The following is a 144,179-nucleotide window of genomic DNA, read 5'->3' as shown; positions in this document are numbered from 1 at the left end:
AAGGCTGAAGTGGCTACATAAATGTCAGACAAAAAGACTTGAGAGCAAAGTAAATCACAAAGGAAAAAGAAGGTAATTGACTAATGATAATGATATACTGATATGTTTGATATAATTATGTTTTTTTAAGATCAATATATCAACACACTGCTAGTAAGATGGACAAAGGAAAAATGAGAGAAGACAGTAACTAGCAATATCAGGAATGAAGGAGAAAATATTGCTACCAATATTTCAGATGTTAAAACCTAACGTTAAATAAGTTTAGTAGTTTTGCTTTTTGAGGAATTTCTCTATTTCCACTAATTTAAAAAATTTCTTTGTGTAGAGGCATTCATGTTTTCATTTACTATTCTTTTTAATGTCTGAAATGTTGATAGTGATATTTTCAAATCATTACATTGTACACCTTAATTTTACACAAGGTTATAATATATCTAAAGCTGAGAAAAAAAGCAATAACTGAAAGTGTTCTATAACTTTAAAATAAATTTATTTTGTAGTTAAAAATATTTTTTCAAATATTAAGGCTACAACTCCAAAAGCACAATCCATGAAAGAAATAATGGACAGCAAGATTAAACTAAAATTAAAAACTTCTCCTCTGTGAAAGACAATATCAAGAGAATAAGAAAACCAGCCACAGGCTTAAAAAAGTATTTGCAAAAGACATGTTTGATATAGAAGTTATCTTAAATATCCAAATAAGTCTTAAAACTCAACCATAAGAAAATAAACAACTTGATTAAATAATGGGCCAAAAACCTTAATAATATCTCACCAAAGAAGATATACAGATGGCAAAAAAGCATATGTAAAGATGTTCCACATCATATGTCATTTGGGAAATGCAAATTAAAACAACAATGAGATACTACTATACACTTATTAGTATGGCCGGAATCTGGAATACTGACAACACCAAATGCTGACAAGATAGTGGACAACAGAAATTCTCATGCATTGCCAGTGGGAATGCAAAATGGTACAGCCATTTGGTAGGTTGTTTGGTAGATAGTTTGACAGTTTCCTAGAAAACAAGACATACTTTTACCACACAATCCAGCAATTGCTTTTCTTGATATTGCATTCCTTGGAGTTGAAAACTTATATTCATAAGAAAATCTGCATATGGATATTTAGAGCAGCTTTATTCAGAATTTTCAAAACTTGGAAGCAACCAAAAGGTCCTTGTAAACTGTGGTTCATCCAGACAATAGAATAATATTCAGAACTAAAGAGAAATAAGTTATCAAGCCACAAAAAGACATGGAAGAAACTTAAATACATATTACTAAGTAAAATAAACCAATCTGAAAAGGCTATACACTGTATGATTCTAATTATATGACATTCTGGAAAAGGTAAAAATATGGAGTTTGTAAAAAATCAGAGGTTGCCAGAGGTTGGGAGTAGAAGATAAGTAGACAGAGCCCAGAGGACTTTAGGTCACTGAAAACACTCTGTACGATACCATAATGATGGACATATATCATTATACATTTGTCCACTCCATAGCATACACAAAATCAAGAGCTAATCCTAACATAAACTATGGACTCTTAGTGATTATGACCTGTCAACGTAGAGTTATTAATTGTAACAAATGTAACCCTCTGGTTGGGGATGTTGATAATGGGAGAGTTGCTATGTATGTGTGGGGACAGGGGGTAAATGGGAAATCTTTGTACTTTCCCTTCAATTTGGTTGTGAACCTAAAACTTCTCTAAAAAAAAAAAAATTAATTAATAAAACAATTAAGGCCTGGAAATATTCCCTGATGAATTATATGAAATAGTTAAAGTCAACACCGATTTTACACCATTTCTTTTGGAAAACAAAAAGGAGCAAACACTTTCCAACTCACTTTCTGAAGTTGGCCTTACTCTGACATCAAAACCAGAACAAAAAAGAAAAGAAAAAGAAAACTGAAGATAAGTGTGCCTCATAAATATAGATGGAAAAACCATCAGTAAAATTCCCCCCCCACCACCCGGTACGCGGGCCTCTCACTGCTGTGGCCTCTCCCTGTGCTCCGGAAGCACAGGCTCAGCGGCCACGGCTCACGGGCCCAGCCGCTCCGCGGCATGTGGGATCCTCCCGGACTGGGGCACGAACCCACATCGGCAGGCGGACTCTCAACCACTGCGCCACTAGGGAAGCCCCCATCAGTAAAATTTTAGCAAATCAAAGGTTAAATACATCATGGCCAAGTAGGGTTTATACTGGGAATGGAAGCTTGGTTTCTTATATGAAAGTAAGTCAATACAATCCTCCACTTTTTAAAGAAGAAAGATCACAGTATCATATTAACTGATGAAGAAATTTTTAAAAATTTAGTAAAATTCACCCTACCTCAATAACAATAACTCTCTGCATACTGAAGGTAGAGGAGACATTCTCTACCTAATAAAGGATATCTACAAAACAAAGCAAAACAACAAAACAACTACAGGTAACATTATATTGAACAGTGAAAGACTGAATGCAAACACTCACCCCCAACCATTAGGAACAAAGTACATACATCTTCTCTCAACATTCTTATTCAGCATCACATTGGAAGACCTACACAGTTCAATAAGACAGAAAATCTAAAATAAAATGAAGGATAAAAACTGCCACTATTTGCATATGATATGATTGTCTACATAGAAAATCCCAAAGAACCTATAAAAACTCACTACACTAATACATGAGTTTAGAAAAGTTGTAAGATACAAGGTCAATAAAACAAACAAATCAACTATATTTCTATAAACTAGGAAGAAACAATTGAATATCAAAATTTTAAAAATTCATTTACAATAGCTCCAAAGAAATAAAGTAATTAAGTCTAACAAAATCTGTGTAAGATCTGTATGATGAAAACTACAAAATGCAGAGGTAAAAAAAGCAGTGGAGAAGATGGCAGTGTAAGAAGATACCAAACTCACCTTCTCCCATGGACACAACACAACAAATCTACCACTACATGTGGAATAATTCCCTTGGAAAGGGACCTGAAAACTGGATGAACAGAGCCTCCACCTCAAAGGGTAAAAGGACAGCATTTTGAGATAGGTAGGAGAAAAGGGATACAATCTCACCAGAAAAGAAAAAACAAAAATCAAGAAGCCCAGCAGCAGTGATCCACAATCAGGAGGGATCACAAAAAAACAAATTTTTTCCTTGGGGAGGAAGGGATTTGTGATCCACATCAGGCAGTCCAGCCCCTATTTCCTGCACAGGAGAAATGAGCTCCCATAGACCTCCCTTAGAAAACCAATGGGAAATATGTCCAGGAAAACTACAGAACTGTAGGAAGCGAAAAACCTGCTTTTGAAAGGCTCATGTACAAACTCACTGGACCTAAAAACTAGCACAAAAATGGCAGATTGAAAAGTGCCTAGACCATAGGCTAAGGGGACTCACTTACTAGTCTTGAAGCATATGCCAGAGAGGAAGAAACCAGTTAGGATGCTCCCCATCTACTGAGACACTGGTGGGAGCATTTTTGTGATGTTAAGCCACCTTATGATTGCAGGCACTTCAGGAACCATTCTGAAATTCTCCCTCTAACCTGTTAGCACTGGTGGGTACACACAGATGAGAGTCCTGCCCATCTGAGACCTCACAGACCACCAAGTGATAGCCTTGCCCACCAGCATGCACAGTAGTCAAGTGCAGGCCTCAAAGACAGGCCCGGGTCCAGCCCTGCCCACCAGCGTCTGGCAGCAGCTGTGGCTCAGCCTCACAACAAGTCCAGGGGACTGGCTGCCCACCAGCTCTGCATAGCAGCTGTGACTGGACTCCATAGCCAGTCTGCAGGCCAGCTCCACCCACCAGCACACCACAGCAGCAGCCAGAGACCCACCACAACAGAAGGGTACATGCAGCCTATGTAAGGGACACCCCTTGAATACTTGGCTCTGGTGGCCAGGCAGGATTGTGCCTCTGAGCCCCACAGCACTTCTCCTAAATAAGGCCACTCCTTCAAGACTGGGAGAGGTAGCTGATTTACCTAATACACAAAAACAAGCGTAGGGAATTAGGCAAAATGGGGAGACAGAAAAATATGTTCCAATCAAATGAACAATACAAAAACCACAGAAAAGGAAAGAAATGAAATGGAGATAAGCAATCCACCCAACAAAGAATTTAAAGTAATGGTAATAAAAATGCCGACTGTACTCAGAAGATTGGATAAACACAATGAGCACTTCAACAAAAAGACAGAAAATATTGGGAAATACCAAGCAAAGTCATAACTAAATTGAAAAAGACATCAGAGGGATTCAATAGCAGACTGGGTGAGGAAGAAGAACAAATCAGCAAGCTGGATGACAAAACAATGGAACTCACCCAGACTGACCAGGAAAATGAAAAAAGAATTTTAAAAAGTGAAAATACCTTAAGGGACTTTTGGGACAACATCAAATGGAATAACATTCACATTATATGGGTCCCAGAAAGAGAAGATAGAGTGAAAGCATCAAAAAAAAATTATTTTAGGAAACAGTGGCTGAAAGATTCCCTAATCTGGGGAAGGAAAGAGATGTCCAGGTCCAGGAAGCCCAGAAATTTCCAAATAAGAGGAATCCAAAGAGATATACATCAGCACACATTATAATTAAAATGGTAAAATTTAAGTATAAAGAGAGAATCTTAAAAGCAGCAAGAGAAAAACAACTAGTTATCTACAAGGGAAACCCCATACAGTTATCAGCAGATTTTTTCAGCAGAAACTTTACAGAGCAGAGAGTGGTATGACATATTCAAAGCACTGAAAGAAACAAACAAACAAAAAAAACATTTCAATCAAGAATTCTCTAACCAGCAAGATTATCATTCAGAATTGAAGGAGAGATCAACAGTTTCCCAGATAAGCAAAAGCTAAAAGAGTCCATTAACACTAAACAAGAAATGTTAAGGGACATCTTTAAGCTGAAAAGGAGTGTCACTAAAATTAGTAATGAAAAAATATATGAAAGTAAAAATCTCACTGGAAAAGGTCAATATACAATAAAGGTCGTGGATCAATCACTTATAAAGCAGGCACAAAGGTTAATATACAAAAGGAATAAAATTACAATAGTTAGTTAAGGGGTACATAAAATAAAACAATATAAAGTGTGTCATTAAAAGTATAAAACATGGAGGGTAAAAAGATAAAACTTTGGAATATGTTCAAATCTAAGTTGCTATCAATTAAAGCAAGCTACTATTTACATAGGATGCTATAAGTGAACCTCATGGTAACCACACAAAATCATGTGTTTTACATACACAAAAGAAAATGAGAAGTGAATCTAAACATAACTGTAAAGAAAACTATCAAAAATCATGGAAAGACAGAAAGAAGATAGGAAAAGAAAACTACAAAAACAGCCAGAAAACAATTAACGAAATAAATATTAAAATATCAATTGACAAGATTAATAGTAAAAAAAGAAAAATAATTTTGAGAATTTCTAGACTTATTTCTTCATGTGAATACAAAATCTTGAATGTCATTAAAACAAAAACTTTCCTTGCTAATTAACATTTTTCCAAGTATAATAGTGTCATTTGGTCTGTGAAAGAAAAAAGGGTTTAAAGTCTCACACTAAATAAGATGACAGTTCTAATGTTTTATGTTTTTTTCCATCTGTGTACAAACATTGGTGATCAGGGTTCTGAGTATATGCTGTGAAATAACAACTGTAAGACAAATCTAATTTTTTGTATTCCTTATATCTGATGTGTTAACTTGGATAGCAAAGAAGAGAGGAAAAAACACAGTTTGCAAATATCAACTGGATATCTTTTCCACTCATCTTTATATTTCCAGCTCTGCATTGTGGTTTAGATCAAGTTACTTAAACTTTCTGAATCTTCTGTTGAAGTGGTGATAAGCCACCCTCTGCTGAGTCATGGGAATTAAATGAGAAAACATACACAAACATACCTGCTCAAGATACAACATTTAGTGGAACCAGATACATAGAACTCAACAACAAATTGAATAAGTAAATAAATATGAAGACATGATCTAGCATAGAGACAAAATTACAAAGGATTTCAAGGAATTTCCAAGTAGGTTATTTGGTTTGAAAATGGAAAAAATAAAAGAGAATGGAATAACAGTTTCAACATAAATTTTTTAAAATGTGTTATTGTATGTTTATAAGTAATGCAAAAACTTCACAAATAGTCTCCCTGCTTCTATTCTTGCTATTCACTTCCATTTCCATATTCTCCTGCCCACCATACATTGAAGCAAACCTACAATGCAGTTTTTCACAAAGCAACCAGAGTAAACTTTTAAAAATAAAATCAGGCTTGCCCACACCCCTTCCCATATACTGTTATGGCTACCATTGTGCTCAGGGAAAAACAACAACAAATCAAAACTGTTCTTAATGGCCTATAATCATCTTGAAGATTTTACTATTTTTGTTCCTTTTCACCATTTGTGTCCTTGCTGCTTGTTTTCCAGCCACTATGTCTTCCTTCCTGTTTCCCAGACATGCCAAACCCATTCTTTCTACTGGGCCTCTGAACATGTCCATTCCAGAAAGTTCCCTCCAACGTTCTTAGTATAGCTGATCCACTATCATCTCTCAGATTTGGGTTTAGATAGTACCTTCTGAAGGGCTTTCTGACAACCCTGTTTAAACTGACTTCTAGTTACTGTGAATTCACACTTTGTATTTCATTCATATGGTTTAACACCATCTGTAATTGCCTGTGTTTATTTACATTTATGTTTACTATATGTCATCCCCATATAAGAATATAAGCTCCATGATGTCTGTCATTAATTCCAGCACTTAGAGGAATGCACATGGAAGAGAGATTTGTAGCATTAATTTTGTGTTGAATTCCATTCACCTCTAATTTTGTAGCTGGTAGCTCAGCATTGAATGACACTGTGTATACAGAAAAAAAAAAAAAAAAATCCCTATTTTTAGTAGTGTTTATAATCCAGAAAAAAAATAATTAAAATATGCTCAATCAAAAGTTGCTTTCTCTGTAAATATCAAGACTATATTTCTATCTAGTAAAATCTGATTTCACGGTGAATTTTGCCCTATTTAATATATGGTAGCTGACCTAAGGTTATTGATTTACTTTTCTTATAACCTAAATATGCCCTAAACTCTAAACTTCAGTATTCAAACACACCTATATAACATATTTTGCTTTGTTAAAGAGAGAAGAAAATTCTACAAATTGGTGACACTGAGCATCTCAGAAATATGATTTCTTTTTAAAATATTCTGCTGATTATACTACCAGTGGTTTAATCAGAAACTGATTCAGGGAATTGATTCACAGACAAAATATATCAAATTATTTGCTCAGAATTAACTACCTTTAATTTTTCTTTCTTAAGGGGTTAAAAATGTAATAAAATTTACCAAAGGGAACTAAATCTTTTGGCTTCCTGTGCTCATATTCCTTGGCATAAGTTTCCTAGAGAGACAAGGGCTTTATCCTTCCTTTATGCTCAACACCCTAGATGAATCTCGTCTGTCATCTCTTTCAATTTAAACAGGCAACATTGAGGATTCTAAACAATACCTCTGACCCTTGAGAAACAGGATATATAGCAGACCATTAATTAGTTGTTTGAAGTGAAGGGATATGGCACATGGAATACCATGCCTCTTTGCTCTATTGCACAGTATACCCACATCACGACGCCCATTTATATTTCTGACGAGTTCCAAAGAGCCAGTACCCTTGAGAAACATCATAAGTTAGCAAGTTTGATTGATGTACATTAGGCAGTCAATGACTTGTTCTATCTGGAGTATTTCCCTTTTTGCATGAAGGAAAGATGGTCAAAATATGTATCAGACCTTGAATCAAATTAAAGCCCAGAAGATTTCATTGCAATGCTGCTTTTTGTTTCATACATAAATTTACATAAAATTGAATTACTTAAGATTTCATATCTGTTTCAATTTTCTTGCATTCTAGACATTCTCAAATGAAAAACCGTTTCATAGAACACTGCATTAATTGTTTCAGGACAGTAACACAATCAACTTAAATTATTTTCTAATTTAAGTTCAGGAGAGACACTACTGTTCTTTGTGAATTTTCCCTGGTTATAAATTAATAAATTATTCATATTCATAGTCACTAAAAGAAACATGAAGAGAAATAGTATTATCAAGAAGCAGCAAAATGATGACTGGGAGGCCTGCCCTCTTCTTTAATATTTCTAGTGATTATTTGATCTTCAATGAAGGGAATTTCCCTTCCATAGAATCATTCCATAAGATTTAATAACTTACACTGAGCAACTGAAAGAGGTATTTTTTTTAACATCTTTATTGGAGTATAATTGCTTTACAATGGTGTGTTAGTTTCTGCTTTACAACAAAGTGAATCAGTTATACATATACATATGTTCCCATATCTCTTCCCTGAAAGAGGTATTAAGTCACCTTTTAGGATTGTATTTTGTTATGACACAATGAAGCATTAAGACTTCATAAGGTCATTACTTTGCTATATTAAGAAAAATTCAATTTATTAGAAATATTTAAAAGTTTGGAACTAAGTTAGTTCTCTTTTAAAATAAATTTATTTATTTATTTGTTTTTATATTTGTCTGTGTTGGGTCTTCATTGCTGTGCACGGGCTTTCTCTAGTTGTAGCAAGCAGGTGCTACTCTTTATTGTGGTGCACGGGCTTCTCATTGTCGTGGCTTCTCTTGTTGCAGAGCATGGGCTCTAGACGTGTGGGCTTCAGTAGTTGTGTCACGCAGGCTCAGTAGTTGTGGCGCCTGAGCTTTGTTGCTCTGGGGCATCTGGGATCTTCCTGGATCAGGGCTTGAACCCGTGTCCCCTGCATTGGCAGGCGGATTCCCAACCACTGTGTCACTAGGGAAGCCCTAAGTTAGTTCTTAAACACATTATAGAATGCCACATTAACCCAACTTAATGAACTACATCATGAAAGTCTAGAGATGTGACAGGTCTAGGAATTGGGTGCCACTCTTAAAGTATAATATTTTTTTACTTCCTAATTAAATAATTCTTATATAATCATAGTTTTGTCTTAAATGCTTTATGCCAATGTACTACACTAATCATGTATGGATGTAATTGAAATTTAAACATATCCCTGTTGGAGGTGTTGTATAAGAAATTCACTATTTTGTCTGTGGCCCATTTGCTGTTCTTTTCCATCTCAATACTTTGATCAACTTCTATTCAGTATTACGAATTAACTGTTAAAAGTTCTCAGATATCTCATCAATTAATTGTTGCATTTTTTACTTATGATAATCCTTAAATTCATTAATACTACTGCAGTACACAGATTTCTCATTTGTTTTGTGTTACATTCTCTCTTACAGATACATTAGCCATACTTTTTCTTTCCCCTATAATAATTATGCATTTCTGAATCTTTCATTTTGATGTTTAGAGACCTCTTAAATTCCTTTTGATGAGATGGATACATGTCTTTTCTGTTAAAACATAACCTAAGGGAGCAAATGTACTTTATTATTATTATTATTCAGAAAGGTTAGTCTTAGGTGCTGCTAGCTCATTATCTGTTTCGTTCCATTCTGTCCTTCAGTTGAACTGAATAAAAGATGTGTGGAAAGATGAATCTTAAAAAGCAGAATAAGTTATCTTTTCAAGCAAATAGAATTCAGCTCACACTTTACTACAACTCTACAAGATAGTCTAGCATCCAATTTGCTAAAAAGTATTTCTCAAATATATTAAGAGCTGAAAGCAATGTTTAAGATAATATAACTTCCTCACCAGCTATTGCTCACATGGGTAGTACAGGTATCCCAATTAATGGGGGTGAGGGAAGCAAGAATAAAACAAAACACAATAAACAAGCAAACAAACAAAAAAAGCCTAGGTAACCTGTATTTGAGGTTCACAGGGCCCAATGCTGAAAATTATAACTCTTGAACCCTCACACCTCCTTCCTCATCGACTACACACATTACCTTAAAATGATTCAATAGAGCACTAGGTGTTCAATATTCTCAAAGTGTGTCTTTATTTCCTTCAAGATTTTGATGAACTCCAAAGCAGTTTTAATGTCGCATTTATCTTTGTAGCCCAGGGTCTTAACAGAGTGCCTTGCTCTTAACATGCTAATAGAAAGAATGGAAGCTAGGAGGAAACAAGGATGCATGAAAGGAGGTGGGGAGGGAGAAAGGGCTGGAAGAAAGAGATGGACACAATGGCCTACCTAGTTCCCAAAGTGATTGTGAAGGTAAAATGATAAATTGAATGTGAAATGCCTGCAAAAAGAAAATGTTCTAGTAGAAGTCAATATTTATTAATGTTTGCTCTAAGCCAGACACTGTTTAAAATATGTATATCCTATTTAATTCTCACAATACCCTATGAAGTTGTATTATAACCTCCATTTTACAAGTGAGGAAACTGAGTCCCAGGTAGGAAAATAAACTTCCTAAGGTTACAGAGCTATGAAGTGGCAGAGCTAAGATTTTAAACCAGTCTGTTTAACAAGAGAACACATCATTTTAATAGTTCCTCTAAAAATTATGGCTGTTGTTTGATTTAGTTCTGAGAAAATTATATAGCCAAATTAGTTCAACTGAAACTAAGTCATTACAATCGGAATTCATCAAATTTATTTCTATTTTCCCTTCAAACTTTCTATGATTCAACAAGAAAGAAAAGAAGGGTGAGAAAGAGAGAGAGATCTCCTGCCTTTGGAGTCCAATTTCGTGAACTGTTTATGATTTCAGATACTTTTTTTGATCATCACAATGTACCCAATACCAAGCCAGCATCTTGAAATTAATAGCTACATCATTGTTTTCTAGAGTATTACTCAAATTAATTCATTTGGTAGTGGGTAGTTTCCTGGAAGAGATCATTTTCAATGAACAAAAGAATGGTTTCAGCATACCCTAAAGAAACTGGAAATACATCACCAACACTAGATAGTTCTGTTCTCTTATTTAGCTATTTTAGGTCATATTATTAAACATGATTGTGTAGACTTGTTAAGGTATAAGATGGAAATCTGTACTTAGGTCTCTAGTTCCCTCCTTCCCCCTGTGGATGAGTATGAATGTGCTCTCTATAGAGGATAGAGAAAAAAGCTATAGCTAGATTTTCTCCATCACATTTTAATTCACGACTCAAAAATCTCACTTTATGGATTGTCTACTTCTTATTTTACATGCAAACATTTGCTCTTTCGTGGATCATTACCAGTTCAATCAAAGTATGAATAAGAGCATTTACTGTACAGACTCTGTACAGACATGAAGTTTAAGAAAACAAGTGATTCCAAATAGAATTAAAGCCATTTTTGTGTCCCTGCCCAACCTAATTCCCTACTCTCTAACACCAAAATGGATAATTTAAGACTTACGTTTCAATTTTTAAAGATAGATTTGAATATACTCATAATATATAGGACATATTTTTGCTTTTAAAAAACATTTATATGATTTTATTGAATTAAATGTAGTCTTTTCCAATTATGTTTTTCCATTCATCATTGTGGATAAATTCCACATTTTTTAAAGTATGATCAAAATTCTCCCATTAAATAATTACTGAAATCTATAAATAAAACTTGGTCTACCATCTAAATTCAAAACTTAATAGTGTTCTCTAATGATAGGCTTTTAGGGAGATCTCTTTGAGTGGAAGACAGTTTGTATAGACTAGTATTTACTGCTGGCACCTTAAAACAAATGAAGCTCTTTGGCCTATATCTCGCATATTGGGTGAAATAAACCTGTTACCCAACCTCAAAATATTAGACCAAAAATCACTGTAAGAGTTTAGCAAAGACTACAGGGACTCAATTTGGAGGCAGTCACTCCTCTGAGATGATTTGATGAGGAATGCTAAGAGTACAAGTGTGAGGTAACTAAGTGGCTGTGATAGCCAAGTTACCAACCTAGATTCTCTGTTTTGAAAACTATAAACACTTGGTTAAAAGAGCAGTCACCAGAGCTCAGGTAAAGATATGGTTTTATTCAAAATGAGAAATAACTGTACTTTCATGAAAATGCAAAACTAGTTAGTGGTAGATTAACAACTGTGTGATTTTGGGAAAATTACACATCCTCTCAGAGCCTCAATTTCCTAACTGGTAAAATGAAAATTAGAGTAGTACTTATTTGAGATATTGAGAGGGATTATTAAATTCAAGCATGTAAATGTTTAGCTCAATGCTTAAATCATAATATACAATGAATAAATGTTCACTCTTATCAATATCTCAGTTTGGGAAGAACTGTGACCCATCTTCCCTGGGTAGAGAATTAATATATCTTGCTTTCCTACATTGTTTCTTATCCTTAAAATAATCCAAGCAAACTATGGTATAGCTATGTCTTTTCTATGCAGTCTTAAAAAAGATCTTAATAAAAGGTAAAATATTAAAAATAAACAGGATTTTCTCTTTTATGCAAATGAAAGCATGCAGATAAACACATCTTTCAAAATAAACACACACACACACACACACACACACACCTCAAAAGTGTGATCCTATTCTTCCTTATGTGGGAGATTCCTTTTACCCTTAAATTTATTTCACGAAAAAAAAAATTATGTTCTATTCCTTTTTGGTTGCTATAGCACTAAGTAAAAACAAATGAATATATAGACACCAAACACTGTAGATTCTGTAATAGCTGGGGCTCAGGTTTTCTTAAAAAACCAAACAAAATAAACAATAAAACCAATCAACCAAGCAAACATTAAAAAAAAAGAAGAATCAATTTTTAATAGAGTACAAGTACCAAAGAATTTGTTGGAAATACCACAACACTTCCCAGATTTAGTTACATATATTGATAATGGTTATCTCTGCATGTGCAATTTAGAACAAATAATATTCTAAGGAATTCAATTTGTTGCAGAAGATTACTTTCTTAGGTCTTTCACATTTTATTTATTAAATAACTCCCTATTACTAGGAACTGTCTCTAAAATATCATCCCATTGATGAGCAATATCTTTCAATGTTCAGATAGAAATTCACTGAGATCATTTTATGTCTTCAATGTCTGAGCTCAGTTGCCTTGAATAATGGACACTCATAGCAAAACAACCTGCAATTATGCCAATAAAACAAACACTTCATATAATTATATTAACAGGTATGTCTATTTTAAGAGTGGCTTTTTAAATATTCACAATTTGATAATATGTATGTGTGTGAATGTGTAAAGGTACATATATACTCCTTCTGAATAAATATTATAACTTTAGAAAACATAAAAAGAATTTTATTAAATACCTTAAAAATATGTTTCTCCTTTAAAATAAGGACCATCTCAATAAGTCCACAACTAGTTAAGCAAAGAAGTCATCTCTATTACATTTTTCACTGTATATACACTGTTATGGTAACTCTGTATTATGTGTTTTCTTTTCTACTAAACATCAGTACATTGAAGCAAGGGATTGTGTTCTATTCAATATTTGTGCCTGGTAAAGCATAGCTGACAGTCTTGTGACTAAGTTAATTTATTTTCACTTAAGTGCAATTAAAATCAATTGGGGGAGTTTAAAAGTAAAGCCATAAAAACAGATTTAGTTTAGAGGTTTTTTTCTTAGGAAAGGGGGGAAATCATACCAGAAAATATGATAAAAAGCATTCAGAACTGTGCTCCTCTAAGACAGATAATGAGTTAATGTATAGAAAAGAAATATTTTCTAGAGTTTGAAGATGCATTTGTTATGTTGATTATTCTCTAATAATTTAAGAAACATATTGGTAAATGTATTTCATGTTAACTTTTCAAAAATATCCTACTTATAGTTGCTTACAGCTGCTTATAACTTTAATAAGTTATAAAAGTAAAATATTAATAAGTTATTTCCTGACAGTAATAAAAGGGATGGTGGAAGGTGATTAGTATTCTCCAGCTTCCTGCTGAGCATATTTGATACGGAGCAAATGTTGTATAATTTTAACAAATTACTTGTTAACGTATTCTTTTATTTTTATTTTTTATTTATTTATTTATTTTTGTGACATGCGGGCCTCTCACTGTTGTGGCTTCTCCCGTTGCGAAGCACAGGCTCCAGACGCGCAGGCTCAGTGGCCATGGCTCACGGGCCCAGCCGCTCCGCGGCATGTGGGATCTTCCCGGACCAGGGCACGAACCCGTGTCCCCTGCATCGGCAGGCGGATTCTCAACCACTGAGCCACCAGGGAAGCCCTAACGTATTCTTTTAGAATTAGGCTCTTTTCAATTATCCACTTTTTCATTACGACATTATGGCATTGCTATTTTCATAGCCATGGCTATTTTCAGCATGTCAGTGATCGTTTTGAAATGAACACATAGTAAATTATATCTCTGTCTGGTAAAAAATCCTCCCACAAGTCTCCAGTTCACTCAGGGCCACTTCTGTGACCTCATGTCCTACTTCTCCTTCCATCACTTCCTGGGCCTCAATCACTGGACTCCTTTCACACCCTTGAATATGTCAATCATGCTTCCAACTCATAGCTTTTACATTATTTTTCCTGTGATTTCAATTTTTCTCCCTAATTTATTTGAATCTTTAATTACCTCATCCAGGTCTCCAAATTCTTTCTTATCTAAAATAGTACACGAGTCCACCCTCACTATTTTTCATGCCATTAAGCAGCTTTCTTCGTCTCCATAGCACTTACTGCTATTAACGTACTATACATTGACTTCTTTTATGTTCTGTTTGTACCCAGTTAAATGTCAACTCCATGAGGGCATGGATTTATTCCTCAGCTGTATTTGCAGCACCTAGGAAAGTTCCTGGCACAAAATAGGTGCAAAATAAATATTTGCTAAATGAATTGAGTGAATAAATAAATGAGAATATAGTCATTATGAACTTTCCAGAGTTAATACTTGAAAGAGAATACAAATCTCTGGATAACAGGCAGATAGAAGATGAAAATACTGATGAGTTTTACCCATTTAATATTTTAATCAAGATAGACACTAAGAAAATTGTACTGGGTAATAAATACTTCTGGGAATTTGATAATAGAGGTACAACATCTTTCACCATGAAGATGATAATTATGCATTAATTCTTTATCAGGTACTACATTAAATTATTTAAATACATTGTATAATTTCATAGTCTTGATTCATTTTGTTGCTAAATTAAAATAAACGTTTTTCTTAAGAAACTGGATTATAATTTACATTATGTGAGTATCACTCTAATATCAAATTAAACTTTTTTCCTTCCTATGTAAATGAGTCTCTTGGTATAAAAGAGGAATTTTCAAATCATCACTAAAGACTAGAGAAGTGATCCCATGCCAAATATGCCAAGGTTGGAGGAGTTTTATTAGAAAATATTTTGGTTGTAAAAACCAGAGAGACTATGCTGACCAAAAACCATAGTTCCATACTTGAAAAACAAAATGGGGAAAGGGGAAAAGTAAAGGGGACTATTTTTATAACTTTCTCCCTCTCTCTTTCTGTCTCTCTCTCTCCCAATCTTTGTCTATGTCTTTGTCTCTGTCTCTCTCTTTCATGCACACACACACACACACACACACACACACACACGCACACACGCACACACACTGACTCATCAATGTATCTTGGATTTGGGTGATGGCCCTTGAAATCAATAGATAAACTCTGTTGGAACCTGTAGAGAGCAGAAAACTGAAACACTATCTAGTGGGTAGATAGGGCTACAGGAATAAAGGATGACCTGATGAAAAGAAGCTAACAGCAGTAAGAATATTAGAACATCCCCTAAAACTGGTTTCAGAAGAGGGTCTCTGTTTACTGGATTCACCTGGTAAGGAAGCCAAAATTAGGTTAAGTAAAAATAAATAAAGTAAAATCCCATGACCCATTATCTGTTTACAACCTTATCTCTGCTCTACATAAATAACGGTGTCTCTAGGTTGCTGAAAATCACAATGAATGTAATCTCCTTCCTGTTGTTTTTTCTGTCATACTGAATAAAATGTGGAAGAATTCCACAATCATTGAAGGAGTCTTGCTTGACTTCTGTTATGGAATAAAGAGAGCCTCCTATAAGTTTTAGCACACAGAGACAATACAAATACAGACAGATGTAAAAACTCTGCAGGTTTAAATATTAGAAATAATTCATAATAATTTATTCCACAGTTAATATTGACCAGATATTGCCTTAAGCATTTTATAGTTATTGATTAATGTATTCATTTCCAAAATACAGATTCATTAAATTAATATTTTGTGTCAAAGTTAATTCAAATCTGTCTCTGTTTTTTAGCCACACACATAGATATGGACACATACAAAAAGATGTAGACAGAGTTACAAGTATATGGATAGAATTTTTTTTTTACTGGCAAGCAACAGTTAAAAAAGAAAATTATGCTAAACCTGATAAATTATGCCTAAATCATATTTAAAATGCTAATTTAAAAAGAAAAGCATAACTGTGGCAAATACAGGTAATCTTTTCCTCCAAAAATTAATCCAGGTTACAGAAAAAGACAAACAGAAAAGACTTGAGGCAGAGTTTCCACTTTACAGATAAGAAAATTAATGCAGAGGAAGTTTAATAAGTTGCCCATTGTCAAAGGGCAGAAAGAGAATTCATACTCAACCAGTTTGGCTCCACATTAAACACTCTAAATAAAAAGAAAAGAATCACAAAACTATATTCAAAACAAATACCCCCCAAGCTCTCAAAACAAAATAGTTGCTAAAGGAAACTACAAAGTGATGCAGAGTATTAAAAATCCTATTTGCATTATCAGTGAAAATTTAAAGGATATTTAATTATTGGAAAATTAGCATTCTGAACACCAGAAAGAATCCTCAGAGATTAAAACTGTAATTTTTGAAGTATACTATAACAATTGCAACAACAGCAAAACTAGTGTCAAATTCTAAAAGATGTTGAAAAAAACCTGAGAAAATATGAGAAAGTAGGAGGATAGAGGTAATATATTAAAAATGAGGAAAATAAAATGGGACCCAGAGAAGTTGAAATATTCAACTTTTCTTCAATATTTATTTTTTAATAAAAAATAAAATTCCTGTCAACTGACGAATGCTTTAATACTTCAAGATAAAAGGATTAACAGAGTCCCAATCAGCTCTAATAAAAACGAAGATCTGATTTCTATGTATAGAAAGGCTGTGATATATGAAACTACTTTGGAAGTTAAAGAAAAGTCAGACTATTCAAAAGTGTAAATCCAGATTATCGTACTTCTATCTTGTAGCATAAACTCTGAAAGAAAATAAAGTGGCATGCCCATATTTGTGAAGGAAAAGGTTGTGATGACATAATGTTATGCTTAGCCTTTTAAAGTAAAACTCTTATTTATGTTAAGCCAAAGAAAAAACATTTTCTGAATCTACATTTTGAATGTGTTGCCTTTAAAACCCTCACTAAATATACTTTATTAAAGGAAGTGCACAGGAAAACAAAGAATCAAGATATATATCTCAAGAATGGATGTAAAACATATGCAAATTTGAGACTAATAATACAACAAAAGGGTAGTGTAGAGGAAGAAGGAAATAAAGCCTAATAAGTTTCTTGCTGTACCTTGTTGGGAGATAATATGGATCTCTTCTTTCTTCTTTTATTTTTTACAGACATGCATATGGCTATATATACATATATACAGAGAGACAAATATAGGTGTATTTAGAGACATATGCACAGATATTTAGTTTATAAGTAACCAAAAATAATGTAGAAAAATGCACCTATATTCTAAATCATAGGTAAGATTTAAAACAAAGAAATATGCTAACAGTAAAGAAAAATTTATAATTGTGACAAACATGGAAAATTGCAAAAATAACATGACTTCAAGTTATAGAAAATTTTTAAAAATTCATGTTTGAGATTATTGCCTTGCTAGAAAACATCAACAATGGTATTCCAAAGAAAATTATAGACTAAATTCATTTGTAAATATAAATAGAAAATAATTATAAAAATAATTATAAATGATCCCACATTATAAAATAAAAATATATGAGTTCCAAGTAAAGTTTATTCTAAGAATATATATTATGGTGTATATTAATATGCATAATTATATGATTTACTGGAGTAATAGTTTAAGGGAAGAAAATTGATATAGATCATAACAATAGATGCTGAAACTGTATTTGATATAATCCAAAATGTGTTCCTGAGAAAAACAAAAGCGAGCTGGTGAATTAAGGGGTCTTAGAATTTACACCAAATCTATCTGAAAACAGCAGCAGAGATAAACTACTAAACCTGACTTTTCAAACTCAATTACCTACAAGTCAAGCAGAGAAATATAATATGTTAAACCAGTCATTTTACAGATAAGGTTTATAGAGAAGTAGAGCATATATTACACATAAATAACATGTATAAACTAAAGAGTGTATTATTTTTATTTTATTTCACTTCATTTAAAAATCTGGTGGCCAAAAGATGCCTGTGTAGAGGTGGGGAAGGAATTATTATGCATTTATTTCAACCATCCATTTCTCTGTTCTCTAGAATGTCTGTTTGTAGTGCTGGATTTCATGGCTGAATCTCTCATAACTTCTGATTTTTTATTTCAAAGTGTGTGTCTCCCTTTATATTTTGGGAAATTTCCTCAGTTTTGTCTTCCTATTCTTCTCTTGATTTTTTTTTTTTGTTTTTATTTCTAGCAATCAAATTTTTAATTTCTAATAACCCATTTTTACACAAAAATTTCCTTCTGTCTCTTTTTTCAATAGCATTCTGTCATTATTTAGTGTGTGCTTGACCCAAAGGTTTAAACACTCCTCTCTAAATTCAAATTCACATATGTGATAACCAAGTGAAAGCCCACAATCAAATGTAATCTAAGAGGCTTCTATCTCTTCCATCCATAAACTGCTGTTCATCCTCCTGCACTAAATCCCAGACATCATGAGAGGAACTGATTCCTCTTTATTTCTTCTTTACAGTCCAGGCCTCTCATGGAACTCATAACTCTTAAGTGATCTCTGCTTCCAACTGTATCCTATCTACTCCTCTCCATGGTCCTTCCATTCCTACCTGGGTACTCTGAACTATGGAGCCCCACTAGGCATCATCACTCTGTCATTTCATCTGTAAGATAGATAAACATTGGCATTTCTGTCCAGAGAATTTAGTTCAAGGCTAAACAGTTTGCTTCTTTTTTGAGGTGGTTGTTTTTGGTTTGGGTGGCATATTACTGAATACTCTTTTCTACCTGATTAATATAGGACTGGATTCTTGACACAAATTCCAGTGCTCTCTAAACAAGAGAAATTTCCAAATAATGGATGTCATTTACCCTTTGCAAAATAAGACCTGAAGCAAAAAAGAAAGAGGTGGGGAAAAATATCAGAAAAAGGAGGGGATTCTTGAACAATATAGAAGGGCATTTGGGAGCTTAAATGGATTTATGGCTTTGTCTAGTGGAGACCAGCACAGAGACAGGCAGCAGGCATTCAGAGCCAGAGGTGGCCAGGAGAAATATGGCACGCCCCGCCCCAGCCCCTGTCACATCAAGATTCCAGAGAGAAGAGAAGGGAAAACAGTTTTCTTACAGTATGTAAAATGGGGTTCCATCAATTTTATGTGAATCTCAACAGACAGGGTTACTCAAGATGATGACTGTGTTAATAAACATACCCTCCATTCTCTCAACACCCAAACATAATGAAAAATCTAACTTCCTTGTATCTGCAATTCTGTGCTTCTTCCCTCATAGTATATTGCAGTGTTTCTTTTGTAATGTCAAATCTCACAAACAGGCAAAAATGAAAGAAAGGAAAAGGAAAACCCTTCACTAATTTAAATGGTTGAGCTGCATAATACCTACACAGAAAAGTTATAAAACAATGGGCCAATATTGCTTTTTTCTTTACATCCTCTATTGACATTGAGCTCAAGAAAATCCCTGGAAAGATAGGTCTTAATGGCCAGCCAGATGCACCCCATCGATAATCAGAATTATATTACATCTCAATCTCTAAAATATCATTTCAGATCCAACCAGTTGAAAGGAAAGAGGAAATATCCCACTGGCAATGCCCACACACTTCAGTGGTCTCCCTCTGCACCTAGTCTCTGCACTCTTTGTCAATAACTGCACTCATGACTTTTAGCTTTTTTCCTCTGATATTGTCACTAAATTGAAGTTTTGCAGTCACAAATCCTCACGACCTGAGGACAAATTTCTTAAATACCTGGGACTCAGTTACTTACATATATGTTGTGGATTTTGTGTTACATACTCTTAGAATGTTCTTTAAAATGTAAACCCTAGTACCACCACACCAGTGATAAGGGACTACCTATGATTCTCCTCATTAATAACTAATAATAATAATATTCATTTATTAAGTTCTTGCTATATTGTTGAAATTCTCTTAAGAACTTTATATAAATTATTACATTTAACATTCTTCCTACTATGTGTGTTAGGTATCATTTTACAGATAAGAATGTAAAGTTCAGAGGGTTGAAATCATTTAAGTCTCAAGCTAATGAGTTGGAAATCCTTCCTTTAAACCTTCTTCTATTTGTCTCTAAAAAAAATGGTCATTAACCTTTAAGGAAACCTACTCACTTGTCTCTACTCAACAAGGGCATGTGCGGTGTTGTTCCCAATGGAAGGTGGAGAAGACAGTATTACGTGCTTCTTGGAGTATCCCTCTCTCTGGCACCATATAAATCTGATCATCAGTGGGCTCTAGTTAAAATATTAAATGGTTCTACGTTATCTTCAGGATAAAAAAAATGTATTTCTTAACACTGCTGTCAGGATCCAGGAAGATCTTGTGCGGGCCATTACTTTGGGTTCATCACTGCACATTCCACCATTACCCTTTACTTCTCTTTCTCTGTGGTGTGTTACTTTCATGCCCTAAACATGATTATGATGTATACCTTTACTTGAACGCTATTGCTGTATTACATCTTTTTTCCTGAAATGAGCATTGTCCTTCTGGATCCAGTGATTCTTTAGCAATTGAACCCTGTGTAACTACCACCAATAGTGCAAATGTATTAACAGTTCTCCAGCATTTATAGAAGGGAAACTGCTGCATCACAGGACATGGAATCTTTATCTCTGGTAAATATTTCTTAACTGATCTCCATTTTACTGTAACTTCCACAAGCTGTGCGTGAGAGCTCTCATTTCTCTAGATATTGTTACACATTAAAACATTTGCCAAGGTAATGGATAAAATCACACCTAATTGTTGTTTAATTTTCACTCTCTTGATTGCTACTGTGTTTGGACAATATTTCATATATTTATAGTCTATTTGTTTTTTATACTCAGACTTTGTGGAAATGTTCTTCCAAGTTTCTGCAAGTCTTACTCATTCTCATCTATCAGTTATTAGCACAAATGGCATTGCTTTAGAGAAGCCACCTCCTATATGTGACTTATTCTGGTGGTTTTCCTTCTCTTCTCCCTAAAACCAAATATAACACGGATCACAACCCAAACTGTCTTCTGTAATTGTTATTCATTTATTGACTTCTGTTTTCCAAACCTCAAATTAATGTATTCCACGTTGACCTGCATTCTCTCTTTTCATGCTGTACCCCAGTGTCAAAAAGGACTTCATACGTTACTACATGTGTTAAATGAGTACTTGTTGAATGAATGAATGAATGAATGAACCAATCACTCATAAAACAATTACATTCAATTGTAGAAAATTCCACCAGAATGTAATTTCCAAAAGGAAAGACTTTGTTCTATTCATTGCTGGCCTAAAACTGTGCCTGGAAGACAGTAGGTATTCAATACATACCTGTGGAATTGAATTGTATTTTGGTTACACAGAATTCATTTTTGGTTAGTTGCTGAGTTTTATCTATATAATATATAGTCAGAATTGCTAAAGAAAATATAAATAGAAACAGTATTACTATTTTCAAATCAAGTAAGTCAGTTATAGCACACATTTCCACACAGACAGACAAACACACATTTCATTTTAGCAAAATATAATTTGAGGGCTAATCTAAATCATGGTGAAAATTTTTATCTAAACAAGAAAAAAGTCAAAATAAATATTAATATACTAGGTCTGTTTTAGTGGATGATTGAGCATGATTATGAAGAATGTCTACAGCCTTCCTAGGCAATATAAAATAGCTCTGTAATGCTGGCAAGCACATAAAACAGTTCATTAAAGAGTTGACTCTTTGCAGGTAGCAATTATTTCCTTAGGTAGAAAGTTTAAATGTTTGCTTTCCTTTTATGCATCATGAAGGGGGAAAGGTCTTCCAGTAAGTAAAAGAGATAATGATGTTTACACAAAGATTATAAAAAGCCATATTTCTTTGAAGGAAATCCTAGCTAAAGGTCAAAACAGTCTTCTACGAAGCACATCTGAATAATGTGCAATCTGACAATTGAGTTGTACTACCAAATCTCTGCCTGTAATTTAGCTTTTCCAAATACTACTCATTCTTCTTATTTACTTTTTGAGCAGTTACTTTATAACAAAGAAAACTGATTATATCCCTTCCTTAGGCATGAAAGAGGAAGAGATCAAACTCTTTAACATTATTTGTGTATATTGGCTTGAGTATAAATACCAGTTTCTTATTGTTTGGCTAGGTCCAGATCTGTCACAGTTGTGCAATTCTGCATAAAACCAACAACTTGGCTACAGCTACCATAGGCACAAGCATTACTACAGAGGACCTTTTCAGGAATTGTAAAATAAACTTCATGGGAAAAATAAAGTTATTCTGCTTGGTTGACCTAGACTGGGAAGCTGGCTAAACCCCACTCTTCCCTATGCATCTTGCATTCTCCTCCCGGACAGCAGAATAGCCTACACATGTCCTCAAGGTGATACTAGAACACAAAATTGCAAATGCGAACCTAAACACAGAGACAAATATCCTTAGAACCTGCATTTCTGCTTCAGTCTCTCCAGCAAAGCACACATATTTCCAAACCCAAAGCCAAGAGGCAAAGAAGGCACTCTGTTTATGGAGGAAGGATACTGCCACTTACTAGTCAAAAAGTGTGGATACAGACCAAAGATGAAAGAAACTGGGCGCAACAGTGCCTTGCTTATTCCTTTCTATAACTTTCTCCAGCAATGCTATTTTATAATGTTAACATGAGAGAAAAGTTCAGAGAGTTTAGGTCTCTTAACTGTTGGATGCATGGGTCTCAATATGTACATTAGAGTTATACCTACCACTATGGTCTGAGTGTTTGGGTTTCCCCAAAATTCTTATGTTGAAATCCTAATGTTAATATCATGGCATTAGGAAGTGGGTATTGGAATTGACATGTATACACTGATGTGTAAAAAAATGATGACTAATAAGAGCCTGCAGTATAAAATAACAAACAAACAAACAAAAACAGCTAATACTAAACTTTCTTTGGGTTTTCTGTATGGAAATATGTTAATATAAATGTTTCAGACATTACATGAAATTTCTAAAAATCTTATATGTTCTGGTATAATGTTATAAGTCATAATTCTAGTTATTTCTTTAAAATGTATATCTCAGAAATAACTAAATTTTCTTGTCAATTGCATTATTAGGAACTTTCATCAAATCTTTAACCGTGGTCATTTTTAAGTCTTTTGTCATTCACAGACAGTTCTGGGTGTACTCCAATGCTTTTGCAAAAATGTTCCTATAAAAGGGTTTCACCTTCAAGGAATTCATGGAAAAGACTCTGACAAGTACAGGTTTCTGGTAACTGACTATACTGCTGAACTGAATGAATAAGCATTTTCAGAACTCTAATGGAAAACTGATGACTTCATAAAAGTGCTAACAAAAGATCAAGATAAAAAAATTAATTACATGGGACTGAGTGAACTGATGAGGATGATTATAATTTTCGTGACTTTCTGTTTGAATAAAAATAAATAAATAAATAAATAAATAATGTCATATAAATTGCTTCAGAGATACATCTAGACCAATATTTGAACACATATCTAGGTACCATGGCCTACTCAAGTTTACACATAAAGTTAAGTATCACAACACTATAAAAGTGAGGTTTTGTGAGATTTGAATTAAGTTTGCTTTCTTCGTTAGCCCTTTGACCAATTCTTTATATTCATTCAATTCAGAACACAAGCAAAAAAGAGATCTAGTTGGGAAAATGAGATGCCTAGAATGAATCTTGTTATTATTATTATTAATCTGAATAATTATTTGCTACGTTTTGTCAGTACAAGCACAGACTTTCAGGTGATATACACAATAGCTTCCTGTGTCTTAATATTCCAAATGTTTTTATCTAATAAGTACCATTAGTAAAGCAATTCTAATCAAATCTTGGTGAACTCTTATGAGCTCCAAGACAGTCTTCAAAAACTTGTGGAAAAGCAAACAAAAGTTAATCATTGTAATTATTAAAAGCTTGCTGTGAATATAAAATGAAGGGTGCTTATAAAACACTTGGACCAGTGCATGGCAGAAAATAAGCTCACAGTAAATGATACTGTAATTTTGATTACTACTTTATCTTTCTGTTTGTAGATAAGGATAAGAAACTGATCAATCTGTATAAAGCCCTCTTTTTATCCAAACCTATGCCCTTACCTATTGTTTAAAATGCCTTTATACATTTCAAGGTCTTGAATGGAGGATGCACTTAAATATATCAACAATTTCAAAATGCTAAAAACAAATGAGCAACAACATCACCAAAACAAGCTTAGTATTCCTTTTAGGGAAAGGAATTAACTTCTGAACGATGTGTACCAACTTTAATGGGTGCTTTGTAATTATATGTCTTGTCATAACAGAGACTAATTCATAATAATATAGCCACGTATAAGGATAGCTTGTCAGTGTGATATGCCATCAAAGGGGAAAAATAACTACTTAGGGAGAAGTTGGGTAAAGAGCTCTTTAGGCTGACCTTTTGCTGATAAGTTGATGATGTTCTCATTAGCAGCAACCTGCTGTTTGCCCTCAATAAAAGATAACATCCTGCTGTTAACGCAATTTCCATTTTTGTGATTTAATGACACAATTATATTAAAGATACTTTTTCAAATGGATTAGGGCTTAAGTGAAGACAAAAATGTTTTTTATAAATTTTTATTACCTTTCCCTGCAAATCGAATATTTTTCACATTGTGTGATTATATAGGATAAATATGACAAAAAAGGTTGCCTATATTCTAGTGACATTTTATAACATGTTTATTACTAAAGAGAACAATTTGTTGCTAAACTCTCTATTATATAATACACATTTTACTGTTTTTTTGTTTCAAGTAAAGCTAATGTTATTTCCCAGAGAAACACCAATTTAATTTCTTTCTACTATGAAAAATATTGCATCTCTCTTTTTTTTTTTTTTTTTTTAAACACAGGTAATTCTTTTGTGGTTAAGTTAAATTGCAGTTGTAGCAAGAGGTTGGCCATGAGATACCGTTTCTGAAGGGAAGCATCGTATCATTGTGGGAAGAGTTAAGACTTCGAAATCTAGCAGACTTATGTTTAAATTTTGGCTTCACCACTTAATAGATACGTGTGACCTTGAACAAGTTATATTCTCTCCGGGAACAGTAATAGCTGTTTCATTCAATTAAGTAGTGAATGGAAAATTATATAATAAATATAAAGCACATGGCTCATGATAACTGTTGCCAAAGCATAGACTCTTTAACTTGGGGACCTCTTTTAATGAAAGAGAACTCTAAGGAAGGAGTTTCTTTCATTCTTGGGTCTCAGACTCCCACCTGTGGAATACTTAAAGAATGTGTAAATTATGAAACATAACTTGTTTTCTGTGGCAAGCACTTGTTTATTTTTCTTAGGACTCAAATCTATGTCTATAAAATACTATCAAGATATTTCTCAATTGTATTGGTCAATTTGGTTTGTGAGAAAAAGACTTTTTAAAGAAAATGCATAAAGAAAAATATGTAAATATTGATCACGTGTAAGAGCATTGGGCCCCTTCTAAATGATTCTAAAATAAAGAGCAATCCATTATTGGCCTGCCTTCCCACCATACGCGCGCGCGCGCGCACACACACACACACACACACACACACACACAAACACACAAACTCACTTTCCCAAAGACGGGAACCTGGAGAAGTGACAGAAGTGTGCAGCTTAGTTAGGCAACTGCTGTGCTCAAAAGAAAGACAGGAATCCCCTCTATGTCAGACACTCCACACTAGGAAGTTGTGTGCTCTGCAGACAGCGGGAGTTCTGGTAGAAACAGACACTTTTATGACCCAATGTGAAAAGGTCTCAGATTTTCCCAGAAATATCGAGAGACAGATTTGCAGAGATTCAAAAGTCCTTCACAACCAATTAGAGACAAGAAAGAGGGTAAGCCTAGAAACATTTTTTTAAAGTGTGTAACTATCTAGATTAAAAGGCATATTATATAGGGGGCAATTTAATACTTTTTATAATAATATTTACGTATGTCAAAAGATAAATCAACATCCCTCAAATTATGAATAAATCTATAAAGCTATTTTTTATTGTTTTAAAGCTTTGTAATAGTACTTCACAAGAAAGTAACAACAAAAATAATTCCGTTGTATGAGAGAGTAAAACAACCGATATGTAGAAAGTCATTTATTTACTAGAGTTTCCTATCTGGTCAGAATCTTTATTATATCATCTACAATTATAAAATATTCAAATCCTGTAGGACTATAAATTATTTTTATATAATAAAATAATTTCACTATAATAATTTCACTATGAGTGAAATTCCCAGTTTTAGAGGAGAGGAGGGAAGTACCAAGACTATTACATGCACAGGTTCACCCATTTCTCCCCACTTTGTGTCTTACTTTTCTGTATTCTCTTGGAGAACGTTATGTTTGTTTTGGCTAGTCAGTTTCTAATTCATGAGCTCCATATTATCTATTTTTCAGGACCTGTCATTTGTGTGTCATGAGTTCCTTTTAACACATGAACATGGTATAATCGTAACTTCTAGAGAATTAGACTCCATATTTATGCTATAAACAAACAATTGGTTCTTATCCTACATCTTTTCAACCTTTATTAGTCTCCTATGAAATATGCACATGTGTGCATGCACACACACACACACACACACACACACACACACACACACACACTCATACCCCAATTACATTGTCCCGACTCTCTGAGTTTTACTGTGTTCTATTTTTGCTTTGAGAGAACTGACTCCAGCACACTGGTGTGGACATGAAAGTTGGAAACACCATACTGACATGTGACAGAATATATAGGAAATCTAGGCAAGAGCAGATCAGCAATAGCACCTAAGAGCCAATCTTGATATCTAGTGGAAATAAAACCTGACTGTAAACTTTCTCTTGCAAATCCAATGTAAGTAAAGATAAGAGTCTCAACATGTGGATTATAATAGTATCTAACATTTTTAATGAAAATTAAAACACTTGGAAGTATAGTCCTGTCTTAACCATAGGGAATCAAACTCATACTTCAGGCTACAGTTAGCTCTTATATTCTTTAAATGTTTTTCCAATACAATAACACCCAGCAGGGTAAAGGAAACCTATTATAATAGAAAAAGATGCACTTTGTTGAGAGATCAATAGGTAATTTTGTCCATTGACCCTTCCTCTTCTCTTTGCCCACAGGTGCATAAAGAGAAATGGTTATATGCTAAGGCAGTGGTTTCAAAATTTTATATATCATTGCAAATCCCTCAATTCAGGCCTATGTATAGGCATTTGTCATATTATAACTAATGTATCTAGATATATAATTTTCTAAATTCTCTAAGTCACAAGAAGAAAATAAAGGCATATTTAGGGCCTCTTCTACTTTGTCAATTTTGATTTAACAAAATCTCATTCTTAAGATTATGAAGACTGAGTTTATCAGCAAAGAAGGGAATACTGATATATTTTGATTTAAAAGATATTTGGAGGGCTTCCCTGGTGGCGCAGTGGTTGGGAGTCCGCCTGCCGATGCGGGGGACGCGGGTTCGTGCCCCGGTCCGGGAGGATCCCGCGTGCCGCGGAGCGGCTGGGCCCGTGAGCCATGGCCCCTGAGCCTGCGCGTCCGGAGCCTGTGCTCCGCGACGGGAGAGGCCGCGGCAGTGAGAGGCCCGCATACCACAAAAAAAAAAAAAAAAAAAAAAAAAAAAAAAGAAAAGATATTTGGAGATTCCGACAAATTTCAAATATTTAGGCCACAGGTAATTTTTATTCTTATAAGTTAGTGCACGTAGTATATAAGGTCTAAATCACCTGTATGGCATCTGCAAAAACACTTTTCTTATTAGGCACAACTTTATTTAAATATCTACTTGATACCTTGAAGACATGGTGATCCAGTCTTGGGATTAAAAACCAGAGACACATAATAGTAAGGCAACATATGATCAAGGAGAGCAGGATGGTGTTCTGAGGAAGGCACATTCCAGAACAGCGTAAGAGGAAGGGATGAACATAGCAGATAATCTGAGCTCACTTCTCAGTTTGGCTAAAGATAGACTGAGGGAGGCAGCACAAAGTTGTTTTTTGGTGGTGTTGTTTGTTCTTTAATTACTAAATGAAACATCATTGGGGGAAAACTCTTCAAGGGACTATAAAAATTAATTTAAAAATAAATAAATTTGTTGTGGGATTGTTATTTAATGCTGTTTGAGAAACTTAAATTCTACCAGGAAAAGCTGAAATTCATTCTTTTTTTTCTTTAGATTCAAAATAAATGGAAATGACATACTGGAGAAGAAACACAAAATTAATGCCTTAGAAACCTTTCTATGAACTCAGGCTACTAGAGCCATGTAATAATCTTAATGTGTGGTAAATGAATTATGTCAAAATACAGTACTTCTCAAAAGGTAGCTTTTAATTGTTGAATGCTCATTATTTCAATAGAATTGACTTGTATTTAAATGAACAGTCCTTCAAGTAATCCTCTGTTTGATTTTTTATTATTATTAATATAAAAATATCAAGAACCTGTTTTAGTATAGAAATTATAGCATGACTGGATAAATAATAGAAATGTTGGACTTTTAAATTAACATGTAATTTAGAATTATTTTCTCAATAATTTAATAAATTAAATTAATTAAATATCCTATGAAATTAGTTAAATATATTCCTCCAGGTCCTAATCTAAGGCTATTATATCTCTCCATAACGGGAAGACTGCCAACATTTCTCATCTTACCTTCATTCTTTCAGTCTCCAAATTATAGCAGCTCTACTCTAGGCGAGAGCAGCTGAGAGGTTGGGATCCCCTTCTCCAACCAGCACCTAGTCATAGGGTGGAATATCTATCCCAGCAAGACAAGAACCCTGGAATCCAATCACCCCTGCCGTAGCTTGCTCATAAGGCATGAGCTGCATGACAGAAAGTGGAGAAGACCAGGGACTACTGCCCCCACCCAGTGACCCATGCATAAAAAAGGGCTGCCACTCTGAGAGAAGTGGGTTACTGTCTCTGCTCTCAACTTCAGAGTAGGAGGACAAAAGATTATCCCAGGAAGAAAGGCAAACTCATTGTTTTCTATAAAGGGAGTGACTTTATGTATAAGAAACCATTAGAAAACTGAGCTTTAAGGTGAAGTTGAAAATAATGGAGATTTTTGTGGTAAGTGATTTTTTAAGAGTTGGTAGCTCCATAATAGCAACAAGCTAAATCATTCACCAGTTAGAAGATAAAAGAGAGAACTAGGGAAAGAAATGACTAAGAAGAGCCCTGATTGGGTGAAAATAAGCCTTTAGACTGGACTCAAAGACAACTCCACAAGGGACCTGAATTCAACTGGACCAGACTGTGGAACTATTTATGCCCAGGGAGTTGACAAAAACACTAAAGTCTTCAATGGGCAAATAGTGGAGGCTAACAGCTGGGTATGGTATCAACAGAGGTAGAGGAGTTAGAATGTAACAGAAAGATCAGGGAAAGAGGCAGTCAAAGAGAGTCCTGCTAAACCACTTTTATCCCAGGATGACTGTGTGTCTGCCCATGTCTGCACTCTCTATGGAAAGACATCAGAGGCCGTACATTGTGGGGAAAATAAATTTCACTTAAATAGTTCAGCCACATCACTATAAAAATCCATAAGACAACAACAAGCCCCAGATATAGGTTTAGAATCTAAAGTTGCTAAATTATCTATCATGTGTACTTTTCAACAACATATTACGAGACATGCAAAGAAACAGAAAAGAGTACCCCACACACAGGAAACAAGCAGGTAACAGAAACTTCCTTTGAGAAGGGTGAAGTGTCAACTCAGCAAAGACTTAAAAGAGCTATTGTAAATATGTTCAAAGAACCACAGAAACCATGTTTAAAGAAGTAAAGAAAGATATGATGACAATGTTTCCTCAAATCAAGAACATCAATAGATTAAAATTGTAACAAAAACACATGGAAATTCTTGAACTTAAGAGTACAATAATTGAAAAGAAAAAAATCACTACAGCAGCTCAACAATAGTTATGAGCTGGCAGAAGGAAGAATCAGCAAACTCGAAGACAGACTGATAGAGATTATACAATCTGAAGAACAACGAGAACAAAGAGAATGAAGAAAAATTAGCAAACCTCAGAGAAATGTAAGACAGCATTAAGTACATCAACACACCCATAAGGAGAGTAACAGAGAAGAGGAAAGAAAGAAAAGGATAGAAAGAAGTATGTGAATATATGATGGCTGAAACTTCACAAATGTGATTAAAAACATTGCTATATACAAACAAGAAGTTCAACAAACTCCAAGTAGCACAAGTGCAAATGGATCTGTTATAGGATAGATAAAATATTGAAAGACAAGAAGTCTTGAAAGTAGGAAGAGAAAAGCAATTTGTCATACAATGGGACCAAAATAAGATTAAAAACTGGCTTCTCATCAGAAACACTGGAAGTCAAAAGGCAGTGAGATGACATTTCAAAGTGCTGATAGGAAAAAAACAAAACTGTTGCTAGAAGAGCTTACAAGAAATACTTATAAGAAATACTAAAGACAGTTTTCCAGACTGAAAGCACATAATACCAGACAGTAATTCAAATCCACATAATAATCCACAAAAATAATGAATACCAGTAAAGGTAATTATTTAGATAATTATAAAGGACATTGCAATTGCATATTTCTTCTCATTTCTCCTAGTAATTGATTTTAAAAGCAGTTGTATAAAACAATAGGTGTATAATTGTATTGCTGGGCCTATAATATATAGAAATGTAATATATTTGATATTAGCACAAAGGATATGGGTGGGAACAGAGCTGTTTTGGAATAAAGAAATAACACTAGAAGTTAACTTCAACCCATGGGAACAAATGAGAAACAGGAATTGTAAATAAGAAAATTTATATTAAATAAAATTATAAGTATATATTGGCTATCCCTTCTTTCAGTGTTTTTAAAAGACATAAAATTGCACAAATTATATAAATATATTATACATTATATAAATATATTATACCTACCTAATTTAACGATGTATCTTGGGGTGTTAATATATATGGGTGCAATATGTATAACAATAAGAGCACAAGAAGGGGAAGAGGAAATAGGTCTTTATAGGAGTAATATTTCTACAGCTCACTGGAATTGTTAATATAAATATAAAGTAGATTCTGATAACTAAGGTGTTCATTGTATTCTATAGAGCAACCATTAAGAAAATAAATTTTAAAAAAATTTATTATTTAAAAAAATAAAAAATTATTAAAGGGATTGAAATGTTTCAATAGATAAACAGAGGATACTCACAAAAGACTATATATTATATGAATCCATAAACATAAAATGTATAGATTAGGCAAATCTATATATAAAGAAAGTAGATTTGTGGTTGCATAGGACTTGTGGAAATGGGCTTGAAGAATATAGGACATACTCTTAAGTGGTATGAAGTTCCTTTTGGGGGTGAATCAAATGTTCAAATTGTGGTAGTTGTTGCACAACTCTGAAAATACACATAAAGCTATTGAATGATACACTTCAAATGGGTTAACTTCATGGTGTGAATTATATTTCACTAACACTATTAAAAAAGAAATACAATTAGCATTTTTGTGTTCATAAGTCTTCTGTTTTATAACTTCCTGAAGTCTTGTTAAAATTGACTTCATGAAATGCAGAAGCATAAAAAGGAAAATTTAAGCTATATTAAAGAAAAATGCACAACATAAAAACAAAATGTGACCTCCAATCACATACTAAGATATATTGGATTTCAGCACTTGTAATATTTTTTACTTTTTATAATAGTTGAGTATTAGCTTTACAAATAGTATTTCTTTATTCAAGATTAAGGAAATAAACATACATTAAATAATGGACAATACCAATCTTTGACTAAATGTAAAATTTGCTAGCAGCTGCAGGAAAATATATAAGTGCATACTTATTAAAGTTCTTCTACTGGGCCCATTTTTATTTGGGTGAAAGAATAGAAAACAAAAATCAAAATTTCTAGACACCTCTCTTAAATTATGCTGTGGTTGAAGTAATCTGGAGAAGGGGTTTACTAACTGTTAACAAATGAAGCTCTCACAATCTAGCTGCAAATCATCTATGTGTAGAGCTCTTTATGTTTCCTTTGGGGCCAACAAAGTTGAATACTATTGAGAGGTCAAGGAGAAATGAGTATTTCCAGACAAAGAGAGTTGGGAACAATGTCAAATGCTTTTGACCACAGTGTAAGAAATAAAGAAGTGAGAAGTCATTAAATGCCTGGATGTAATCCCCTCATGAGACTACTTTTCGGGAGAAAAACAAATAAATGACTTTAAGGCTATTTGTCCCAAGTTATATAAACCTCTTAAAATAATCCATCCTTCTCTATATTAACTTAAAGAGTCCATTATTCTTCACGTGGGATTTCAACAGGATTCTGTATATTCCTTTGTCACTTGTCAATATACTTAGATAGATACAAATGAATAATAACAACAGGGATTTTAATAATAATGCCAATAAATTTAATGTTATGTGCCTTTCAAAGAAGTTAATTTTCTCTAGCTAAGAATTTCATGTAGATTCTACTGAAAATGGATTAGAAATTATAATTGGCAGCCAACTGACTATTACAGTTTCTTTGTTTAAATAGTTATGTTTAGGTTAATTAATGGTATATCAAATGCATGTTTTTCTCTTTCCAAAGTTTTGCTTTTCTATTTTGATGTCTGAATCAGTATTAGTCAATTCAGTTAAAGCTATAAAATATATATTAGGAAAAATAAAAGACACATCACTTACACTTCTACAACACAGACATAGATGGAGATAACCACATGTAATATTTTGGTATTTATCCATATAGCCAGCCAGTGATTTTAACCCAGTAGGATTCGTGTAATACTTCTAACCTACAGAACTGAAGAGAATAAATTTGTGTTGCATCTAAGCCACTACATTAATGGAAATTTGTTACAACAGCAATAGAAAACTGACATGCAGGTGCAAGATTTCTTTCTTCTACTCGGTTCAAGTGTCATCTCGCAACTGATGAGCAAGCAGTTCTGGAGAGGTGATGCTCACTGTCCAATGTGCTCCCTGCTTCAGTTCCCAAGACAGAGGAGGAGTATGTTATCTGGAATGGATCTCACATGTGATCTAAAGAGTAGAGGGTGCTTGTGACGACTAAATGTGAATTTCAACTTTTAACAAATAGGCTTTACCAATTTTAGTTTTCTTAATGCCGTTTAGATTTTAAATTTGCATTTGTGTCCAATTTAGTTCACCTGTGAGGAAAGATTCAAGTGACTGCAATAAGCAAATTCCTAACATTAAAACATTTTGATAGATCTAAATGCTTGGTAAAATCTCCTCTTGAAATATATCAGAAAGGATCATGATACGTCATAGATCACTGGACCTCCAACAAGGGAGGTAAGAAATGAGAACTTCTTCAGATCTCTTCAGATTCTCTGAGTCTAGCATCTTAAACAAAGTTTTTAGGCCAGTCAAGAAAGAAAAATGTACTGGAAAGCATTTATGTTGACTGTATTGGTCCTAGTTCTCCAGAGAGAGAATCAATAGGATGAATATATATATATATATATATATATATATATATATATATATATATATATATATATATATATATATATATATATAAAGAGATGTTTTAAAGAACTGGCTCATGCAATTGTAGATTCCTGGCAAATCCAAAATTTGATGGGAGAGGCTTACAGGCTGGAAACCCAGGAGAGAGTTGTAGTTGAGTTTAAAAGCAGTCTGCTGGAGAATCCTCTCTTGATCAGGAAAGTTCAGTCTTTTGTTCTATTCAGGCCTTCAACTAATTGGATGAGGTCCATGCACGTTACAGAGGGAAATCTATATTACTCAAAGTCCAACAATTTAAATATAAATCTCGTCTTAAAACACCCTCACAGAAACACCCAGAATAATGTTGGACCAAATATCTGGGCACTGTGGCCCAGACAACTTGACACTTAAAATTAACCATCACAATGATCAAATTACTTTATTGATGGTTCAAGAACAAAGGAATTAACTGCTGTGGGTTATTAAGTAGCACTGACTGTCACCTGAGTGACAGTGCAATATTATCTATTGATTTTTATTTAATTTAGAAGTTCTCTTAGAACACACTTATTTCAGATTTTATAAAGATTTTTTAAAAAGAGGGGCTTCCCTGGTGGCGCAGTGGTTAAGAATCCGCCTGCCGATGCAGGGACACGGGTTCGTGCCCTGGTCCGGGAAGATCCCACATGCCGCGGAGCAAGTAAGCCCGTGAGCCATGGCCGCTAGGCCTGCGCGTCCGGAGCCTGTGCCCCGCAACGGGAGAGGCCACAGCAGTGAGAGGCCCGCATACAGCAAAAAAAAAAAAAAAAAAAAAAAAAAAAAAAGAAATAAAATTCTTCTATACCCAGATTTGCATAACTTGAAGATCACTGCATCGTTCCAAATCACATGATCAGAATCGTTGCTCTCAAAATTTGTACTTTTGCCCTTTGCTGTTCCGATTATTTTCCACAGTGCTAATTCTTTTTTGCAGTGCATTGTCTTTCTTAGGAGCAATTGAAAATGCAACAAATTAATTACTTTTCTTTTAATTCTAGTCCACAATGAGGTTTTTTAAAAATTTCTTTTAATAACCCCATGCTAATTTTCCACTTCAGTGAATGTAACACAAAATGAATCAATCCCTTTCAAATAGGTAAAAAGTTAACCCAATATTTCTTTTCCCATTAAAAGACAAAAACATGCTCTTAAGTATTTTAAATTCTTATATACTACAAATTTAAATTTAAATTTTAGCCAGTAACGAAGGTTAACATTCTTCTAACATTCCCATTTATTTTAGGCCATCCTCTGTCATTTTAATGATTGCATTATTTTAAATATGCCAAAGTTATTAAATGCTAAGTCACTGCAGCTTGACAATGACAAGATAAAGGTAGTGGTTTAAAAGGCCAGTTATTGCCACCAAGGGCTTAATAGAGGTCAATTTCCTGGTGTGGCCACCATGCACCAGAATATACCTCCCTCCCCCAATGACTATGCTACAGATATAAAAACTTGACATTATTCAGATCCAGAGTGTTATTTGTTCTTTCACTCATTCAAGACATCAAAAATAGTGTCAGTTTGAACATTAAAGGAAAACATATACTTTCTTAGAACCATTGCTTATGGTTTGATAAATTCTTATGTTTTTGCTTATGTTTGATAATAAATTATTCTACTTCCTGAGATCAATAGACTTTGGAGTCAGAATTTTTCTTCACAATGTTGATTTGTAAACACAGAATCAGAGCGTGCTGAAAGACATTCCATACAGTTGGTGGTTAAACATGCCAAGCTACTCACGTATTACCACAGAATGTAACTCTGTGACTGTCAGAACATGTGTCTGCCAGATTCTAAACCTTTCTTCCCTGTGTAGACTTAGATGTCAGTTCCACATTTTTGTTCTTTGTTTTTCTCTTCTTTTTTTTTTGGTCGCGGGGTGGGGAGATCCATGCTGATCATCCCTCCTCTTCTCTGAAGGTAGTCCTTCCTCAGACTAGGTTTGATACCGTTGGCTAAGTAAGGATCATGCAAAATGAATAAAGGACTAATCTATACAAGAAAATCCAAATATAATTACAATATCACATTTTTATAAAATTGAGAGTTGTAGTATTGACCAAAGACTTTATCAGCAATAAGTTTAGATGCTTTGGAGAGCAATTTAATGATATCATGATCTATCTACAAATCATAAGAATCTGATGCTTTGGTAATCATTAACAAGTATAGAAGAAAGTAATTTATACGTGAATTCTTACTTAGCAAGTGATGGTTCACTGTATTTTTCTATTTATTAATATTAATATATTGTGATTATAAAACACAGAGCCAATGAAGTGTGGAGGAGAGTTAGCAAATTGAGTAGAGTTGGGGATGTGACAGAGGGATAAGAAATAAGTGTAGTGATGATAAATCATGCAGAAAATTTGGCTTTTACTCTGTAACTGAAACCCCATGGCAGGATTTGTCCATAATAGTGACTGTAGGATACTATATGTACAAAAAAGAAAATAACAATTACAGATACTTTCAAATGCTCATTGATTTAGTATAATAAGTATTGGTAATTATGTATGTACATAAAATATATTAATACAATTATATAAATGTGTTTACAAATTATTTTCTAAAAATAATTCAAATTGTTATATAATCATAGTATTGATAAGTGTTCATATTAGGCATAGATTTGTAGATAGTATAGTCACAGAAACATCTTGGGTAATAATAGAAGATTTACATATCCAGGAGTCACAAAAAGAATTCAGTGGAGTCAGGTTAATGAGCAGGATATCAAGAACATTATCCAAAGGAGTTATTACAAACTGCAGGAGTTGTTATAGGTTAAATTGTCTCCCATCAAAAAAATTATGCTGAAGTCCTAACCCCTGGTACTTAAGAATGTGACTTTATCTAGAAATAGGGTCATTGTCAATGTAATTACCTAAGATGAGGTCATAATGTAGTAGGGTGGCCTCCTAATCCAATACAACTTGTGTCCTTATAAAAAAGATGGCCATGTGGCCACATGGAGACAGAGAAACACAGTGAGAACTCCATGTGACAACAAAAGTAGTTGCAAGTCAAGGAACAGCAATATCCTTGACTTGCAACTGTCTACCTGTAAGCATAAATCTCTGAGGCAGTTGGTGTATTGCTAAATGGCAATCTATACAAGAGGCTGTCTGTCACTGATTGTGCTTATATACTTACTTACACATTGTTAACTTCATGACCAGCCTAAATATTCTGGGGGTGTGGGCTATAATATTTCACAAATCATGATTCAGATTGTGCCATTACATGTTTCAGTGCAGCATGGTTACTAACGTTCTGTTAGACTAATATTAAAATCAGAAAACTTAAAAAAAAAAAAAAAAAAATATATATATATATATATATATATATATATATATATATATATATATATATATCGCCAGCCAACCACCAGAAGCAAGGAAGAAACAAGGAAGGATTTTCCTACAGGTGTCTGAGGGAGCATAGACTCGTGGACACTTTGATTTCAGACTTTCAGACCCTGGAACTGTGAAATAATACATTTGTGTTTTTTTAAGCCACCCAGTCTGTGGTACTTTGTTTATGGCAGGTCTAGGAAATTAATACAGAATCTAAAATGCTTTCTCCAAGGAGTGATTATTTATTCATCATAATGTCTAGGTAAGTGAAGACTACATCAACTCTTCTGAAGAAGAATTGTTTCCCCCCAGGCCCAACTTTACCTCTTGAAGGCAGAAAAGGCTAAGGAAATTCTGTAAATATCTATCTATTACATATATATATATATATATATATATATATATATATATATATATTGGGAGAGAGAGAGAGAGAGATTTAGAAATTGGTAAAAGAGGCATCTCAGTATTGTGGAAAAAAGATATATTATATAATAACTAATATTTAGACAACTGGGTAGTTATCTGGACAAATTAGATGCATATTTCATACCTTACACTAAAATAAATTCAAGCTGTATCATAAATTACAATGTTAAAAATCATATAAAACTATAATTTTTATTTAATGTTACAAAAAAACAGTCATATATGAGAGAAAATTTAAAAGCCATAAAAAAAGTATAAATCTGATGATATTGAAACAAAATCCATGGTAAACAAAGGAAACGATTAATAAAAAAGAGATAAGATAGTATGCAACTTAATTGACAAAAGTACAGAATATAATTCTCTTCTATATAAAAAGCTTCTATAAGTCCATAAGAAAAAGACCAACACATTCACATAAAAATGAGCAAAGGATCATAACAATCAAATGATGGAAAATAGGGCTTCCCTGGTGGCGCAGTGGTTGAGAGTCCGCCTGCCGATGCAGGGAATATGGGTTCATGCCCTGGTCCGGGAAGATCCCGCGTGCCGCGGAGCGGCTGGGCCCGTGAGCCATGGCCGCCGAGCCTGCACTCCGCAACGGGAGACTGAGCAAAAACACAGAACTTATCACTGTGTAATTTTGGGGGTACGTTTTGAATGTTGTAATACCGATACTATTATGTATGCTAAAATTAAAAATGTTTAAAGGAAGTGGATAATGGTATAACCTTCCCTCAACCTTTGAGGACCCAGATATTTTATGGTCCTCAAATGGTTGAGTTCTACACCCCTTTAAGTACACCTACAGGGGCTAGGAGACTTGGAACAAAAAAATAGACTGTGAGAAAGATAAAGATAAAGCATGACTGCATAGAATGGGGGTAATGTGGGGTTGGAGAAAAACATCTAAGTGGAATTGAATTATCCAATGGCTTATGAAATACATAATGGTATAAGCTTTTCTTGTAGGACTCTCATAGATTAGTGGATAAAGAGAATTCACCACTACAATGATGCCACATATGGTCTAATTTCTATTTACATTACCTATCATGGCCTGGAATAATTCACAAATGAGGTAGAGGATAAAGACATTTAAAAGCAAATGCTAATTAAAGGAGCAGAATTTAATCTTTGTCTGTCCATGAGAAATTCTTAGAAAAAAGGATGAAAATTTCATGTCTTAGATGAAAACTGGTACAAACCCTTTGCCACTATTCCCATCAAGATGTGAGGTTTATTTCCCTTTCACTTGAATGTGGACTGGCCGTGTGGTTGCTTAATCAATGGAATGTGGTAGAAGTGACACTATGCCAGTTTGTTAAGGGAACTGGAAGCCTCTGATTCCTCTGTCTTGTATACATGTCTTGGGAAATCTAGCTTTGATGTAAGACATTTGAATACCTGGAGACCAGCAAGCTGTGAGGAAACATAAGTTAGCCCCATGGAGAGACCACAGGGAGGGAAGGATGGAGGCAGACAAGGAAGGAAGGAGAGAAGGAGGGAATGGGAGTGAGAGAGAGAGAGAGAGAGAGAGAGACAGAGAGAGAGAGACAGAGAGAGAGAGACAGAGAGAGAGAGACAGAGAGAGAGAGACAGAGAGAGAGAGGTCCTTAGAACCTACATGTCCTAAGTATGCAGTCTGAGGTTCTAAGCATGTAAGTAAAGAACACATCTTGCCAATCCAGCTCTGACAATCTTACAAATGACTCCAGACACAGATGCCATCCCTCTGTAACCACATGAGAGACCAAAAGTGTGAAGCATCCAGCTGAGTGAATGAGCCATCAGAAACACGAGCGGTAATAAATTGTTGTTTTGAGCCACTAAGTTTTGGGGGTGGTTAGTTACATAGCAATACATAATCAAAGAAGAATCTGATTTGTGTAAGTAGATTGCTGCTGTAAAAAAATGTTTTTAAATGAAAACGTGTGGGATTGGCTTGGGAGCACGCAGCAGGCAGATATTAGAAGGGTCTTAGGGAAATTGTTAGTAAATACTGAAATGACAGGTGGGAATTTGCTATGAAGCTTGTTTTAAGAAAAAAAAATGTGTTTCTTAGTGACAAAACTTTATGATATTCTCATGCATGGTAATGTAGAAATGGACATATTTTTTACTGAATTTATGGATTTGGTTAATGATATTTCCTTATAATGGTCATCTAATTTGTTATTTAGCTCTATATGATAATGTACAGGTAGAGAGAAATACTAAAGAAGGAACTATTCAGTCTCAAAGTAGAATCTAGAAGAAATGTACTAAGGCAGCATTTGCTGTGTTCAAAAATAAGATATTTTCTCACCTCCATCTCTCCCAAGAAATACTCTGAAAGTAAGAAATTTCTTTAAGCACAATGAATGAATTCAGGACACTGGTCATGTTTTCAAGAGTGAGCCTCTGAGACCTCAGTTATACCCTCATAAACATGTAATGCAGTGGTTCATAAACGCTCCCAGTTAGATAATGTCCTCCAAGGCTCTGAGGTACATTGCCCTCTTGTCTTTTGACTCTCAGCCCAACGTATTGTAAGAGGTCTGTGGGGGTGACTTGTCTACTAATGTGGGTTATAAATGTAAGTCCAAAGATTTTTAAAGTAATTTTACCTACTTAGACTAAAAGGGAGAGAGAGTTCAACGTGTAAAGAGACATTCAGGTCCCCAATTTTTATGGGCAAGGAAACTACTTAGCTAAAAAGAAAGAAAGGAAGGAAGGAAGGAGGGAGGGAGGGAGGGAAAGAAAGAAAGAGAAAGAAAGAAAGAAAGAAAGAAAGAAAGAAAGAAAGAAAGAAAGAAAGAAAGAAAGAAAGAAAGAAAGAAAGAAAGAAAGAAAGAAGAAAGGGAGGAAGAAGGGAGGAAAAGAGGACCTTTTATTATGCAAAAGGAAATATGACTCAGAAAGTACAGCCAAGAGAATAGAGGGTAGAGTCAAGATCCACAAAAAAATCATTCCCACAGAGAAGGACTGGGCTCTAATCAAGGAACTGGTGACATGTGACTGATTGCATTTCAGAATTGCTCTGTACCTGTGACTGTCCATACCTCCTGAGCTCTCCTTAGTCTGGGATAGGAGTGTCAAAAGCAGTTATCCTATGACTCTCCTCTTTTTATATCAGATGTAAGGAAGACAGATGAAGTGTTTTTTTAGCTCAAAGACTTCAGATCAACAGGAATAATAATCCAGATCCAAAACCGAGTAATTGTGCCCAGAGTCTTATTTTCACCTGGAGCTGATTTAAATGACAAGATCTTGGAACTCAAAACTGAATTTGGTATCATAATGTAATGAAATTGTAGGAATTTTAGGAGGGGTGAAAGTATTTTGAATTTGTTAGAAATGGGAATAGCATATGTCCAGAGGCTGGATAAAGACAGACATTACTGGTTCCTCTCCCCACCAAGAGATGAATCTGGTCTTGACCTGTGACTACTTAACTATTAGAATGTGTCAGAGTGATTTATCAGTTGCAGTTCTAGTATTTAAAGTAAGATAAACTTGTGCATCCTGTTTTTAGAAACATGTCCTGGGGGTAGACAGCTGCCAGGTAAGAAGTCCTACTAACTCGAGAACAGTGTCCTGTGAGAGAGCCCAAGACCACTACATGGAGTGGTCTCATGGAGAAAGAGAAAGAAATCCAGCCAGACCTCAGTTATCCCACCCATCACATTGATATTAATTTCTTATCACTACTGTAACAAATTCCCACAAACTTAGTGGTTTAAAACTATGTAATGTATTATCTTACAGTTTTAGAGATCAAAAGTAAAAATTAGTAACAGCAGGCTAACGTCAAGGTGTCGGTAGGGCTGGTTCCTTCTGGAGTCTCTGAGGGGAGAATCTGTTTTCTTGACTTTAGTAGCTTCAAAAAGCCACCTGCAATACCTGGCTCCTGGCCACTTCTTCATAATGACATCACTTCAACCTTTGCTTCCTTGTCACATCTCCTTTTCTTTCTCTGACTATCTTGCCTCCCTCTTTTAAGGACCTTTATGATTATATCAAGCTCACCCAGGTAATCCAGGATATTCTCTTCCATCTCAAGATCCTTAAGTTAATCACAAGTGCAAAGCCCCTTTTTTTCACATATTCACATATTCCAGGAACAATTATAATGTAGACTTTTTTTGGTGGAGAGGAGTGCTATTCTATGTATCATACTACATGAAGGGTAAGACATGTATGTTAGTAAGCTGCCTTGTCTAGCCCACTGAAGTGAGCCTTCATATAACGTCAGCTTTAGCCACTATCTGATGGCAACAACACTACAGATCATAAGAAAGAGATGTGCTGACTCCAGTCAATCCACAGAAACATGAAAGATAATATTAAATTAAAGCTTGAGGATGTTTCCTATGTAGCAATAGACAACTGTAATTCTACATTTGAGAACAGGATTTTCCCACTAGGTATCCAGGAAGAGAAATGAGAACATATACTGGGTCCTAGATGGGTTGGTAGTGGAAAGAAATGTTCCTTGAAATTCTGTATACTGGGGCTTAATATAGTCATTCCCAGACAGTATGATAAATCTCTCATGATTATGTAAGGAAAACAGTGGATGTGGTGAAAAAGGAAGAAATCCATAAAAAAATTGATAACATATATTCTAAGGATTATTGTTGTTATCCCAATAATAAAATACTATTGATGTCAATATAATGAATGAGTATAAAGCATTGCCACTTCTACCTAAATAAATAGGTTATAGATATCTCCTTTGCCTATATTTAATTGGTCCTACTGAGTGGGAACACATCAAAGAGGCAAACTGTGGAAAATATGAAAGACTAAAGACTCCCTGGCATACTGCTAATTGTTCTTCAGTATCTGTTTTCCCACTTTTCTACAATAATATTTGAATGCTGGACATATACCTACCATGGACTACATTTTCTAGCATCTTTGATTGGGTGATAAAAGCTGAATTTGTGCATAATGCCACTTCTGAGTCTTAGCCATAACATGTGAGTGTTCTTCTTTCCTTTTGTCTTCCAATTGTAGGTGCACACAGATATGGATATGGACAACAGTGCCCACATGCTAGAAGTCTGTTGGATTATGCAATGAGAGGAACAGAGGACCCTAAAACTCTTTGCATTTGAGCTGACCTGCCAAAAAGAGGTGCTAACTTTCAAAGTACAAAGTGAGGGAAAAATTACTATCTTATTTAAAGTTACTAGATTTGGGGGAATTCCCTGGTGGTCCAATGGTTAGGACTCTGTGCTTTCACTGCCTTAGGCCTGGATTCAATCCCCGGTTGGGGAACTAAGATACAGCAAGCTGCACAGCCCAGCCAAAATAAAAATAATAATAAAATAAAATAAAATAAATTTACTAGATTTTATAATCAATACTTTTTTTTTTTAGTTTTGGTTAAAGCTAAATGGGGTAAAAGCACAGTAGTTAAGATAAAACCTAAGTTTACCCTAACTACTATAAATCTGGAAGAAGCTTCACTCTAATTATTGTGCTCCTGGAGAAAAATATATATTTAAAACTCTTATGGAAGAAATGGTGACTGCAGTATTATATCATGGCCTGGGTTAGCTAGTAACCAAGAACAATGGGAAGAAGTTACATAAAGAAAACAACAGTCATTCCTTCAGCTTTGATGACTGTGACTGTATTGGTTATTTATTGCTGAGTAAGAAAGTACCCCAGAGTTTAGCAGCTTAAAACAACAAACATTTTTTATCTCTGTTTCTGTGGTCAACAATCCAAGCACCACTTAAACTGGTGTCTCTGACTCAAGATCTCCCGTGAGACTGTAGTTTAAATGTTGACCAGGGATGCAGTTGTCTCTTTGGTGAAAAATATAAACTCATATATGCAACAGGCTGAGCAAATCTGAAGCAAAATAAACCCAGAAAAATACATACCAAGAAATATGATAATTAAACTTCTGAAAACAAAGACAGAAAGTCTTGAAAGTAGCCATAGTGAAATGACATATTACTTACAGGAGAACATCAATTCTAATGACAATAGATTTCTCACCTAAAACAAGAAGAAAGTGGAATAATATTTTCCAGACTCAACAGGTGGTAAAGCTATCCTTCAAGAATGAACAGAAATAATGACGTCCTCAGAAAGAAAAAAAAAAAAACAAACTTGAATTTGTCACTAGCTGCCCTACACTTAAAGAATGGTGAAAGTGTGTTTTCAAATCAGAAAAGAAGGAATCTTGGGACAGCAGATAATAAGAAAGTACAACTGAAAGAGCAGAACCATGAGAAAGTACAAAATAGACAATCCTCATTTAATTTTTAAATATGTGATAATTAAAACAAAAATTATAACACCATCCAATATTCAAGGTAATTGTATTTAATAGTGGGAAGGGTAAATGTACCTAAATGGAAGTAAGATTTCCACTCTCCACTTGAAATGATAAAACATTGATACTTGATGACTGATTATGACTCTTGTGTATTATAATGTAAAGAGCAACTACTAAAGAAACTATGAAACTATCAAAACAGAATTCCCCAAAATAGGCTAGTAATCTATAGGGTGGCAAAAAAAGAGACACCTTTATTTAAAATAGTCAATAACTGGAAACAAACCAGATGTCCTTCAAGTGGTGAATTATTTAAAAACAGAAGTGTGTCCATACCATTCTCAGCAATAAAAGGAACAAACTATGACACATGCAACAACTTAGATGAATCTTCAGGGAATTATCCTGAATGGAAAAAATCAATCCCGAAAGGTTACTTACTGTATGATTTCATGCATATGACATTATCAAAATGACAAAATTTTAGACATGGAGAACACACTGATGGTTGCCAAGAGTTAGAGATGAGGGCAGAGCGGTGTATATGCCTATAAAATAGCAATGGGATGGTGATTGTGGTGATGAAACTATTCTATATTTAGAATAAATCAATGTCATATTTTTTTTTGATATTGTATGATAATTTTGCAAGATGGTATCATTGGGAAAACCTAGGTAAGGATATAGGCAGTCTTTGTATTATTTCTTGCAACTGAATATTTTATGATAATTAAAGGAGTGATATATACAGTTTACCTCCACCTCCCATATTTTCATGAGTTGTTTAGTTATAGCTTTCTGCTTTTACTTTAGATCTTCAAAGTACCAACTGAACATTCCCAAACATCCTCTATGTGTGAAATAAAGATTGTTCTGGATTTGGGCATGGAACTGAAAAAGCTATTGATTTTCCACAAAGAGCTTAGAGATGATATCACAAATCCCTGTGGAAAAGATGCATGCAGGGGAGGACCTTCAAGATGGTGGAGGACGGGCTTCCCTGGTGGCGCAGTGGTTGAGAGTCTGCCTGCTGATGCAGGGGACACAGGTTCGTGCCCCAGTCCAGGAAGATCCCACATGCCATGGAGCAACTAAGCCCATGAGCCATGGCTGCTGAGCCTGCTTGTCTGGAGTCTGTGCTCCACAACGGGAGAGGTCACAACAGTGAGAGGCCCACGTACCACACACACAAAAAAAGATGGTGGAGGAGTAAGACATAGAAATCACCTTTCTTCCCACAAATATATCAAAAATACATCTACATGAGGAACAATTCCTACAGAACACCTACTGAACACTGGCAGAAGACCTCAGACTTCCCAAAAGGCAAGAAACTCCCCACATACCTGGGTAGGGCAAAAGAAGAAACAGAGACAAAAAATAGGGATGGGACCTGCACCTCTGGGAGGGAGCTGTGAAGGAGGAAAAAATTCCACACACTAGGAAACCCCTTCACTGGTGGAGACAGGAGATGGGCAGGGTGTAAGTTTCAGAGCCACAGAGGAGAGCACAGCAATAGGGGTGCAGAGGGCAAAGCAGAGAGATTCCCACACAGAGGATTGGTGCCGACCAGCATTCATGAGCCCAAGACGCTTGTCTGCTCACCCGCACAGGTGGCTGGGGGCTGGGAGCTGACGCTTGGGCTTCAGTCAGATCCCAGGGAGAAGACTGGGGTTGGCTGTGTGAACACAGCCTGAAGGGGGTTAGTGAACCACAGCTAGCCAGAAGGGAGTCAGGGAAAAACTCTGGACCTGCCTAAGAGGCAAGAGACCATTGTTTCAGGATGCGCTAGGAAAGGGGATTCAGAGCACTGCCTAAACGAGCTCCAGAGATGGGCGTGAGCCGTGGCTATCAGCATGGACAAGAGAGATGGGCAGAAAACGCTAAGACTGCTCCTGCAGCCACCAAGAAGCCTGTGTTCCAGCACAGGTTACTATTCACACCTCCCCTCCTGGGAGCCTGTGCAGCCCACCACTGCCAGGGTCCCATGATTCAGGGACAACTTCCTTGATAGAATATATAGCACCTCTCAGGCTGTTGCAACATCACATTGGCCTCTGTTGCCACAGGCTCGACCCACTTTCTGTACTCCTCTCTCTCCCTGGCCTGAGTGAGCTACAGCCCCCTAATCAGCTGTTACAGTAACCCCATCCTGTCTGAGCGATGGAGAGATGCCCTCAGGTGACCTACATGTAGAGGAAGTCCAAATCCAAAGCTGAAACCCAGGACCTGTGTGAACAAAGAAGAGAAAAGGGAAATTTCTTCCAGCAGCCTCAGGAACAGCAGATTAAATCTCCACAATCAACTTGATGTATCCTGCATCTGTGGAATACCTGAATAGACAACAAATCATGCCAAAATTGAGGCAGTGGACTTTCAGAGCAACTGTAGATTTGGGGTTTGCTTTCTGCATCTAATTTGTTGCTGGTTTTATGTTTATCTTAGATTAGTATTTAGAGCTTATTATCATCAATAGATTTCTTTATTGATTTGGTTGCTTTCTTCCTTTTATTTTAAATACATATGTATACATTTTTCCTTTTTCTCTTTTTGTGAGTGTGTATATGTATGCTTCCTTGTGTGATTTTGTCTGTATAGCTTTGCTTTTACAATTTGTCCTAAGGTTTGGGCTATTTTTATTTATTTTTGGTATAGTTCTTAGCATTTGTTATATTGGTGGATTTGTTTATTGGTTTGGTTGCTCTCTTCTTTCTTTCTTTCTTTTTTAAAATTACTTTTTCACTTTTAAGAAAACTTTTTATATTTTTATTTTAATAACTTTATTTTATTTTGCTCTTCTTTCTTTATTTATTTTTCTTCCTTTTCTTCGGAGCCATGTGGCTGACAGGGTCTTGGTGCTCCAGCTGGGTGTCAGACCTGAGCCTCTTATTTGGAAGTGCTGACTTCAGGACACTGGTCCACCAGACACCTCCTGGCCCCAAGTAATAGCAAATGGCAAAAGCTCTCCAAGAGATCTCCAACTCAATGCTGAGAACCAGCTCCACTCAACAAACAGCAAGCTACAGTGCTGGACACCCCATACCAAACAACTAGCAAGACAGGAACACAACCCCACCCATTTGCAGAGAGGCTGCCTAAAATCACACTAAGTTCACAGACACTCCAAAACAAACCACCAGACACTGTCCTGCCCACCAGAAAGACAAGATACAGCCTCATCCACCAGAACCCAGGCAGGAAGCCCAACACCAGAAAGCCTACACAACCCACTGAAACTACCTCACCCACTGGGGGCAGACAACAAAAACAAAAGGAATTATGAACCTGTAGCCTGAGAAAAGGAGACCCCAAATGCAGTAAGTTAATCAAAATGAGAAGACAGAGAAATACACAACAAATGAAGGAGCAAGGTAAAAACCCACCAGACCAAACAAATGAAGAGGAAATAGTCAGTCTACCTGAAAAAGAATTCAGAGTAATGATAGTAAAGATGATCCAAAATCTTGGTAATAGAATGGAGAAAATACAAGAAATGGTTAACAAGGACCTAGAAGAACTAAAGAGCAAACAAACAATGATGAACAACACAATAAATGAAATTAAAAATTCTCTAGAAGGATTCAATACCAGAATAACTGAGGCAGAAGAATGGATAAGTGGCCTGGAATATAAAATAGTGGAAATAATGACCACACAGCAGAATAAAGGAAAAGGATGAAAAGAATTGAGGACACTCTCAGAGAGCACTGGGACAATATTAAACACACCAGCATTTGAATTATAGGGGTCCCAGAAGAAGAAGAGAAAAAGAAAGGACCTGAGAAAATATTTGAAGAGATTATAGTTGAAAACTTCCCTAATATGGGAAAGGAAATAGTCAATCAAGACCAGGAAGCATAGACAGTCACACAGAGGATAAATCCTAGGAGAAAAAGGCCAAGACACACATTAATCAAACTATCAAAAATTAAACATAAAGAAAACATATTAAAAGCAGCAAGGGAAAAGCAACAAATAACATACAAGGGAATCACCAGAAGGTTAACAGCTGATCTTTCAGCAGGAACTCTGCAAGCCAGAAGGGACTGGCAGGACATAATTAAAGTGATGAAAGGGAAAAGCCTATAATGAAGATTACTCTACCAGCAAGGATCTCATTCAGATTCGACGGAGAAAACAAAACATTTACAAACAAGCAAAATTTAAGAAAATTCAGCACCACCAAACAAGCTTTACAACAAATGCTCAAGGAACTTCTCTAGGCAGTAAACACAAGAAAAGGAAAAGACTTACAATAGCAAAGCCAAAACAATTAAGAAAATGGTAATAGGGACATACATATCGATAATTACCTTAAATGTAAATGGACTAAAAGCTCCAACCAAAAGACATAGACTGGCTGAATGGATATAAAACAAGACCTATATATATGCTGTCTACAAGAGACCCAGTTTAGACCTAGGGACACATAAAGACTGAAAGTGAGGAGATGGAAAAAGATATTCCATGCAGATGGAAATCAAAAGAAAGCTGGAGTGGCAATTCTCGTATCAGGCACAATAGACTTTAAAATAAAAACTATTACAACAGACAGAGAAGGACACTATATAATAATCAAGGGATCAATCCTAAAAGAAAATATAACAATTGTAAATATTTATGCACCCAACATTGAGCACTGCATAACATAAGGCAAATGCTAACAGCCATAAAAGAGGAAATGGACAGTAACACAATATGACTTGAGGACTTTAACACCTCACTTTCACCAATGGACAGATCATCCAAAATGAAAATAAATAAGGAAACACAAGCTTTAAATGATACATTAAACAAGATGGAATTAACTGATATTTATAGGATATTCCATCCAAAAACCACAGAATACACTTTCTTCTCAAGTGCTCTTGGGACATTCGCCAGGATAGATCATATCTTGGGTCACGAATCAAACCTTGGTAAATTTAAGAAAATTGAAATCATATCAAGAATCTTTTCCAAACACAACGATATGAGACAAGATATCAATTACAGGAAAAAATCTGTAAAAAATACAAACACATGGAGGCTAGAAAAATACACTATTAAATGACCAAGAGGTCACTGAAGAAATCAAAGAGGAAATCAAAAAATACCGAGAAACAAATGACAATCAAATCATGATGACCCAAAACCTATCGGATGCAGCAAAAGCAGTTCTGAGAGGGAAGGTTATAGCAATAGAATACTACCTCAAGAAACAAGAAACATCTGAAATAAACAATCTAACCTTACATTTAAAGCAATTAGCAAAAGAACAAAAAACCTCCAAAGTTAGCAGAAGGAAAGAAATCATAAAGATCAGAGCTGAACAAAATGAAAAAGAAATGGAAACGATAGCAAAGATCAATAAAACAAAAAGCTGGTTTTTTGAGAAGGTAAACAATATTGATAACCCATTAGCCAGACTCATCAAGGAAAAAAGGGAGAAGACTCAAATCAACAGAATTAGAAATTAAAAAGGAGAAGTAGAAACTGACACTGTGGAAATACAAAGGATCTTGTGGAGATGACTACAAGCAACTATATGTCAATAAAATGGACAATCTAGAAAAAATGAACAATTCCTAGAAAAGCAGAACCTTCCAAGACTGAACAAGGAAGAAATAGAAAATATAAACAGACAAATCACAAGAACTGAAATTGAAACTGTGATTAGAAATCTTCCAACAAACAAAAGCCCAGGACCAGATGGACTCACAGGCGACTTCTATCAAACATTTAGAGAAGAGCCAACACCTATCCTTCTCAAACTCTTCAAAAATGTAGCAGAGGGAGGAACACTCCCAAACTCATTCTATGAGGCCACCATCACTCTGATACCAAAAACAGACAAAGAGGTCACAGAAAAAGAAAAGTACAGGCCAATATCACTGATGAACATAGATGCAAAAATCCTCAACAAAATACTAGCAAACAGAATCCAACAGCACATTAAGAGGTTCATACACCATGATCAAGTGGGGTTTATCCCAGGAATGCAAGGATTCTTCAATATATGCAAATCAAGCAATGTGATAAACCATATTAAAAAATTGAGGGAGAAAAAACATACGATCATCTCAGTAGATGCAGAAAAAGCTTTCAACAAAATTCAACACCAATTTATGATAAAAACCCTCCAGAAAGTAGGCAGAGAGAACTTACCTCAACATATTACAAACCCACAGCTAATATAGTTCTGAACAGTGAAAAATTGAAAATATTTCCACTAAGATCAGGAACAAGACAAGATTGCCCACTCTCACCACTATTATTCAACATAGTTTTGGCAGTTTTAGCCACAGCATTCAGAGAAGAAAAAGAAATAAGAGGAATCCATATCGGAAAAGAAGAAGTAAAGCTGTCACTGTCTGCATATGTCATGATACTATACACAGAGAATCCTAAAGATGCTACCAGAAAACTACTAGAGCTAATAAATGAATTTGGTAAAGTAGCAGGAAAGAAAATTAATGCACAGAAATCTCTTGCATTTCTCTACACTAATGATGAAAAATATGAAAAAGATATTAAGGAAACATTCACATTTACCATTGCAACAAAAGGAATAAAATACCTAGGAATAAACCTACCTAAGGAGTCAAAAGACCTGCATGCAGAAAACTATAAGACACTGATGAAAGAAATTAAAGATGATACAAACAAATGGAGAGATATACCATGTTCTTGGATTGGAAGAATCAACATTGTGAAAATGACTACACTATTCAAAGCAATCTACAGATTCAGTGCAATCCCTATCTAACTACTAATGGCATTTTTCACAGAACTAGAACAAAAAAATTTCACAATTTGTATGGAAACACAAAAGACCTTGAATAGCCAAAGTAATCTTGAGAATGAAAAATGGAGCTGGAGGAATCAGGCTCCCTGGATTCAGAATATACTACAAAGCTACAAGACAGTATGGTACTGGCACAAAAACAGAAATATAGATCAACAGAACAGGATAGAAAGCCCAGAGATAAACCCACGCACATATGGTCACCTTATCTTTGATAAAGGAGGCAAGGGTATACAATGGAGAAAAGACAGCCTCTTCAATAAATGGTGCTGGGAAAACTGGACAGCTACATGTAAAAGAATGAAATTAGAACACTCCCTAACACCATAAACAAAAATAAACTCAAAATGGATTAAAGACCTAAATGTAAGGCCAGACACTATCAAACTCTTAGAGAAAAACATAGGCAGAACACTCTATGACATAAATCACGGCAAGATCCTTTTTGACCCACCACCCAGAGAAATGGAAATAAAAACAAAAATAAACAAATGGGACCTAATGCAACTTAAAAGCTTTTGCACAGCAAAGGAAACCATAAACATGACGGAAAGCCATCTCTCAGAATGGGAGAAAATATTTGCAAATGAAGCAACTGACAAAGGATTGATCTCCAAAATATAGAAGCAGCTCATGCAACTCAATATGAAAAAAACAGACAACCCAATCCAAAAATGGGCAGGAGATCTAAATAGATATTTCTCCAAAGAAGATATACAGATTTCAACAAACACGTGAAAGGATGCTCAATGTCACTAATCATTAGAGAAATGCAAATCAAAACTACAATGAGGTACCACCTCACACCAGTCAGAAAGGCCATCATCACAAAATCTACAAAGAATAAATGCTGGAGAAGGTGTGGAGAAAAGGTAACCCTCTTGCCCTGTTGGTGGGAATGTAAATCGATACAGCCACTATGGAGAACAGTATGGAGGTTCCTTAAAAAACTAAAAACAGAACTACCATATGACCCAGCAATCCCACTTCTGGTAGAAACCCAAGAAAACAATAATTAAAAAATTGTCATGTACCACAATGTTCATCGCACCTCTATTTACAACATCTAGGACATGGAAGCAACCTAAGTGTCCATCAACATATGAGTGAATAAAGAAGATGTGGCACATATATACAATGGGATATTACTCAGCCATAAAAAGAAACAAAATTGAATTATTTGTAGTGAGGTGGATGGACCTAGAGTCTGTCATACAGAGTGAAGTAAGTCAGAAAGTGAAAATCAAATACTGTATGCTAACACATATATGTGGAATATTAAAAAAATAAAAATAAATAGTTCTTAAGAACCTAGAGGCAGGACAGGAATAAAGATACAGATGAAGAGAATGGACTTGAGGAAAGGGGGATGGGGAAGGGTAAGCTGTGATGAAATGAGAGAGTAGCATTGATATATATACTCTACCAAATGTAAAATAGATAGCTAGTGGGAAGCAGCTGCATAGCACAGGGAGATCAGCTCGTGCTTTGTATCCACCTAGAGGCTGGGATAGGGAGGGTGGGAGGGAGACACAAGAGGGAGGAGATATGGGGATATGCATACATATAGCTGATTCACTTTGTTATACAGCAGAAACTAACACACCATTGTAAAGCAATTATACTCCAATAAAGATGTTTAAATAAAACCAGGGAAATGATTTTTACTCTACTTAAAAAAAATTATAATGTAATATATATTATTCCAAATTGATAATTCTTCCCCCATGACTACCTACATAAATTGATTTGAAATGAATGGTAAAAGAAATGTAAAGGTCTTTTTTCAGAACCTTAGAGAGATGCAGCTCTAGCTAGAGTAAATGATTACAAATTAATAGTGTCAATCAAGGATGTGATTTCCATCTCCTGATTAAATCTATACAAAAGATCTTCAAACACACAGTTCAGCTGCCACCAAGTGACAAATCAATCAAGAAAGACAAGTGAGGGATTAGGCTGTAGGCAAAAGACAATGGTTTCTGGGTGGTATTTTCCCTCTCATTTAAAACCTTGTTGTTAATCAGAAAATGGGGGTGACAATTTATTGCATTTACTTTTCTTTAAACATTAAAAGGTTTCAATATGAGCATTCTGTACCCTACTAACTTTGAAAGAACAAAGGAAAATGCTTCAGTGGCTTTTAAATATGTTTGCTTAAGAAAAAATATATTTTAGGTTTACTGGGAAGCATTCAATAAGTGTGGGTGGGTCAAATTTGCTTTAAAGCAAAAAAACCAAAACAGAAACTACACATCACTTAATTAAATAGCAAAATGTTTTTATGTTGTCAAGTTTTTTTCACATTTTCTAGACTGATTTACAGTCTTATCAAGCTGGTTGTCATGTCCAATGGGGTTTGATTTCCATCACTAAAGTCAAAAGACTTCAGGCAGCAAGACAAATGAAATCAGAAAAATGCTAGCAGCAATGAATTCATAGCTCAAAGAGAAACTGATTTTAGGAATTAAGCATGTATTGTTTTGATTCTTAGTAATAAATATTTTTGAGAAGTCATTACCCCTCAAACATATTTAAGTTTAATAGCATTTATGCTTGAACATTTTTTGAATATGTATTATGTCAAAAATTCAACCAGTTTTAGTGTAGTGAATTTTATATCTATTACTTATACATCCATTATATAATCTCAATATTTAATAACTATTCTAAAATAGAATAAATATTTTGAAATCTCATTTTGAGAGTGACTTAAAACTGTCTTCAGCAAAAGATTGCTAATATATCAGTATGTAAAATACTTTTAAAATTATCAAACTGATAATTTCTATTCAAATTCATGACTGCAAACTAAAATTGCTTTTTAAAAAGGTAGACACTGATTTTATGCATACAGTATATTGAAGTCTTAGTCAATATTTATAAAATTACATTTTAGCAGATGTATGAAATAAAAATCTACTAAAAAAATTAATAAAATTTATCAATTGTATTAATAAAATTATTGATTTTATTGATTAATTATTTAAATCATTGATTAATTTTATTAATCTAATAAAAATCACTACTACTAGGAATAGCTAAGAATTATATTACATATTTACTTATGGTAACTCATATTAACAACACTTCAAGATAAATCATTTTTCACATTTCATATATGAGATGCCTGAGGTGCAATTATTTACATAGTCACACAGCTAATTAGTAACTAGTGATAGTTTTTCAAATTATCCATACATCTATTTTTAACCTTTAAAGAGTTCATAGTGGTTTCTCTAGAAATATGAGAAGTAAGCGATACCTGAGAATACTTGAGGAAATGTAATTGTATTTTTCCTGAGAGTTAGAAAATGACAACAGTAACCTCATACTATTTTGCAGTCTCTTCCCCACCTACATTTTTTTAATTGGTCTGATCAGAGTGAGATCAGCCAATCCATCCACCACTGACCTATATAACTATTTTCACACTCTTTCTTCCTGTTTTGTATATAATAAGGAATGCATTTTTAAAATCCCACCTATTCACCATTTTTCAGTGTCACTATTTTGATACTCTTAATTTTTTTCTCCTAGAGTAATCACTAGAAAGTAGCACTAATGTGAACTTCCAGGTTTTATACACCTAGAATACATACAAATCTTGAATACGTGTGTGTGTGTGCATGCACTTGTGTTTTTGCACATAGGTTTTGAAAAAGTGGGTGTGGATTTTCCACAGAATAACTGCCCTGCTAATCAACATTTTAATTTATTTCAATTTTATTCACATATTTTATTTAAAACTCTAAACAATTTATTATTTATTTTTATATAAAATGTCCTCACTACTAACTCTACCAGGGACTTATACTTCATGTGAAGATGGATCTTAACCTACAGATTTTGTGATTCCACCACACCCAACCTATCAGTAATGGACACAGAGCAGGGGCAGATATTAGCTTATTATTAAATTACCAATTAGCCTTTAAAAAAACCTTGTAGTCAAAATAGTTTTACCCTCTGTACCAATTCCTCTACACCAATAATTTTCCATGTCTTGAATTAAATAGCTTTGTAAATCTAATGGGCTTTTATATGCACCATATATTATACAGAAAAATATTTTCACTCAACTATTTTGTTTTAAAAAATAAGCATTAAAAGGGATCACTCAGGATCTAAATTAGGCTATTGTGGTAGGTTTTATGGTTGTGAAATATTCCCTTCCTTTTCTTTTAATTACATGCATCATCTCATTGATGTCAAACCTGGTCACAAAATGTGGTCTGTGTCCATATGCAAGTCTGAGCAGAAACTTTCAGATCTGTTGCTTAGTTCCTATAAGTTCTCTTTTCTCTGAGCTATGACACATATAATGCCTCAGACAGGGGCTATACTTTAGTTTCAGCAACCAAATGGCGAAAAGCTGTAGGAAGAGATGTTTTTGTTGGAAGCCCTAGAGGTTTTTGGTTGTTTATGACCATATGACCCTAGCATAAACTGACTGATACATTAAAAAGAGACAACATTTTATCTGAGTCCTTATTTTCCCTAGTTGCATGAATTTTACCTTGTCTTAATAAAATAGCGTTTGGTTACATTCACCATTACAACAACACATATTTGAGTGCCTACTATATAAAAACAATTGGATTAAAAATTTACGTTCAACAAAATCTATAAGCGGCTATAGCTGCATACAGGGCTTAACATTATGGTTTATGTGAGAGAGAATGAACATGAATTATAAGAAGTGTCACAAGGCAATGAATGATGCCTTGCAAACTGAGCTCAGAAAAGGGAGAGTCCTAATGGGCTGGAGAGTTGTTTAGCAAATATTCCTGAACAATGTGGAAAGTCAGCAGGACCTTAACCGATGGTAAATTTTAGATGGGAAGTGGCTAACAAAATGAAGAAAGGCACAGATATAAGAAGGAGGTATGATCAGGATTAAACTTGAGGGTTCTTTGGGACAGTAGTTGAATATAAGACTGAAAACTTCATGCTTTGGATCCTTGTTTCCTCAAATATTCTACCACAGAATACTATTTAACAGAATAAATGTACCCCATAATTTGGATTCTATGATCAAATTAGGGTGGGAAATCTTGAAATAAGGAAACAGTGAACAGTTTTATTCATGCTGAGTTTCTCAAAGAATTTAATATACTGATGCACATTGCAAATCTTCACTATGAGATAAAATTTTCAGTTTTTCCTAAAATTAAATGGCCACAAAGCAACTCTTTTATATCACATCTTTATTAATAACTGAAACTACACTATTTGAAACTCAACTTAGGAAACGAATGTAGCACAGCTGTCAATACCATACTAAGTAAGTGTAATTAAGTGCTTAATTCTCTACAGTACTGGATTCCAAACTTTTCAAGTATGAGTATTTTTTAAATAACGTTTCATGAACGCCCATAAAATAGTAACTGTACGAGGTGTGTGATTTAAAGTATTCACTGTTGAGTTGAAATTCCTGGCTTCAAATTCCAATTTACTATTTACTTACAAGACATGTGACTGTACAAATGATTTAACCTCTTTTTTTTTTTTTTTTTTTTTTTTTTTTTTTTTTTTTTTTTTTTTTTGCGGTACACGGGCCTCTCACTGTTGTGGCCTCTCCCGTTGCGGAGCACAGGCCCCGGACGCATAGGCTCAGCGGCCATGGCTCACGGGCCCAGCCGCTCCTTGGCCATGTGGGGATCTTCCCGGACTGGGGCACGAACCCGTGTCCCCTGCATCTGCAGGCGGACTCTTAACCACTGCGCCACAAGGGAAGCCCTAACCTCTCTTAATTTCACCTTCTCAGTTACAAATTGAAGATAGCAATCATATGTCTCATTCTTGTGTGTGTTTGTGTGTCAGGGAGCATGTGTTTGAGTGGGTATATGTGTGTGTGTGAGACAGGAATAAATTGGATTAATCTATGGAAAGCCGACTGGCCCAAAATATTTTGACTGGGTAAAAAAAAATTAGTGTGGGTTATTGAAAAATATGTGAAGTCTCCAACAGTTAAAAATTGAGTAGTATTTGAAATTTATATTTAATTAACAGCATCATGCACATTTGGAAAATAGTAGTACCTATTTGTGTAGATCTGTATTTAGTGTAACCCCCATACGTGGTGCCTAAATGGATTTACGATTCCTTGTAACACTCTGGAGAGTAACTGCTCCTGGCACTGCAGAATGACTGAAGGCTTTTGAAAGAGGAATGACAGAAAGAAATGTGTGTTTAAGAAGATAAATTTTGTGGAAAGAATGTAGAAAGGATCCAGGCTATGAGAGAATGGTGGCAACAAGATCAGTGAAAAGACTACACTATTCCCCAGGCGTTGTTGTGCATGTAAGCATTATTTCACTACAAAGTCAATAAATGAATTTCAGGCAAGGATTTTATCATATGCTTTAAAAATGCTCAAATGTTTTCAGCATAAATGGAATAAATCAGATTAGAGAAAGTTCTATAAAAGAACACAAATGGAGAGAGAGAAGTTATGAGGTGTATGATTCTTGACATCTGAAACTATTCTTCATTGCTACCATTGCAGTCCTGTTGTTGCTGGAGTCCTGTGGTCATGCGTGGCCCGTATCAGGCCAATGACATAAATTTTGACATGGAATGAAACACGAGGAAAGGTGTATAAGTCCCAGACTGATAAGAGCTAGCACAGTTTCCCCACTGAGCACTTGTATAAATTGCAATCCAAGTCATTGAAATCGTGTTTATATTCAAACAGCAATTGAGACACAGGGTATGTATACCATACCTGCATTTATTTAGTATTTTCTCAAAGCATCTTCTGAAGCAGATGACTTGGTGCAATACCAACTTTCATTTGGGGATAAAGAAAAGCCTATGGTTGATCTTGTATGCATTTTTGCTGAATTAAGCATTGGAATCAGAGAATACGTAGAAATTCAAGGGAATTCATAGTAAATGAGATTTAGATAAATAATGTAAAAATTGTAACAACTTCTCAGAGAAGAGGCAACATAATGGTTATTGTAGTATTGCTAAACCTCAGGTCTGTTGATTATCAGATAAAGCAATCTATTTTAATTGCATCTTATTAAGGTAATTTAAACTCCAGGGTATTCTCAGTTGTTGAAAAAGAAAGGAAAATAAGAATGAAGAATAGCATTAGGGAGGAGAGGTCTCTTTGTATTTGCAGACCCTTGTTAAACTAATAATCATAAATTTTAAATTAAAGAATTAAATTTAAATTATAAAATATTTGGAAGAATTATAATTATATCCTAAATTCTTATTCTGAAAAATAAATACATCTGCTGCCCATGTTATTTTAATGCATTAAAATTTATTTTAAAACATTTAAAATTACTTCTATTATATCAAAATAACAGTCTTTGCTAACAATGCATCACACTGAAGTAAAATATAGGATTTGTTTTAGGGACTCTTGCGTGTGTAAGCCATAAATTTTCTTGAGTCACCTCAGGTTGAAGGACTAGAACTAGGACTTATTGAAAATGAAGGTGCTCTGGAATACAATACAAAGCAAAACTAGAGGCCCATTTTCAATAGATCTCTTCACCATTCATGTACTAATGGTGTTATCTTACAAATGATTTCTCATAAATTTATTCTTCCTCATAGCCCTTTTCACATATTTGTCCACGTTATATTATCAAGTATATTTTCAAGTATTCAGACAGACACATACCTATACATACACATACATATGTGTATATATATATACATTTTGTTTAGAACTAAGTGGGTTTGTAGTATAACATGTGCACATGTAATTCTATCAGCTCAAGAGTAGTTGTGGTAGAGCAAAATTCCCTAAATGGAGTTGTAGTTATTGCATATTCCATGACTGTCTGCCATGTATATGATTTTAGCAAGGTGGTAAAAAGACTCCACTCTTGGAGGGCACACACAAAGTAGTGTGTGCATCGGGACCCAGGGGAAGGAGCAGTGACCTGATAGGAGACTGAACCAGACCTACCTGCTATGTTGGAGAGTCTCCTGAAGAGGTGGGGGGGGCAGCTGTGGCTCACCATGGGGACAAGGACAGTGGCAGCAGAAGTTCTGAGAAGCTCTCCTTGGCATGAGCCCTCCCAGAGTCCACCATTAGGGCCACCAGAGAGCCTGTAGCCTCCAGTGCTGGGTTGTCTCAGGCCAAACAACCAACAGGGAGGGAACTCAGCCCCACCCATCAGCAGATTATTAACGTTTTACTGAGCTCTGCTCACCAGAGCAACACCCAGCTCTACCCACCACCAGTCCCTCCCATCAGGGAGCTGCCTCTTAGATGGCCTCATCCACCTGACGACAGACAGCAGAAGCAAGTGGAACTACAATCCTGCAGCCTGTGGAATGAGAACCACATTCACAGAAAGACAGACAAGATGAAAAGGCAGAGGGCTAGGTACCAGATGAAGGAACAAGATAAAACCCCAGAAAAACAACTAAATGAAGTGGAGATAGGCAACCTTCCAGACAAAGAATTCAAAATAATGATAGTGAAGATGATCCAGGACCTCGGAAAAAGAATGGAGGCAGAGATCCAGAAGATGCAAGAAATGTTTAACAAAGAAAGAACAGATGTTGCTTCTTTGATTTTAGCTCTAGGAACAGGGAGAGCTCTCAGAATATCCAGTATGGTTTCTTTAATTCTGGGCATAAAGAAATAGAAAGAGTCTTGTAAGCCTTTTTCATAAGGTGCTCTAATACTTTTAAACTAGTAACAAACTGCAAATGTTAAAAAAAAAAAAAAAAAAAAAAAAAAAACTCGTTTGACTTCTTCCTAACATATTAAATTCACACACAAAAAACTAAATGACCATAATCATCAGCTAAAGAAGGGCAATGGTAGCAAGCAGCAGAGTTCATTAAATGTTATTTTGATAGATTTCTTTAATCAGCTTCATTCAAAAATAGTTATTCATCACCTATTTTGTTCCAGACACTGAGCCTAGCATTTGGTGTATGTTATCATTTTCAAGTTTCACAACAACCTTTGAGGTAGTTTTCTCATTCATAGATGAGGAAACTAAGACTCAGGTATGTCTCACTTGCCAATATCATGAACTGGTTGGTGGGTGGAGCCAAGATTCAATGTAGAGACGATTGCCAAGCTGATTAGCTCTTGCCATCATAACTTATTATTCCTAAATAAAACTCGTAGAGATAGTGAGGAATTTATAAACTTAAGGGCTTTGTCTTAATTTGTAGGCATTTACTACACACTTAAGAAGTAAGAAGAGGCGCTCAAAATAACAAACCAGTATATCTCACATGAAAAACCACAGTAGGAAATATGTGCTCTGAAACTAAAGACCAGAGATAGATGTTTAAGGTGGTTTAAGGGAAGTTTAATGAATAAAATTGTTTCTTTTTATTTTCTTTTTGCCCAAGTCTACACATCAAATAAAAATGTTCCTGGCTTTCAGGAAGTACTGTTTATAGATCTTATTGTTAAGAGTTAATTGACTTTAATCGCCTAATGAAAAGAACCAGGTAATCCTAGCAGCTGTAAGATCATTCCATGGACATTTACATTTTACTGAGAAATCTTCTCTCTGCTCCATCCTGTACTCCACACACATATGAAATATATGTTGCATAACATATATGCAACAATCCTCACAGTAGTGCAGACTCTGGGAAATTCTGAGAATTGAGGTGAGGCTGAAAGAGGAGGAAACTCCACTGTCAATCATTCTTTAAAAACAAGGAATGAGGGCTTCCCGGGTGGCGCAGTGGTTGCGAGTCTGCCTGCCGACGCGGGGGACGCGGGTTCGAGCCCCGGTCCGGGAGGATCCCGCGTGCCGCGGAGCAGCTGGGCCCGTGAGCCATGGCCGCTGAGCCTGCGCGTCCGGAGCCTGTGCTCCGCAACAGGAGAGGCCACAGCAGTGAGAAGCCCGCGTACCGCAAAAAAAAAAAAAAAAAAAAACAAGAAAAAACAGGAAATGGTAGGTCAGATAATGGTATTTAACAACTCCTGTGTCTTTCAGAGCCTTTTTAAAAATGCACAATATTTTTCCAATATCATATAAATGCTGTTCCTCATGAGGAATCAGAGAAAGATGAGCCTGTGGGCTTCAGAAAGTTTGGTAGTGAATATTAGTACACCATGTTATACTGTTATTGCACAATATTCTATGTGTGAATTGCTTGTTTTGATTTCTTTGTCTTCTGTAAATACTTGACTCAACCGAGCCCTGTGGAATTTAGATTGGTTCTTGTGGATACAGGGTCTAGAGCTTTATAGAGGAAGTAATACTCTCATCACCAGTCCCCACACAAGACAACAAGGTGTTGCAGTGGCAATTGCAAGAGGTTCCCAGGAGAGGGTGGCTTGAAATTAAAGTTAGTTTTGAAATTTCAACAACCAATTCCAATAGGGAATTCTCCTTTCACTGGCAAATTTAGGAACCCTTTTGTCAAGGAAGGTAGCAGTGTCTTTACTCTTAAAAATGACCAGTGTTTTCTGGAAGATCAGAGTTTCACAACATTAATTTTTTTGGATATGCTTTTATCAAAGTCAATTCCAAATTTTCATTAATAAAGGAGACATATTATGCAATATTTTCAGTGTTGTAGTATAATAAAAGTAAATTATTTTTTTGAGAAAAAATATTATCATTGCAGTGCTTTTTCTTTAAAAGATAATACTTTTAAAGTATTTTTTTAAAGCCTAGAGATGATAACCTTGAACACAGACCTTCTTTTTTAAATCAGATTTTAAATGGAGTTATCGAAAATGAATATGTAGCTCATTCAATGTCACTCCAGGTCGAAAAATATCAAAGAAAAGTTATTTGCTCAATAGGGGTCTCCGTAAAATTTTTGATATCAAAGTAAGATACTTAGTGAGCTCCTGGTCTATGGAATTCACTTCCAAGTTTTGTTATGCAGATTTAGATTTGCTCTGAAGCAGCAGCTGGAGGTTTTGCTTTTGCAGATAAGGAAAATAGACAGACCTGACTTTGGAAGTAGCTATTGACTTTCTGTATCCTAGGCAGTTTCATATTGATCTTGAGGCAACTCAATTACCCACACCTGGAAGAGGCAATGAATTTGAATAGTGTTCTGGCGTTTTTTATACTTCGTTTTTCCCCTTTTGTGAAGGGCAATTACTTACGTGTTGCAAAATGAATCAGCAAGGGGATACTCTTGTTCTCTTCAGAAAAGAATCTTTAAGATAAAGCATTCACTAGTCCAGTGTGGAGATTGTTTATGAATACTTATTCTATTTAACTTTCATAGCCTAGGTGATTAAAGCATTTTCATTTTTTAAAGAATTCTAGACTATTTAAATGTTAAACCTCAAATAATTGAGATGTTAAGGAGAAATCAAGGTCTCTTTTTCCAAAATTAATAAGAAAAACATTATATCCAGAGGAGAGGAGAGACATATTGCGACTCCACTAGATACTATCAATGTGATGGCTGGTAAATTACTTGACACTATGATTCAAGTAACTCTGGGGCTCCTGGAATAAATGTGGATAACTACCACAAAATCTCATAGGGGTTGTTATGAAGAGTAAATTAGATAATATATACAATTGCCTTATCCCAGTGCCTGGGATAAATTAAATGATCAAACATGTAATTTACAAGTTCAACTCCATTATTTAACAGGTAAGGTGAGGCACAGAAATGTTATATTACTTAATTAAGGTAACAAAGCTAATAAAACAGCAAAACTGGGATTAAGACTACTACTTCTAGCATTTTGAAATTTATCATTTTAAATAGAAGTATGTTTAGTTCTCATATTCATGTATCTAGATACTTTTCAAGTTAAGTGCCATGCATATTTATTGAGCCCCTTTTCTGTTCAAAACACTGACTTAAATGCTGTGGGAGATATATTCATAAATCAGTATTCTCATGGAGCTTATCACTTAATAGAAAAAAATAAAAATATAAGACGAGGATTATAAAATAGGCACAACAGGAAAGATCACTTCCAGTTAAAGGCAGTTGGAAAAGATTCCCTACATGAATTGTTATTGAGATGTATTTTAAACATGGGTTTATCATCTTCTTGACAAAAGCTTATTATAACTTATTGGGCTACTTGAACTTCCTCCTAAGAATAGTTACTCTTAAACTGCTATGCTTCCACTCATGCTATCCCTTATGTCTTTCTCTTGCTGCCATAAATATTTTATTTCATGCTGAAGATATAATCACTCAAGAGTTTCAGTGTTTAAAAGCTACAATCACACCATGCTTTAAAAACAAACTAATAATAAAATTGCATGGTTTCAGACGTTTTTCTACTCTTTTGTTTCATTATATTTATTTTTGCACCACTATCATAAAATCCATATCCTTCCCTTTATCTCTAATTATTGCTCTTTATATATGAATAACTCCATATTTCATTTAAAAATAATTTTAAAAAATAGAAGGCTTGTTATAGTGTTTGATTAACTTTTTTTAAAATATTTTTTTATTTAAGTATAGTTCATTTACAACGTGCTAGTTTCAAGTGTACAGCAAAGTGATTCAGTTACACATATGCGTATATTCTTTTTCAGATTCTTTTCCATTATAGGTTATTTCAAGATACTGAGTATAGTTTCCTGTGCTATACAGTAGGTCCTTGTTGTTTACCTATTTTATATATAGTAGTGTGTATATGTTAATCCCAAACCCCTAATTTATCTTTTTAATTGTTGTTTACATCTTAGCTCAGCTTTAACCATCTGTCCATATCACCCTACTCTTCATAGTTGGTAGGGACACATCTGAGGAGTTCTCTCAGCCCTTTGGGTCACGGTTCTTGTCACACTGAACGGCCATCATATGTATTCCCATGTTCTTTCTATGAGAAAGTGAGCTCTTGAAAGGCTGAATCTGAGTCCTTTACCTCTGACATGCAATAAATATTTTCTGAATGGATCAATCAAATGGACCTCTTTCACAAGAAGGAGAATTTACCCTCTATAGTTGGAGTCGAAATGAGATTTTTTTAAAAAAATCAGGAGTAAACAAGAAAACAATTTATATATTATTTTGAGAAAGGCCATAGAAAAATACATAGAGTAGGGATTGTCCTGAGGTAGGGGAAAAAAGAAGGCCAAAAAATATGAAGGAATTAAAGGTGCTAGTAAGAAATACATTAAAATGGCTTGCTTGTTTTAATTTTCTCATTAATCATAATATTCCTGTTTGTTCAATATACTCAGGTGAATAATATTGTTTGAACATGTTTTATAAATATTAAAGCAAAAGCTGAGTAATAATTATGAAGAGAAAAAGTTTAAAAAATAAAAAACTCACTTTAAAAGGAAATTGTTAAAGAAGCTTTGGATAAAAGCTATGACGCCCTCTGGTGTGCATACATTTTAAAGCCAGTCTAATACATAATTTTCATACATATCTTCTACGCACTAATTGCTATAAACATTCCATTAGTAAGTGCAAAAATTCACAACATATTTAATTTCAAAAAGCCTTAAAACTAACATAAAGATACTTAATGAATTTTTAAAATATAAATGCAAATCAGCCCAGTCTTTTTGTTTGCGAATGAGGGTAGAATTTTCTGACTAAGATGCGGAACCCTTAAATTCTCCATAAGCTTGTCTGCAACTCATCATAGGATTATGAATAAACATGACTGGAGAAGTATGCAGATTTCCTAATAGAAAAGTCATGAATGTTTTAACACCCAGGGGTCCAAATTATAATAAAGGGATAGCACCTGTCACTGGAGGCAAACTACAAGATCACCTTTGCAATCCCTGGAGCAATTAAATCACCAACAATTTAGCCTTTTTCTGGCAAGTAGAGTCTCCAAAGACACCCACGTACATATATATCTCAGAGGGCCACATGCAGGACAGTTGCCTTGTATTACACTTATTCACTTTTTAAGCACTATTTTCTAAATATCTTATCAAAGTTTTTTTCGAAGAAGCTTAGGGTGATTTCCTGTATTTTATTAAATTGTGAGAGGAGAGATCGCATGGTCCCTTCTAATCATTACTGTTGATCGCTAATATGGTATGACCTTTCTATTTCAATAAAATATCACTCTGTGTAGTATGTAGGCAGATGTAATTTTTGCATTACTGTCTTTATAAAAATATCTCAATTCATTTATCTAATGGTAAGCTGTAACAGGAAAAATACAGAGAAAGATTATACTGAATGCTTTAGAGGAACTATGCAGAGTGTTTACTGGTTATGTTTATGCATCTGAGAAAGTGCAAGTTCTGGTTATGCTTCCAGCCCCATTCTGAGAGGTTACTCATGCAGAGTCTCCTGTGTTTCCAACATCAATATGCCCCCCCGACTCTGACCACAACTTCTGACTCTAGGGATGCATGGTGCAGGAGGAGCTCCCTACGATGCAGGCTGGTACCCGGGTAAATAATGGAAGAAACAGAAGTTAAAGATATAAGAATCCAGAAGTCAGCAGGGACCTGAAGGAGAAAAGAGGAGATGCAGTAAGGCAAAGACACACGTAGCTTAAACATCTCAATGGTGGGCACTGTAGTAAAGAGGGAAGTCCCTTCTTCGGAGGACAATCTCTACAGTTGCAGTAGGCAGCCGAGCTTCTACTGTTCCATTCAGAGCAACTTCTACTCTCTGAGGCCTAGCTGGGTGGCAATGCAGATAGTTTTTTGTCCTTAACTGAAGTTACCTTAGCAACTATCCATTCTTTATAGCCTAAAATGTCTCATTAGACTACTTCACTGTACTCTAGTGACTTTGCTATTTGCACATCATATGTTTGGTAGTGTCATTTCCAAAGATGGTCCATTACAATGAAGGAGAAATAAAAGGAGTTAAGATATAAGGAAATTATTTCACGGAGTTTGATACTGAGAAGCTAAAATTTTAAAACCTGCGATGCTGCTAACCTTACTGAATAAATGATGGAAGTAAAGACTAGCAAAATCAGGAGTTAGTCCATATATTCCATAAAAAAAAAAACCTTTAAGCTCCTCTTATAACCAAGCTCTTTGTATTAGCTACTGGAAATTGAAACATTATATGATGATATTCTACATTAAAAAATACACATATTAGTAGAACAAGACAGAGAAGAGTATAACTGTAAAAAGTATTAGTGAATATAACAAAGGCATAACAGAAAAAGATTTTGAGGTCAAATTTGAAAAATTAAAGTTGTGGGTGAAGAAGTATAAGTATATGCCTTTCAAATAACCTGAGAAAGCAGTCTGCCAAGTTCCCATATACAAAAAGGGAAAGAAATAATTATATAATTATATATATAATACATTAATAATCATATATATCTTTAAATTTTGGCCAAATCTGTATAGGCATTTATCTTCCTAAAAATATAGACAAACAGGCACAAATTCCTCTGGCTATTGCCTTGTTAACTATTACCATACAAGATAGTTGCACTGCATTAACATGAAAGCACGCCAATCTTCAAGTAAATCAGCTAAAATGTAAAGAAAGAGATCTATTGACAAGAAAATAAAGAGTTGAGTAGTATTTTAAATTAACATTAACTCTTCTCTCATTTAATTGTAATTTGTTGTGCAAGGCACTTCATTATTGGTCAATTGCTAATGTAGTGAATGTTTTCTTATTCTGCATTTTATATAGTAATTCCCATTTAAAAAAAATGGAAGCTGGAGCTTTTTTATACTAAGTTGTGAGAGGTTAGTGATTTTAAATAATTGCTCTATTTAAAAATTATCATTTAAAAGGAGAATAAAGCCTTTATTTAGAAAAAGAAAAACATTATGCGGTATGTATGAATGTGTGTGTGTGTGTGTGTGTGTGTGTGTGTGTGTGTGTGTGTGTGTGTTTGTGTTTGTGTTTATGCAGCAATAAAAGTTTCACATTCAGTCACGGATTAATAAGAAATGAAAGATTTTGTTACCTAGAAATAGTAGTTATGTTGAAAATATTTAGCCATTATGCTTGTAAAACTTAAAGATACACCTTGTCATGTGTGTTACCAACTGTCCAGTCAGAATGAGGAGTGTAGTTATATATATCAACTATACTGTTTTTTTTTTAAAAAAAGGCTATTTAGAGTCTAATTTCCTAGGTTTCTGGGTCATTATAAATTCCTAAGATTTCTACAAAAATTTCTTATTTCTGGTCTCTACTTCGGATGTATTGAACAAAAATTTTCCAAGAAGTGATTGTGATTTTGTATTTGTAATAATTTTTCCAGGTAAGTCTTAAGCTCAGATAAATTTAGAAAACATTTTTTCTAAGGCACAGCAATACATAATGATTACTTTTATTGTTGTTTCTTTGGTTGCTAATAATTAGAAAGGTTTTGGATGAGAAGGGGAATGTGTGTTAATGCATTGCTTCTGAAATCAGCCTGCTCATCTGGTAACTTTTTAAAACACAGATTTTAGGACCTTGTTGCTGATGTATTTGCTTAAGAAACTTTAGGAATCTTCATTTTTTAAAAGCTTCCTAGATAAAAATTTTGTTAGCATTATCTGGTGACCTTCATCCACTCTGAGGTTCTTTTGGAGAGCTGAAGGGGAAAAAAAAATACTCTGGTAAACAAATAACTAAATTTGCATTGCTTAGATCCCTAAGAGTTTTTAATTTATTCTCATCTCCTTTTTTTAACTACCTGACTTATATCCTATCACTGTGCTTCTAATCTCGTTTCTACTCCATACTGCTGTCAAAATTCTCTTTGTAAAATACTAAGCACCTCAGCTCATTCCTTTCTTAATAAATTTCTAGAGATCTCAAAGGGTACACAAAGAAGCCCCAAATACCTCAGCTCTGCTCACTGATATGTTCTTTCTTTCTTTCATCAAAGACACCAAATATCTACTATGTGCCAGTCACAGTTCTGGGTGCTAAGTGCTGACTAGTAAACAAAAAGACCAAGCCTATGTTCTCATGGTGTTCTCCTTTTAGAGGCAGGAGACAGAAAATCAGATAAACAATACCAATATATATTGACAGTGAAAGAGTTTCAGCACTATTTGCATGATTCACTGGATAGCAGTAACCAACACAATTATAGGCATAACACCTGAAGTCCACTGAACTTTAGGAAGTCCTTAAATGGATAAGATTAAGGGTATGTTGACCTCTGAAACTGAATGCAAAAATGTGTGCGTATATGCATGTTCAGAATTTTTTGAGGGAATGTCCATTGTTCTTCTCAGATTGATCAGAGCGGTCAATGATTCCCCAAAGTTTAAGAATTATAGGAGATGTGACTTACAAATTCAAAATATTTCAGGTCTTAGTCAGCATTTCTATCAGTTTCCTATTGCTGCTATAACAAATTGACATAAACGGAGTGGCTTAAAACCATACAAATTTATTCTCATGGCTGTAGAGACCACACATCTGAAATCAAGGTGCCAGCTGGGCTGGTTCCTTCTCGAGTCTCCAAAGAGAATCAATTTCTTACTTTTTCTAGCTTCTAGAGACTTTCTCCATTCCTTGGCTTGTGGGTCCTTCCTCCATCTTCAAAGCACATCACTTAAGCCATTTGTTTCTGTCATCATTTCTCCTATCTAATCTTCTGCTTCTGTCTTATAAGGACCCTTGTTATGACATTAAGGACCTGCCTGAAAACTCCAGGGTCATTTTTCTTATCTCAAGATTTTTAACTTAATTATTTCTTTAGTGTCTTTTTTTTTTTTTTTTCCCTGCCATGTAAGTAACATGTTAATTCTGGGGATTAGGATGTGAACAATTGGAGGGGTGGAGAGCAATGGAAGTATTTAGGAAAGGATGTTAAGTTACTTGTAATCACTGACATCATAAATTCTAGGTGGCTATAAAGTGTAGCTATAAAGTCACCTCAGTCCCTTTGTACGCAGAAGCTTATATAACACGATATAGTTTACATCAAGGGTTGGCAAACTTTTTCTCTAAAGTAACTATTTTAGACTTTATGTTGTAACTACTCAACTCTGCCACTGTATGAGGAAAGCAGCTATAGGCACTATGTTAATAAATGGGGAGAGATGTGCTTGAATAAGACTTTATTTACAAAACCAGGCCTGGAGAGAATTTGGCCCATAGTCCAGAGTTGGTTGAGCCCTGGTTTAGGTAAGCAGAATCATATAAAGAATTTATGAAGCATCTATTTTATGTGAGGTTGTCTGGTAATAAGTTTGTAGCATATTGAACAGCTTGGTGTTTGGACACAAACAGACTTGGGTTCAAGCATCATTTCTCTCACTTATAAGCATTATAAAATTAGAAAACTTAATTAAACAACCACATATGTACAACAGACATAGTTACTTAGTTGGGTTATTTTAAAGATGTGTTATACTTGAAGCACATGGCCTTGAGCTTGGCACATATTGAGCACCCAATAAATATTACTTTATATTATGTCCATGCATAGATTCTGGGATATCAACATTATTCCACTTGACTATAAAGACATGCTTACAGACTTAATCAATAAAAAATAGAGTGAATGTATATTATTTTAATCATGGGTAGATATTTGTATTTTAAAAGTCATGGTTAATATTTAGCTGTATATCTGAGATTTTAAATGAGTTTAAAACATCATTTAATGATTATTGAAAATAAAAATTAAAACTAGACTTTTTAACTTATTCCAATTATAAAGTAAAAATAATTTGTATTTTCTGATTTAAGAGTAATTCACGTTTAAAGTGCATATTAAAAACCCCAGGGATGGGCTTCCCTGGTGGCGCAGTGGTTGAGAATCTGACTGCCAGTGCAGGGGACACGGGTTCGAGCCCTGGTCTGGGAGGATCCCATATGCCATGGAACAACTGGGCCCATGAGCCACAACTACCGAGCCTGCGCATCTGGAGCCTGTGCTCCACAACAAGAGAGGCCGCGACACTGAGAGGCCCACGCACCATGATGAAGAGTGGCCCCCGCTCGCCACAACTAGGGAAAAGCCCTCGCACAGAAACGTAGACCCAACACAGCCAAAATTAATTAAATAAATTAATTAATTAAAAAAACAAACCAACCAGATTTACAGTTGTATGATTTCACTGCTCAAAAAGTACCACTGACATTATGACATATGGACTTGGCAATCAATTAAAAGTCAAATTATCTTTCCTCTTATGATTATAAAACTTTTACAGGTACTTTTCAAGGAGGATTCTATTTGAACTTGACAGTGCTGATTGGTGATCTGGTATTTTAATATGTACTCTTTTCTAATTCAAATGTCAAATTCCATTTATTTAAATTACAGCATTATTCATGTGAAAGTCCATTTCATATAGCCCCAAATGAAGTAAAATATTGACAAAGCTCAATTATTTTTCTAAGTTTATAATATGTATAAACTTAGAAAATATTCACTTTCATAATGATAACATATGAAATTACTTTGACCAAACACTTCTTCAACATTTCCTGCAATAGAGAGATATTAAAAATGTTGTTACTATTTTGATAATTATTATGCAATAATCATAAAAGCCAAATCAAACTATTTTAAATTTATTTATAAGCATTTTTCTGAACATAAAATTTCTTACATAAAATCTGGTTTGGAATATAAATGATTTTGGAATTTTTACTTTTTACTTCAATTGCCAGATTAGAGAGCTCCTTTCTTTTCTTTCGCTTTCCAGTGTTTTACATAGTATTGATAAAGAATTCTCCATTTTAAAACAGAAAAGTATTTGCTATAACAGACTCGGTTGAGAAAAATATAAATATTTTAAACTATCTTATAAGAGAGAAAGTACTTGATTCAGATATTAATTCTGAAATATCACTGATAATATTGATATTCCAATAATGAAAAACTGATTTTTTTGGGGGGGGGTATGTGGGCCTCTCACTGTTGTGGCCTCTCCCGTTGCAGAGCACAGGCTCAGTGGCCATGGCTCACGGGCCCAGCCGCTCCGCGGCATGTGGGATCTTCCCGGACCAGGGCACGAACCTGTGTCCCCTGCATCGGCAGGTGGACTCTCAACCACTGCACTACCAGGGAAGCCCCAAACTGATATTTTTAATGAAAAGTTTTACATAATTTTGTGTTTTAATTGTTTTAATTGTATTAGCTACCATTAGTTCTAAGCATGTAAAAACTCCTCAAGTGTAAACTATTATTTTGATATTTTATTTGATGCTATGGATACCGGAGAGTTGAGTAGGCCATGGTTCTTTCCCTTAAGTCAAAAAGATTGTAACATCGTAGCAAGAAACGTTTAAATTAGGTAATATTTTTCATTGATTGTTCATTTATACTAGGTGCCAGAAATACAAAATGAGAAAACAATATCTGTCCATGGAAAAGGTAGATTCTCAGGAAGGAACAATTACTAGTACTTAGAAGGTGTAGAGTTTTATGAAGATATTTTAGAACAGTCACATAATTATTCATATATGATAAGAATATATATTTATTTTAAGTATAAGAAATATTAGAAATGATAGATATTGATATGAGTTGAAATATGGGACATATATAAAGAATATTATATATATATGAATATATACCTGGTATCTATAAACATGAAAGACAGATACTTCTGGGAGATTTTTGGCATGTTTCATGAATGAGATGGCATTTGATTTGGGACTTAGAGGACAGACAGTATTCTTATAAACCAAAGTAAAATAAAGAGATCTTCCAAAAAGAAGAAATAGATTAATCAAAGCAATGAAGATGAAGAGAAATAAATGGGTCAAACTTGGGGCAAGGTGACTGGTTCAACTTTGTTTGTGTCAAGTCTCAAGTTATATAGTATGGAGTCAGGATAGAGCTGATTAAAGGTACTCCCTGAAACAAATTTGCACTTCATTCAATATGGAATGGCAATTCTTAAAGCTTCTGGGACAGAGATATGATATAGAAACGTTATTCCAACATCATTTAGTAGGCCGGGTTACAGGCTGAGAGAAACCAGAGATAGAGAAATAATTATGAAACTAGATACACAATGGATTAAATTAGTGATGAAAAAAGAACAGAGAAGCACTGATGGATGGAAGAGAACTGTGCTGATAGAATACCCCAAGTACAGTACTGCATAATGGCCAAAATCACCTCAGAGGAAGATGGGCTGGCACTGAAGGCCTTGCTTTTCATTTATTCTCCATGTGAATGTTAAATTTCATTTTTCTCATCTGAGACCAAGAACTAGTAAAGAAACCTACCTCATAAACTTGGGAGAATGAAATGAGATGTATGAAAAGTGCCTAACACAATGTCATTTAGAGGGTGGCAGTGAAAATAGTAGTAGAGTACCTGATGCCAGATTAGTTGAATGGGACATGCAAAAGAAAGAATAAATTGACTGTGATTGAAGGTTCTATTCTGTGAATGAGCTATTAACAGAAACAGAAAAACCTGGAAGAGAAAGAGGGTGATAAAGCATAGGTTTAACCAGAGAACTAAAACTCTACACCTATTCTTCAGATATCATGCATTATTAGTTCTTACCATTTATCAACTCTCTTTATTGCACTTTGCTAATTTTTCCTAATTAACTAAGTTATTTTATTCTATGACACAGCTGTTTTTATTAAAACCTTCTGATATTTAGTCCCACTTTTGCTACCATAAAGAGCAGTTGGCTTGCTTCTGTCCCCACAGGTTTCTTTATCATTCATTGCCTTCTGCTCTATTGATTAAATGACTTTTTGTGAATTTGTATTCAATCCAACACCTCCTTTTCTAAAAGGTAAGGCCTAGACAAAAGATGCAGTTTCTGGGGCCAAATAGATTGTGGCACAGCTGACGCTTTGTTCAAAATCTATACTGATTGCAATAACTGGATCCATCATGTAGCTATCTGCATTGATTGCTAAGACTGCTGACAAGTTGAATTGACTGTCATTTTGCATTGAAGCCATTGCTAAAATCTCTATGATAAAAATGAACTTTCTTTTAAATAGAGGGCAAAAGGAAAATAAAAACAAATCAGGGAAGAAAAAGGATATAACTATGAACAAGAAAAATAATGTCACTGTTTTACCAACATTACTATGTCTACCACACACACTTTCATTTCTGAGTCTATGGCACCGTTCAAGGAACTTGAATATAATATGTTTAAAATGAGAGTTTTGAAAATATGGGGATATATAAAAACTAATAATAATGAAAGATATTTAGAAACATAGAGCTCTACAGAAAATGTAGAGTGAAATATATACAGATAAGACTTGTTAACTATGAAACCTAAAATGTTTAATAAAATTGTTGAAGAAAATATTGCAGTTGTGCTTGTGTCTGTTTTGCTTACAAATATTAAACTCATGTTCTACCTAAAAACATGTAAAAATATGTCTCAATTTTAATAACCAAAAAATAACTTTTCTCCATGATAAGACTGTGAAGTTGAAAACTAAATTTTCAGAAAACTTGGGTTCAAATTGTGCTCCCTTCTACTGTTTATTTATGAAAAATAGTAATACATTTATCAAATAATACTTTATTTCTTTAAGTTTAATAAGTAAAAAGTGTTTTGTGAGCAGTAGGACTAGAGTGATATTTTTACTCAGGATATGTTAACTTGTTTGCTATTCAGAGAATAATAGCTACTTCTGGAAGTAGCAACGTGAGCTCAAAATATCCATAGTTATGCCTTAGGTGTTGCCACCATCTTTAAAATAACTAGATATTTCAATCAACAATACAAATTATTTTCTTTGATTTTATTAACCCATCTCTATTCATTAAAGTAAATAATTAAAATACTAAATCTTTCACTTATTTACTTCTAAACAATTTTTCACTGTTTTGATTGACTTGTCAGCAACATTTTAGCAAATAGATGGAATAAATTAACTATATATCTAAATCTTCTGCATGTTTCAGATATCAGTGTCAAAAAAACTCTGTTTGAAAACTATCCAAAGTCATTTAATCATCAATATTTTAACTGAAAGGAAATGAAAACCATAAATGCTATTACTATAATCATAACTGAGAAATAGAAGACATTTTTCTTAGCTTATACATTTTATTAAATTTGAAAAATTGAAACACTCAACATACAAAAACTTAGTGGAAACGAGTAAAATAAAATGTTGGTATACAATACTAATATTTAATTATTGATTTCTATTTAAATTTGAGTATATTTTCCTTTTCTATTTTTCTTATGGAACTAGGTTTAGTGAATAAGTTAAAAATTAAATCTTAAAGAAATTTTCAATTAAAACCAATTTGGGTTGTTTTGTAGAGATCTTTGTATTCATTTAGATCTTTGTATTAATTTAATCCCTTAAATGTTAACTTTTTCTACATTAAATATATTACTTATAACATTTACTTTTAGTTAATATTTAAATCTTAAACTAAAACTGACAAAGTGAGAAGGTCCAACTTCTACATTCATTTATTGTTTCATGTGATCTGTTATGAACAAAGAACATGAAATGTTCTAATTTATATTCTTCTGATGAACATGTATTACTCTGAAGTCTAATGAATAGATAAAACATCTTTTTAAACTTAATATTTATTAAAATAATATTCTCTACACTCACTAATTAGGGCACAATTTTATCACAGAAAGAAAACAGGACAAATTTCAAAACCCTAAGAAACTGAAATAATTCACATGATATAAGCCTTATAGTTGTCAGATCAATAACATATCTTTTCTTTATCAGATAAATTTTTTAAAAAATATAACATAAACAGAAAATAATTATTTAAAGCTAAAATAAACACACAAATCTTTATCAAATTCCATGTTAAATTCAAAATTTGATTTTAGTGGTTTGATGAAAAGTCATTATTTGCATTAAAGGCTCTATTCCTTTCCCTTAAATATATTTTAAGAAAAATGTGATGATATCAAACCATCAAAAATGGTTTACATCCTCCAAATTCTTTCCCCACTCCTCTCTCTCTCTCTCTCTCTCTCTCTCTCTCTCTCTCACACACACACACACACACACACACACACACACACACACACACATATCACGCACCACACAAAAACACATACATACATACACACATACATAACTTTAGCTGGGCAAAATAGATAATTGTAATTATTAAAGTTAAAGCAAGTCATTGTCATTCAGTTATGCTATGTAATTACAAAGATTGTTATCAGTATTCATACACAGGAGATAAATATTGTGATAAATAAAAATAGCTACAGATACACAAATATACATATAGATAGATCATCATTGATAGATAAATTATTGATGATAGAAAGATGATAGCAAGATAGCTATACAGATAATAGAAAGGATTTTTACATAGATTTTTAAACTATTTGCTTGTTTTTAATTTATGAGAGTTTAATTTTCTTTAATAATTAATTCCACCTCAAATATTTCTCATTTCAGTTTCTGCTTTGGGAGAGAAAAGCACATTCTTTTTCTTTTCTAAATAAACTGACAAAGCAATGCACAATTATGGAAAAATTTACACAGGGAATTAGTTCAGGTTTTCTTCATAGCAGGAAATTGGTGCCCTCTGCTGTCTATTTGTAGATTATTTTAGACTGTATTTTCCTGCTATCTCTGAAAATATTAGAACTGTAAAATTCCAGCCTTGTATCATGGAATGGCATGATATTATATATATGATATATAAGTAGTACGTAATATTTAATTTATAGAATTGATAACTTTTTCAATAACAAGAGTTGGTACTTACAAATGTAAGAAGAACAAGCTGAGGAGTTGGATGGAGAGGATGTTAATTGTCTGTTGGTATTTACACAACAGTAAGCAAAAAAGATGCAAGCACAAAGCTTTTAAATGAATGAAAAAGCAAAAGTTGAGTTTTAAATGAGTATTAAATTAAGATTTAAAATAATTCTTAATTTTTAATCTGATCAGCACTTAGATATTACATAGCACAAAGAGTATTCTTTTTTACTGAGTAGTTTATCAAAATAAGAAAAGAAATATCAGAGCTAACGTAATTTTAAAAATATTGTTCCTGATTCTTTCCCCACCTGCATAAAAATACTTTTAATAAAGCATTGTGAATGTTATGCTATAGGTTGTAAACGTAATGAAAACATTTTTCTCATCATCTAATTTTCAGATTTTACAATTTACTCCCACGTTTTCTATTTCCTTCAAATTATATTATAAAGTAGGAAATATAATAAGTCATTATATTAAAAAAGCTTATATTTACAGAAAATTTTAGAAAATATTTGTGTACATTTAAAACAATTTACTCCTAATTATAGTTTTTTGTGTATTAATATATTCATTCAATAATTCTTTAATATCTATCTATAAGCCAATTACTCAGCTAAACCTAAACAAAACCATGAGTTAAGTAAGTATATTGGTTTCAATGAGCAGTTATTACTATCATATAGTTTATTTATACTACTTAAATGTCACTAGCCATTATATATAAAAGATCAGAATATATTTTTTAATAAGGATCATTCCAAAATTTTTATTTTTTTCTCCCCTAAATTACCTCCAATCCATGTCAAAACTCACTAAAGACATATAGATAGATATGTGTGTGTATGTTTGCATGAATAGATAGATGGATAGATAGATATCAACTTAAATGAACACTTGCACAAATCCCAGTCAAGTATTCCCCAGATTTATCAAAGATGACTACCTCAATGTCTCATGATTCTGTCAAACCCGAAATAGTCCAAACCACATTTATTTTGATATCCCAACACACAGGCATATATATATATATATATATATATATATATATATAGAGAGAGAGAGAGAGAGAGAGAGAGAGAGAGAGAGAAAGGTATAGAGATATGAATTAGTTATTTTTTAATATAACTTTCTGGCAGAATTATACCCATTATCTTGTAATAACCTATAATGAACTATAATCTGCAAAAACACCCACTATGCTGTACAACTGAAACTAACACAATATTTAAATAAAATATACTTCAATTTAAAAAAAGAAATCAGAAATTAAAAATAAGAGATAATATATTAGCATAGTATTAGTCCACAGAATTAAATAATATGAATCTTCTTCCACTGTTATATTTATGTACAAATTAGAAAGAAATATTCTCTTCCTGCTACTGATCAAAAATAATTTGCCGCACTTTCCAATAATTAAAAATAATAGATGTATCTTTGATAATTTATTCATTTTTGAGGTTTTTCTAAGACATTTTTCTCCAAATTAAGAAAAAAATATGTTTCAAACATGACCATACCCAACTCTCTTCTTTTTTATATGTACAAAGAAAGCTGTCCTCAGTACCACTGCCCATTTATTTTGATGTATCTTGCGGTACATTAGACCCACTAACCTGCTTTGATGCAGTGAATAATTCATATAAGAATTATGGACTCTGAAATAAGTTGCTTTTTTAATTTGTTATACACCTTTTTATTGGTTCTTATTAATACTCTATTCCTTGAACAGTAATCATGAAAAAACAGAAAAAAAAAGGAGAATTATATTTTATATTTCTAATGAATTATTTCATTAAAACAAAGTAAGTATCCTTTAAGGAAATGTTGTCTTAATGTAACAGTTCATGCATATAATTATTACTTTCTATGAAAGTAGGAGCTAGAAGTAGAACACTATTCCAATTGCTATTCTTTCACATATTTTCACTTTTTTCAAAAGTCAATATATAATGGCTTAAAGTGCATTAGTTTTCATATAGGAAAGGAATAAGAAATTTTGCTTAATATGTCTATTCAAGAATCTCATACATGCACTATTATTTCTAAATATGATTGACATTTAAGTAACTACTTAAGTTTTCCCTCTCAAGTCTTACCTTTGACCAGTCTTCTGATCTTCAACAGTCTTGTATTAGTATCTGGTGGTCAAGATGACTATCTCTGAATCCTTATCACTCATGGTGTAATCTAGATAAGAGAGAGAGGCAGTGTCATTGGGAAGCAGAGGATCTCTCTTTAGCTGTTATATACTGTAAATGCAGAAACAAAACAAAGGACCTTTTGAATAACTGTCAATACAAACTGTCTCAGCATGGCATCCTAGAGCTCTGGCCTTATCTCCTCACTCACTCCCTCCACCCTCAACTACATTCTCATTGTCCTGAAATTAAATAGCTGTCCTTAGAAAGCCAACTATAGATCACACATTTGGAGAGCTATGGTAAATTTTTTATACAACTTTGACATCCATAGCAATATAGTGATGTTGTTATAGCTTGGGTCAAGAGTCAGATTGCCTGCTTTAGGATCTTAGCTCTAATTTTATTTATAGGTAACTCCAGTATCCTCCAGGTTCTAACAGTTACAACTTTTCTTATCTGATACTATATAACTATAATGTTCTAAGACTGGGATATTGAGAAGTGAAAATCACCTCCTCTCTATTATGTCACAATTTGTCCCCAAGTCTCTGGGGTATTACTGTTTGAACCCAGAAACTCATAATCTTCAGTGAATACATAATCTTCTTCAGGTCCTAACAAAAATGTTCAGACACATTAGGTCTTCAAACACTTATTCATTACATAATGAAAACATTACAATGTTTCTGGGTCTCTGGCATTCTCTGGTTAAACAATACCAAACAAAACACAGTACCAACCCTCCCTGTTGATATAGAACTAGTCCTTGAGAGGTGAAAAACAATGTTAAATAATAATGCTGAAATTAATGTATTTATTCCCTCAGTTTGCTCAATAAATATTTATTCATCTCTTCCAATACATATTTATTTGGATCCTGTTCCACATATCACCTATAGAGATGCAAATAAAACAGAAAATCCCTACTTAGGTGGAGTGCAAATTATGTTACAAAAGACTACAGCAATAAACAAACTAACAAATAACAAAGTATTTTTAAATGAAAAATAAAGAGTATTTTGAAAGAAAAGAGAATGACAAAGAAAATTTACTCTGTGCGGGGAGAAACCAGTCTATTTTTTTCCGTTAACATTCAGATCACAAATCCCTGCTAACCATTGTTTTCCATTTTATCTCTGTGACTATATTTTTCAAAAGATACGTAGAACTTCAATATCATTTGATACCATTGGGAACTGTGTGGGCTAAACACAATAAGTGGACATTTGAGTGCAGCACTACTAGCTAGGTAATAGGTTGCAAACTCCCACTTTTCCAGTGAAGATTTCTTGTTCTCGTCGTCGTTCTAATGTGTTTTAGGATGAATTGAGACACCTCCACGAGTCCCTCATGTCTAGCTACAGCTCAGCACTCAGACTCAGATTCAAGTCCTCTCTAGGCTATCCCACTTCTCACTCCAAGCTATTTATCTGAACTAAATTTCTAATTACTTCTTTGGATTTACACTTTTGTTTCCCTAATACAACTGTGGCTCTATCCTTAACAAAAGTTGGTTCTTACTAATAATAAATGAGATTGTCCATGTGATAATAAATCTGAAAAGACTTGTATTCTGTGGTCATGAAATGTCAAGTTTTATCTGCATTTGCTGAAGAAGCCAACCCACCTTTCATCTCCTTTAATTATTCTCATTTATTCAACATTATCTTCTCCTCCTATCTGGCTTGAAGGTAGAGTCTGTATTCACCAGTTAAATTCCAGACATTCAGTGCGTGACTATCTAGGAGAAGATCTGTGCTCCAACTGCATATAACACAAAATTCTATTTGATTCTTCATTGCAGTGCATTATAATTATTAGGTTCCGAGTTTAAAGGCAGGGATAATTACATCTGCAGTAACAGGTGAGTGATAAGTGCTTTTAAAGTTAATAAATGGATAAATCAATGCACAGAAGAAAATGACTCCCTTCAAAATTACCTGCTCTGTAGTTCAAAATATTATCTGAAATAACTTATTCCACACTGTTAAAATACCCACTCCAAGAGTCCTCTCTTGTTATGGCTTACTATTTAGTGTATTTCTGTGCCTTTATCAATAAAGTTTAGCAATAAGTTAAGAGAGTATGAGGATATGCCCCGGCCTGGGGAGTGCAAGCTTAGCTGTCAGAGTTCTGGAGATCCAGAGTGGGACATGAAAGTTGAAAGAGGGTCACAACTGCATTTTGACTTCTAATCAATTGCTCTTACAAGACCTCCGCCCGCCCCTGTTCTCTCACCACATAGGAAGGCTGCCTGCTTACGCTAAATCAGAGAAGATATTTTCTCTATCTGGCCAGTGTGGTTAAGGGAGCAGGCTGCCCAGGGGAAATGTGAAAATGTGGAATTCTAACTGGTATTCAAACAACATTCAACCAATCTGTCTATTTTTGTATCCTCTCCCTTCAGAAATCAATCTCTCTCTCTCTCTCTCTCTCTCTCTCTCTCTCTCTCTCTCTCTCTCTCTCTCTCTCTCTCTCTCTCTCTCTCTCTCTTTCTCTCTCTCTCTCTCTCTCTCTCTCTCTCTATGTCCTATTGGTTCGGTTTCTCTAGAGAACCCTGATTAATATACTCTTTCTTGCCAGGCCTAGAGAGAGAAACTTGATAAGAGATACTCTTGTAGAGCTACCAGTTAGGTAAATGTTATCAAACTAATATAAACACCAAATCCATTGCTTCTGTCTCTTCTTCCTCCCTCCTGGAAATTTCAGGCCATTTTGAACCAAGAGAAATAGACAGTGTTCTTGTTCTTCATTATCTTTTAAAGTATCCAAAATGTAATATTTTTTATTGTTTAGGTAGATGTAAAATTAATGTTAAAGATGGAAGTATTCAGGTTATATAGGTATACTATAACTGTTTCATTATACATTACTATATTAAAAAACATATTCCAGTCCAGAGCATAGTTCTGACTTATTAACTGTAATACAAAAAGGAAGAAGATTTACAGAATGACATCCCTGTTGATGCTTCTACAAAAATATAATTTATTTATTTATTTTAGTTAAAATGCATCTTATTTCTGGAGAGACTTAACAACAAAGCACATAATAAGGGTTGCTGCTTGTACCGTTCCTATATGCCATAGCATGTTAACTGGTCCATTTTTTTTTTTTTTTTTTTGGCCATGCCGTGCGGAATGTGGTATTTTAGTTATTAGTTCTCAGACCAAGGATCGAACCCATGCCGCCTGCATTGGGAGCATGGAAACTTAACCACTAGACTGCCAGGGAAGTGTCCATAGCATGCTAAGTGAATATTTTCATTCTTATAAATTTGTATATTTTATAGTTTTAAGTTACTTCAATTTTAATTCTCCATAGAATTTATTTTTTGCCTAGTTTACCTCAGCTGAATAATTTTACAGCCTACTTAAATTACTCTTGCAATTAGCATTTATAATACTATCCGCAGACCTATGAATTTCAAAAAAGGCAAATCAATTTTTTTGAGAATAACAGGTATATGTAGGTTTTCTTACATGCACAGTTAAATTTCAGATTAAATATTTGAGGTATGAGATATTGTGTTATACTAAGAGAATTCGAAAATTACTGGTGTTCAAAATTTTAGTTTATTATGTTCAGAGTAGCAGCATAATGGTTTCATTCCTGTGTTACAAAACATATTTTCTGAACACGTCAAACAGAAAATGAGCCAGTAACAAAGGAAGAAATCAGCAGTAGTTTGGGCTATCGGTCATCGTTCTAGAAACTGCTGGTTCATGAAAAACTAAAATTATCCAATAATATAATTTTATCCATGTCTCTAGTTTTGTTCATAAAATGGACATTGTTTCAGCATTGGTTATGATCATTTGAAACTCAATTCAGATACCAAACAGTGTAAAATTTTACACCGGTAAAATCTGTATTCTTTTAAATAGTAATGATTCTTCTATAGAGGTGACCATACACCTTATTCTGTCCATTATTGTTGTAGAATATATCAATAATTTCAATAATTAAGGTTCTTTTAAAATCCGTCCTCCACTTTCAAATGTATAACAGGATGAGAAATTGAACTATCTCCTTCATAAGATATATTTTCAGATTCCCTTTTTCCTTTTTTTCCCAATACTTTGTCACATCTTCTTCTATTTTCTAATAGTATCTCTTGAATTTTAGTTTATCCACCATGTGGTTTTAAAATAAAATCTGCCTTAGAATGCCTGTGTTGCTCCTGAAAAATGAGAGCATGGGAGGCTTGTGAGGATCTCCTATAGGGTCATTTCCCACTTGCCTCTCTATCTCCTCTGGAAGGGCACTTCTCTCTCCCCCCAGGTTCTCATGAGGTATGAGGTTTTCTGCCTCATTCCCTTAAGGTAGTGCTAGCTACAGGCTATAAAACTGCTTAGCTGCAGCATGTCCCTGGGTTTTTCAGTAACAGGAGTGTCCTATCGTTCATGTTGTGGTCATCAGGCCCCTTTGTTTTGGTGTTGCCCTGTGTGCCATCTTAGGGAGCTGTAATCTTTGGTGGATCCCCCTTTTTTTTCTAAGTAAGTAAAAAACAATCTGAATCTGAAAAAATAAAATAAAATGAAATCTGCCTTAAGTGATGAAGATATTTTTATTTCAAATTTTCTTTCTATAAATAAATATGTATCTGACAATAAACACATATTTGTCATCTCTCTCCCTGATATTTAGCAGGTTTTGGAAGTGCAGAGGAAACAGTATTTTGCCCATACCCTTGGTTAGGCCAGAGTGTAGTGTAGGAAAGAGTTTTCCAAAGCACTGCCTTTGGAGGTCATGGAGGTACACCACAAATCCTTCTCTCATCAAGAGAACCTGCTCTTACGTGTGTAAGTTGGCATACAGCCTCCCACTTTCTGTTGCACCTTGAGGTTCACTACAATATTCATGTTAAGGCCAAAGTCTCTCACAGATGCCCCCGGCCAATGAATAAGTATGGTGGGGTTAATAGAACTGGGTAATTCCTGCTGAATGTTGGACTCATCTGATGGGAAATCTTTGCTGTGGAGCTCCCCCTGGGCCTGAAGATAAATATCATAGGGATGTACTGCAGAGTAAGGTTACTCTTAACACTTTCTCCTTCTTTCTTCCTGTCTTTCATGATACTGTTCATGTCTAATATCATCTTGGTGTCTGTTTATTGAAAGATCCAAACTGATGTGCTAGTGTTTTATGTAGTAAAATTAAAAGTTATCATTGAGATGAGAAGCTATGAGGGTTATATTGAAAATCTGGCATTATCAAAACTCTGAAAAAGATTGAAATTGAGAGAAAACTGTAGTGTGATATGGGAAGAGAGGACGTGAAAATTTTACTCTATTTTATGGATTTGGTAAATACTCACCACATTCATTAGTATATCTGGCTTTGACTTGGGGGCCACCACATATTTCTGGGCTTTGTGTATTAACCCCTTCATCTTTTAAAGTTTGTATGGGCATTTAAAATAATGTATGTAGAGCGCTGAGTTCAGTTAAACACCTAATACATAGCAACTGTTCTAATTATTTTTGATTAATGAATGCAATCATAATTTAAATGCTTTTATGCAAATCAAACCCAACTATTTCTATGCTAGTACATATATGTGCAAAACTGAAAGAATATAAAGAACACAGGAATAACCTAGGGCAGCAAGTTTCAAACTTTAACATACAAGGAAAATTAATCTAGGAAGCTATTGAAATGTACATCCCTGGACCATTATGTATAGATTTTGTTCATTATTTCTGGGAAATTTTCTAGGAATTTGCCTTTTGAAGAAGAGGTAAAGTGTTTTTGATGTTGGTAGTATATGGAACAAATTTTGACCAAAAAATACACACTATGCCTAATATATTGAAATGTATTCATTATTAATTTAACGTGAATACATAAATTTAATTCAGTTTTTCAAGTTTGAAACTACCTGGAGTTTATTTATATGCATATATATTTATAAATAAAACATCTTAACTATAGAAAAGTATAACATTATCAATTATAATGGATCTTGCTGCACTACTTACATTCTTCTCATGAGTGCAATTTCTCTGCACTTATAGACTCAAATAGAATTAATGAGTAACTTATTCATTCCAAGTAGCATACATAATGTTTAATTGTCAAAATCTATAATTTAACACATATAAGGAAATGTTAGCAGCTCTCATAATTTGAAGTGCAATAATTTATATCATTATAATCCTACATTTGTATCTGTAGGTACCTAACAAATCTATTTCAGATTTTATTTTAATATATAATTAAGGAAATTTAACATTTTTAATTTATAAGATATTAGGGTTACTCTAATTATACTAATCAGGCCTTTCATAGTGGTATAAATGAGGAAGATGTTTGGTAAGTCTGAATAATAAAACACTACCTAGCTGACTAGCATCAGAGAAAACTTACTACCTTTAATAGAAATTAACTCTTTACAATGTCATTCATCATTGATATGTGTTAGTGTTTACAAAAAATTTTACAATAAGATCAGCAAACAATTTTCAGTCACTGTTCCTAAGTTTTTCTTTGTATAAGTAAAACCATTTTGACTTCAAATTATAAGTAAAATGGCTCCATATAATCTTAAATGATGATAATAAATTAAATATTACTTATGAATAACATAGAGATGCAAAGTAACATTCCCCCAAGAATTTGCAAATGAATTTAAACCAACAGAATCAACTAGAAATCTAAACAAAAGTATAGAAAATAATTAATTCTATAAATAAATCAAACCAAATACTATTACACAGAGAAAAAAAGAAAACAGAGGCAATGTTTTGAATGTATTTTTTGATGCAATCAACAACTTGCATACAGCAAATATTTGTCACCTATGCCTTCTTTGAGACACTCTGGTAAGATCGTTGGATATAAGCCTTAATGTTACAGTTTTTAGTTAGGAAGAGTTTGATAAACAAACCTCTAAAGAGCTTATGGAACCTATACTATGGTGGACAATGCTATTGACAATATATGTCATTCATGTATAAAACTGGGTTTCCTTAGTGACATTTGGTAACAGGTTTATGATATATCCATGCTCACTAGTTCCTGTTTGTTCTTAACCTATTTTTCCAAGGCCCACAACATTCAGTTGCAGATTCTATAGGTAATCCTCTTGAATAGGGATTCAAACTTTCTTATACACTGTCACAGATTTGTCAAATAAAGAAAAGTATGTGAACTAAGAAATGTTTGCTGCTGGTGATTCTTTTCTCTACAATTCAAATGAGATATTTAAGAATGTTGACTAGCATATTCATTATGACAAGATGAAGAGTGAATGAAGCCTGATACTAGAGTTTGGTAATAAATTTCCTTAGTGTGTTTGACATTGAGGGAGAGATGGTAGGCTGAGAATATTTCCAAGTAAAACAATACCTAGAAAATCAAGGCTGTAGCTTTCACATATCCTTGCAGAGTATAGAATATCCTTGCATAGGATAGTATGTGACTTCTTTTTATATAGGATTATGCTCATCATTGCTTGAAATTTAATTTTTTATTATAAGCCACAAATCCTAAAATAAACTGGCAAAATTATGCTAAAATCCTCCAAACATAGAAAATAAAGACTTTTATGGAACCTATTTTCATCGAACAAAGTTATAAGAGAGAGAGAATATTTGTGGTGTACAATGACAGATTTGAATAAGGAGTAATATAATTATTTTAATATAGAGAAGCAACCAAGAATAGCTTAAAATATGTTCCTCAAATCTGTGTCAAAGTGTCACATTAAACTATTACCTTCTGAAGAGTAATCTACAGATGATGCAGTATAAGAAAAGTATGTTGCTTAAAAATCAGAACACAGTTATTATTAACTTTACAAAGTATCACATTGCTTTAGCAACAAAATTTATGACAAAGTATCTTTTGACATGAGGATCCATGGAGTAAGGCTGAATTAGTTGTATTAAAAGAGAAAAAAAAGGGGGGGGAATGCATCAGATTCTGATGGTGACTGATTAAAAACACTTGATAATAACAAAAAACTGTGAAGAGGGAATGGATACACGTTAAGCAGAAGTTACAGAGGGATATAGAAGTTTATTTTGGATGAAAGATGGCATTTATAAATAGGTGGTTACATCTCTGAAAGCTACTGATATTAAATATTTGCCTGATTGTATCTAATGATTAAAACTGCACGGAGAAATGGTATAAATTTTGCAAAGAATTTACAAATAATTTCACTTGCAAGCAATTTCGCTTCTAAAATAGCTTAATTTCTTTGTTTCTTTTAGTCAGTGCTCTTTGCTAAATGCCTCTTTCATAGCTTGAAAAAAAGTTTTCTTGGCTTACTGCAGAAATGAAATTTCACACTATAGCTGATATAGAAGAGTATGATATGCTAGTCTTTCCAGTAAAAATTAATTTGAACTTTGAAATGTAAATCAAAATTTTAAATAACTCCTTTAATATTTATGATTCTAATTATTATGAGGTTATATTCAATATATTTAATTGACTGCAGGTTCAATATTACTGCTTATAATCTCTCTTTTACAATATCTTCCATTCCTATTTTTGTCTCTATTTAACATTTGACTAACATTGGTCATAAATTTATTCTAATAAAGTTATAATTTTATCATAATTTTTAGGTTTCTGGAAAGTACCTTTAAGAACCTAGCCAAGACAAATCTCTATTCTTGTTGTGCAGGAGTCAAATATTTCAAAATCTGACCTCCCCTTCCCATAATAACAGAAGCAGGAGAAACTGGCAGACTATTTTCTTTCCTTTAAATTCAACAAAATAAGGTTAATTGTTAAAGGAATAAAACTAGGAGATGGGGTGAAGAGGAGCAATAATAGAAAACCTCCTGGAGATTATCAATTTAAAAGATGATTTGTAAATTACAATACCTTTCATTATCAAATGTATTCACCCTACATCCTGTGGCATGCTGTTTGAAAGCAGTTGCCTTTGAGTGTTTGCCCTGTTGGTCTCATTCATTCCCTGCAATAAAAACAAAACAAAACAAAAAAAACCTTCCATGATTAAGAACACTAAATATAATTTTCTTCCAGGAGTTCTTTTTGAAAAACAAATACGGGCTTCCCTGGTGATGCAGTGGTTGAGAGTCCACCTGCCGATGCAGGGGACACGGGTTTGTTCCCCGGTCCGGGAAGATCCCACATGCCGTGGAGCGGCTGGGCCTGTGAGCCATGGCTGCTGAGCCTGCGCGTCCGGAGCCTGTGCTCCCCAACGGGAGAGGTCACAACAGTGAGAGGCCCGTGTACCGCAAAAAAATAAATAAATAAAATAAATGAAAAACAAATACATATATTGAAAGAACTGCATGTGAATATTCAAGAGGGAACAATGATGCTGAAGGGTTAGACAGAGAGGAAGAATGTGAGAATGAGGCTGCTAATTAAGGACTTTTAAATTTGCATATTCCGCAAATAACTTTACCCAGAAGATCAACCCAAAGTGTTATTACTTGCAGAACTCTGATTGCCTGGTCCTGGCATCACCACTCTCATTTGTACACAGATGGCCTGGGAAAAATATTATAACCAACTGCTCATATGACTCTAGCCACTACTGGTCTCCATTAGTCAGACCAGTGTTGTAATTAAGATAATGCCCCTCCTGCATGATCAGCTGCTGCCTGGCAAAATTTATCTAATGTTTCTATTTTCACAAATTAAGTGATGTAGAAAGAAAACGAAAATCTTGTTTAAAAGATAACTTAAAGAGAGAGGGATGTATGCTAGGGTTGAAGAGTCCTAGTATTCCCTTCTGGGCCCAAGTATTCCTGAATATCTATATCCTTATGTCTATATCTATCTATCTATACACATACACACACATCTATTGTAACTTTCTGAGCATCAGTTTCTACAAAGTAAAAAGCATACTGTAATTACTTTCCAGCCCACAGACTGTGGGAGAAGGTCATATTAGCTAAAATGTGTAACAATACCATTCAAAAGTAATGTGTTATCTCTGGAGGCATTTTCTTCAAGTTCTACAAATAAGAAATTATCAACCATTGTGGATTTGTTGCAGGTGTATTTTCTAGTTAAGAACAGGGAAAAATTATTTCTCAAAATCCCTTTTTAGCACATTTATTATTATTATTATTTTTTTGCAGTACGCGGGCCTCTCACTGCTGTGGCCTCTCCCGTTGCGGAGCACAGGCTCCGGACGCGCAGGCTCAGTGGCCATGGCTCACGGGCCCAGCCGCTCTGCGGCATGTGGGATCTTCCCGGACCGGGGCACGAGCCCGTGTCCCTTGCATTGGTAGGCGGACTCTCAACCACTGCGCCACCAGGGAAGCCGTAGCACATTTATTAATCCATGCATTCATTCATTCCTTTACTAAATAATTGAGTGATTTCTGTGCTTTGGCCAGTGTGATTGGTCCTGGGATACAGAAAAAGTCTGTGTCCTCATGGAACTTACACTCTAGTGGCAGAGAGAGACAATACAGTTACAAGTATATACTAAAGTGTTTGATAGTGATAACTATTAAGAAGAAAAACAAAGCAAGGTGAAAGAGTAGTCATAAACTAGAATAAGATTGAGGGTGTTTATCTGAATGGTTGTTCAGGAAATACATCTCCGAGGAGAAAATATTGAGTTCAGTAAGTTTGGGTCACTTCCCCAAGGTCAAATTCCAAGAAAGGTTAAACCTGAGTAGAAGTCAGATCCCTACCACTGAGAGAATGACCTAACCATTATGTGATATTGTTCCCCAAAACAATATTTATAAAATACAGTGTTTAAATATTTAAATATAAAATACTTAAATATAAAAAATAAATGGTCGTGTTAATATTTTTATAATATTGGAATATTCTAGAATAAGAAAACTAAGGTTATTTCTATATCACTGCATTTCCCCTGCTATCCACTGATGACTTATTTTTCCAGATATTAGGAAATATCATACTTAGAAATATGAATATCTATTAATTAATATATTTTCTTGAATACTATTTTAATACTAAGCACTAACAAAAATGCATGAATCTAAATACAGTGATGCAGAACCAGTACAATCTTATTTATGAGCACATAACTAGGATTTATATATTGCAATAGAATTTGAAGGATATTTACTTCAGTAGTAATTTATGAGAAAGTCCTCCAAATAACAATTACTAATGCTCATTGATAACTTTAAGTGTGATTAGCAATATATTAAATAACAAAAGCAAGACCCACTGGTAATTTCAATATTTTCAAATGAGGACATATAAAAGAGTAATATAAGGTTTAAATGGATGGAAGGAAGTGCAAATATTTTTTTCTTTAAAATGCTGAATGAAAGTAACTAGAAGCATCTATATAACACTTATTTTATTAAACAACATAAACTATCAAATAAAATGTGAAACACATAATAACAGTAAGTATAAGTGAATTTAAAAGTCAAGTGATTAAAATAATGAAATCTTAAGAGCTATGAACTTGTTATTAAATGATTTATTTTTCCCTTAATAAAATAAGAATAGAAACTAGGCATTTTAAAATATTGGAAAAACAGGAATTTTCTAAAGAAAATATCGCTATTTCAATGTTATCAAACAATAAACTAGATCTGATTTAAGGAGAAATAAATAATAAAGATTTCCTTTATCTAGTGCAACTTGACAAAAACAGCATTCAAATTTCACAAAAGAAACTAAATCAATCACTATTTCTTTTTCATATAAATAAATGTTATAATTGGGACAAAATTTTAGGCGTTGGGAAATAAAAAATCAATTCAATATTAATGTTTGTCTGCAGCCCTGAAATATAGTATGTGAGTGTGTGTGCATACACACACTCACATACACACAGTGAAGAGCTGCAAATAATCTGTATTCATTCAAATCACTATGCTGACTTTCTTCAATAAACTGCATGGCTGAGTCTCCAATAACTTTGTGAGAAATAGGCAGTTCTAGCTGCACTCTTTCATAATTGACTTTTGCTATGCTCAGTTTCACCTGATGGAGAAGTCTATTTGAACATTTTAAACCCTTCACAGTATTCTTTGGCCTTTATTATTATTATTATTATTATAGTGGCTTCTTAGATTGTACCCACTTAGGGACCAGAGAATACATTGCGTCGATATATAAAATCAAAGCTTTAATTGCTTTCTCAGAAACTTTTCCTGTAACAACATCTCGATAGATTAAGTGGGCCACATGAATTCTTAAGAGAGTTTTCACTATTAAATGACAAAAAGTATATAGGTCTATGCCCGAGGACACAGCTGCAGAATTTAGACAAACTTCGTCCTCATTTTTCAACATTTTTGGGTGAAAGAGAAGATCAGGAAAAACTCATCTATTTTGATATGGTCTTACTGTTGAATTCTATGGTTGGTTTAAATTGATTTTTGTTGTTGTTATTCGAAAAGTACCAAGTAAAGAAACAATAACAGAACTGCTGAAATATACCACTGCTTTTGCTGATACTCTGAAGCATTTTATTTAATAATCATTGTTAACTGTAAATTTTAAATGTATACATTGACTTTTGTACAAAAATTTTAATTACATTAATATCATATTGAAATTAGTTTTAGCAGTTCTACCTAAGGATTTGCATGAAATGCCAGTTTGAAGCACAGTAGATATACTCTCCTCTATACCTTCTGAAGGAGATGTTTGAAGTTTAAGGTGAGTATACGTTCCAAAACTTGAGTGGATCTTAAAAGACTTATGTAGAAAAGCCTTCGCTTTGCTTTGAAATACTTATGTTCCACTTTTGGGCAGAGAATACAATTAAAAATTAATTTTTTCATTATTAATATCTCAAAATATACAAAGGATAATGCAAACATTGATTTAAAATAATTATAACATTGCTATTATCTATTGCATTTGTTGGGAACAGCACATTCCCAAGACCCCAGTGTACTCTTAATATTCTTGCCAATGACAATCCCTTCTCCAGACCCTAAAGTAGCCACTTTCCCGGCTTTATGAATATAATTGTTTGTTGCTTCCTTAATTGGCAACCGTATTTTTATTTCTAAATAGTAGGATTTAGTATTGTTTTGGAAACTCTATATAAGTGGACACATATGATTTATACTGGGGCAGAGGAAGTTGTTCTATCTGTTCAACACTAAGCTTTTACGATTTCACACTTTGTTTTATGTAATTAGAGTATACTCATTTTCATTCTGAATAGTATTTGAAACTTTAACTGTATAGAAATATAATAACTTGGTCAACCTTGTGACTAATGTGTAAAGTATACACTTTTACTTTTCAACCATCTGTTTGGAATGCTGTTACCTACTAACAGCCCTAAGATCAGCTAAAAACTTTACATTAAAATTGTATAAGTGACATGCTTTCCCTTTATTTCTCTAAGTTTCATATATTATTACTATATCAACTCAGGGCATCAGAAACTTACATGCCTGGAATATAATATGCCAGTTTCCCTGCATTCCCAAAATACAATTTGATATTCTTAAAAGTTTATTGAGAGTTAAAACTTAAAATGGTAATAATAGTGTTTTATCATTTCTATAAAATTACTCTATATTTTCATTTTCTTACTGTATGTTTGACGATAGAATTTAATAAAGAAAAATAAAAATTTAATTGTATTATCTGCACAAAAGTAGAATAAGTACTTTTAAAGATATATTTTATAGGTTCTTTAATTGATTTGTACATTTTATGTTAAATAACTAGAATTTTCTTTTACTTTGGCAGTCAGGAATATCTGAAATAAGTTTTATGTTTATTTGCAGAAACAATTTACGTGGATTTTCTGGTGCTTCTTTTTACTACCCTGTTATTCATTTTTTGTCTCCATTTTAATGTTATCTTGAAGTTTATTTTATGTGTGTATGTATATGCAAACTATATATATACATATTTAAATAAAATTTTTATGTGTATATATATCTTACATACAAATGCACTATGTATATTTTATATATGCATATACATATAAATAATTTGTGTTTATATGTGCTCACTATGTCTCATCAAATACTATATTTTGAATTGTATAGAGTATAAGTTTAGAAATTTAGATGTATAATTGGATATCTGAGCTCGACATTTTCTTTTTGAATTTCCACATCAACTGCTTATACGTATGTTAACATAGATTGCCTAGAAAAAAAAATTAGCCATAATAGAAAACAATTTTTTCAGCTAATATATCTACATTGGCAATTTATATCCATAATCTATGTGTTCCTACTTATCTTCACATTTTGTTACAAAAACTAAAGAAAAACTTCTCATTGGTCAATTGTTTTCCCAAAATTTACATATCTCTAGATATTTTATTTCTGTACACCACATTAATTTTAAATTTTCTGGTTAAAACATACCAAAATTCACACGAGGTGTTTTCATATATTGGGAACTATCTCAACTTGAGATGTTATAGGATTAATAAACTTTCAAAACATGTTCCCATTGGTCTTAGTTCACTTTTCATTTTAATGGACTCTTTCCCATCAGTTTAACACTGTTCACCATTTCTCATATCTCACAATTCTCTCCTCAATTAGTTTTCATGTTTTTCTTCTTTATCACCTCTAATACCTCTCAGCCATCCTTCCTTGGAAATGTTTATGGGTGGAAAATAACACAATGTCTATCTCATCGTATGTCCTATTTCAGTTATTTTGCTTCATCTTCCACCACTTCTTATCCACTGTCTCAATTTTATTCAGTTCTCGGTAACAGTTACTATTGTTACTATAATATTGCCACCTTTAATGCATTTATATTTTTGTCCTCTGACTATATTTTAAACTTCTTGGTGGCAAAAAGTGCTCTTTATTTTTTCATCTTTATTATCTATCACAGTAAAAAAATGCAAGTCAGGTACTAAATTTTTTTGAAACAATTAAGGCAGGGCTTACTGCCTCAAAATTAGCAAGTGATTACTATTGAACCTCACAATTCACACTCAGTAATTTCTTCTTGTTGTAAAACAGAAAAACCTTGACTGGAATTGTTGATTTATTTCTAATCCAACTTATAGTTTCCATGAAGTGTAAGTACGTATAATCAGGAAAATTCCAGGCTCCCCTAGAATAACTGATTGACTTAAGCCCTTTAAAATTTAACAGGACTATTGCCTTTCCTTATCTTAAAATGGGGAAAAGAACACTTTTTAAATTGATAAGATAGACTTTATTCTATTTTTGTAAGTAATCCCTAATAATGAAATCTTAAAAATCACAAATTAGGATTCAGTTAACTGAAAAGTTTTAGTTTTCTAGATGAAATATTAATACAAAAGCTATTGCCATTCCTGAAATAATTAAATAACACTTGTCAAGGAAGAGAGGAGAAATTAAGAGAGCAGATAACCAACTTAAACAGAAAAAGTTAAAGCTCTCCAAGAATGTTTCCTCTTCATGACTAATTCATTTATATGGGAGGTTTTATAAAAGAGTCTCAGGACTAATTTATGGCTAAACATATAACTTTGCTACTCCTTGCAATGCAGGGTTACAAAAGTTTGGTTCTCACAGTGTTGGTGAATATAGATATTAATGAAATTTACAGTTAAAGGTCTTTTATTTCAGACCTCGGTCAGGATTCAGTGAGGGGGAAGAAACCACAACTGATATTTCAATTAAGAGAATATAATCATAGGAATTCGTTTAAGCAGGGGATGGAAAGCTGAAAAAGACCAGAAAGAAAGACTGAATTTACAGTTAGTAACTGCAAAAATCATCTATTTCCCATAGGTCTGGGAGAACAAGGAAGTTGAGGTTGTGTTATCTAAACTGGGAAGATTGAAGAAGGGACCCTCTAGGGTTAGAAATCAGACTTCCAAGAAGGGGTGCTGCATGACTGTCTCTGAAAGTGGCTCACAGATCTGGGACTGAGGCGTCTAAGTGGCCGTACTGTAGATCTGCTGCTGGTGCCTCTGGGGACTGCCAGGAGACTAGCTCTGTAAGAATGGAAAGAAGCTGGACACTGGGACAAACTATTGCTGGCAGAGAGAAGGGTTTGTTTTTTTTGGGGTTTTTTTTTTTTTTTTTTTTTTTTAGGTAATGAAAGCAGGAACAGAAGACACAAGGGAGAAGCAAGTTTCCTGTCACTCTTTCAGCCTTCCAATCTCCCTCCCTGCGCTCTACTGGCAGACCCTAATCGGAAGCCCACTGACAAGAAATGTCATCTGTAGCCTCCAGTGTCAGCACGACAAAGCAGAGTAGAGAAAGGTATATCTGGAGTTGGGAAATCATGGCTTAACAACTCACATAAAATGTTTAATTGTACAATTATGCCTGGGTGCTCAACTGATGTGAGGCTGAGAATCCCCGGGGTTGATAGAGACTGTGATCACAGGTAAGAATAAATTTGAACTATGAAAATATGAGTACATAATGATAGAGTATAAAATTTAAAGTAGGAACAATATGATATGCATACTTCCAATCAAGTAGATTTTTCAGTTCTTTTAGGTACTAACTTCAAACAAGAATGTAATCATAAATTTTAATTATACTTGTGAGTTATAGAATTTTGTGCTGATAAAGAGTAAAATTTACACAAACAGAAGAATGATTTTATTTTACATCTCTTAATTAATACAAAATCATTGTATCTGAAGAAGCAAACTTCATATATGAGTTTTTGAGATCATGTGAAATACTGAGAAATAATTCTACATTCTATATGTAGCTGGAGTCCCAAAGAGAATAAAATCGTTTTTATTTTCCAAAAGATGTGTCCAGATGTGCCTTTGTTTATGTGGATGAAACTTCCCTAGAATTTTCTTTTATAATTCTATGAAGAGCAACTTTTAATTTTGCAAAGATAAGGTTAGTGGTTGTCATAGCATTCCTGAGGGAAAGAAGTACCAGAACTTCTTGTAAAGTTAGCAGTTACAATCCATCCTACGCAGAGCTGTTTACTGAGATGGGGATGAGCCAATTTCATAGGGTCTGAGAAGCTATCTCCAAGGAATCACTAGGATCATTTCCTTGTTAAACTTTAATATTTTTACTGCAAACTGATGAGTTGCAACAGTTCCAACCTATGAGTGTTAGCAAGAAAGAGTCAAAAAATTCCAAAATGGATCATACCAAGAAAGAAGATTGTCTATACTGACTTTAGGCACTATTCTAAGATTAGAGGCTTATAGGGAAGAGCTAGTTCCAGCCCACATGTTGTTGAGGGTGGAAAAACCTCCATGTCTCTAGGTACTGTCATTGAATTTGTGGTTTGGGAATACAGGCTGAGCACGAGTGTATAAATTAAGAAGACTTCAAACTTTGGGATCACAGAGACCTGAGCAAGGATGAAGAGGAGCAAGAGGGAGTCTGAGCAAGTTATGAGTGACCTGTTTTCAACAGCAGAAGACGACAGCAACATAAATATGAAAGCATGTAAGCATCAGGAACAAATTTGTCGATAAAACTTTACTCTCTCCATTTGGAAATTAGAAACTGGACTAACACTATTGTCAAAGGAAGTTCCAGTATTTTGAGACAATTTTGGACTGTGAGGACTGTTAATGAGATTATATGGTAAGGACTGAGTGGTCAATAGAGAGACAATTGTATTTGGATTTCAATCTAATAAAGCATGCCCTCATGGCTAGTATACATGTGTCTCTCATACTAATTTCAGCATTACAAGTTTTGTTGGTTGTAGTTACCTAAGAAGTAAAGAATTCTCTTTATTTTTCAGGTATGTAAGTAGATACATGAAGGTTAAAAGTCTGGCAAAGAATCCAATACCTCGTCAGGGGCAGATGTGGACTGAAAAAAAAAAAAAGCTGATGTCATCTACAGTTTATTCCAGAACAGTCACTCAGGAGCCAATATATTCAGTAGAAGCACATAGCTTAAAACTGCCATTCAGTGCCATCAAGAAAAAGAGTGATGATGTAATACCAACTTAATATTTTATATGCATTAAAATGAGGGCTACATCTCATTTATCTTCTGATAGTATACATGTTTAGTATGTAGAAAGTAATCAGTAAATATTTGTGGAAGGAAGAAAGGGAAGCAAAAAGAAAAGAAAGGTCAAGTTGCAAGTTTATCACTATCACTTCAAGATCAATCCACAAACCCAAAAAAATATAAGTGTAACTAAGAATTGCTCCCTAAGTTTACACCTAACTAGAAGCACTAAATCCTTATGCGTTATACTCATGTGTACCAAATTTCATTTTAAAACTACTTATCACCTTTATTACACATTGAGTAGCTGAGGAAATGGCACCAAAGACATATATCATAAAGGAAAAAGCTGATGTACTTTATTATACGAAAACTGAAAGTTTTGTTCATAAAATTTTAAATACCATGGAGAAAAATTAAAGATGAAAATTACAAACTGAGTAACAATAATTGTGAGAGATATGATGCATGACAAGATAAAGCCTTCATATATAAATAACTTTTTCAATTAATTAAGAGACAAAAGAAACAAAGGCAAGGGTGTGTGATAAATATAGATAATAGTTAAATCTTCAGGAATTGTAAAGACAGCTATGATATGCTAAGTTAAAAAAAAGGAGATTATTGAGCAGTATGTACAACATCACACACATATATAGACTCATAATTATCTCTGGAAAGATTAAATGTCAAGACTGGGTGAGTAAACTTAAGGCTGTTATATTTTATGATGATGATGATGCTTATTATCTCTTCCTCTTTCCACCTCCTCTGTGTCTTAGCAAGTCTTTCTTTACTAGTGAAAAAAAGTAATCAAATGGAAACTTTAAGGAAGAAAAATAACTGAATAATGTAGGACTTCTAGAATGCAGACATTTATTGGAATTGAATGAATACTTACAACTCAAAGAATGGAAAAGACATAAAGAAGGAGAGCTACATTTAGAGAAACATTGTACCCTAATTTCAAAGAACAATTGATATAACGTTAAATAAAACTGGATTCAAAATATTTTTTTGCTCTGCTTAACTGTATAGACATTAATACATCACTTAAAGGCCCTGCTATTAAGTGTCACTATAGTCTCTAAGCTTTAGTATTTGTATGTGGTGGGAAGGGAAGAGTTGGGGGTAGGGATGGTATAGTCAACATTTGGAGTTTTCTTCTGTTCTTTACATTTATTGTCTTTACTTAAAGTTGTTTTGATTTGTTTTTTAATTTTTTTTAATTATATTTTTTCTGGTCTCTGCCATCTATAAGATTTTCAATACATGGCAGTAAAATCTACCCACTATTTCCTTGATGATTTAATTGTCTTTTACCTTTTTTGTTACTGTTATTTGTTGTTTTTAAAAAGTATTTCCAGGTTAAATAATAGAAAAATAGTTGCAAAATATTGTCAGGTTTTCATTTTTTACATTTCCCTCTGGTACAAATGAAACATTTTCTTTCATGGTAAGGAACCGGACTGTCCCTTGTTTAAACAGAAAAATTATTTCCCAGCAGTAACTTTAAATTAATCTTAGTAATTTCAAAATATAATCTAGCAAAGAAGAAAATAATGTATATCTTTTGGCATAAGGCTTAAATAAGATAATGTATGTAGAGTACACATCCAAGTGCCCGGTACATAATGTTGTTCAGTTAATTATTGTCATATATGAATGACTTTAATAATTTTATAATAATCAGCTCATTGTCTTTGAGGATTAACAACATGTTCTATATTTAGTATCTACATCTTTGGGAAAATAGTAGATTAAGTTTTAGTCTGTTATTCTTTAGCTATAAGATAATGCCTAAATTCCTCTAAGGTTCCTTTGAGCTTCAGAATCTACAATTTTATAATTGTTTTGAATCACCAAGACTTTGACATATTCTGAGGTATTTTTAATAATTTTATATTTATATATACTTATAATGATCCAAAATGCACCGCTATATATTTCTAGTTTGTGTAACTATTCATAACCATTTATATGTGGCCAGGTACATGAATGCGTTCTCAAACACCGGTGAGGTAAATCTTTTCAATGACATTCTTGTTTATGTTGAAATAAAAGAGGCAAAAAGCTAATAAATGAGTTTAACTTTTCTGGATAATACAGTGGTCTCAAATCATAAAACCTAATAAATTCTCTTAACTATATTTAGATTTTATAGCATGCACATTTCACCTTATTTTATTCGACGGAATTTCTGCTAAAGCTTATAGCTTGAAATGAGTCTCTTGATATTTCCTACTGAGATAAAGAGCGCCACAAATTCTTTGCCATTTTTTTTCCACAGAAAAAAGTGACCTTCCCCTCTTTGAATTTGGTTAACAGGTAACTGTTACGTTCAATAGTGTGATAAAAGAGACATAGTGTCAGTTTGGGGCTAGACTTTGAAAGGACTGGAAGCTTCTTCAGTGGTATCCTGGAACCCTAATCTGTCATGTATAAGACAAAATGGAGAGACTTGGAGATGGCATTGAAATGGAAAAGTGCTCTGTTGAGTCCAACCTTCGAACCATGTCCACCAAAGCACTAAATATAAGTGAGGGAAAATACCATCATGGAAATGGATCTTTCACTCCCAGGCACTCCAGTTTATGACACGTAACTTAGACACAAACTTTCCAGCCAAGCCTTATCTGACTTCCTGACTCAAAAAATTGTGAGTACATTTGTCCAAACCCATAGACTGTACAACACCAAGAGTGAACCCTGATATAAACCATGGACTTTGGGTGATTATGACATGTCAACATAGGTTCATCAGTTCAATAAATATACCTCTCTGGTGGGAGATGTTGATAAAGGGAGGAGGCTATGTATGTGTGGAGGCAGGGGGTATATGAATATATATATACAGGGTGTATATCTACCTTCCTTTCAATTTTGCTGTGAACCCAAAACTGTGTTTAAAATATAACATCATAATTTAAAAATTGCGAGAAAAATAAAATGATTCTGAAACCAAATATCTAAAGTGTGCATGATTTTAACATAGTTTACTCTTGTTAAAACATGCTAAGGAATTAAATTTTGAGAATAAAAACTAAATGAGAACCTGGTTTTGATATAAAGGGAACTTTTGAGTGTTTGAAGCCTTTTTTAATTCAAAAGCTATGAATCTGAAATTCATAGATTACTTTGAACACCTAGAATATTTTATTCTTATAATAATATAATATAAAAATTAGACATATAATATTAGATATAATGAGTTTATCTAATTTAATTGTGTATATGTACTCTCACACAACTAGTAAGTAAAGTCAGACATACAAATCATTATCAAATAAACCTATAAAATATACATCACTGCAAGTAATATCAATATCATAGTTCCCAAACTGTGTGTGGACTCTTAGCTTGAGAAACTCTGTTTCAACTAATTTAGTTGGTTTACAAAGTTAAATTATTGTTACTATGTAATATTTTTCCAGTATGCAGAATCTAAGCTTTTATAATGCAACATTAAAACTGAAATGCTTCCAGGCAGTGAACTATACACATTGTATAAAATGTCTCATCAAAGCATTTCATTTTTCCTCCTGTCACTGATAAGGTAACTGCAATTGCTGAAGGCAGATGTTTATTACCATGTACAATGCATATAAACTGACTGTCAAAAAGCAGAGCTTGAGAATGTGGTCCATAGAGATGTGACTCCATGAGTGTAGAAGTCAGTAGAGCTCCAAAGGCATCTGACCACTCTGACAAGAATGGGGTGGATTTGATGGCAGGGAAACAATGAAATAAATGCAATGTGTTACTCTGAAAGGCTGTCACTATCCTGGCAAGTGAATTAATATTTCTGTGTAGTTGAATTTTACATGAACATTTACCTCAAAAAATTGTATTTTCAAAGCACTGGGAAATCCAAAATCTTAAAATTTTGTATAAAAAATTATCTTTGTATTGTTTTATTAGGATGCATTTTCCTAATGAGTAATGAAGTAGAATTATTTTCATCAAATCTTTTCCATCTTAAAAAATACAAAGATCACAATATAATTTTAACTATATTATCAATATGACTAGGGATCATAATCATACAATCTCTCAATTTGCATAAGTACCTTATTAACTTCTTTCTAAAATGTGACATGATACATTTGACAAAAATAATTGGACTAAAGATTTTATTATTTATTTATTTTTTGCTGAAGAAACCATTTGCTTTCACCACATATGACTCTGATATTAAATTAGTAATGTAAATGATCAATGTGGGTCTCCTCAATTTGAGTTTTATTTTTTTTTAAGAAATCATATTTTAAGTACTTTGGCAAATGTATTTCTCCCTTCAGTTTTCTTGGGAACAGCTAACAAAACACATTTAACCACAAATTATTCCTGCAAGCGTTATGTATCTATTCGTATGGTAAAGAAAGCTGCAGCAAAGAGATACATATTATAATAAGGTGTTTAGATTATATTCCCATTGCATACGTGCAAGTGTTTGCCAAAGTAAATTAAGCTGGGAAGCTATCATTTTCTTGTTACTGATAGAGTTCATCTATATTCACTTGCATTTCCCTTTTAATATACATTTTACTATCAAATTTTTTCCACCTCTTTCCTTCATTGGGACTAATCTTCTCTTACTCTCTCTCATTATGATGGCCTTAGAGAGTAAAGCATATCTTATGAACACTTACAAGTGTGTGGAGCAAGACAATTAACTTTGATTTTTTTGTTCCCAAATGTTAATACCCATTTTAATAAACATAAACCAAACATTGTATTTTATTGCCTTTAAATTAACTAATATGCCCTAGTCTTCCAGGGTGACCAATTAATGTCTGACATCAAGAGCACCTAATTTTGTATAAAGCTTTATAGGCATAAAAAAAAGTAAGTGAACTGGGAAAAGTACTGTGTACATAATACAGTTATGATAATTATCACATTGTTTTCAAATTATTCACTTGTGTGTCACACATCTCTACTACCTGTGACCTCTCCAGTGAAAAGAACATATGTTATTCATAATTGGTATCACCAGGGCAAATCTCAGTGTCTGCTACAAAGGAAGTTCTACAAAAATTATGGCTGAATAAGTGGGTGGGTGGGTGGTTGGATGAGTAGATTGTTGAACGACTATAATAATGCATTAACTCCCCCCAAAAAGAAAATTATGATGGAAAACTAGATTCCAGATGTAAAAATGCTTTATAGAAGTATATATTGTTAGAGAAATAAAGTGTCATAATACTTAGCATAAATTTGGCCCACTTTTGTTCAGCATAAGCAGAACTAATTATATATAAAAAGGTATTTGAAATAATTCTGAAAGACAATCTAGAATAAAATCTTTAAATCCACTGATGTCACCTCTCAAAAAGCAACACTTAGACATGCACTCAATTATGCAAGTCAATCATTTACACAGAAAAGCATAAAAGCTTACTGCAGAGGCAGAAAATTAATGAGAATCAATAATTAACCTTATTTCATCTATTCAAACATCTTAGAATTTGAAATATAAGTTATTACACTACACAATATCCTTTGGAATTTAGAGAGATGGCACTAAGGAAAAAGAACCATTATTCTCTCCATTCAAAGCTACTGAAAGCAAGAGCAAAAATCAGAGAGCTAAATATAATTTTAAAACGCATTGCCACACAACACATTTCAGCTGACTGCTCAGCATTCTTTCCATGCGCCATGTTGTGTGGCCCTCTTGTTCACTTTCACCTGTATTTTGTTCTTCCTCACAACATGACCCTCAGGTAGAGCTGCATTCTACCCTTATAAATGCTCATTAGTGATGAATCTGGCATTCACTGCATGTGTGATTTCTCCAGATTTTACCATTAAAGTGCCCACCTTGCCAAGTTGTTCAATTTATATCCAAGGAGAACACCTAGTCCTACTTTTACGCCAAATTGTACCTTAAATTAACATTGCTTAGCTTCCATATCTCACAATAGACTCTCTCCCCCCACACATAATTTATTCATTTTCTTCACACAGATTCCTTTCTCTAGGGGTTGTACTAAGTTCTACAAAGCTTGGCTGGATTATTACCCAGAAAGAAGTTACTGAGAAAGACTGAGGGATCCTTTGTCAGTTACCTGCAGACAAAACAACTTCATCATCCTCTCTCAGCTGTAAAATTCTTACGCGACTTGATTCATGGGAGGCCTCATCACCAACTAAATTGACATTTACATTTATTGAACAAATATTTAATGTACTAGGCACTGTGTAAGGCACACGGCACACAACAGTAAACAAGAAAGACAATGTTGTTGTTTCCTGGAGCTTACATTATTGTGACTGAGTGAAGGTCAGATTGAGAGCTAAATTAATATACGAAGAAAATATCAAACAGTGAGAAATCTGTGGAAGAAGGGAAACAAGAGACTAGAATATCCTTGAGAGAGACAATACTGTGGACTAGAAAATGTAAGGTATTTTCACCCTATTCCTAAAGGAAAGGCCATTCCCACACATGTTCAACCTTCAGGAATGTATTTCACTTGGAGAAACAGTGTCCAACACAGAGAAAATGAGAAAGAAATGCTTGTTTGTAGGGAAAAAACCCAGTATTGTTGCCATAATTTGAGTATCCTCAGCCACAAGAATGGAGAAAACATTTGTCTAAAGAAATAGAGGGGGAGTTACCAGCAAAGAACATGGGCCTCAGGGGGCCAGCGAACTTCTGCGGAATTACTAATACTCATATGAATGAAAGAATAGTATTTATGCTGAGAAATGAAAGACTGAAAAAAGAAGTTACATCTTCAGAAAAAGAAATAAAAAAAGACATTTCAGTAGAGAAAGAGTAATACAAGGACCCTAAGTGGGAATAAATCTAGTGGATTCCAGGAACATAAAGACCAGTGTGCCTACAGTGTGATGCTTAAGGATGGAGTGGTTATTAAAAGAGGAAAGAGAGTTTGAATAGGTCCAGATAGATCAGGGTAAAGGGGTGTGGTTTTATTTTAGAATGATTGAAATCTACTGGATAATTTTAAGTAAGGTTGTGACATAACCTGTCGTAACATTAAAAAATAATAAAGGTCATTTAGGATTCTACACAAGAAATGGACCAGCATGGACACAAGAATGAAACAAGGAGATGAATTAGGAGGCTACTGTGGAAGTTCAGGTAGGAAATAATTGTGGCTTATGCCAGGGTAATTAAAAAGAATGGACACATTTTGGAGGTAACTTTATAGAACTTGATAATTTAGTTAGATATTGGATGGTAGTTAGATACTGGATGGAGTCATGGATAACTCTCAAATATTTGGCTTTCACAACTGACAAAATAGTTGTCTCATTTTCTGAGACAAGGAGGCCTGGGGGGAAGAGAGTATTTTGGTCATGTTAAATTTAACTTGTGTATTAGGCATTAAAGGTGAGGTGTAAACTGGATAGTTGGATACTGTATATGAGGTTAAACTCAGTAAAGGATAAGAGCTGCAAAAAAGTTAAACTTCATGTAAATGGAATGAATAGTTATGATAATTGAGGCAATCACTAAGTGAGATGTGTAGCCAGAAAAAGAAGAGGACCCTGGGATGACTCATAGGGTGATATAGCGTTAGGCTAATTGCATAAGTCTCCTATTGTAGCTGTAAGATATCACTACAAACTTTAAGGCTTAGTACAACACAAATATATTTTCTTAAAACTTTGGAGATGAGAAGTTTAAAATGTGTTAGTAGGGCTTCTGGAGTCTTAGGAGAGAACTCATTTCCTTTTTCCAGCTTCCAGAAGCTGCTCACATCCCTTGGCTTTTGACTATGCACAACTCCTTCCTCTGCACACAACATCATATCTCCTTTTCTGACTCTCCTGCCTCTCTTTTTCTCTTATAATGTCCCTTTTGATTACATTGGGCTCACCTGGATAAACAGCATAATCTCCCCATCTTGAGATCCTTAACTTGATCACATCACCAAAGTTCATTTTGCCATATAACTTATTCACAGGTTCTGGAAATTAAGACATGAACATCTTTGGAGTTCATTATTCTAACGTACCACAGACATGTAGTAGAGTCTGGGTTCAGCTACATGGATTGTGACTTCAGAGTCCACATACTAGAATCTTTCTGGGTATCAATCACCCTTGGAATTACTGTGGAGAGAGGTGCAATTTGGGGAAGAAACTGTACTAGGCTGGAACAGTACATTTATAGGATCTTTAAGATGAAGGGAAAAATAAAGATCACCTAATCCTCCCAATTCTTATAAAGATAAGAAAAATAACACTAGGAATAATTAAATGGGGTTAGGTCTCACTGATGAGCGGTACAACTAGAACTTAAATCCAGGTCATTTTACATGCAGTTTCTAACACGCCCCTCAACACAGTGTATCCTGGTTTTTAATAAACTCATGTTGGATTGTAGACTACCATTTGCCAGACTGCTTGGGTTTGAATTCTGTCTCCACCAATTATAAGACATCTGATCTTGGTTATCTCTGACCCTAGTTTCTACATTTGCAAAACCAAGACAATAATAACATCTGCCTATTAGTGTGTTTATCTAGTGTGTTTAACTGTTAGCCCAGGTTTCATCAAAAGAACAGAATCAATAGGAGTAGCATCTAATATGGGATTGCTTATATGGATTCAGACTATAAAACTGTGGGAGATGCTGGGGAAATGAAGGATCAGAAAGGGGAGTATGAATATCCAAGCAGGTGTTACCAGTCAGTCTGGGAAGATATTCATTTCCGGCAGCGGAAGTGGGGCTGGGGATTAGATTTTGTGGGGAGGTCTTTGGGAAACTATTGTGTGTAGGTAGTTTTGGCCTCAGTGGGTCCACAACCAAGCCTCTGAGGGTGGGCCTAGAAATGCTGCTTGGCAGTAGATCCAAGAGTTGGGATGACAGCCTCACAGCAGAGTGGAGGACAGAAAAGACATTCTAAAGCCCACCAGTCAATTCTGTGTCTGTCATGTCTTGGCATCAAAAGACCTCCTGAAGTAATTCACTTCACTTCTGCATTTAAACTCTCTCACAAGTTTCTACTGTGGCCAAGTTTAACTCAAAATTATATTAGGAAAGGAGATTCTTAGAAATATATTCTCTAGCTTAATCAAGTTGACACAGTTAGTAAGCACTTACCATTTTCATTGACACACATACACATTATTTTACAAGTTAGAGTCTAATAAATTTGATGCAAAAATCTAATATTTAAAAATTGATCTAAATTGTCAATAGATGAAATTTTTTAAAATTCAAAAGACCACTTAGAAATAAATTATATACAAAGAACAAATATATATGCATCTGATGATATGAAAAAGTTTCCCTGAAGAAAATTAAAGGAGAAAACTTATTTATGTATAAACTGCATTGTTTAAGATATGTTTCATACTTTTGGGGGATGTGTACTTATGTGTAACTATACCATTTTTGTTTAATGTCTGTCTTAAAGCACACTTTTTGTCACCAGCTAAAATATTTTTGAAATTTCAGTTACCAGAGACACAGAAATGCTCATTTATGCTCAGTATGGTGATCCAACATTCTCTATAATTTCTTTAAAGATTAGTCATTGATTTACAATTCACCTCTCTAAATACAGAATGAAATTGGATTGCTGCAATTTTTCTCCAAGGACCTATTTTTGATCTGAGGTACTTTGATTTTTCTGCAGAATAAGAATAATATATGAATGTTCTACTACTCAGGTGCAGTTTTAATGGCCCTACTGTTTTCTTGTGAACTTTTCTAACCATAGATCAATTCTTTCCAAAAGTTTATCAAAACTTTAATGAAAATAGTTATCTATTCTTGTACCAAATTTAGATTATTGCAAATGAAAATTATTACTTTGGAATTTCAAAATTAGATAGCTGTTTAGACTCTGAAACCTTGGGAAGTTATTTTTCATATACAACATTGATTTTTAGTATAATTGTTCTTACTACAACTTTCCAATTTCACAAGTCTGGAATATGTTCCCAGTTGGTACCATTTTTGCTCAGAAGAAAACATCATGTCTAAAATTCTCTTTACACAGAATAATTGTATAGACACAATTTATTTATTTATATTTTATGTAAAATATAAATAAATATTTAAATAAATATATTTGTATATTTAAATAAATATATTTAAATATACAAATATATTTATTAATATTTTTATGGTGAATTATATTTTCATAATTGAAATAAAGACTTTTTTTTTTTTTTTACAAATATTGAAACTGAAGATAAGAATGTTCAAGTCTCATTTTGAAGAGTAACTACCAGAATGAAAATATAAAACATAAAGTTACTAACAAGTATAGTATCTTTTATATTGTGCCAAGTGTATTTTTGTAAAATTGGATATTTTTAAATGAATGCTTTACCTCCATCATAGTTACATTGTTCTTTCAACTTACAGGAAAATAACATTTCTTCTACAGACATTTTTACATATAGAGCTTCAGGTTCCATTTCTCAGTATTTATGTACTTTTAAGAGAAATATTCACAGCTAACTGAGCAGCCAAGTATTCTATATTTCCTGGCCTCACTTGCAGTATTAAAAAGTGTTTTAAGAAGATGTTTAATATAATGAAATACTAATTAGTATACTATTAACTGTGAAATTGGTTGCATTTAGCTGATAATATCGTGGTTCCATAAACATGAATCTTAAAATTTATCATTTGGGTACTTTTGGAAAGAGATGGAAAAAGAGAGAGGGAATAAAAATCATAGTTAAGTAAAAATAAAGGACATATTAAATGTTCTTTATTGCAAGAATAATGTATAAGACCCAAATTCATAGCTGCTTTTTCAGTACTTTTTCCCTTTGAAAATTTTGTTATAGAATATAAAGAAAGGGGGCTTCCCTGGTGGCGCAGTGGTTGAGAGTCCGCCTGCCGATGCAGGGGACGCGGGTTCGTGCCCCGGTCCAGGAAGATCCCACATGCCGCGGAGTGGCTAGGCCCGTGGGCCATGGCTGCTGAGCCTGCGTGTCTGGAGCCTGTGCTCCGCAACAGGAGAGGCCACAACAGTGAGAGGCCCGCGTACCGCAAAAAAAAAAAAAAAAAGAAGAAAGGAAACTAAGTATTCTCAATTACAGTGTGGGGAATTCTATTTTGCATTTCTCTCTGCCATAATATTTCATTTTACTTCTTCTCATACTATAGAGCTAGAATTACCCTGGAATAATTTTCTACGTGGATATATAGAAACCAAAGATTGAAGAGTACTTTTTTTTTTTTTATTTTTTTCGCGGTATGCGGGCCTCTCACTGTTGTGGCCTCTCCCATTGCGGAGCACAGGCTCCGGACGCGCAGGCCTAGCGGCCCTGGCTCACGGGCTTAGTTGCTCCGCGGCATGTGGGATCCTCCCGGACCAGGGCACGAACCCGTGTCTCCTGCATCGGCAGGCGGATTCTCAACCACTGCGCCACCAGGGAAGCCCCTGAAGAGTACTTTTAAAATCATCTGGGAGAGCATCCTTGCTATTTGAAGCCGACATCCTCAGTATAGCATTGCTACCAAGTGGCTATCCAGCATATATTTGAGTATTTCAGAGACAGGAAACTCACTGGCTACACAAAAAGACTTTTCTCCCTTTGGTCAGACACATCATTAGAAATTCTCCATTATTCAGAGTCTGAGTTACTTTTCCCTGTGTCCATAGGTCTTGTTAGTACCGTTGCAGATATATAGAACAAGTTAATTCTTCCTCATGATTACTTGTAGCAGAAATGAAATAATATATGTGTATATGTTTCTCATAATATAAACTAGTCCCAGTATGTAATCATGGCTTCCTGTAATCTCATCTAGTCTTAATAGAAAGTTCCAAACAAAATTTCAATTAGTCTTATTTACCATCTTGTTAGACAGGCAGATTTGTAATGGCAATCTTCCATTAATAGAACTGCAATAGCAACTGTCTTGTTAGGAAATATGAAAGGATAGAGCACTCTGCCATTTCAAATGCTATATCCACCAAACTACACCAATAAAAAATGAATAAATAAAACTTTAAAAAGATAGAACTGAGTTAGAGAACTGTAAGTAGGATGAATTTGTGAATTCACTTATGCCTTTGGCTAAAATACATTACTCTTTGAATCAGTTTGAAGCTGTTTACACAGTAGGGTGTTTCACCTACTAATGATATCGCAGCTGTCATGTGCATGCCATCAATGTTTATTGGCATCCTCAATGTCAGTTATTTTTAAGAAGCTCTCCTCCAAGCCTCTGAATAAATTATCTATCAAGTGCAGCAGTGCATGACAACACCCACATTACAATTTGCAGTCTTGCACAGGCTCTCATTATTTGGCGTAAATGAAATCCCAAGTCATTAAACTTCTTAAAAAATGAAGGCACCTTGTATTAAAAATATGAGCAATTGAAAGACCTCCTAAGTCATTCTTTCAGTCCATCATATGCATAACAATGATCCTAGAAATAGGTTCAATCCCTCAGCAATTGTTTACTTTCCTTTGAAAGACAAAAGTTTCTGTCAAACACATCATAGAAAAAGTTCAAGCAGGCTAGTTTTATCTATTCCACTGGGAATACGCTTAGAAAATTGACCTAGAGAAAAGACAACACAAGCAATGATGATAAGAAATAACATACTCTGAAATTTACAAAGTTGTTATAAGTCAACAAATAGTGTAGGGTGTCTGCAGAATAACTATCAGTGGTTCATACTTCTATGTGTTGGCAAGATTTCCCCCCCACATATGCTGTAAGATTTATTAAAAAAAAAAAAAAAAAAAGAGGGAGCTGGAAAGAGCTTTTCCTTAACCTGGTTATACGGGTCTTATCAATTTCAGGCAAGATGGCAATACTTTCTTGACAGTGAGTTTAAACACATCTGCAGTCTCTCCTGCTATGTTTACTATGAATTTTAATGATGCTTTATATGAGCCTCAAAGCTATTTGACATTGCTATGCTTTTAATCCATGAAGTGAGGTCATAGCTCATCATAAAACATTTCATCGCAAACCAATATGGAGTAAATGCATCTACCACAGCTTGTTTTGTTGTTGGTTTACCTATGCAGTAAACACATATGATACAGTGTAACATCTTAATAATGTGAACGTTGAGGAAAAATATTAAACACTTATAAACTAACCAAGTTTAGGAGTGATTTCACTCTGCATTACCAATATGTTTTAGACATAATTTAACCCCTATGGTATATCTGAATCTGTAGAACTTAAAAAAAAAAAAAAAAGAAAAGAAAAGAAAAAGAAGGAAAAGGCTCTAACAGCTTTATCCAGAAAAGTCTAAATGCAATTAAACATTTGATTAATATGGTTCTTTCCTACTATTGTTAAGTTCCACGAATGCAAACACTCATTTTTTTCTTCTCCAGTGTATTTTCCTTACTTGACATGTTCCTAACATGGTAGACTCAGCAAGTATTTGTTAAATGAATGAATAAATAATGAAAGTAAATGTCCTATTCAAATTTTTGAGTCTTATTGCTTTCAAATGACACTGTTATGGCAGGGGTTGCTTTGAAAATGTGTTTCACAAATAAATACAACATTTTTTGGTGTTCCAAGTGATGATAAATTCATTAGAAAAATTCTAGCACTGAAAGAAATTGAGCTGAATCTTAAAAACCAAGTTCAAATGGCATGTTTTTTGCAGATGAGGACATAAGTGATAGAGATAAGGTAAAGGATTTTCTTATGGACACAGATCTAGTTCCCAGCTGAGCTGGAACAAAGAAAAGTGTTCTTTTCATTATCCTGTGCTGTTTATAGTTCTCTGTGGATTCTCTGCCATTCTATAACTCCCACAGCTCTGGCAACATCTTCAGTCATCATTATTATCTTCATTAGCAAACAAAAGCTTACTCAGCTAAGAAAGCAACTAGAAACTCTGATTAATATGCTTATACATACAGTTAGATTTTTATCAGATGGTCTCAAGAAGAAGTGGAAAGGACAACGTGAGAGGACTCATTCAATGAATTAGTAGACAATCTCATGTATATAAAAATACATGGCTGGGTCTAGTAGCTCTGGACCTTCCACTCCTTGAGCCTGCTTTAATTATCCTCTTTGATGTCCACAACGCTATCATCTAGAATTTCTTCTAGTTTTCTGACTGCCCCCTCAGAATTATTTACTGGATCATATTTTCCCTTCTTTACGTCCAATCAATAAAAAAAAAACTCCCAAAGAATGGATTCTCAGCTTTCTTTTCTTCTTTGTGCCTGGGAAATACAATCTAATACCCTAACTTCACTCTCCTAGTTCTGCAAATTACTTCCATTTCTGTACATCTAGCTTTACAATTTCTCATGCTACTGCAGCATTTCCCATTGGAATATTTATTAGCAATATTCTGAAAAACTATTCTATCTCTCTCACTCATTATGTCTATTCTCTCTTTCCTCCCTCTCTCTCTCTCTTTCCCCCCCTGCCACCCCCCCAACTGCTAACCATTAACACGAATCTCCAGGTCACCTTGACTGTGTCATTTGACCATCACATCTACCCACTGCTAATTCCTAACAATCTACACAGTATCTCTCCTCTCCATCCTTATGAATACTACCTTAGTTTAGAAATTCAGTAACTTGTCCTTCAGCTTACTGAAATATATTGAAAATACATGTCCTCCTTTAGTACCTCTTGCCTCTAGAATATTTTATATATACTAGTCTTTTTGAAGAACATACTACTTTCTTGCTTAACGCCCTCCCCAGCTTTTAGCAAATACTAATCTACTATCTGTATCTACAGATCTGCATATTCTAGACATTTCCTATTAATGAAATTTTACACCACGTGGTCATTGTGACTGGCTTTTTGGAATTGGTATAATGGTTTCAAGGTTCATACATGTTGTAGCATATATAAGTATTTCAATATTTTTTTATTATTGAATAATTTTTCTTTGTATGGGTATAGCACATTTTATTTATCTATTAATCACCTGAGGGACACGAAACTCCATTTTGATTAGGGGTCCAGATAGAAAGTGATAGTGAGGAAAATTATTTGTAAATTTTTGAAGGTTGGTATTTTCAATGTGTTTATTTACTCAAAGTTTATGTAAATCCCTTAACAGTCTTTGACATCAGGGCAAGAAGAACAAACAGATGCACCAGTTACAGATTCAGTTGCTGGTAGTTACTGAAATAATTTTACATGGTTGAAGAGAGATGGAAGCTGAGTAGTTTCTGAAAAATGGAGAAACAGCAGAGACTCAGTATAAGAAAGCACTGATTATTCATTTCTACCCTTTTACAAATAGGAAAGTTGTTAATACCGCAACCCTTTTTTAAAAAGTTCATTTCTACCTTGACAAAAATAATAAGCAATACCAAGAGAGCAATCTCTCTCATAAAGGATGGAATTAGTTCTTGGTAGTAGGCTGAGTCATATTAAATTGCTATTTTTGTAGGTGGAGAAATATTGCCTAATATATGATTAAGTCTACTAGAAATGACTGAAACCCACTGGTGGGAGAAATATTTTCCTTGTGGTAAATGGATAATAAAAATGAAAGAAATAGATAAGTACTATTGTTATAATAAACATATACCACAACACATCACATTAGAAATATTTAATGTCTTTTTTTCCATATTTCTTTCTGAGAGTGTTTAATACTTCTCCATACTTTCCGAATGTATACCCACAACTCCTTTCGTGTGGGAATTCAACCTTCAGCACTAAATTCAAAAGTCCTGACTGCACCAACCAAAGATAGTTTATTTATAGGCTGGCTGGTAATTTATGACTTGGCTCAAAAAGATAACTTTGGGTAAACAGATTCACTAACAAGAATATGAAGAGGAAAAAAAACATTGGGGGAAAAATAGGCAAGAAAAAAGTAGCTCATACCTAGATCAACTGCTGTTTCTCTACCACATAAACTTATTTTCACCTTCTTCTAGATTCTCATAAAAAGTATATGTATCCAAAAAATAAACCTACATTTTCTTTTTCTATATATTATATTATATATTATATTGTATATATATATATGTTAATACATAGATTGACATATATATAGCATATATATCCACTATAAGATAAATACCACGAGGGCAGGATGTTATTTGGGATATATCAGAAATTAAGTAGATATACATATATTATAGATATTATCAGTTTTTTTGTCTGATAAGAATGAAGAGCCAATAGAGCTTCCAGATATTAATATAGAGACTTTGTTGCATGTCCTTCATTTACAAAAACAAAGAGGTTTTTTTTTTAAGTTCTATTTGCAATGATAATAAAAACTATCTTGGATTATAGATGAAGAAGATTCATTGTCTTTGTATTTAAGTGCAAAAAATGTAATGATTATTTTTTTGTTTAGAGAATCACTGTGCTCTTTTTAATAGCTCTAAAGTGCCAGGAGGGTTTCAGCGTAATGTTAATTAGTGTGGGATAAAACAAAAAACAAAAAACAGGACATAAAGTGTTATTGATTTAGAAAGAGACCTATTGTTTTTAATGTACCATTTTAGCATGTAAACCTTCTGTATAACTCACAGTCAAAAATGTAAGTATCACATTATAAAGTTATTGGTGCTTTTCAACTTAGTATGCCTTAGTGCTCACTTTATAAACATGAAACATGAAAATAAAATATCCTTCTTTAACATTTTTTCATGTTTGGAATCATTCTTCTTTTCAGCAGATGTAAAATGGATTATGGGTTACTATAGAAAAGTACTAAAAGGTGAACCTACAGCTGGATAGCATGAGCAAAGGGGATGAATATTAAATACTTTTTAAAAACAATATTTTTTCAAAGAATATTAATTTCAGAAAAACTCTAAAATATAAACAAAGTTAAAGAAAACATTTAGATGGATCATCTAAAATCTATCAGTCAGACAGAAACAAATATTGTTAATATTTTGATATGTACCCTTTTAGTATTTTACATGTATATGTAGTATTATTTGCAGATATACACATACTTACAAACATACATATTTATATAAACATTAAAAAGCATGGGATTATGGTGTACATTTTGCTTTGTAAATGTTTTTTCGCATTTACTAAAATTCTAATATATGATTGTAAGCGTGAATCTGATTAAAATATATTTATATATTAATTCCTTATAATAAATATTTAAGATGTTTCATATTAATCACTATCATAATAATATATAAACAATAATATTTGGAATAATCCCTTACAATTTTTTTACTATTTCCTTAGAGAAAGCCTAAAAGGGACTTGGTGAGTCAAAAGATACAGACTACATTTTTGTTAACATATTAGCACACATAATATACATAGCAACTTAGATTCTAAACAAGAACATAGGGAATGCCCATTTCTTTATACCCCAACTAGAATAAAATAGCACTTTTTCCCCCAATGCTAAAACCATGAAGTATTGTTTTCATTTTAATTCAATAACTAGTGAAAATATTCATTTTCCCATATTAGCTCTTGTGTAATTTGTCCAGTTTAGTGTATTCATTTAGGTACTTTACTTATAAAAGCTCTTTTCAGGTTAAATATATTAGTAATTTGCCTATCATATATATTTTGAAAAAGATGCTCAGATTGTATTTCTTTTTTTTTTTCATACACTACAAAAGGTTTATAATTCGTGTAATCAAATATACCAATTTATTTTTTATGGTGTTTACCTAGGAAATCATGCTTACAAAAGCCTTTTCTTTTCCAGAATTTATATAAAAAATTATTCATATATTTTAAGTAAGTTTACAATTTCATGCAATAAAGTGTGAATACTTCTGAAATTCATGTTGATTTCTTTTATAAAAACTGCTAATTTTATTTTTATTCCCCAATCTCAAATTCAATAATTTTTAAACCCCAAAATGTTATTATTCTTTCCTAATTCAATTGAAATTTCAACTTTGTTTGAAGTTTCAACTACATAAGTATATATGGTCAGTTTCCAGCATTTATAGACTATTCCACTTATTTTACCATTTATTCCTGTGCCTATATTTTGATATACATAGCTTTAATTTAGGATATTTTTGAATAACTGCATAACTGGAAATACAATCAACAAAGATTTGATTTTCATTGAATTTTCTCATCTTCCCCTCTTCCTTCACCTTTATGAAAATTAGATACTAAAGTTGAAAAGGCAAAAACGAATTAGAAAGTGATCTCCCTCTCTATCTTTCGGTGTGTGTATATATATTTCTTTTACTGAATCAACTATGATAAATCTTCTAAATACCTCAGTGTTTTTATCTAACATTGTACTATATTCCAAATACTCTTATTCATTTATAGACTAATTTATTTGAAGTTATGGTAAAAAATTCATCCATTGTGAAGACCACATAAATTTTCATAATGCCATATTCAAAAGAGTTTTCAGAGGCCATTTCTTTTCTCTGCAGCTGCATTAAAACAAAGACACTAGAGCCTTACAAGAGAAAATTTTCCTTTCCATTCACATGATCCACTTAAAATTGGCTGTGTCTTCCTTGGCCAGAAATAACTAGTTCAGATGCTATTGAATTTTTAACATGACTAAAAGAAAAAAGCTTTTAGACCCATAAAGGTTTATTCTTAGCAAAGAGTAGTAAAAGGGAAAGAAAAATTATATTGATACCTCTTTTTCTATTTCAGGATTAGCTTTCTCAAAGACACAGGGAAAAAAAGGATTAAAAATAAAAAAAATTTGAACAAATTACTTTGGGCAAAATATCTCTACAGTTATATGCATAGAGTTTGTAGTTAATTAGTAGCCAGTACTAAGTTAAAAAAATATATTTGGAAAGTAAAAATTACTGAGTGACTTCTGTACAAAGTGTAGAGAGCAAACTATGGAAATTTTGTCTCTATAAATGACTAAATTCATAATTACCTGTCAAATCATCCAGCACAACTAGAGTTAAAATTTTAGATTATTACATTAGTAAATATGGTCAGCTGGTGTTTTATAAATTCCTAAGTGAATAAAAAGTAAATTATTCATATAATTTGTATTTGGCTCTTAGTTGTGTTTTTGTTGTTATTGTTGTTGCTTTGGTACATTTTAAATGAATGCCACTAGTGCTCTGAAGAGTCTCTTCAATTATTCAATAATATAGAAGAACCAAAGGAAAAGATGACTCGGTAGGCATTAGAAATGTATCCACTCTGCCCTAACTCCTGTTTATCATCTCTATTTTACCTCATTGCATAATGGGATAGATTGTTCATCTCCTATACAATGGCAAAGTCTTTAATAAAGCTAAATTGCATTCTCTCTGAACTCATTAAAAGCTTAAGAGCTTCCAATTGAGAGTAAGGCAAAAAGAAATGTTTAAAACATATATTGATAGATACATAGATGATAAAATACAAATAAACAAGTAATTTTGCAGTCTGTATTAGTTCATTATTTGAAAATGAAGTCACATTTTATCTGCAATGTTTATGATTAGAAAATTGAGCCAATTTTGATTTAAATAGTAATTTTTAGATTAAAGAGACACATTTAAAACAATCAATGAAATACTGTTGATAGGTAAAATTAAATTTTCAAACTTAAATTTTTTGAAGCATGCAACCCTAGGGGAAAATAAAACAAAACAAAAGTAAGGCTGACTCATGATCAATGTGGATCCTAGTAAAGTGTACAGACACGACTTTTTAGAGTTCAGTTAGATACCATAAAATACTTTCAAAGCATCGCTGTGAAATATTAGTTTGTGTTTGATTGTGCTGCAGCCTGTGAATACTGACTAGAATGTCCCCAGCTATTTATACAGTCTATTGTTTGTGCACTAATCTATGAAATTTCATAATGAGTTTGCATTTTTCAATCATATTAACTTCTTGTGTCTTTTTTTTCCCCTTGAAAGCACATCTAGCGAGAAATCCATATCAGATGAAAAGAAAGTTGGTTTTATCGCAATGTATTCAAACACATTCTAAGGGGTGAAAATGTATATCGTGAAAATTATTCCCATTTCCTCTGCAGAAAATTCTTTCAGAGACATTTAAAAATCATGCTGGTTTCCTTTCCTGAAATGATCTGAACGATTGAAAATGTCAATAGAGGGCACTAACAGGCTGTTCTGGAAAGCCTTTCATTTCATTGCTTGTGACAATGAAACCAAGCTGAAAAGGCAGTGCCTTTTAGCTGCATAAAGTTGCAGTTGCATTGGTGGAAAGAACAAAAAATCTACATTGTCCTTGAACTGAAACATAATTTCACAAACCTAATCCATTAGTGATTCACTTCTCTATATCAGATATTATTTACTAGCTCTATGGATTCCTTTTCTAACATACCTTATTTTGATTGTGGTTTTTTCAAATGAAATGTATTTCTATTTTTAGAACTCATTACTGATAACTAAACTCAACCTAGGAAAATATTTACTCATGCAGTCAGCTCTTGGTAATATATACTGATGGAGCTATATAGGAATATTCCCAAACAAGAACTATTTACAAATAATTATTGGTCTTGGCATCTAACTTCTATATTTTGCTTTTGAAGTCATTTTGGATATTAAGCTAATAATGATTATAGAAAGAAATATATGGTGATATCCAAACCTTAAGACAAGTAAGTAGTAACAGTGATCCAGAAGGAGTTGTTTAAACTTTTTTGGAACCATAAAACATGAGCAAGTTTATGAACACCTATGCTCTCCAGAATGTGATTTCTGGAACTTCAGGAAAATCTTTCCGATTTCAAGGGAGTTGAGAAGGGCAACTCAATTAACCATGTGTCTAGAAGCAGGAAAAATGGAAGAACATTCATGAATGGTATTTGTGTGCACTACAGAGATTATCAACACAGAGACTACAGGTGAAGTCAGGGGACTACCTATGATGGGGCTAGAGAACATCTGAAGTTTATCCTCCCTTATATCTGATAAAATCAGTCTATTTTGATTTTTTCAATGTTAAGCAATTTGCACCTCTGTATCTAACTTAAAGGCTGTCCCTTCTGGTAAAGATTCCTTGATATTTTTTTTTCTTAGTTTTGAGTAACCATCTAAGATTTCTTCAGAAAACCATCTAAATACAATGCCAGCTGCAGACTACACCACACAGAGAATCACGTTAGGAATCAGAGATAGAGCTTTGCATTCACACAACACCTTACAACTTTCAAGCAGTCACGTGACTTTTAGGAGTGTAGGTGATCATCCCAGCTTTCCTTAACTCTAAAATGAACACAATTTTGGCTGATTAATTTGAACTGAAGATCAAATAAAAATATAAGCGGAGCACCTAGCATAGTTCAGGTGCTAAATAAATGCTTCTTCAAGTCCTTACCTCTTTTTCTTTTAGACATAGTCCCTTCAGCTATACCAATTTTATCAGCATTTTTTATTGAAGTATTGTTGATTTACAATGTTGTGTTAATTTCTGCTGTACAGCAAAGTGATTCAGTTACACACACACACACACACACACACACACATATACAATCTTTTATCTTAAATATTCTTTTCCATTGTTTTATCATAGAATATTCAATATAGTTCTCTGTGCTATACAGTAGGACCTTGTTGTTTAACCATTCTATGTATAAAAGCTTACATCTGCTAACCCCAGCCTCTCACTCCATCCCTCCCTCAACCCCCTCTCCTTTGGTAACTATCAGTCTGTTCTCTACGACTGTGATCCCATTTCTGTTTCACAGATAGGTTCATTTTTTATTTTTTTTAAAGTCTTTATGGAATTTGTTACAATATTGCTTCTGGTTTTTTTTTTTTTTTTTATGTTTTGGTTTTTTGGCGCAAAGCATGTGGGATCTTAGCTCCCTGACCAGGGATTGAACTCACACTCACTGCATTGGAAGGCAAAGTCTTAACCACTGGACCACCAGGGAACTCCCTGTGTCATATTTTAGTTTCCACATATAAACGATACCATATGATATTTGTCTTTCTCTTTCTGACCTACTTCACTTAGTATGATTATCTCTAGTTGCATCCCTGTCACTGCAAATGTCATTATTTCATTCTTTTATACCAATTTTAAATTGAATATAACATGAGTTGGCAGAAACAGTATTGTTTCTATAATCACCTTACCCACAGAGTATGCCATTTGATTTAAGCTTTTCTTGTTTTCTATCTCTTTTTTTTCTCTTTGCTAAGTGTTTATTTCCACCAGCTAGCCATCCTAGTGGATGTTAGCTAGTATTTTATTGTGGTATTCATTTGCATTTTCCTGATAATGATGTTGAGCATCTTTTTATGTGCTCATCAGTCATTTGTTTATTTTCATTGGAGAAATGTCCACTCAGATTCATTGTCCATTTTTTTTTTAGTTCAACATTTATTTTTTAATTTTTTAACATCTTTATTGGAGTATAATTGATTTACAATGGTGTGTTAGTTTCTGCTTTATAACAAAGTGAAACATGCATTGTCCATTTTTAGTTAGATTATTTGTTTTTAATTCATTAAGTTGCAGATGTATTTTATACACTTTAGGTACAAGGGTTTTTTTTTTATCAGAAATGTGACTTGCAAGTATGCTCTTCCATTCTGTGGTTTATATTTTCATTTTCTTATTAATGTTCTTTAAAGCACAAAGGTTTTAAAGTAGTCTCTTCTTTCATTGGTAGTTATGCTATTTATTGTCTATAAGTAACCTGATGCATATAAAATGCTGTATTAGGTTCCCAGGGCTGCCATAATAAGGTACCACAAATTAGGTGGTTTAAGCAACAGAAATTTATTGTTTCACAGTTTTGGAGACTAGAAGTTCAAAATCAAGATGTCTGAAGGGTTGGTTCCTTCTGTGATGAAAAATCTATCCCATGACTCTCACCTAGCTTCTGGTGGTTTGCTGGTAATTTTGAACATTCTTTGGCTTGTAGGAGCATCACTTAGATTTCTGCCTTCATCTTCCCATGGCATGCTGTGCCTATGTGTGTGTGTGTCCACTCTCCCTTCACCTAAACTCAATAAATTATATCAGCAACAACCCTAATTTTAAGTAAGGACATATTCTGAAGTACTTTGGGTTAGGACTTTTACATAATGTGTTTTGAGGGACACAATTCATTCAACCCATAGAAGATATATTATCAAATAAATACTAATTCAGTATTTACTTAGATTTTACTTAGTAAAATATTAAAATTTACATAACTATTTGCAAGGTTTTTCTCACACACTGTCTCCTTTATTTTTCTTATAACCCTTTGGTGTGAAGATCAGTACTTATATCTTATCTCCATTTTATAAATAAGCAACTGATGTCTATAAGGAGATTTCTGATTTGCTCCAGTTTATTGTTTGTATGTAACAAAAACACAGGGGTACGATCTACCACTCTACATCCCCTCCAGGATCTTTCACATTCCTAGGGTAATGCTTATGATTATATCTATTTAAAAGAAAGGTAATACAAATAAAAATCACATTGTATATATATATATATATATATGAAATAAATGTTATAGAAAAATGGCATAAACTTTTATCCAACAAGCCTAATGCCTATCTGCTTTGAGTTCTACTCAGCTAGATAACCTGGGAGATACAGAATGAATAGAAAGCATTATCTATGCTTTCAATATATGTATTGTCTATCAGGGAAGTTACAAATAATATAGAAAATAATGAATAAGAAAACAAGGTCAGAGAAACTATGATAAATTGTTCAACTGTGTGATTCAGACAGTAGTCAAAGGAGAATTAAATTTGTGTGGATTGAACTGTTCTGAGATGGCTTTATTATGAAAATTGAACTTGAATTAGGGACTGATATAAGGGGATGGAGTCTGATGTCATAGAAAGGAAGAGGCATTCCAGATGAGGGCAAAAACATGAACCAAGTTAACAGATTGGAATTGTGAATCCTTTCTCTGGGAAAGAGGGACAATTTGAATTACAGTGGCTGAAGAAAAAAAAAATTGTAGACTTAATGGTAATTAAAAAACAAACCTTGCCATTCTTCTCATTTCATTACTTATATTTGTTGATTAATAAGTGACTGCATTAATAGCTATAAAATTCTATATTAATTCCAAAGCATTCATCCAGCAAAAAGAGAACCACTCTCAAAAATAAGATCAAGTTTTTACTTCATGGCATTAAGATAAATTAGAGCATATTCAAAGTAATGAATTACAATCACTAATACCTTAAGTGCTTCTTTAGCCTACCTACTGGGTAGGTATGGAGTGTGGGCCAGGAAAGAGCAACATTCCTCTCCAAGGAAAGTCAACTCTAATCTGGTTGGTCAGTACTTTAACCTCACAGTCTACTCAATCCCTCTCTATTTTACTGTCACTACCAACAAGGCTGCCAAATGTGATTCATGCACTTGTCTACTAGAAACTGAATGGGAGCCATCAACTCATTTCACACAGGTCAGCAAATAGCAATCAAAGGCTAATGGCTTTCTGTCACCACCGGCCCAGGCTAGGTGCAAAGGCCGACCTGGAGGTTAGAGGCTCTGCATCCTATTACCTATCCCAGGAGCTATCTGGTCCCCCTCTAAAAGGCAATTTACTCGGTGCAAAATTGAAAGTACTACCTGATTTGCTGTTTTCTCAGTGCTGCTTTCAAAAATACTGAAAAGTTTCTAAAGTGACAAAGAGGCTGGCCTCTTTGTTAAGTATTTGGCAGGTTTGAGGAGACAATGGTGAAAGAACTAATAGAGAAAAATCAAGTTACCTTATGGTAAAAGGTGAATCATCATTCACTACATAACAAAGACTTGGGCTAGAATTTTCATATAATTGTTGTTAAACGCAACATACAGTCACACAAAAGTGTTTTCAAGGAAAGCTTCATTTTTTTTTTTTTTTCCACAAAGTAACCATTAACTGCTATTAGTGATTAGAGATGGATTGGTTGAAAATAATTACTTTTCTGGTTACATCATTAGAAAACTGAAATTATATGAAGAGTAGCTGACAACACAATATTTGATGTTAGTACACTATGAATCTTGAAATGTTTTGTGTTTTTTTTTTCAGAAATAATTTGGCCCAAACAGTTAAATAAACAAGTTCTATAGGTCTTGTCTTAGATTTTAGGATAGCTTTGCCCTAAAATTAATAAAAAATTATCAACAAATGCAAAATCAAAAATTGTGGGTGAATATAATCTGAAATGAATGAAGACTAAGCTTCAGGCACTCCCCTAAAGCATTGGTCATATCCAAAGCTCTGGTAATTTTTTGTTGATTCATTTTGTTATTTTTCTCTTGAAGAAAGTCTTTCAAATTAAGTAATATTTAGGCTGCAAATAGCTTGGATGCACCCCTATCAACTGACTAATCCTATTATGAATCTATAAAAACCTATAAACACTATGTCTAACTGTGCTTTCTCAGTCTACATAAAAATCACTAGAAATAATGTTTGAACAGACTCCTCTCTGTGAGCCTCTGGAGGGAGACACAGCCCAAAAAGTTGTTGCAGCATTTTCTCATGTTATTTCATAGCATAACTACTCAGAGATGCACACACAAAAACAAGTACAAATGCAAATTCAAAGATAAAGGCAGAGTGGGAACAGATACTAAGATCTGAAAAAATTCTCAATGATTCTACTTAGGAAGAAATCGAAAATATCTTTCACTGTGAATGAGATAATTAGTAAGACATAAAATTATAGTTAACACAGAAATAACACAGACTTTCAATAAAAAATATCCCAGCTTGTCAGTAATGCTTTGTAGTGTGAAATAATTCTCAGAACTCCTGCTTTACAAGACTCTTTGTTATTTATTTTATAATAATCATAATGATTCACCATAGCCATTGACTTTTGCATAAATTGTGTATATGTGTGTGTATACTAGATTATTCAAAGTTTTATATATGTATCGATATTGTTAGGAATATGTCAGTCATGTTTTTCAACACATCACAGAAAGCTCTTCCTAGAATTATCTTTAAAATATTGACATATGAAAAATATCTTAGAGTCAAATCAAAGTTTAGGAATATCCTGAGTCATGTTGTTTTAACAGATACAGTTTAAATTTTAAAATAATTTGCCTTGGAAGCTACTTTTTTGCTAATGCTTTTAAAAATTATTTAGACCTAGAGAAAAGTTGAAAAAAGTACAGGAAGTTCTCATATACCCTTTACCCAGTTTTCATAAATGTTAATATCTTATACAATCATAGTGCATTTATCAAAACCAATAAATTAACAGGGGTCAATACTACTAACTAAACTACAGAGCTTATTTGAATTCCACTTGTTTTCCCATAGTGTCCTTTCAGGGTCCAATCCAGGATCCCACATTGTACTTCATTTTTCTTTCCCTAGTTTTCTCCAATCTGTGACAATTTTTCAGTCTTTCCTAGTCTTTCATTCTGAAGCTTCTCTTTTAATAAGAATTTCATTTATTTTCTGAAGCATCAGTTTCCACTGACTATTGCCACAATAATGTTATTACTATGCCAACCACTCAGTTAAATGAGAAATCATCATTCATTTTGTGAAAATATGTAAAACAACACAACTATTTAGGGTCATGTAAGGAAGAATAATTTGAACATGTATATTGTTCACATATAATCATATATTTTTCCATTTTCTCATTAGCACGGTATCTGAGAAACAGTGTTGTTTAATCTCATTTTATATGTGATGAAATTGAAGCTCAGAAAAGGTACTTTCCCCAAATTGCTTAGCTTATTAGTAGCAAACCAGAATTTTAAAACAATATTTTTTGTATTACAATTCATATGTTCTAGACAATCTCCAATGCATGACAACTAAATATGATTAGATTTTCATAGACTGTAAGACCTAACTCCTAAAGCATCTACGTCCTTTTTAGCTGTCCTGCGCAGCTTCAGCTGCTCACTCACAATAAAATATGACACAGTCCTATAGAACTATTGGTTGCCAAGTCCTGGTATTATCAATAGATTGTCAAGTTTGTACTTAATTTTTCTATTTTTCCATTAGGCAGTGTCAAATATTACATATACACAAATAATAAGTCTTTCTAACATCTTTCACATGAATTTCAATGAGCCAGAGTCCCTTAGTCCTTTAGTACTGAACACCAGTACTAAATTTCTCCCTTCACATTACCTCCCAGTTTTGAAAGGAATCACATTCAGAGACGTCTACCCACATACCTTTCCCCAGATTTCCTTGTCACCAAGTTACCACGCAATCCGAGCTGTCCATCATGGACTAGGTGTTTTCTGTCTCAATAAGTCATAAAGTTGTGCACACACAGCAGCACTCCATCATCAAATGGAAGTGGCACACATGTGACTGACCGGTGTATTCAGGTGCAAGAAGGCCCTGAAGGCACAAATAAGTTACATGAAGAGTGGTCCAAATGCCTACTTCTGTCACACTACCTCCTTTCTCTCAGCTTGTACCGAAGGCTTCTTGTGGAGCTCAGCTGATAGTAGAAGAAAAGACTCAGGCATGGTTTAGAGATGGCTCTGCATAATATGTAGGCACCTCCCCAAAGTGGACAACTATAGCACTGCAGCCCATTTCTGGACCTCCCTGAAGGACAGTGGTGATGGGAAATCCTTCCTGTGGGCAGAACTCTGAACAATGCACTTGGCTGATCTCTTCGCTAGAAAGGAGAAATGGCTAGATGTGCAGTTATATACCCGTTTAGGGGCCATGGCCAGTGGTTTGGCTGGATGGTTAGGGACTTAGAAGAATACAGTTGGAAAATGGGTGGCATGGCAATGTGGGGAAGAAATATACGGACAGACCTCTCTGCATAAGCCAAGAACGTAAAGATATCTGTGTTCCATGTGAGCGCCTACCAAAGGGTAACCTCACGTGGCTATGACCTGTTCTGTGTGTACCAGTGAGCTCTTTCCCCAGCCATCCCAGTCATCACCTAAAGAGCTCATGAACAAAGTGGCCACGGTGGCAGAGACAGAGATTACATACAGGCTCAGCAATATGGACTGCCACTCACAAAAGCAGGTTTCCTACAGTCACTGCTGGGTGCCCAATCTCTTAGCAGCAGAGACCGACACTGAGTCCCAGAATATGGCACTATTCCCTGAGGTGATCAGCCAGCCACTTGGTGGCAGGTTGATTACTCTGGGCAGTTTGCATCACGGAAGGAGCAGTGTTTTGTTGTCCTCAGTGGAAGAGATACTTACTCTGGATGCAGTTTTGTCTTTCCTGCACGCAATGCTTCTGTCAAAACTACCATCGGTGAACTTAGGGTATGCCTTATCCTCCATCATAGTATTCCATGCAGCATTGTTTCTGATCAAATAACTCACTTCCCAGCATTTGCTCGTCATCCTGTAGCAGCTGGCTTGACAGAATAGTAGAATGGCCTTTTGAGGACCCACTCTCAGCATTAGCTGTGTGGAAATACCTTTCAGGGCTGGAGCAGGGTTCTCCAGAAGGCTGTATATGCTTTGAATCAGCATCCAATATACGGTGCTCTTTCTCCCATAGTCAGAATTCATGGGTCAAGCAGTGGAAATGGGAATGGCACCATGAACTACCCTCCTAGTAATCCACTGGCAAAACACATGTTTTTTGTTCCCATAACCTCATGTTCTATTGGCCTAGAAGTCTTTGTGCCAAAGGAAGGAATGCTTTTACCAGAAGACACAACAAGGATTCTACTGAACTGGAAGTTAAGACTGCCATCTGGCTACTTAACTCTTCGTGTTGCTCCCTTCGGACTTCTCTTAGGACTACCACGCCTTTTGATTAAGGTCGATGGAAAATTACAACAACCGAATCCAGGCAGGACTACTAATGGCCTAAACCCTTCAGGAATGAAGTTTTGTGTTACCCCACGGAGTAAAGAACCATAACCTAGCTGAAGACAAAAGGAATATAGAATGAATAATGGAAGAAGGTAGTTATAAATAATAGCTAAAAGCATGTAACTAGTTACAAAAACAAGTACTATAATTCTTAGGAGTGTTCTTCCTTATTTTGTTGTGACTGTTTCTACGTATGTGTATAGCAAGTATCTTTGTTTTCTTCTCTTTTATTCCATTACCACATAATATAAGGTGTATTGACTTATTATTATAATATTTAAGTGTTGTTAATTTTACATCATAGTATTTAAGTTATGGGATATCAAGGAGAAGAGTAAACATAACTCAAGGACTTTACCTCCTCTTCTGGAGAAGGGGTTACTGAGTTATTGGTTACATGCAGGATAGTTGTAACATGATAGGTGGAATTCTCACCGTGTTATTGTCTTTATTTGGAGATTAAGTATGGCTAAGAAGATGTGTATGGGTGTTATGTTGACAAGAAGTGGACTTGTAATGGTTAATTTTATGTGTCCACTTGACTGGGCTAAGGGATACCCAGATATTTGGTTAAGCATTATTCCTGGTATGCCTGTGAGGGTGTTTCTGGATGAAATTAACATTTGAATTGGTAAACTGAATAAAAGTACTAATTTTATACATGAAGGCTCCACCCTGATAATTCAAGCACCTCCCAAAGGCTTCACCTGATAACATCACATTGAAAAATATTATTTCAACATCTGAATTTTACAGGCCCCAATCATTCATATTATAACGTATAAAAATAAATCATATATACACATCATATATATATATATACACACACACATATACACACACATCTGACTCTTAACACGGGTTTGAACTGGGCAGGTCCACTTATATGAGGATTTGTTTTTCAATAAATATTACAGTACTACACTCTCTGTAGTTGGTTGGATCTGCAGAGGTAGATTTGGAGGCTCAACTGTTATGTTACTTGAGCATTGGTAGAGTTTGGTATCCACAGTGGGTCCTGGAACCAATCCTCCTTGGATACTGAGGGATGACTCCATATCAATTATATATCAATATATATTTATATATCATATAAATATATATGTGTGTGTGTGTGCGTGTGTGTGTGTGTGTGTGTGTGTGTGTGTGTGTGTGTGTGTACTATTGGATTTATTTCTCTGGAGCAGTCTAATACAAATGACCATGTGAAGACACAGGGAGAAGGTGGTCTCCTGCAAGCCAAGGAGAGAGGCATCAGAAGAAATCAAACCTGCTGACCCCTTGATGTTGACTTCTAGTCTCCAGAACTGTGAAAAAATAAATGTATGCTAAGTCACATAGTCTATACTATTTTCTTATGGAAGCCCTAGTAAACTAATACAGGCTTTCACTCTCATAAAAATAACAAAGAATCCAGACCTGAATAGAAACACAAAATATTCGTAAGAATGCAGAGTGAGTAATAAATAACTTTCTCAGCCCATGGTAGGTCCCTTCTCTTTCAATCTTCTAATTGTCCAAGCATTGTAAGAGAGCTATCTGAATTAAGTGGACCTAGCATACATTCACACTTGATACCCTATTTCCCCAAATGGACTGAGTATAGGAGTTGCACACCACAATGAAGAGAATGTCTAAATAAGGCTATTCCTGATTGTTCCATACATTACACTTACATATCATATTAGCTTTCTATTGCCACATAACAAATTGCTACAAACTTAATGACTTCAAACAATTTCTGTCTGTGATCCCAATGTTTCTGTAGGTCATAAGTCCAGGCACTGGTTAACTGTCTTCAGATAAAGGTCTACCAATGCCGAATTCAAGGGGTTTCCCAGGTTTGCATTTCCATGTGGAGCTTGGAATCCTCTTCCAAACCCATTTAGATTATTGGTAAAATTCAGTTTCTTGTACTTGTAGAACTGAGGTACTGTTTTGTTACTAGACAATGGCCAAAGATTGTTCTAAGCAATTAGAGTCTTTTCTCAAGTCTTCGACACATGGGTCCCTCCATCTTCACAGTAAGCAATGGAGAATGTTTCTACTACAGAATTTGTCTGACTTTAGGAAGACCTCAGTCTCTTTGAAGGGCTCACCTGACAATGTTAATAACACCCAGAAATCTCTCTTTTGACTGACTTGAAGTCAACTAATCAGCAGTCAAATCATGAGAGTAATATTTCATCATATTTACAAGGGGAGAAGATTTTACAAGGCATATACATCAGAGGGTGAAAATCTTTGAGACCATCTTAAGCTTCTGTCTACCACATACATAATGCAGTTAAAATGTATCCTAGTGGTTGAAAACACAAATTTTAGAGCTGGACTTCCTGAGCTCAAACCCAATTATGTTACATATTAACTATGTAATCTTGTGCAAGCTACCTAAGTTTGGCGTGCTGTTGTTTCCTCATATGTAATATACACAAATTGTAAGTGTACCTATCTTGCAAGTTGTGAGGATTCAAATTTATATAGAGAGAGAGAAAATGAGAAGAGAGCTTGGAAGAGTGTATGGCACACAGAAAGAACTGTATGCATTTTAGCAATTTTATTATTAGTCAGAATAGAAATGTGTTGAAGCAAATTGAGAAATCACATTTTATTAAACTGTCCTGCCCTGCTCTTGACCCCAGACCTCTTTCATGACTCCCTATTCACCAATTTCTTCTCCAGTGCAGTGACTGCCCTACCTAATTATCAATTAGTGTTTTCTAACATGTTTGCTAGTTAAATAATTGTTTCTCAAGTTATATCAGGACCTATTTACATTATGCTAGGGTAGAAGATGGCATTTAAAAACCAACAAAACTACACTGATCAAAAAGAATAAATCTCTCATGTCCTAATCTGATAATTGATCTGGACAATATTTTGAAGAGTTCCTCATTCAAATAGTAATGATATTGATTGAGTCCATATTATTCACAGCAAAATTGGAATGCAACTATTACCTTTAATAGGCTATGGTTACTTAATATAATTTGATATGCATTATCAAAATATGAGATTAGGAGTGGCAAACATACTGTTGAAAATGGAGAAACTGGAAGTCAAATATCTAGTTTCTAAAGTCTGTTCCCTATGTAACTTTCACTGTGACATTGCAAAAATATCTAAAGCATATGGGATTCGTCACAGCAATAAACAACAAAACAATAAAATGGTCAACAAAGATCAAAGATTCAGTTATAAATTCTCTATTTTATGAGTCAAAAATAACATCAATATTAGCTTCATTGGTTAAATATAAAATGAATACTAATTATGTTTTTTTTTTCATTTTTGATCCATAAACCCCCCAAATCCAGAGTGAACTCTTTTTATAATAGCTTACCTCCTCATTTGAGTCTGTTTTTTTCTTTTTAAAATTTTATTTCTATATAATTTTAAAGGTACTTTCCATTTATAGTTATTATAAATATTGGCTATATTCCCCATGTTGTACAATAAATATATCCTTCTAGCCTATCTCACACCCAATAGTTTGTACCTCCCACTCCCTGACCCCTATATTGTCCCCATCCCCACTGGTAACCACTAGTTTGTTCTCTTCATCTGTGAGTCTGCTTTTTTTTTTGTTATATTCACTAGTTTGTTGTATTTTTTAGATTCCAAGTCTAAGTTGCATCATACACTGTCTGTCTTTCTCTGTCTGACTTATTTCACTTAGCATAATGCCCTCCAAGTCCATCCATGCTGCAAATAGCAAAATTTCGTTCATTTTCATGGCTGAGTTGTATTCCATTGTGTGTGTGTGTGTGGTGTAGATATACACCACATCTTCTTTATCCATTCATCCATTGATGAACTTGTTTAAAACCGTTTTCATATCCATTATCTCATTTCATCTTATGCACACACAGATGTATTTATTCACCACAAACACACACAGAATGTGGTGAATAGAGAAGGTATTATCTCTAGTTAAGTATTATCCTTACTTTGTAGATGGAATAAGGGTGATTCAGAGAAGTTAGGTAACTTGCAAAAGACACTCAGTTAATACTGCTAGCGACATGACTTAGATTTCTGTGTTTGCTTATTTCAGCGCACCATACTACCTTTTTCATGTGATTTGCATTCTAAGATAACAGTCTAACACTTCTATGTTTTTAATCTTTAGGGAAAATAAGACAAGAATCATAACACAACTGTTATCAGGCATGAATGACACAGTATTGCACACTGTGCTCTCCATTTAAGTGGTCTTTAGTATCATAGATTTGGCAGTCAGTAAGTATTTATTGAAACTATTGTTCCCTAGACACTAAGTTAAACAATGTAGAATGCTGAGACATATAAGGCAAGATTTCTGTGTTCCACTAAGCACTTGTACTTAGAAGAGAACATCAATGAAAAAAGTTATTGTCATTTCTCTTGTAATGTCATCTAATATGTAAGATATCTTGTAAAAATAGGTACCTAAAATCACAAGACATTGTACAATAAGATAAAATTCTTAGAAATTAAATGAATAAAGAATGAGAGTGATAGGGTCCAACATTTGAATACAGTTGGGAAAAATATTTTAAAATAGATAATTGAGTTTTTTACTCCATTCATCTATTTTCTTATGTCCTCCTTGATGGGAGTTAATTCAGAAAAACTGCCTAAATATATTTCAGTCTTATGCTTATAAAAATTTACCAGACATAGAGATAATTCAAGAGAATATCTTTAAGAAAGGGAATATATGGTCTTCAGAGGAGAATTATATTTATCTATGCCACACGTAAAAGGTAAGTTTTATCAATCTTGTCAGCCAGTTTTGGTTAATGCCTAACCAAATATATATTGGATTTTCTTTTTCTCCAAATGTCAGGCTTACTTTAAAGATGGAGATGAAAAATAATGAAAATTTGGAACATTAAGGGTTGCTATCTAAAATTTTCACAGCCTGAGTAAATATAGTTATTTGCTAAACACGAAAAGTAAATTTTAGGGATTGGTTTACAGAGATACTGATTACAATTTAATTGTTTCTTGAAAATTTTGGCTTACAATAACTTGCATTAACTCTCATGATCTTAGCCTCTGTATTTTAAACTATATTTAATATTTCCTTTGAGAAATATGAAATAGCTAAGTTTAAGAGGTGTCTCTATATTGACCTTGAGACTAATATAAAAGTAATAGCTTTATAAGTACAATCAGTTGATCAGTAAGGTATTTGAGTAGCATATTTCCTCTTGTATCACTCCTAATTATCTCATTATTCATACATGGGTCATAATTTGCCACATCATTACAAACTAAAGTTTAAGATGGTGATTGAGCCTATGATATTTTCATATCTTATTTCTTATAACCTATGCTTGTGTCTTACCTTATATGGAACATCTTGTTAGATAATCTTATAATTCCATTGATAAGAGTTCAAATAGAGAGACAAATAGGATATTTACAGTGTGGTAAAACTGCCAAACTATAACTTCAGAATTAACTACATGAATTAAGAGTAACATTTCTAAACACAAGAGGAAAAAAACTGAAAATTTGTCAAGCTTTTTCACTGATTACTTAGGTGATTTGGGACAAAATAATTTAACTTCTATGTTCTTTCTTCTCCATCTTTTAATTTATATTCCTTTGTGTCTTAGAATATTTGCAAGGTAAAGTAATGTTAAAAAGGGAAAAAAACAAAGTGTCATCTGGAAAATGAGGATACCGATATAGTAACTGTCAAACAGTTTGGATTTTTTGGAAGAAAAATATGAAGGAACTTGAAGCATAATTATTTAATGAAAGCAGCTATTCTTTTACTCACATTCACGTGAACATAACTATAAATTATAAATGAATCTTTGTGCTTTGGATAGAAAATGGGAGGTAGAAAATTGTCATACAGCAACAACTTGATATGTGAAAAGTAAAGAACCTAGCATCATCTACTGGTTTAATAGGCAAATCAACCTAAGGGTGAAATATCTTTCTTCCAATGATAAGAAAAAAGTTTATTATACTAATCTTTTTGGGCTACCTCTATCTTTTCATTGTTAATGTAAATGTTAATGTAAAATACTTCATCTAAATTTTGGTTATTTCTTGTCTTGAAATAATATCTTTTTTTTCTTTTTTAACACATTCAAACTTAAAAAGGGACCTTTTATCATAGATGTGATAGCATTACTTCTCAAATTTCTTATTGGATGTTTCCACTGGTTATATCCATTTTCCAATAAATATTTATCGGTGACCTGTTAAATGCAATGTACTAGGATTTCTGAGGCTTTGTACTAAAGCTTGCTAACTAGGATACATGGTAGATGGTTGTGCCTAATCTTTAATGACACAGCAGCAGGTGAAAACTAGCTCAACTGGGGGAGGGGAGAAGAGTGGTCTATAAGAACATTTCTTGTCTCAGGCCAGTCTCCATCTACATGCCAAGAACATGGTCCAAGGAATCCCAGTCTTTCTCATCTATCAACTGTACTTTTTCCCTTGAAGTCTGCAGTTGAGACTGGATACCCTAGAAGCATTACTCTTTTTTAAATTATTTTCTTCTGTCAGCCTAATAAAAATAAATAAATAAATATTTGGCCTGCCAATAAAGGAAGGTGTGTTTTTCTTCCTTCTACTTACTTATACAGACTTTTTATTGGTTAATAAAAAGAAAAGTCAATTTTTAATTTATAGTTAATAAATTCTGACAATAATATCTTGGCATATTTTGTGAGGAAATTATTTAATATTTATTTATTGTCTGTTGAATAGGATGATGTGAATTGACTCTGTTGAAAGATCATGATTAATAACTTGGGAAACATTTTAACAACTCTTTTTATAATGCCCCTGTATATGCAGAGTGCTGTGAATATTACTGTGAGTTACAAAAAAGGTCATTGGTTCATACCCTCAAAAAGTTAATAGCCAAGTGAGAGAAGCTGACATGCATAGTGTGTTACAATGACATAAGAAAATATATTTTAAATGCTTATTAACTGTGCAAAGTATAATGCCAGCACAGAACAAAACATACATTTTTAAAAAGATAAATTTTACCTGAGGATCAGGAAAAACTTAAAGGAGAAAAAGACTTTGAACATGGGTAAGATTTCTATTGGTGGATAAGTGTCAGAGTATATTCCTACAATAGAAATTCTTTAAGAAGAATAAATCCAGGGGAGGAAAGTGTGGCTTATTCAAACGACAATTTGATTTGGATCACGCATACAATCTAAGAGGTTTAAAAGAACAAAAATGGCTAAGATGTGGCCAAATCAATCCAGCCTTAAACGTGGTCTAAAAAATTCAGAGCTAACACATATCAGACCAACAGTTATTGATTATTTATCATATCGTTAGCGTATGTTCATAAACTCTTAAGTGCATGAAGGTTATAATGAGGCAATGAATGTATCAATACAAGTAACAGTGAATACTATATATTTCCTAGAAAAATTGGGGACACGTTATGTAAATAAGGGCTCATTCCTTTCTTCTAAATGGCTATATAAGCCTCAGGTAGTACAGATAATCATATAAAATCTAGTTTATTAAAATATTAAGTCCCATATGACTTAGTTGGTATTTAGAAGATTTTTATTTCATCTTGAGAGAAAGAGAAACTGAGACAGGTTAATAGATTGTAAGAATTAAATTAATATATTCATTTTATTCATTCTTTTTAATAAAGCATTGTTATGTGTTGGGGAAAAATGTATGTTTTTCTGAAATCAAGTTGGCCCCAATGAGCCATTTACAATGGGCATATGACATTCATTATCCCCTTGAAAATAGGTGAAACAAAATATTCTAGAATATCTCGTGTCTTTTTTAAACCATCTCACTTTTCCTAGAGAAGATGGTAGTTATATCATGTATAGCTTTCTCTTAAGGAGAACAACATATTCTTAGCTGTCCACATATTCAGAGCAAAATATAAGGCTTTAGTCTTAAAAGTGTTTAGAGCCTGCTCCCCAATAGTGTAAAAAAATGATAATGATATGCAAAAAATTAAATACTCTTTATTAATATTTGCATATTTACCTTGTTTTAGATAGAAATTGTAAATATAATTCCATTTCATACAAAAAATTGGATAAGGTCATTGTCTTTAATATTTTATACTATACAAAATTTCTTACTATTTCAATATGTTTCTAAGTGAGATTTTGTTCTGAAAGAATTAAAATGACATCATCTGTGCATTTGTAAATCAATCACCATCAAATCAAATGTATCACCATCAAATGGTAATATAAGTCTATCATGGGGGCTTTGAATGAGCTTGACCCAAACTTGTATCACAAGAGTACAAGATGTTACAACTTGTCTCTTTATGTAGTGTGAAAAAATACAAATGCAAATAATAAAGTCTAAAGTTTTAATGATGACTGTCAAAGAGGTATTGTATCAGAATCCTGCTTCACATTCAATTTAGAATGGTAGACTTTAATCAGCATGGAAAGAATTATATTGAAAACAACGTATATTGGAGATCAATCAAGATGGTGGAGAAAGAGGACATAGAGCTCACCTCCCACCACAAACACATCAAAATTACATTTACATGTAAAACAATTCTCACTGAAAACTAACTGGAAACTCCAGAACAACCAAAACTGTAAGAAAGATACACAAGTAATTGGGTAAGAAGGGAAGAAAAGCAATCAGGCTGGGACCTGTACCCAAGGGACGGGGCTAGAGGAAAAGGAGGAATAAACAGGTAGACACTGCCATAGGAAGTGAGTGGTGAGAGTCACATATTGGACTCCATAGTCCTGGGGTACTGCTTAAGGGAGATGAGTCCTCTTGGTTAGCCCTGAGGCAGGGCAGACAGAGGTCTACTCTAGCAGCTGCTGGGTTTGCCATGACTGCCTTAGTGAGTGGCTGAACACAAGCTTAGTTATAGCTCTGTCCCTGCTCACTCCACATCACGGTGTGACCCTGGACCTGGGGTGGCCACAACCTTAGAGAAGACTTGACTTTGGGATGCAGAGGTGACCCAGTCTCAGGGCAAAGCCTGATTAGGGTGGCAGTGTGTATTGTTGGTACTTACAGGCAGCACCCTAGAAGCCACTGAGATCTCTGATGGTGGCCACTCCACCACAGCTTACCTTCCAATATGTGCTGAGAGTTCACAGGTTCCCCACAAGTTCTATGGTGTGGTTCTATAACAGGACAGGGGCAGTGGAGGCTGTGGGCAATGATCAGCTGTGAGGGACAAAGGGGACTTGCCCTGAGGCTGCATCTGAGCAGAGCAAGGAAAACCTCAGGCTCAAGCTCAGAGCTTCTGATACAGAACTTGGGATCAGAACCTACTCCCAATAGGGTGATGATGGTCATTGAGCAGACAGGAAGTCCCACCTCATAAGCAGCTCCAGCACTAGCCCCTCATCTCCAGCGTCACCTCCTACCAAGGTGATATTTGCTAGCACACCCTGAGGAAAGATGTGACTTGCATCCATGTCAAATCCAGCTCTCCCACCAAAGGCATTGGGCACACCCAATCTGTATAGGGAAGTTCCCACGTAAGATCACCACATCAAGACTGCAGACTGAAGGTAACTGTTTCACCTAAACTTAGAAAAGTGGAGAAAGTTAAGCAAAATTAAAAGGCATAAATAATGAAACATAAATAAACAATTAACCAGATAAATAATTCAAAGAATTGGTGATAAAAATGTTAACTAAATGAGGGAAAAGAATAGATCCATAAAGTGATAATTTTAACGAGGATCTAGAAAATATTTTTAAAAGACCCAATCAGAAATGAAGAATTAAATGGTTGAAATAAAAGATACACTAGAAGGAATGAACAGCAGACTAAGTGATACAGAAGAATGCATAACTGATCTGTAAAACAGAATAATGGAAATCCCCCAATCAAAATAGCAAAAAGAAAAGATAATTAAAAAAAATACGAAAATAGTCTAAGAGACCACTGGGATAACATTAAATGTACCAACAGTTGCATTATAGGAGTCCCAGATGGAGAAGAGAGAGAAAGGGTTTAAAAATTTATTTGAGGAAATTATGGCTGCAAACTACCCAAACTTGAAGAGTGAAACAGATATGCAAGTATAGGAAGCATACAGGGTCACAAACACGATGAACCCAAACAAACACACAAGACATACCATAATTAAAATGGCAAAAGTTAAAGATAAAGAGAGAATGTTAAAGGCAGAAAGAGAAAAACAAACAGTTATCTAAAAGGGAATCCCCATAAGGCGATCAACTGATTTCTCTGCAAAAAATTTACAGGCCAGATTGAAGTGGCATGATATATTCAAAGTACTAAAAGGGAAAAACCTGCAACCTAGGATAATCTTCCCAGAAAGTTTATCAATTTGAATAAGAGGAGAGATAAAGAACCTCTCAGACAAGCAACAACTAAAAGAGGCATCAGTACTAAAAGAAATGTTATAGGGTTTTCTGTAAGGAGAAAATAAGAAGTTATAGGAAAGGGCAAATCCCACTAGGAAAGGCAGATATATAGTAAGAACTGAGGGTCAACCACTTAAATAAGCCAGTATGAAGATTAAAAGACAAAAATTTGTAAAAGCAACTATAGTTACAATAAAAAATTAAGGAATGAACATGAACATGTAAAATATGACATCAAAAACAAAAAAATGTGGGTGAGGGTAGTAAAAAATGTAGATCTTTTAGAATGTGTTTGAACTTAAAAGACTATCACTTTAAAACAAGTAGATATAGTTATAGGTCAACATATGAACCCCATGGTAACCAAAAATCAAAACCAATAATAGATGCACAGAAACTAAAAAGAAAGGAACACAAACATACTACTAAAGAAATTCACTGCACCACATGGGAAGAAATGAAAAGAGAAGAACTACGAAAACAACTGGAAAATAAGTAATAAAATGGCAATAAGTACATAACTATCAATTATTGCTTTAAATATCAATGGACTAAATGCTCCAATCAATAGACATAGTGTGGCTTATTTGATAAAAAAAAAAAAAAAAACAAGATCCTTCTGTATCCTGCCTATAAGAGACTCATTTCAGAGCTAAAGACACACACAAACTGAAAGTGAAGGGAAGGAAAAAGAAAAAACAGAAAAGTGTGGGTAGCAATATTCATATCAGACAAAACAGATTTTTAAAAGAAAGTCTATAACAAATGACAAAGGAGGGCATTATACAATGATAAAGGGATCAATACAACAAGAGGATATTATGTTCATTAACATATATGTTAATTCCTGCACCCAGTACAGGAACATCTGTATAAAGCAAATACTAACAGATCTAAAGGGGAAAATTGACAATAACACAATAACAGTAGGGGACTTTAACACCCCACTTATATCAATAGACAGATAATCCAGACAGAAAATCAATAAGGCAACAGTGGACTTAAATGTCACAACTGACTAGTTGGACTTAATAGATATCCACAGTACATTCCATTCCAAAACAGAGGAATACATATTCTTTTTAAGTGCACATGGGATGTTCTCCAGGATAGATCACATGCTCGGCCACAAAACAAGTCTCAACAAATTTTGGAGGATAGAAATTATATGAAGCATTCTTCCCAACCACAATGGTATGTAACTAGAAATAAATTACAGAAAGAAAAATGGGAAAAGAACAAACATATGGAGATTTGACAACATACTACTACAAAACAAATGGGTCTAGGAAAAAATCAAAGAAGACATCAGAAAATACTTTGAGACTAATGAAAATGGAAACACAACACTCCAAGATCTAGGAGATGCTGCAAAAACAGTTGTTAGAGGAAAGTTTATAGTGATACAGGCCTCCCTTAAGAAACAAGAAAATTCTCAAATAAACAACCTAAGACCTAAAGGAATTAGAAAAAGAAGAACAAAAAAAGCCCAAAGTCAGCAGAAGGAAGAAAATCATAAAGATCAGAGAGGAAATAAAATAGAAATCAAATAAACAATAGAAAAGATCAATGAAGCAAAAAGACTTTTTTCAATAAGATAAACAAAATTGACAAACCTCCAGCCAGACTCACAAAAAAGAGAGATGACCTAAATAAACAAAATAAGGTGTCAAAGAGGAGAAATAACAACACCACAGAGATACAAAAAATCATAAGCGAATACTGCAGTTACATGCCAACAAATTGGACAATCTAGAAGAAATGGACAAATTTCCATAAACATAAAACTGCCACAAATGAAACAAAAAGAAACAGACAAATTGAACTGATCAACCACTACTCGTGAAATTGAATTTGTAATAAAAGTACTCCCAGCAAACAAAAGTCCAGAACCAGATGGCTTCACAGGGAAATTCTACTAAACACATTAAGAGATAATACCTATACTTCTCAAACTATTTCAAAAAATTGAAGAAGAGGAACAATCCATAATTCATTCAACAAGGCCAACAATACCCTGATACTAAAACAAGACAAAAACACTACAAAAAAGAAAATTATAGGACAAAATATTTGATAAATATAGATGCAAAACTCCTCAACAAAATATTAGCAAACTGAATCTAATAATATATAAAAAGGATCTCACACAATGGTCAAATTGGATTTACTCCAGGAGCCCAAATGTGGCTTAACATTTGCAAATCAATCCATGTGATACACCAGATTAACCAAAGCAAAGATAAAAATCACACAGTCATCTCAATAGACGCACATAAGGCAAATGACAAAATTCAACATTCAGTCACAATAAAAACTCTCATCAACCTGGGTATGAAGGGGAAATATCTCAACACAACAAAGGCCATTTATGACAAACCTACAGCTAACCTCATACTTAACTGTGAAAAGTTGAAAGCCTTTCCTCTAAATCCAGGAACAACACAAGGATGCACGCTCTCACCACTTCCATTTAACACAGTATTGTAAGTCCTAGCCACAGCAATAAGACAAGAAAAAGAAATAAAAAAGCATCCAAATTGAAAGGGAAGAAGTAAAACTGTCACTATTTGCAGAGGACATGATACTTTATCTAGAAAATCCTAAAGTCTCCACCAAAAACCTATTAGAACTAATAAATGAATTCAGTAAAGTGGCAAGATACAAGATTAATATTCAGAAATCTCTTGCTTTCCTATACACTAATAATGAACAACCAGAAAGGAAATGTAAAAAAAAAAAAAAAATCTAATTTAAAATGACATCAAAAAGAATAAACTATCTAGGAATAAACATAACCAAGGTGAAAGACCTATACTATGAAAACTATAAAACATTGATAAAGGAAATTGAAGATGATACAAAGAAATGGAAATGCATCCCATGTTCTTGGGTTGGAAGAATTAACATTGTTAAAATGGCCATACTACCCAAAGCAATCTACAGATTTAATGCAACACCTATAAAAATACCCATGACATTTTTCACAGAACTAGAACAAATAGTCCTAAAATTCATATGCAACCACAAAAGATCCCAAATTGCCAAAGCAATATTGAGAGAAAAGAACAAAGAGGGAGGCACCACCCTCCCAGAATTCAGAAGATGCTACAAAGTTACAGTAATCAAAACAGCATGTTACCGGCATAAAAACAAACACAAAGATCAATGGACAGAATAGCATGCCCCAAAATAAATTCATGCACCTACAGTCAATTAATCTACAAAAAAGGAGGCAAGAATATACTTTGGAGAAAAGATAGTCTCTTCAACAAGTGGTGCTTGGAAAACAGGACAGCTACATGTAAAACATTGAGATTTGAATTTTTCCTCATGTCATATACAAAGAATAGACTCAAAATGGATTAAACACCTAAATGTAAGACCTGAAACCATAGAACTCCTAGAAGAAAACATAGGCAGAACACTCTCTGACATAAACTGTAGCAATATTTTTTGGATCTGTCTCCTAAGCAAAAGAAATCAAAGCAAAAATTAAAAAACTAAAAAGAGACCAAATTCAACTTAAAAGCTTTTGCACAGCAAAGGAAACAATCAAAAAAATGAAAAGACAGCTTGTGTACTAGGAGAAAGTATTTCCAAATGTTATTTCCCACTGTCTTATTCACTTTCTCATTTTCTTAGTCCTGATAGAATGTATCAAGTTAGACCTTTATTTTACCAAAACCTCTTTCTATAGTGTCTAACTATGATCAGGGTCACTGATGTAGTTTTATTTCAGCAATTATGACTTTATCTCTATATTTTTTCCCTGATAGAAGATTGTTGCCTCTTAGTTCTAGGTTCATGGGTAAAATGCAATCCTAAATTGCATCTTAACATAAATGAGAAATTAGTGTAAATCATACACAAGGAAATTGTTTCTCCTATTATTCAAGATGGGCTCTTCCTTTTGAAATGTAGTGCTTTCATAAAGCTGGTGATATTCACTGATTGCTTATTTTCATATGGCACTCTATACTTGCCTTTTAATGGCTTAAAATGAAAAAAGATCTGGGATGGTTTTTGATGGGCATTGTAGGTAATGTGATAAATCTATCATGTCCAGATAAAAAAGGATACAGTTCAGACTGGCCAAAAATTCACATACAGTGCATTGATCCTAAATCTTGTATTGACAAGTAAAGAGCTGGAGCTAGGATTGGGGGAAGTGTTTGAAAGACCGAACCCTAGGCAATCTCTACAAAATATTTTTTATCTTCAGGCATATTTCTTCCTTTCTGAGTTCGCAGGATCACATACACTAAAAAAAAGTCTTGGCAGTTCCTGTTCTATTCCATTTTGTTGTAAACTCATCCAGAAACAAGACCCACAATGATGCCACAGTTATTGGAGGAAGTCCAGCATTCATGTTTATGTGAAAGGTTATAAGATACGCTTCTGCCTAGGTGGAGTTCTACTTCCAGCCAGGATGTAGAAAACTGGAGAGAGCGTTGCTCCCACCCTAATAACAAAATAAAAGTACCATGAAATCTAAAGAAAGATAGGGACTTGTGAAGGGAAACAGGATATGAGCACTGGCACACATATGACAGAATAAGGGAGAAGAGATCTGGGTGACATACCAGCAGGTAAGAAGAATTCAACTAAATTTAACAAATTGCTAAAGTCTATGTGTAGTTTAATTTAAGAGTACAGAAAACAATAGAAGCCACAGACACAAGGGAAGGTCATATCATCCTTATGTTCCAAACTCCCTGGTTGTTCATGAGAAAGATCGGACACAGGGTAGGAAATGAGAGAAAGCCTCCAGTGGTAGTGAAGGCCTGGAGAAGGTGGTGGTGGGGCTCCCTATGGGAAAAGTAAAAAGCCCTTCCCAGATAATTCTACCTAAAGCAGGTGGCGAAAAGGTAAATTGTCTCCTCAAGGACACAGATAGAGGTGCACTCTGGCTTAGAAAAGAGCCTGTATCTGCTGTGGGCCCAGACCATAAAAGGGTTTTTGCTGGTGGGAGAGGAAAAGAAAACTCTTTCTCTGATAAAATTCACCAAAGATCACAGTCTGATCATGAGCAGAATTACTGAGAAAGTGATCTTCAGATGCAGAGATGCAGAGACAGCCTAAAACTGATGTTGGACGAGGATAAGAGAGAAACTGCTTACACCCCCAGCACATACGCACATACACATACCTGCCCTAAGTAACAAGCAACAGAGTCAACTACTGAGGGAGGGCCAAGAGTATTGGGAGACATCTCATCTGAATCACAGGTACACAGGGAAGGTAGAAAGTTGAGGGTGAAGCAGAAGTATTAAGAAAGACAGTTTGGGAAGCCAACCTTTACCTTTAACATAACTGATTTTTTTAAATCAAAGCTGAAAATAAAATGTATTAGAGAAAGTTTTTAAAATAAATGGTCCTAGAATAATTAGATATCTATATGCAAAATAAATGAATGAATGGATAAATGAAAGATACATGTTTGAAAATGAACAGACAAGCTTCAGATTGGGAGGAAACATTTGCAAACATATATCTGATAAAGGACTTGTATCCACAGTATGTGAACAGCCCTAAAAATCAATAAGAAAACAAATTACGCAATTAATATGGGCATAACATTTCAAGACACTTGCCCAGAGATATGATGGCAAATAAGACATAGATAAAAAGGCTATGTACAAATTAGTCATTGGGAAAATACAAATTGAAACCACAATGAAAATCCACTGCTCCTATAATGATAACAAAATAAGAAAACAAAAGCCAACCAAACAAAAAATACCAAGTACAGAAAATTATGCACAGTAACTAGAACTCTCATAAAATACTGGTAGAAATGTAAAATGTACACACAGTTTGCACTAGTATTAGGCAGTTTATTACCAGAGTTAAATATTCACCTACCTTAGAACCAAATAATACACACTTTAGTGTTACCAAAGAGAAATGAAAACTTATTTTCACACAAAACCATGCATGCAAGTGTTTATAGAAGCTATATTCATAACTGTCAAAAGTGGAAATAACACAAATGTCCTTCAAATGATGAATGGATACACCAACTATGGTATGTCTATACAATGGAATACTATTCAGCAATAAGAAAAAAGAAATTATTGATAAAAGTAATAACATGGATGATTTTCCAATGTATTATGCTAAGAGAAAGAAGCTGATCTGAAAAGGCTACATTCAGAATTACTCCCTTTATATCCCTTTCTGGAAAAAGCAAACAAATTAGTGGCTGTCAAGTGTTGAGGTAACGGGAATGGTTGACTACAAAGGGGCAAGAGAAAACTTTTTTTCCAATAATGGAAACTTTCTATGTAATTATGGTTTCGTGTATCAAAAATGTTAAAACTCGGGCTTCCCTGGTGGCGCAGTGGTTGAGAATCCGCCTGCCGATGCAGGAGACACGGGTTCGTGCCCTGGTCCGGGAAGATCCCACATGCCGCGGAGCGGGTGGGCCCGTGAGCCATGGCCACTGAGCCTGCGCGTCCGGAGCCTGTGCTTCGCAACGGGAGAGGCCACAACAGTGAGAGGCCCGCATATCACAAAAAAAAAAAAAAAAAAAAAAAAAAAAAATGTTAAAACTCATATAACTGTATGCCTAAAAGGGTAAATTTTCTGATTTTTTATGAAACTTTAATAATCTGACTCAAAACAAAAAATGTTAAAGATAAGTACAATTGTATCTTTGTAAAAGTTAATTAAAGGACAATATTTCAAGCATTCCTATTAATACTAAATGTAAAATATATTTACAAAATATGATACATTTCACAGTAATAGAATTATAAGTCTAATAAGTTGGGATAGAAAATACATGTTTTTCTAAGGCAGAAATCTGAGTACCCTACAGTAGAATCAAACAGATTTCATGCTTGTAGAATGCAAGTAATAACAAAGAATAATTGTATATTTAATGGAAATGAGCCATTTACATTCTATTAATATTCAGTGAAAGAAAAACACATATACCAATTCTTCCATAATAAACTTCTAACAATTATTCTTTTCATAAAATGACATCAAAGACATAAAACATAAATCATAAGTTTAGATCATAGTAGGTTCACTCTAAATTAAAATACTACAATATAGGTCACATCATAACCAAAGATCAATGACTAAATACAGTTCATGGATCCCTTCCCACACAAGGATATATGACTGCTAAAAATTAACTTTAGTGGAACAATTAATGTTAAATGTAAATGCAAATATGTTAACAAATAGACCTAGCCCAAATACCTAACATTAGCAATTCTTGCTGTTCTCATTTAAATAACGATTGAATTTCTTTTTAAATGTGGAATAATTTTGTCATGAACTCCACTAAGTTCCTAATAGTCCTGCCAACACTAAGCATCTGTTAAGAAGTCTGACACCAATTCTGAGTATATTTTATATCTTTGGGTAAGGATGCCTTTGCATAGTAATAATAGTGTCTTTAAAAATATATTATAAAATCCTGTAGAACAATCATGCCATGAATCTCACTTTATTTTTCCAACACATTCGGAAAATATAGTGAAACAAAACAAGAATGCAAACCCAGTCATCTAAGCAACTGTTTCTTTGAATGTTTTATTGCTTTATATTTTCCTGAGGGAAAGGATAGTTTATATGTACCTAGAAAATTTTCTGATTACCTTAATATTTCCTCATAGTACTGTGAAATAAAGTATATAGAATAAAATTACTTCTCCAGTAGGTAGTGACTTGTGGTGCTATTATTTTGGGGATCACTATTTTCAGCATTATAGAGGAAGTCATATTTTAGCTGGATATATGAGATATTAATGGATATTAATGGACACCAACAGCACTTATTTATGGTTGCCTTAAGCAATCAGTTTTGTATATGAAGAGAACTTCTAACCAAGCCATTTAGAAATATGAGATGTGAGTTTTGATGGAGTCAACCTACTGTCTCTGTAGCACTAGTCATAACATACATTGTCCAATGCTTTATATCTTCATTGATAAATTAAGAAGTTAAAAAATATCAGCAATCACAAATAACTTTTGATGAATTATTTTTTGCAGTTTGTGAAGGAATATTTTTACTTTTTCTATGAAATTAAATGTAAAATATAATCTTTCTACATCTAAAGTCATAGTTTAAAAAAAATTACACGCTATAAACCAGATCCCAGAAAATTGTTTACTCACAATGTTCTATAAAACAACAGCTAATACTATAGAACCTCCTAAATCATGCTTTCCTAGATATTTAGAGTATCCACTTAGTTCTCTTAAACCTGTGTTTTCCAAGTGGTTTCCCATTAACTACTTTATTTTCAAATAAGTTATTTTCTTTATGTCATTTTCCTTCAGTATTGTGTATTTATTGTTCCAAGATTAAAAACAGCACAGGCTGGGAGATATATTACAGTTTTCCAGAGATGAAGTTTCTGTGTACACTCAAGTTTTAATTATTGACTTGACAATTATTAGGTTTTAAGATTTGCTCTTTTTTCTTATTTCGCTCCAGATTATCCTCTAAAATTCAATAAATGTGTTTTATATCCTACTGACAGAGGTCTTTTTGTTTTAACAGCTTTAATTATTTCAATTTGGAGCAAGGAATCAAGAAAGTATAATGTGGTAAGAAAAAAACATATATTCTTGATAGAAAACAGAGAAACAAGGAATTTCTCCAAAGTGATTCTGTGTATCTTAGATGCATATTCCATTACAGTTATGAGTTAAACTGATTATTGGAGAGTATATTTGAGTAAAGAGGAAACTAGATTGGAGAAGGCACTGGAAAAATCATCAAAGGGTAAAATTGAGGCTCTAACCTTTATTTCTTTTCTGCCTGCCTTCATCTGAAAATTTGATCGCTAATTCATTTCTCTTGATAATTTAAATGCAAAGTGGTTTGATCAGCAAAACATCTACTAAAATTGACCACTTCTTGGGACAGATTTATCAGGGCTTAGATTTTATAAGATAGGTAAAGCTTTCACCCTTTATAGTGTAGTGTGAAATTAAGTGTAAATTTGCCTTTCCTGGGACTGTTTGCACTTTATGTCTTATAACTTTTTGAGGAATAAAAATATGGGTGCTCAATTAAAAATGTTGGGTTTGAGTGCATAGGATGGGAAGGATTTAGATAAGAGAACATCTCAGAGACTCTAAATTTATGCTACGCAAGCTGTCTGTGCTCTACCCATGCCAATCATATTTTCATTGACACATTTGTTGAATACAGATTAAAACATTTTCTATAACTGCTTCAAACAGCATCAATCAGAATTCTGTATAAATCATTTATCACCCTTCCCCCACCACTGCCCAACAAGAAACCCTCCGAGTTTTACGTAACACTTTTCAGTTGAAAGGACATTTACAGAAAAATATGTACATGCCATAAATTTCAGCAAACACCAAGAAACAATCTGCCTTCATAATTTAGTGTGCAGGCTAAGTAAAAAACAGAACCTCTGGTGAATTATTGTTCCCTGTAGTCATAATGCACCTTGTTTCATTGCCCATAAAACAATATGAAAAGTGGCACTGTGATGGATTCAGTAGTTATACCATATGGCAAGATATTTTCTTGAAAATACCTTCCCTTAAATATCTAACAAAACAGGTAACTCATCATGTGCTGATTCACATGCAAGTCTAAAACATTTCTGCATACTTGAAACGGCCCTGAAGGATAATAAAAGGATAACAGGTTGTTAGCATTATTCCTATAATTAAATGTTCAGGAAGTTAGATGGTGGCACTTGTAGGTTCCTAGTGCTTGATTCATAGTCACATAATCATATCTTGCAAAGGATATATGCCCACAACTTTATTACATCTGGATATTAACATGCCAACTGTGACAAAAATTCC

At 34.0% G+C, this 144,179-nt stretch overlaps 1 pseudogene; it reads left to right on the top strand.

Annotated features, from left to right (window-relative positions):
• The first annotated feature begins 119,915 nt into the window (after positions 1–119,915).
• On the top strand, positions 119,916–124,064 carry LOC131756891 (uncharacterized; annotated as a pseudogene).
• Positions 124,065–144,179: the final 20,115 nt, after the last annotated feature.

Source organism: Kogia breviceps, chromosome 5, assembly GCF_026419965.1.
Source record: "Kogia breviceps isolate mKogBre1 chromosome 5, mKogBre1 haplotype 1, whole genome shotgun sequence".
In the NCBI taxonomy this organism is placed as follows: Eukaryota; Metazoa; Chordata; class Mammalia; order Artiodactyla; family Physeteridae; genus Kogia; species Kogia breviceps.
The sequence above is the reverse complement of the archived record's forward strand: the minus strand, read 5'-3'. Positions and strand labels throughout refer to the sequence as shown.